General features: G+C 40.6%; 2 protein-coding genes across 2 annotated transcripts; one reads left to right on the forward strand and one right to left on the reverse strand.

Moving 5' to 3' along the window:
• The first annotated feature begins 9,021 nt into the window (after window positions 1-9,021).
• exosc9 (exosome component 9) lies at window positions 9,022-52,058 on the forward strand. Its single transcript, XM_069925159.1, has 12 exons — window positions 9,022-9,146; window positions 16,660-16,754; window positions 21,886-22,005; window positions 29,574-29,676; window positions 35,300-35,437; window positions 39,340-39,422; window positions 41,182-41,314; window positions 42,277-42,369; window positions 44,849-44,988; window positions 45,744-45,898; window positions 47,468-47,540; window positions 48,686-52,058. Exons 1-12 carry the CDS (start codon window positions 9,081-9,083, stop codon window positions 48,777-48,779), a joined length of 1,293 nt encoding a protein of 430 aa, XP_069781260.1. The 5' UTR covers window positions 9,022-9,080; the 3' UTR covers window positions 48,780-52,058.
• Window positions 50,376-77,916, reverse strand: LOC138757577 (cyclin-A2-like). The gene is made up of 8 exons (XM_069925158.1): window positions 77,342-77,916; window positions 74,715-74,937; window positions 72,185-72,297; window positions 71,294-71,517; window positions 68,505-68,709; window positions 68,053-68,166; window positions 53,459-53,592; window positions 50,376-51,325 (listed from the first exon to the last, which is right to left on the reverse strand). The coding sequence occupies exons 1-8, from the start codon at window positions 77,531-77,533 to the stop codon at window positions 51,265-51,267; spliced, it is 1,266 nt and encodes a 421-aa protein (XP_069781259.1). The 5' UTR covers window positions 77,534-77,916; the 3' UTR covers window positions 50,376-51,264.
• Window positions 77,917-105,972: the final 28,056 nt, after the last annotated feature.

A 105,972-nucleotide genomic window follows, 5' to 3' on the forward strand; every position in this document is an offset into this window, starting at 1 on the left:
GGTTGAGGCTGCCTCATTAAACATATTTAAAATTCGGTTAGATAAATATTTACATGATAGAGGAATTAGGGGATATGGGGAGAAGGCAGGTAGGTGGAGTTAGGTCATAAATTAGATCAGCCATGATCGTATTGAATGGCGGAGCAGGCTCGATGGGCCATTTTTGGCCTACTCCTGTTCCTACTTCCTATGTTCCTAGAACAGGGACCCATTAAAGCCATCTTCACTATTAAATACAGATTACAAAATAATAGCCAAAGCACTGGCTAGTCAATATCTTCCCAAATTGATAGATCCGGATCAAGTGGGCTCCATTAGGAAGAGGCGCTCTGCTAACAACCTGAGCAGTCTATTCAACTTTATACATTTGGCACAAGCAAAACAACACCTGAGCATAATAGTTTCATTAGATGCAAAGAAGGCCTTTGATCAGTTAGAATGACCCTTTTTGTTTAAAGTATTGGAAAAATTTGGAACGGGGCAAACATTTATTAATTGAATAAGAACACTTTACGACAAACACTTTAGGGCAAAAGTTAGTACAAATGGACAAATATCACCAACATTCCTCCTCAGTATGTCCAGCAGGCAAGGTTGTCCTTTATCTCCAGGGCTGTTCGTCTTAGCAATTGAACCATTGGCAGAGGCCAATAGGAAAGATCCAGAGATAAAGGGATTCCGGATGGGCCAGCTAGAGCACAAAATAAACCTAATGGCAGATGATGTGTTGCTGTACCTGACAGATGCAGCCAGGTCTTGCCAGGACTACTTACCACTCTGGAGAATTATGGCATAATATTGGGCTATAAAACCATCATACAAAAAAGTAAGATCATGCCAGTGAATAAATTTGACTATCAAGAATACCAAAGAGACACCATTGAAGTTTTTATACTTCATGCCCCTCACGGTTAGGGTCACAGTGCGACACCAACTGATTTCCCGTGGTGTGGGATTAGCATGTGAAATACCTAGGAATCAAGATTGATAGCAATCTGAAAAATTTATATAAACTTAACTACCCCACTATGCTGGAGAAAATTGAAGGTGACTTAATAAGATGGAAGGGCCTGCCCTTCACCTTCATGGAAAGGGTTAACTGCATAAAGATGAAGGTGATACCAGGATTTCAATACCTCTTCCAGTTTTTGCCAATTCCATTACCACAATCCTTCTTTAAAATATTGAATGATAACATAAGGACATTCATCTGGAATGGGAAAGTTCCCAGGATAGTTTTTTAAAAACTGACATGTGACTTCAGCTTGGGGGCCTTAAGATTACCTGATTTTAATAAATACAGTCTAGCACAGTGGTTCTCAACTTTTTTCTTTCCACTCACATACCACTTTAAGTAATCCATATGCCGAAGGTGCTCTGTGATTAGTAAGGGATTGCTTAAGGTGGTATGTGGGTGGAAAGAAAAAGTTTGAAAACCACTGTTTTAATCGTACCTAATTGACTTACTATGTGCACGGTTTCATAATTCCAAACAAAATGGGCCAATTACAATTTTTCTCAAGCAAAATATTTCAGGAACAATTGGGTCTAGAGCAGTGATTCTCAACCTTCTCTTCCCACTCACATTCCACCTTGAGCAATCCCTTACCAATCACAGAGCACCCGATGACATGAGGGATTACTTAAAGTGGTATGTGAGTGGGGACTGGCCCCACCCTTTTTTTACCCTTTACACCCATGGTTCGTGTGCCGTGGCCAAGCAAGCTGGGACGTGGCAGCGAGGTCCTTGGGTCGTAGGTTTTATATCGGAGTGGCCTTCTCCTATGCAGGTTTCTTACCCGGGCTGGAGGGGCCTGCCTCCCCTCCTAGGTCGGTCCATACTGCCCGGACCGGGGCCGAGGCCGCCGCAGTTCACCCTGTGCCTGGACTGGGGCCACCGCCTCCCACTCCCTGCCCGGACCGGGGCCTCCGCCTGCCTCACTCGACCGAGGCCGGGGCCGCCGTCTCCCCCTTGCTCCTGCCCGTATCGGGGCCGCTGCCGTCTACCCTTCGCCCGGACCGGGGCCAGGGCCGCTGCGGACCATCGCCTTCCCAAGATCGTATTATATGGCGAGCTCTCCACTGGCCACCGTGACAGAGGTGCACCAAAGAAAAGGTACAAGGACTGCCTAAAGAAATCTCTTGGTGCCTGCCACATTGACCACCGCCAGTGGGCTGATAACGCCTCAAACCGTGCATCTTGGCGCCTCACAGTTTGGCGGGCAGCAGCCTCCTTTGAAGAAGACCGCAGAGCCCACCTCACTGACAAAAGGCAAAGGAGGAAAAACCCAACACCCAACCCCAACCAACCAATTTTCCCTTGCAACCGCTGCAATCGTGTCTGCCTGTCCCGCATCGGACTGGTCAGCCACAAACGAGCCTGCAGCTGACGTGGACTTTTTTACCCCCTCCATAAATCTTCGTCCGCGAAGCCAAGCCAAAGAAAAAAGAAGATGTGAGTGGGGAAAAAAGGTTGAGAACCACTGAACAGCTCAGTCGAGGTTCCTTGCATCCTTCTTTGAGGAGGGGGAAACCACCAACTTGGGTGCAAATGGGATTGCATGCTATGGGGAAGGGGACGGTGAAGGATTTCCTATACAAATGGAATGCCAAATTAATAGCAAAAAAAATGGATAACCCCATACTGAAGCATCTGATTAAAATCTGTCACGCGATCAATGAATGTTCTGGAGAGAAAGTGGCAATATTCCCAAAGGCACCACTGATGTATAATGAATTGATGCCCATGAACTTGGGCAATAAAATTGGAGATTTGGCGTCTGTGGGTGATCCAATACATTGAGTACTGCTACGAAGGGAGACAGCTTACGTCATTTGAGCAGCTAAAAGGTAAATATGATTTATATTATGGGACGTTTCACTGCTTCCTCCAGTTAAGATCGTTTCTTAGGGATAAGTCGGACCCTACAATTACCCCGCCGACACCTAGCAAGGTTGAAGGGATGCTTTGATTGGGAAACGCACCTAAATTTATTTCAAGAGTGTACTCTGAACCAAGATAAAAGCCCTAACCAAGAGCTACACAGATCAAGGGAGAGATGGGAGTCAGACCTGGGCATCACAATTGACGAGAGATGCTGGTCAGACAATGTGACAACAGTTATTAATTCCAGATACAGACTGGTTCAATTCAACAATACAACTTCCTGTACCAGCTCTACCTCATACCGTGAAAGATTCACAAGGCAAAATTGGAGGTGCCGGAGACGTGTTTCAGGTGTGGAGTGGAGTTGGGAATGTTTGTTCATGCAACCCAGTCCTGCGCAAAGGTAGCCCCATTTTGGCAGGATTTGGCCGACATACTAACCAGGATAAGAAAAGTAACCTTTCTGGCAGATCCAATGTTGTATCTACTGGGGAACCTCATGGACACAAGCTATAAATTAACCAAATGCCACATTCAATTTGTATTGTTTTGTCCGTAGCAAAGAAAATGCATAGCGAACATAAATGTAATTGCTCTCTGGTCTGTCAGTAGGGTGAACGGCCTACTGCCCAGATAGTAACGCACAGCCTCCACTATAGCCTGCACCTCCTTCTCGATGGCCGAGTGCCTGAATTCAGGGCCCTGGAGGGTCCAGAAAAGAATGCCACGGGCCTGTCTACTTGGTTCAGTGTGGCAGCCAGGGGAAAGTTGGAAGCATCGCTCTCCACTTGGAAAGGGATTCATCAATTGTGTGCATTGCCACCTTGGCAATCTCATCCTTAATGCCCTCAAAGGCCTTATGGGCCTCCGTCAATGGGGGAAATGTGGTGGTTTTCATCAGAGGGTGGGGCTTGTTAACATAATTGGGGACCCACTGGGCTTAGTATGAGAAGAACCCCAGGGCACCTTTTCAAAGCCTTGAGGCTTTGGGGCAGTGGAAGTTCTAGAAATGGGGGAAAGCACCAGGGGTCAGGGGGAATGACGCCATGCTCCAATACCGTAGTATAGCCAGACATAAGATGCGGAACATGAACTTTTTCTGGTCATATGTTAAGTTATGGCAGCAGATGGTGGCAATATCCAAGTACAGATATGTAGCTTTTAATTTATTGTCATTCACCATGTGGTTCATCTCCTGTTGAAACACTGACCCCCATTCGTGAGGCAGGAAATGGTAGAGGTAGCCATTGACCTCGAACGCCATGTATGGACAGTCCTCCAGGTGGATCGGGATCTGGTGATTCACTGACTTGAGATTGATGGTGGAGAAGACCCACTACTGGGCTATCACATTCACCATGTCAGCTATGCAAGGGAGGTAGGCATCCAATAAGGTGAACCGGTTGATGGTCTGGTTATAATCAAAGACCATCCAGTGACTCTCCTCACTCTTAAACTCCACCACTTGTGCCCTCCAGGGGCTGTTACTGGGCTTAATAATGCCCTCTGCTAGCAGTCACCCCACTTCATCTTTTATAAACTCCTTGTCCCTGGGGCTGTATCACCTACTTTTGCAGTCTGAGGTGAGGTTCTGGATCAAGGGGCAGAGGGACCCAGAGGATGGCCAGACCAGTCAGGTGCTCTGTTTGGAGAGGGCGGGTGGACCCTCCAGGAATTGGTTATTTCTGACCCTGAGGATAGGATAGGGCCAACCAAACTGCATCAGCATGCCCTTCAGCTGGCTCTGGAAATCCAACCCCAGAGGTGGGACATAATGAGCAGATTGAAGTTTTTATACTTCATGCCCCTCACGGTTAGGGTCATAGTGCGACATCCACTGATTTCCCGTGGTGTGGGATTTGGATGCTAGAGCTATCTTACACTTTGCAGGAGACACTGCAAGGAAATAGTGTTGGACCATTCCTGGGTTCCCCAAGCAACCACTTACCTCTATGTCCATCAAAGAGCACGCCAGTTGGTGTGGCCTGTTCTAGTCCAGCACGATGGAGGCCAGAGTTAGCTTGTTGTCGGAGTCGCTGCTGCTGTAGTGTCGAGAAGATTGTCACCAAGATGGCTGGCCTGGAGATCCCAAAGATGGCCTCCCATATGGATCGCATTTGGTGGAATCCATTAGAGATGTCAGACATGACGTCATCCCGTGTCATCTTCCTCCTGTTTCTGCCATTCGATCCTCACCTGCCAGAAGTGACGCTGGAAGTGGGTCGATTGAAGATAGTGACGTGGGTCGTGGTCCACATGCCGCTGCTGAAGGAAAGTTTAGAATGGCATACCTTGGCATAGTGCCTCTTCCTCCTGCAGTTTAAACAGGTCATGTTACAGGCCAGACAGTAATTCCTCAGGCCGCAGTAGTTGCACCTCATATGCTCGGCAGCGGCAGTCAAGAGTCCACGAGTCCCAATATGGCAGCGCCCCACCTAGTGACTGCGTGGCTCTCAATGTGAGCCTCAACATTCTTCTGGGCTGCCTCCAGTAATGGAGCCATCTGCATGTCTTCCTGTCAGGTTCAATTGCCCTTCCCCAGGAGTCACTCGCGATGTGATTGGAACAGAAGCTGACCACTAATCTATCACAAATGAGCTCCTCTTGGAACACCACCGCGGTCACATCCATGCACCCACAGGCTTGACTCAGCTCCCTCATGGCCCTCACAAAGTTGACAGACTCTCTGGGGGCCTGGTGTCGGATGATCAGCTGGTAACGAGCATACAGAGTCACGCAAGCACCATTTCATCCTTGTACTTTTTTCAGTCCCGTATTACTTGTTAAGCTTGTGGCCCATCGATGAAAAGAGCAGATTGTCTTTGTCTACATCTGCAGAGATCTCGTGGTGTCTCATGTAGGTCTTTAAGCAGGGCCACCACATATCAAATGACGGAGGCCTCTGGATCCCTGGGGTTGGTCTCCAGGTTCTCCACTTGGATCGCCTTGTCCATGGCAAGTACTCTAGAAATTAAATTGTGGCATGATCAATAATCACAAGCAGGTACGAAGTTAGTGATTAAAGGCTTTAATATCCAGAAACATTGAGCATATCTCTATATGCTGCTGGCCTGGATCCAAGACTGATATGAAGTGAGGAGACTAGGGCTATCAGCCTTTATTGGGAATCTAGAGGGAGGAGTTGCACGGTCAGATGTGGGCCAGTCTGTACAATCTAGTAAGGTCACACCTCCACTACCGTGTTCTACCATATTGTTTCTTAAATTTGGGATGTGAGCACTGCTGGCAAGGCCAGTATTTATTTTCCATCTCCAGTATTTCTGGTAAACATACTGCCAGTGTTCTGGGGGGATCTGGGACTTAAATTCAGCAATAATGCAAGAATAATGTATATTTCCTAAGAAAAGAAAGCAATCATTTAGAAGGAAACCAGCTGATGGTGTTTTCTCATGCATGTACTGTCCTTTTCCTTCTTGCTGGTAGAGATCAGAAGTTTGAGACATGCTGATGAGAAGGTAGAACAGCAGTGCATTTTGCAGGCAGAACTTATTACAGCCTCAGTGGGCTAGTAGTGGAGGAAAAGGAGGTTTAAGGTGGTCATTGGGGTGGCATTGTCTTGGATAGTGTTGGGCTTCTTGAGTACCATTGAACCTCAACTTTCCATATTAAGTGGATAGCATTCCATCACATTCTTTCCATCACTAAGAGTGTGAAGCTCCACATCATGTACACACCAATGTCCCCATTTTCTAAGAAATCTGAGGTGAAACTCTTATCAAAGTTTGATGGAGTACTGTAGAAAGAATACAAATTCGTTGCATCACAGCTTGATTTAGAACTTTTATTTCTCAATTTATTCTTTCAGGAGTTTCCCAGGCACATAAAACATAACAAAGAGAAAAAAAAAGGAAGAGAAACTAGAGTTACGAAATAAAACATTGAAAAAACCACAGAGGATGAGAAGCAAAAAGGACTGATTAGAAAGATCACCATGAACAGAGGAGAACTTCAAATTTGGCATTCCTGGAAAAAGACTGCCAGTAAATAGATGCTATAAAATCTAAACTAAAAACAGAAAATCCCAGTGATACTCAGCAGATCAGCCAGCATCTGTGATATGGAAAGAGAAATAATGTTAGATTTAGAGTCCTAGATCTTTTTTGCAGAACTGGGAAAGATAGAAAACAAGTCAGCTTTCAGTGGCAAAGTTTGGTTGGGGTTGTTAGAAGAAAACGACTATCGTTGATAGTGAGAAAATCTGTCAATTATGGAATAGCTTAGATAAGGAACTGAAAGTACAAAGTCATCTCTTTCTGACATGAGGTATTTAATATTTAAAACTGCAGCTTGCCCACAATAGGTCAGCATTGCTTTGTGCAGGATAGATCATGTCTGAGTAACTTTTTTTTTAATTTTTGAAGTGATGAAAATGGATAGGATGGGCAGTAGATGTTGTCTACAAACTTTAGTAAGATATTTGAAAAAGATCTTTCATTGAAGAATGAGCCAGAAGGTTAAAGCACATGAGATCCATGATGACTTGGTAGAATGGAATCAAACTAAACTTGGCCACACAAAGCAGGTAGATTTTTTTTTACAAAAATAGACTTTATTCACAATATTTACAAAGGAAAACCATACAGTCTGTTCCCACCTCTACTTCCATACCCATACATTTTCATCACTATTCATTTAATTGCATTTATACCATTATCACTACTGTGGCACCCTGTCACTTCTCCCTCTTCTGTTGTTTGAGGGACTGCCCCTCAGTCACAGCCCTTCAATGCCCAGTGGCCCCTTCCCCACAGTGCCCTCACGTTGGCTGCATCAAACAGTGTGTATTCGTATGTATTCTTGCAACCTGGAATGTGCCAGACATTTCACTGACATCTCCATGTGCTGAATGACCAACAGGTATCAGACAGATCAATGCACATCTTTCACCGAATTGATGGTCTTCCAGCTGTGCTGGATGTCTGATCTGTGTGCATCCATGGGAACAGCCAATAGATCAGACTCCTTTGTCACACTGCTGCTGGGGATGAACTGGGACCCTTGTATCTTTCTCCACACACTCTTAACGAATCTGCATTCCGCAAAGATTGTCTCAACTCCACCAGTCATCTCGAGGACAACGTACGTGGAGAATGATGTTCCGGTTGTACAGGAAGGATCTGTCTAGGAGGGATCCTCTCTCTGCCAGCCAGGCCAAGTCCTGGTACTTGATTATGAGCCTTGGTGATGAGACATTCCATCAGGTGGCCTACCCCACTGGGTTCATCAGTTTCTGCAGGACATTTTGTGCTGATGGCTTTGTGGTCTAGGGTGTTAGTCTGGAAAAAAAATTCCACTAAGGATGGGTGGTGTGGCAAAGTCCAGCTGACTGGGATGTTGCATGGCAACAGGTCCAGGGCCATTCTTCTCAAAACCTTGGAAAGGTACATAGCAGCACTTGGTGCCATTGTACTTTGGTTCCACGCACAGCTTAATGCAACCATGCATGAAGGTGGTCATCAGGTCGAAGGCCACATTGTGTATGCCCTTGACCACACTGTCAGGTGACTTTGTACATGGTGAATCTTTGGCCCCTATCCATCTTTGATCACCCTATGAACCAGAAAACCTCTCATGACCACCAGAGATGCAGGGGATGGGCCATGCCTGTACCACATACAGCAGTCCCAAGAGCACTGCATCTGATACCAGATTCTTCCCCATTATTGAGAGGGGGTACTACAATTTCTGGTGGACCTTTGCCATCTGCTCTGATCAATTCTTGTTGCGGGCCTCAGCCGCTCCAAACCAGATCCTTAACACCATCAGGTAATCAGATCTGGCTGTACAGGGATGGTGAACTGGTCAGACCCATTACAAAGAGGAATGCCTCACACTTATTCTGGTTTACCCTGTCCGAAAAAAAAGACAGCAATGTCGGCGTGGTCCAAGGAACAGGTCGCGAGGAAACGGTGCAGAAGGAGGTGGAGGAAGTATATAAGGAACACTTAGGCATAAGAGCATGCAGAGAATAGAGGGGGATGAACCATGGGCAGTTAGATAGTATTAGTTCAGTTTGTTAACTTGCTCGACACTAACATCTTGGCCTAAATGCCGGAGCTGCTCGTTCTACGTTGCAGCAGAGTCATTTGACATTCCTCCAGTCGCTGTCTGATGACGTCAGAGACGCGCCGCTTCAAAGTAGACGGCGGGTTGGGGCGGCCATCGCGTGAAAATGAGGGAAACGCCATTATCCAACTGTGAGAGACAGTTTATCTTGCAGGCTATCACCGAAGGACAGGTATGGACCGTGTGTCTCCGAGCAAAGTTTGGCGACGGGTCACTTCTTCTCGTGGGTCGCAGAGATCTTGGCGCCGGGGTTCGAGGGCGGTGAGAGAGTTTGAAAAGCAGCGGCTCCAGGAGTAGGAGGGAGAGTTGCGATCGTGTAAAGGGGGAAGGAGAAATATAAAGAACAGGGGAGGGGGATAAAGAAGGGTGGTGAAAGAATAGGGAGAGGGAAAGAAAGGAGGGATAAAGAACGGGGAGGTGGGTATAAAGAAAAGAACAGGAGAGGGGGTCTAGAGAACGGGAGGGCATAAAGAACGGGGAGGGGGATCGAGAAGGGTGGTGAACGAACAGGGAGAGGGGAAGAAAGAAAGGTGGGTATAAAGAACAGGGGGAGGTGGGTATAAAGAATGGGGGAGGGGGTCTAGAGAATGGGGGAGGGGGTCTAGAGAATGGGGGAGGGGGTCTAGAGAATGGGGGAGGGGGTCTAGAGAATGGGGGAGGGGTCTAGAGAATGGGGGAGGGGTCTAGAGAATGGGGGAGGGGTCTAGAGAATGGGGGAGGGGTCTAGAGAATGGGGGAGGGGTCTAGAGAATGGGGAGGGGTCTAGAGAATGGGGGAGGGGTCTAGAGAATGGGGGAGGGGTCTAGAGAATGGGGGAGGGGTCTAGAGAATGGGGGAGGGGTCTAGAGAATGGGGGAGGGGTCTAGAGAATGGGGGAGGGGTCTAGAGAATGGGGGAGGGGTCTAGAGAATGGGGGAGGGGTCTAGAGAATGGGGAGGGGTCTAGAGAATGGGGAGGGGTCTAGAGAATGGGGGAGGGGTCTAGAGAATGGGGAGGGGTCTAGAGAATGGGGAGGGGTCTAGAGAATGGGGGAGGGGTCTAGAGAATGGGGGAGGGGTCTAGAGAATGGGGGAGGGGTCTAGAGAATGGGGGAGGGGTCTAGAGAATGGGGGAGGGGTCTAGAGAATGGGGGAGGGGTCTAGAGAATGGGGGAGGGGTCTAGAGAATGGGGGAGGGGTCTAGAGAATGGGGGAGGGGTCTAGAGAATGGGGGAGGGGTCTAGAGAATGGGGGAGGGGTCTAGAGAATGGGGGAGGGGTCTAGAGAATGGGGGAGGGGTCTAGAGAATGGGGGAGGGGTCTAGAGAATGGGGGAGGGGTCTAGAGAATGGGGGAGGGGTCTAGAGAATGGGGGAGGGGTCTAGAGAATGGGGGAGGGGTCTAGAGAATGGGGGGGCATAAAAAACGGGGGAGGGGGAAATAAAGAACTGGGAGGGGGATAAAGAAGAGTGGTGAAAGAACAGGGAAAGGCGAAGAAAAAGGAGGGATAAAGAATAGGGAGGGGAATAAAAAGGTGGGGAAAGAAAAGAGAGGGGGAATAAAGAACCGAGGAAGGGGAAGAACGGGGCATAAAGAACAGGAGGGCATAAAGAACAGGGAGGAGGAAGAAAGAAAGGAGGGATAAAGAACGGGGAGGGTGGGGAAAGAATGGGGAGGAGGGATAAAGATGGGTGGTGAAAGAACAGGGAGGGGTGAATAAAGAAGGGTGAGAAGGATAAAGAAGGGTGGGGAAAGAACAGGGCGGAGGAAAAGAAAGAATAGAGGGGGATAAAGAAGGGTGGGGAAAGAACATGGAGGGGGAATAAAGAACAGTGAGGAGGTGATAAAGAACAGCGAGGTTAAATAGCAGGGTGGGGGTTATGAAGGGTGGTGAAAGAACAGGGCAGGGGATAAAGAAGGGTGGGGAAAGAACAGGGAGGGGGAATAAAGAATGGTGAGGAGGGGATAAAGGAGGGTGGGGAAAGAACAGGGGAGGGATAAAGATCTGGAAGAGGTAAAGAACTGAGGGAATAAACTGGGGGAGGCAATAAAGAGCTGCGAGGTGGGGACTGAGGCAATGTAAAGCTGCAAGGGGGCAAGGCAATGAAGGGCTGCAGGGGCGGTGCGAGGCAATGAAGGGTGGAGGGGCGGGGTGGGGGAAGAAAGCACCCGGGGGAAAGGAGCTGGGGTTCTCTGAACTTGGGGTGGGTTGGAAGTAGGAATGGGAAGAGCTAAAATTCTCTGAGCTGGGGTGGGGGGTAGACTAAAGATCTGGGTTTTTCTGATCTTAGGTGGGGGGGAGAAAATTGGGTTACTCCGAGCTGCAGTGGGTGGGATGGAATTAGGTTTCTCCATTTTCTGGGAGGGGGTGTGTGGGACTGTGTTTCTCCAAGCTGGGGAGGGAGAGATGAGTTGGGTTTCTCCCAGCTCGGGAGGGGGAGAACTGGGTTTCTTCAACCTGGGGTTTCTTCAAGCACTCTGAGGGGTGGGGGGGTGGGGGGAAGATGTGGTTCTCCGAGATGGAATGGTGGTGAAAACTTGGGTTTCCTGAGCTGAAGGGATGGGAGGGGTGAACTGGGGTTATGAGTTGGAGGAGTGGGAGGGGAGGATTTGGGTTCGCTGAGCTGAAGGGATGAGAGGGGTGAACTGAGGTTCACTGAGCTGGGAGGGGTGGGGTGGGGGGGAAGATTGGGGTACACCAAGCTGGAGGATTTCCAGCAGTTTCACCTGGTCATTTATGCTGGCAGCTGTATTACCGCCATTATTGGGTGCAGATTTCCTCCGGGCACACTGCCTCCTAGTGGACCTTAAGGGACAGTGCCTAGTGAATGCCTTTCAGGCCTTCTCACTCGGTGAAGCCAAGTTAACGGCCCCATACCTGGACTTTGCCAGAGTACTAGCAGAGTTCCCAACCATTATTACTCTGTAATTCTCTCGTCACCCTTAAGCATGGTGTGTATCACCACATTCCTACTCAAGGACCACCACTACTCACCCAGGCTTGCAGATTCCTTCCCGACAAACTTCACCTCACCAAGGAGGTGTTCAGGAAAATGGAGGAGATGGGGATCGACAGGTACGCAGACAGCCCGTGGGCCTCTCTGCTGCATGTGGTGCCCAAGTCGGTTAGAGGTTGGAGGCCATGTGGCAACGACAGAAGGCTACCAAGTCTCCCACATTCAGGACTTTACGTGGGGCATATCTTTTCCACGTTCAACCTGGTCCACGGGTATCACTAGGTTCCTGTCCACCCCAGCGATGTCCCTCATCACCTCATTCAGCCTATTTCAAGTTCCTATGGGTGCCTTTTGGACTCAAGATCGCAGCACAGATGTTCCAGTGTCTCAAGGATGTTGGGACGCGGTTTGGATTTCGTCTTTGTCTACTTAGATGATATCCTGATCGCCACCTGCTTGCACCAAGAGCATGTGACGCACCTGCGCCAACTCTGCTGACCATCAACCCCACAAAATGCCAGTATGGGCAGTCGGCCTTGATTTTCTTAGGCATCGCATGGAGCGGTTCCCTTACTGGCGAGAGTCGAGATCATACACCAGTTTGCCAGGGCCAGTACAGTCAAGGGCCTACAGGAGTTCGTCGGCATGATCAATGTTTACCATCGATTCCTACCGTTAGCAGCCTGAATCATGTGACCCCTGTTAGGCCTGGTGTGCGGTGAGGCCAAGACAGTTACCTGGGACATGGAGTCAGTGGCAGCTTTCGAGCAGGCTAGGGATGCCTTTGCAAACGCCATCCTCCTGGTACACCCATGAGTGGATGTGCCCACAGCCCTCATGGTTGACGCTTCCAACTCGGTGATGTGCTGGAACAACTAATTGAGGGTCAGTGGGAATCACTTGCGTTCTTCAGCTGGCCCCTGCAATCCCCCAGAGCTGAAATACAGTGCCTTCGACAGGGAGCTGCTAGCCCTCTACCTCATGTTCCAGCACTTTTTGCTATTTCTTGGAAGAGCGTGAGTTCATGGTCTTCATGGTCCACAAACCCCTTACCTTAGCATTTGCCAAAGTGTTGGATCCAGGGTCGGCATGGCAACAATGCCACCTATCATACATCTTGGAGTATACCACCACTGTCAAACACATCTCCAGGAAAAACAACGTCATGACAGATGCTCTGTTTTACACCTCTATTCACCTGGTGCATTCCGTCCTCAGGGTTGGACTACACTGTGCTTGCCAAGGCTCAGCAGCTGGAAGAAGAAATGCCAGCCTACTGCACCATAGTCTCAGGCCTGCAACTTGAGGGCATCCCCATCGGCCCAAAAGGCAGCAAGCTCCTCTGTGACATGTCCACTGGCCCATTCCAGCTGCTTGGAGGTGTTGCATTTTTGACGAACTGCATGGTTTGCCACACCCGTCTATTTGGAGAACCTGCCAACTGGTAGCGGATAGATTTGCCTGGCACAGCCTACACAAGTAGGTTGGGCACGTGAAGGCCTTCTTCAAGCCTTTCAGCCAATCCACAAGAGGATTGAGTATGTCCATGTGGTTGTTGTCAGTCTGCTGCCAGTCTCCTGGAGGCAAGGTACCTGTTCTCCCTGTTTGACAGGTTCACCAGAAGCCACACCATTTGCCGCCATGTCCATGGAGTCTTGCGCCAGAGCCCTCATCGCAAGCTGGGTTGCATGTTTCAGTCTGCCTGCCAACATCACCTCAGACGGGGGGTGGGGGGGGGTCACGGTTCACGTCCTGCCTATGGTCGGTTCTGACACAGCTACTTGGGACCCAACTGCACCACACCATGACCGACCATCTGGAATCCAATGGCCTGGTAGAACGTTTCCACCAGCACCTGAAGTTGACCCTGATGGCACGCCTCCGAGGCCTGGATTGGGTGGATGAGCTCCTGTGGGTGCTTCTTGGCATCCACATGGTTCCCAAAGACTTAGCCATGTCTTCGACAGAGTTGGTATATGGTGCCCCACTGACGGTTGCAAGCGAGGAGAAACCCGCAGCAGTGCTCAAGTCTTCATGAGAAGGTAGGATCACTAGCTCCTGTCCCAACCTCGTTCCTTTGTCCCCAAGGACCTCCGGGACTGCGATTAAACTTTTGTCCGCAGAGGAATGCATCGGATTTCATTTCAGCAGCAGTACAAAGGCCCGTGCGAGGTGGTGTGTCGGAACGGAAATATGTGTGTCTTTGATGTGAGCAGCTGTGAGATCTTCACCATGGACCACCTCAAACCGGCGCACCTTGACCTGGAACACTCTGTGTCTGTAGTACCTCCATGCTGACTAGGTCGGCCACCCAAACGGACTAGAGGTGTGGGCTGTGGACCCCACATCTCCTAATGCCGGTTCTGAGGTGCTGGAGGGTCATGTGGTGACTCGGCCATGTAACAGGTGAACCGGTTCAAGGAGTCGCGAGCAATTCTGCAGCAGATCTGACTGTGGGAGCTCTGGGTGCAGGGCAAGTTCACAGCCTGGCAGCTGACATCAGTTCTGCCCTCCAGGTTGCGGGGGCTGCTGGGAGAGGGTTCCTAAGCATGTGGCTTTTGAATCAGTAAAGCAGTTGGTTCAACTCCCCTTCGACTCTGCATGGTTTCTTCCTCGCTGTGTGCCTAGCGCACCTACAAGTTAGAATTTAATGCAGACACAAGTGAGGTTTTGCACTATGGGTGGACTAACCAAGATAGATCCTACATGATAAACAGTAGGGCACTAGGGAGTGCAGCATAGCAGAGGGATCTGGGAATTCAGAAACATAATTTCCTGAATGTGGCATCACAGGTAGATGGATCGATTTTTTTTTTCCCTCCTTTGGGCTTCTTAAATCAAAATATTGAGTATCAGAGTTGGGATGTTGTGAAGTTATACAAGATATTGCTGACACAAAATTTAGAGTATTGTGTGCAGTTTTTATCACCAAACTACAAAAAAGATATCAATAAGATTGAAAGCATGTAGAGAGGATGTACAAGGATGTTGACAGGACTTGAGGAACTGAGTTATGAGGAAAGATAAACAGGTTTTGACTTTATTCCCTGGAGTGTCGAAGAATGAGGGGAGATTTAATACAAAATACAGATAGACAAAATGCAAGTAGGCCTTTTCTACTGAGGCAAGACCAGAACTGGAGGACAGGGGTTAAGTGTGAAAGGTGAAATGTATAAAGGGTATATTAGGGAGAACTTCTTCACATAGAGAGTCGTGAGAGTGTGGAACAAGCTGCCAGTGGAAGTGGTGAATGTGGGCCTCAATTCTGCTGTTTTAAGAAAAATAAGGTTTGTACATGGATGGGAGCGGTATGGAGGACTAGGGTGTGGGAGCAGGTTATTGAGACTAGGCAGAATAGCAATTTGGCTTGGTCGAGATCAATGGTTTTCAAACTGCTCCCCAAACTTGCATTCCATCTTAAATCCGTATGCCATAAGTGCTCTGTGGTGGCTTAAGGTGGTGTGTGAGTAGAAAGGGAAGGTTGAGAACCACTGCAAAAGTCCTGATTGTTACTGAAATATTTTGATTGAGAAAAATTGTCATTGGCCCATTTCCTTTGGAGTATTGAACCCGTGTGCATAACGAATCAATTAGATCCGATAAAACAGTGGTTTTCAAACTTTCTTTTCACCCACATACCACCTTAAGTGATCCCTTACTAATCACAGAGCATTTATAGCATAGGAATTGCTTCGGGTGGAATGTGAGTTTAGGAGGCAGTTTGAAAGCCACTGGTCTAGATGTACCAAAGAGCTGTTGTGTTCTATGGTTCTAATTTTCATGCATGGTTTGGAGAGATTGAAGTTACCTTGTGTTGTTCAGGTTCGTGTGGGTCCCACAGGTTAAGAACCAGACCAAGGTGCAGGTACAAAGCACACTTTTATTTCAGGGATGGAATTGAAACAACGGGGTCAATATGTAAACTTCTACACATACACGATATGCAGGGGGTAAATATACACTTTCAGATGACGAGGGGGAAACGGACAAACTGGGGAAGTTACAAAAGCATACACACTCAACAATCAGATCAAGGTGATATTATGTGCCCCCACCTCTTGACCTGTACGGACATGGCTCTGCTACCTAGCCTCGAGACTCACCCCAACCCTGTACGGAAGGTGGTACTTACATGCCACGAGGAGTCCAAAGAGGCAGAACAAACGGCCACATGGCCCTTTATAGTTCTGGGGGCAAAGCTGGAGGGGGCCAATCGTAAGGATTAGTGTGGGCCCTGTTGGTTGCTGTGGCCAAGTGCAGGGGCAAACTGAGGTGATTCACCTGAGCCAATTTTAAGGGTCACTTTGATGGCTTGGGGTGAGTCCTTGACCTTGATTGGCAGGTAGTGTGTCTTCCAAACAGGAGCGCAGCAGCGCCACTTGGTGGTGGACTCTGCTTCTCCATTACACCTTGTATGGGTTAACAAAAGGTGCAGGCAGCATTTGTCAGACTGGAATTAGACATGTTGACTTCTGGCACGAGTAAGTAACATAGAATAGGTGAGATTAGTGGTATTCTCAAGTAGATTTTTACTGGAACTGAGAGGTCCCCATTTTTGTATTCCAATTAATAATCAAAGTAAATATATTATTTTGTTGATTTTTCTTTTCCCTTTGATGTTTTGGGAAATAAGTAGTGAGGTTTGTGTTCAAGGATATTTAAACAAGCCTTAACCTATCATGAATATTGATATCATGTTTTGCTGCAAGTTTGTTCATTTGCTTTGTTGATGACCTTTTTTAAATCAACAGCGTCTTGATGGAAGGCGGACATATGATTATAGGAATATCAAGATAACATTTGGAACTGAATTTGGCTGTTGTATTGTGGAACTTGGTAAAACAAGGTAATTCTTTTGTCAGCGATGTAATTCATGATTCTGAAGTTTGGGGGGGGGGGTAGGGTTTAAGCATTACCAGTTATTCTCTGATGGATTAATTTTGACTTGTTTGAATTTATTTCTGTCCTTGTCTTTCTTACTAGCTATGCTGCATTATGGAAACATTGAACTTTGTGAGCTTCCTCTTTTCTATTAAGTATTTCCAACCCCTTAAAGTTGAAGGTCCTCGCATATAAGGAAAAGAGCAAAATCGGCATCTGAAATCAATAGTTGGATCTGGAAGCCATTAATGAAATTAAAATGAGAAATAATATACTGTTCCTCATTTAATTAGCAAGATCCATTATTTTACCAGGTCATGAGGAAAGCTCATCCTGACAGTTTAGTTACACTTACATGTGTAAGTGTCGACTTTAACAAATTTTAAAAAATACACCTGTCATAATACAAAGCTTCCTTGATGCTTCACTTTAATATGACTGATACTGGTATTTTACCAGCCTGTTTTCAAGTCGAGTCAAGTTTATTGTCATCTGATTGTGCAAGTACAACCTGATGAAACAGTGTTCTCCGGTCCTTGGTCCAAAACATGCAGACACACAATTGACATACAAGCAATACATATGTAGGACAAGTATTCAAATATACAAGTAAATATTGTTTCATGAATATGAGTCTCAGATGGTTAGTGTGAGTAGTTCCTTTAGTCGTTCAGCATTCTCATCGCTCATGGAAAGAAGAAGCTATTCCTCAGCTTGATGGTGCTGGTTTTGATACTTTTCATCTCTTTCCTGATGGGAGCAGCTGAAAGATGCTGTGTGCAATGTTGCAGGGATCCTCAATGATTCAGACAATGATCCCAGTAGATCACGTTGATGAGGCGGGGAGGGAGACTCCAGTGATCATCTGCCACTCTTAATGTCCTATGGATTGACCTGCAATCCATTTCTCTGCAGCAGCCGTACCACATTGTGATGCAACTGGCAAGGACACTCTTGATAGAGCTCCTGTAGAAGGTTGACATAATGGTGGGTGGTAGCATTACCTACTTCAGTCTTCTGACAAGTGAACATAAGAAATAGGAACAGGTGTAGGCCATCTAGCCTGTTGAGGCTGCTACGTCAATGAGATCATGGCTGATCTGATGTTGGGCTCATCTCAATCTATCTGCCTTTTCCCCTCTATCTCTTAATTCCCTTACTATGTAGAAATCTATCCAACCTTGTCTTAAACATATTTACTGAAGTTGCCCTCACTGTTTCAAAGGGCAGTGAATTCCACAGATTCACCATCCTCTGAGAAAAGCAGTTCCTCTCCATCTCTGTCTTAAATTCACTGCCCTGAATCTTGAGGCTATGTTCCCTGGATCTGGACTCCCCTACCAATGGAAGCAACCTACCTATCTTTTATTCTATCCATGCCTTTCTTAATTTTGTTTCTAAAAGATCCCCTCTTATTCTTCTAAATTCCAGCAAATGCAGTCCCAGACAGCACAAACTCTCCTCATAGGCCAACCCCTTCATTCCTGGAATCAACTTGATGAACCTCCTCTTCACTGCCTCCAAAGTGAGTATATCCTTCCTCAAGTAAGGAGACCAGAACTACATGCAGTACTCCAGATGCAGTCTCACCAATACTTGGAACAGTTGCAGTATAACCTCTCTTCTATATTCAATCCCTTGAGCAATGAAGGCCGAGAATCAATTGCCTTGATAGCCTGCTGTACCTGCAAACCTTGCAAACCTATTTTTTGCGATTCATGCACAAACACTCCCAAGTCCTTCGGCAAGTCAGCATATTTGCAATCGCTTTCTATTTAAATAATATTCTGATCTTCCATTCTTCCTTTCAAGGTGGATAACCTCACTCACATCTTCCAGACTCTTGCTCACTCACTTAATCTAGCACTCTCTGTATCTTCTGCACAATTTGCTTTTCCACTCAATTCGGTGTCTTCAACAACACCTGATTTTTTTTTTCTCTCTCTCACTGTCTAGACATTCTCCAGCCAGATGGCTCGACTCGCGGGTTTCTGCTAACCTGCAGTCCTTTCTCTCCCCTTCCCCCTGTCTTCTTTCCCTCAGCTCTCCATTCTCTTCCCTTTCTATTCACTGAGTCATCCCTCCTCCTCCTGCTTGCTGCTGTGCCCTCTTTCCCATCTCCACCCTTTACCTCCTGCCTTAGGGACCATGCTCCTCCCCGTTGCCTTTGGGACCATGCTCCTCCCCGTTGCCTTTGGGACCATGCTCCTCCCCTTACTTTTTTGTTCAATACCTGCTGACATTTTTCCATATCTTAATGAAGGGCTCAAGCTCGAAATAATTGGTTATGTATTTTTATCTTTGCTATATAAAGGATGCTGTTTGACCTGCTGAGTTTCTCCAGCATTGTGTTTTTACTTAGATACACCACACTCTGCCCCCCCTCTTCCAGACTGTTTATGTATACTATGTACAGCTGCAGGCCCAGCACTGATCCCTGGGGCACCCTGCTCACCACCAATTTCCAACCAGAAAATCACCCCTGCACCCCCACTTTCTGCTTTCTATTGGTTGGCCAATCCTCTATCCATGCTAATACATCGCCCTTATTCCATGCATCTTTATCTTGTGGATAAGTCTTTTATGCGGCACCTTATCGAAAGCCTTCTGAAAATTTAGGTAAATAGCATCCACCTGTTCTCCCCTTTATCTACAGTGCAAATTTAACTCCAGTAAATTTGTTAGGCAGGACCTGCCTTTTGCTGAATCCATGCCGTGTCTGCCTGATGGATCCATTTCACTCCAGATGCCTCACTAATTTTTATTTAATAATAGCTTTGAGTTTCTCAACTACAGATGTTAAACTAACTGGCCTATTGTTCCCTGCCTTTTGCCTACATAATTCTTTGAATAGTGGTGTGACATTCACTGTCTTCCAATCCATCAGGACCTGGCCAGAGTCCAGAGAATTTTAGTAAATTATCACCAAAGCCCAGACTATAACTTCTGCCATTTCTTTCAGTACCATGGGATGCACTCCATCAGGATGAGGGATTTATCCATCTTTAGACACTCAAGTTTTCTGAGTATGACTTCTTTAGTGATAACTATTATATCCAGGTCCTCACCTCTCATCCCATCCATAACATATGTTCTTGACACTTTCTTCGTGTCTTCCACCATGAATACCAACACAAAAAAGTCATTCAAAGTCTCAGCAATTTCATTATAATCCAATATCAATTCTCCCTTCTTATCTTCCAAGGGTCCACCCTTCACTTAGCCACCCTTTTGCACTTTATCTAATTATAAAAAGTTACTGTCCACTTTTATATTTTGTGCTAATCTTTTCTCATTGTCTACCTTCCCTTTCTTTATTGCTTGCTTCATGATTCTTTTTTAAAAATTTTTTATTTTTCACACTATGAACCTTATTAATCAAAATACACACAAACATTTCCCTCTTGAATATACACAGTCATTTTCTCCCCTTTTCCCCCCCTCCCTACCATCCCTCCTTCCCACCCCCCTCCAAACCCATTAAACGTTCAACATATACAATACAATAAACCCATTAAACAATGTCATCACACAATGAAAATAAACAAGAAAATTGTGTCATCTACTTTTACACACTGGATCAGGTCATTCTTCTCATTCTATCATTTTAGGGGGTGGAGGTCCACGGTAGGCCCTCTCTGTTGTGTTCCATGTATGGTTCCCAAATTTATTCAAGTAGTGTGACTTTTTTAAATTACATGTTATTTTTTCCAATGGAATACATTTATTCATTTCCATGTACCATTGCTGTACTCCCAGGCTCTCTTCTGATTTCCAAGTTGACATTATACATTTTTTTACTACAGCTAAGGCTATCATAATAAATCTTTTTTGCACTTCGTCCAGTTTGTGGCCTAATTCTTTACTTCTTGTATTACTTAGAAGAAAGATCTCTGGATTTTTTGGTATGTTGCTTTTTGTGATTTTATTTAATACTTGATTTAGATCTTCCTAAAACTTTTCCACTTTCTCACATGCCCAAATTACATGTACTGTTGTTCCTGTTTCCTTCTTACAGTGAAAACATCTATCTGATTCTGTTGGGTCCTATTTATTTAACTTTTGGGGTGTGATATGTAGCCTGTGTAACCAATTATATTGTATCATGCGTAACCTCGTGTTTATTGTATTTCTCATAGTTCCGGAGCATAGCTTTTCCCATATTTCATTTTTTATCTTTGTTTAGATCTTGTTCCCACTTTTGTTTGGGTTTACAGCTTATTTCATTGTTCTCTTTCTCTTGCAGCTTGATGTACATGTTTATTATAAATCTTTTAATTATCATTGTGTCTGTAATCACATATTCAAAGCTGCTTCCTTCTGGTAACCTCAGTCTGCTTCCCAATTTGTCCTTTAAGTAGGTTTTCAGTTGGTGGATCCTTCTTAAAGTTTTCCCAATCTTCTGGATTTTACTGCTCTTGGCAACTTTGAATGCACAAGCTTTTAGTTTAATGTCTTTGTTGATCTCCTTAGTTATCCAAGGCTGGCTGCCCACACCCTTACTGTCCTTGCTTTTAACTACACCATGAAAAATCACTTTGAAAGTTCCTTAGCCTACGGTCTGTAGTGAGGAAGGTTTTTTAGAAAAACTTTGGAAAGATTTTTTTACAAACATTGGTGATTCTTCAGGTTAAATTGGAACCTTGCCCTTTAATTGCTCTTTTCAGATTATTTCAAGACTATGACGTTTTACTGACTTCAACTCAAAACTAAATTTTATCTTTTAGTTCGTTGATAGCCAGACATGCAATTTTAATTAAATGGAAAGATAATACTCCACCCACACAAATACTAATTTCATAAAGACATGGGCCCCTTTTATGGACCATTATCATAATGTAAAGTTTTAGGGTTGTCAGACCCTTTGATGCTGCGCTGTCTCTTTCCAGGTTGTTGTCACTTGATACCCACGTGTTAGATTTTTTTCCCCAACCTTTTATAGTGGCAGGGGTTTTGAATTTATGGGCTTTTTTTCTTTTAATTTGTATTTTATTATATAATTGTACTGTTTAATTTTTGTATTATTGTAAACTTCAATAAAAATAACTTAAAAAGGAAAAGGAAGTTGCTTAAATGGTTTTCAACTGTGATTTCAGGGTCCTTGCACAAGTATCTTGTGAACTTGTTACTCCAAAACCTAGTCGGCCTGCAGAAGGCATCATCTTCTTCAATTTGGAACTCTCACCAATGGCATCCCCTGCGTTTGAACCCAGCAGGTTAGTTTTGACAGGATGGAAGATCACAATTGTAAATAACTTTCTGTAACCAACTAGTATTTTGATTATGTGTAAGGTTGAATCAGTAAATATCCAAAACAATTTAATAAAACCTTATTTAAGTAATGCAGAAAATAATAGTATTTAGGCTTGCCATGATTTTTGAAAAGAACACAGCGGGAATTACTACATAATTTTCCAAAGCTTTGTGGTTTAAGAATTGTGGCTTTTGGATTGGAAATTTTTAAGCAGGAGTTTTTTTTTAATTAACAGATCTGTCCGTTTTTCTAGTTTTCTAAAATATTTAATTTTTGATTTTTTTTCTAAAATATACATAGTAACATTTTAAATATACAATATATTAAACTTTTCAGTTTTTCTATAGTTATGGACATTAGGATCCCTGAGTACTAGAAGCTGATAAAGTGTAGATCTCTGTGGATTTATGAAAGTAATATTTGAACAGTAGTTTTGGACCTTAAGTATGTAGCTGTTCGGGTTCGTATGGGTCGCACAGGTTAAGAACCAGACCAAAGTTGAGGTACAAAGCACACATTTATTTCGGGGATGCAAAAGGGACAACAGAGTCAATATGTTAGGCAAACCTCTATATATACACACACAATATGCAGGAGGTAAATATACACCGGATAACGAGAGAGAAACAAACAGAGACTGGAGGAAATTACATGAACATACACCTGGTTGCTGGCTCTGTAATAGTATTGCACAAACGTGTCCCCCATGAATGAGCAACAGTTTCTGGAACATTGGTCATCTGTATTTCAATTAAATCTAAATAATTTTTTACTGATACCTGTAAGATATCAATGTTTATATACAGTATGTCTTTTTAAAGAGGAATTAACTTCATTGGGAGCGAAAGAAATTGCAGAGATTTGTAATAAGCACAGGGTTGTGTTAGTGGGGGATTTTAATTTTTCTAATATAGATTGGGAAACACATTCTGTGAAGGGGCTGCATGGATTAGAATTGTAAAATGTGTGGAGGATAGTTTTTTTGCAGCAATACGTTGAGGTACCCACTTGAGAAGGGGCAATGTTGGATCTACACTGGGGAATGGGATTGGGCAGGTGACTGAGGTGTGTGTTCGGAAGCACTTCGGATCCAGTCGTCATGGTACCATTAGTTTTAATATAATTATGGAAAGGGATAGGTCTGGTCCAAAGATTATGGTTTTTGAATGAGGGAAAGCCAGATTTGAAGAAATGAAAAGGGATTTGCATCGAGTGGTTTGGGCTGATTTGTTTTATGGGAAGGAGGTAGAGGAAAATTGGAGGGCATTTAAAGGGGAGATTTTGAGGGTGCAGAATCTCTATGTTCATGTTAGAATAAAAGGCAGAACCAAAGGTTCGAGAGAACTGTGGTTTTTAAGGGAGATTAGAAAGTTGGTTCGAATTAAAAGGGAGGCCTACATTAAATATAAGAAACAAGGTATAAACGAGATGCTTGGAAAATACAAGGATTGTAAAAATAAGCTTAAGAAAGTGAAAAGAAGGTGGCTATAGCAAACAGGGTGAAAGTAAATCCAAAGAGTTTTTACAAATATATAAATAGCAAAAGGAGAGTGAAGGATAAAATTGGTCCCTCAGAGAATCAGAGTGGACAACTGTGTGCGGAGCTGAATGGGATGGGTGAGATATTAAATGAGTTCTTCGGTATTCACTAACTAGGGAAAAGAATATTGAATCATGTGGGATAAAAGAAGCAAAAGGGGTGATTATGGAAAATGTAGGTGTTAGGAAAGAGGGGGTGCTGGAACTTTTGAGGCATATAAAGGGTTCCAACAGGATTTTCCCCAGGACCTTGAGGGAAGTCAGGGCGGAAATAGTAGAGGCTCTGACGGTGATTTTTTTCAACAGTGGTGCTGCAGGATTGGCGTGTCGCACATGTGGTTCCTCTTTTTAAAAAGGGCTCCAGGTGTAGGTCCAGCAATTATAGGCTAGTAAGTTTGACGTCGGTGGTCGGTCGGTAAATTAATGGAATGTATTCTTCGAGATAATATGTATAAGTATCTAGAGAAGCAGGACTGATCAGGGACTACATGGGTTTGTGCGGGGAAGGTCATGTTTGACAAATCTTGTTGAATTTTTTGAGGAGGTGACTAGGAAGGTTGATGAGGTTAGAGCAGTAGATGTTGTCTATATGGATTTCAGTAAGGCCTTCAATAAGGTTCCACATGGAAGGTTGATAACAAAGGTTCAGGAGCTAGGTATTAATGTTGAGATAGATGGGTTCAACGGTGGCTAGAAGGTAGGTGCCAGAGAGTCATGGTAGATAACTTCCAGGATGGAGGCCGGTGACAAGCGTTGTGCCTTAGGGATCAGTGTTGGGTCCCTTGTTGTTTAATTTACATTAATGATTTGGATGATGGAGTGGTAAATTGGGTTAGTAAATATGCAGACAATGCAAAAATAGGGGGAATTGTGGATAGTGAAGATGGTTTTCCGAGACTGCAGAGAGATTTGGACTGCTTAGAAGGGTGGGCTGAAAGATGGCAGATGGAGTTTAATACTGATAAGTGTGAAGTGCTTCATTTTGGGAGGAATAATCAAAACTGGACATATGCAGTGAAGGGGAGGGCATTGAGGAATGCAGAGGAACAGAGAGATCTTGGAATAATGGTTCATTGTTCTCTGAAAGGAATCTCATGTGGATAGAGTGGTGAAGAAGGCTTTTGGTATGCTGGCCTTTATAAATCAAAGCAGAGAATATAGGAGTTAGGAAGTGATCTTGAGACTTTAAGGCAGGGGTGTCAAACTCAAATTCACGGAGGGCCAAAATTAAAAACTTGGACTAAGTCGAGGGCCGAACTAAATATTTATTGAAAATTTTCAACAACATCTGCATGTTTTCTCTTCTTTCAACATATGTAATGTTAAACTTTTTCTTATTAAAATAAATGTTTAATAATAGTTTTGGATAAACTCTTTAATTGTCATTGGCCCATTTCCTTTAGCGTCTGAAACCGTGCACATGACGAGTCAATGAGGGATGATTAAAGCAGTGGTCTTCAAACTTTTTCTTTCCACCCACAGACCACCTTAAGCAATCCCTTACTAATCACAGAGCACCAATGGCACAGGGACGCGAGTGGAAAGAAAAAGGTTGAGAACTGTTGTATTGTGGTAACTCCACATCTGATTAGGTTAATTGTTAGGCAAGTGGTCAGAGAAGGACCCCACCCCCCCACCCCAAGAAAGGCTTAAATCACAGGAACAAAATAAGCTTCCGTCTCACTGCTCCCAATCTTACACACAGTCCTGATGTGGAATGTGGGGTCGCAGCTCCACGTTCACCCGAGTTCAGGTGCTGTCTGTGTGGAGTTTGTACGCTCTCCCCTTGTCTTGGACCAACAGGTCGGTCGCCTGACAAAGGCACCCGAACCCCCAGTTGAAACGCCGGCGTCCGGGGTGGTGGAGGAATTGGCTGAGAAGAGCACGTTGCTCCTACCCCCCTCCCATGGTTGGAGAGGGATTAAACTGCGATCTCACGGCGCCGGGCTCGTCTCCAACAAAAGGAGCGGGAGGCAGGGCCCGCCGCGCACGGAGCGAGGGGGAAGGCATCGCCAACGAGACGTTCGGTCCGGCGTCGCCGCTGAAGCGCAGACCCAGCGAGGATGATCTCCAACTCCAGCCGCGTCTGTGTGTGTCTGGGAGCTGGGCGGGCTGAGTGCGGTGCTCCGATCCCCGGGATTCGGGACTCTGAGATCCCTCCATACCTCCGGCGTCTTCATTTTCACCTTCAGTGTGCATGCGCTATACTGGCGCGGCGGCCAGCGGGCCAACTCTAATATATATTTAATATGATCTTGCGGGCCAAATATAATTATATCGCGGGCCAAATTTGGCCTGCGGGCCAGAGTTTGACATGTGTGCTTTAAGGCATTCATGAGGCCAATTTTGGAACACTGTGTGCAGTTCTGGTCCCCAAATTATAGGAAGGATATCAATAAAGTAGAGAGGATGCAGAGAAGATTTACTAAAATGTTGCCTGGATTGCAGTATCTAAAATACAAAGAAAGATTGATTAGACTGGATCCTTGTTCATTGGAGCGTAGAAGTTTGAGGGGGGATTTATTAGAGGTATTTAAAATTGAGGGGAGTAGATGTGAATAGACTTTTCCCCTTGAGGGTAGGTGAGATTGGAATGAAGGGTCATGAGTTAACGGTTAGGAGGCAAAAGTTTAGAAGTAGCGTGAGAGGGAGCTTCTTCACTCAGAGTGATGGCTGAGTGGAATGACCTTCCGGAAGAGGTGGTTGCAGCAAGGTCAATTTTGTCATTTAAGAAGTTGGATAGGTGCATAGATTGGAGGGTTATGGACAGGGTGCAGGTAAGTGGGACTAGAGGAGATAATAAATCGGTACGGACTAGAGGGCTGAGATGGCCTTTTTCCATACTTTAATTGTTATATGGTTATTTATATATAAAATGGGTTTAATATTAAAATCACTCTAGTAAAATTTTCCAATTTTTAAAAAAATTTACTTTTTTGGTGTATAGATTCTGTGCATATAAATATGCTTAATGTAAAGTTATTGAAAAGTTGTTTTGTAAGGAATTACAGTATTTTAAATTTTCTAAGGCTAAAATTGGTTCTCAATGTTTATCCACAAAATTGAATCAGTTGCCTGATTTATACAACTCAAAAAAGAAAAAAAAATTAGTAGAAATAAAAATCAGATTGTATGTAAATGTCTATAAAATAATCATAGCCTTGTTGCACCACCATTGAAGACAAATTTCACTCTTCTAACTTTTATTTTCTGAAGTTGTAACGGTTTAGATTTTGCAGTAGTCAGCGCACTGAATGAGAACTTTAGGCGACATGGTTAACACAATGCTATTACAGCGCCAATGTCCCAGTATTTGAATCAAGCGCTGTCTGTAAGGAATTTGTATGTACTTCCTATTTCTGCGTGGGTTTCCTCTGGGTACTCTGGTTTACTCCCACTCTTCAAAGTGTATGGAGTTCTAGATAAATTGGGATATTTGGGCAGCGTGGCTTCATGGGCCAGAAAGGCCTGTCACTGTACTACGTGTCTAAATTAAAAATTTTTAGAGAAACACTTGCCAACATGACTATTAAATTGACAACAGTTGGGAAATTCCATGCATGAAGAGTTTAACATAGAAATCCCTAAGTTGTTAGTGTCTCAACACCACCTTTTTCCACTGGATGGGATGCATCAAAATGAAACCAAATAATTTCAGTATATAATGCATTGATATTTTGTGCTTTTTTTGGCATTAATTCTATGTACTGTCAGAATTACAGTTTGAAACATAATCTATGACTCAACAACATTCAGAAGTTAAGAAAACCAAAATAATTGATATTGCTTTAAATGTTTGCACATTTCAGAATCCAGTTAATAGATGAATATTCTGATCTTTAGTTAGATTTCAGTATGATATTTTGAAACTGAAAATTGTGCTTCTTTTTCCCACCTAGTTTGCTGTCCATTCAGCTGTTTAAGCATTTTCATGGCATCAAAGCTGCTCCTTTTGAAATTATATTTGAAAGTAATGTGTTAGAACAATGTGATTGTTATTTTAGAAATTTGTGGACATTATGGGAAGCTGCCTTGAGGGTTAATGCTGTAGCTTTGGCAGGCTACTTTTTTTTAAAATTCGCAATAATTTTGTGCATCTCTTTGTGTAAAATGACTACAGGTGCTCCTCGACTTACCATATAACCATATTACGATTACACAACGGAAACAGGCCAATTTGGCCCTTCTCGTCCGCACTGATCCAAATATCCTCCTCTAATCCCACTTACCAGTACTCTGCCCATATCCCTCCCATCCATATACTTCTCCAACTCTTTATTAAATGACAAAATTGACTCTGCCTCCACCACCTTTCCTGGAAGCCCATTCCACACAGTAACCACTCTCTGAGTAAAGAAGTTCCCCCTCATATTACTCCTAAACCTTTGCCCATCAACTCTCAACCCATGACCTCTTGTATCCATCTCTCCTACTCTCAATGGGAAAAGTCTTTCTACATTAACTCTGTCTATCCCTCTAATTATCTTAAACACCTCTATCAAATCCCCTCTCAGCCTTCTACGTTCCAAGGAATAAAGACCTAATTTGCTCAATCTTTCCTTGTATTCCAGATGCTGAAACCCAGGCAACACTTTTTGTAAATCTTCTCTGTACTCTATCTTGTTAATATCCTTCCTATAAATCGGTGACCAGAACTGCACACAGTACTCTAAATTTGGCCTCCCCAATGCCTTGTACAGTTTCATCATTACTTCCCAACTCCTATATTCTATGCACTGATTTATATAGGCAAGAATACTAAAGGCCTTCTTCACCACCCTATCCACATGCGCTCCTACCTCAGGGAACAATGCACTGTTATTCCTTGATCTTTCTGCTCTACTGCATTCTTCAGTGGTCTCCCATTTACCACACATGTCTTGCTTTGATTATTCTTTCCAAAATGAAGCACCTCACACTTATCAGCATTAAACTCCATCTGCCATCTTTCTGCCCATTCCTCTAAGCGGTTTAAATCCCTCTGCAATCTTTGAAAATCCTCTTCATCATCCACAATTCCCCCTATTTTAGTATCATCTGCATATTTACTAATCCAATTTACTGCCCCATCCTCCAGATCATTAATATATATGACAAACAGCTACGGTCCCAATACCGAACCCTGAGGTACACCGCTTGTCACCAGCCTCCATCCTGACAAACAATTATCTACCACTACTCTCTGGCTCCTTCCTTCCAGCCACTGTTAAATCAATTTGACTATCTCCAAATTAATACCCAAGGATTTAGCCTTCCTAACTAACTTCCCATGCGGAACCTTATCGAAGGCCTTACTGAAGTCCATATAGACAACATCCACTGCTCTACCCTCATCAACATTCCTAGTCACTTCTTCAAAAAAATTCAATAAGATTGGCCAAACACTACCTTCCATGCTCAAATCCGTGTTGTGTCCCTGATAAGACCCTGTCCCTCCATATACTTATATATCCTATCTCTAAGAATGCTTTCCATCAATTTACCTACCACAGACGTCAAACTTACAGGCTGATAATTGCTCGACTTGTTCCTCAAACCCTTTTTAAACAAAGGAACCACATGCGCAACACACCAATCCTCCGGCACTATACCTGTCTCTAATGACATTTGAAAAATCACTGTCAGAGCCTCCGCTATTTCCTCACTAACTTCTCCCGAGGTTCTGGGGACAATGGGGTTACATTCCGATAAACCCATCATAAGTGGAAAAATACCAAACGTCATAGCTTAGTCTACCTTAAATTTGCTCAGACCACGTACCATAGCCTACAGCTGGGCAAATGTATCTAAAACAAATCCTATTTTATAATTAAATGTTGAATATCTTTTATTCCACACTGGGAAGAAAAACAATTTTTAATCATAAAATATAGTGTCAGCCAAAGCATCGTAATTTCAAAAAATCCTAAGTCGGACCATCATAAGTAGAGGAGTACCTGTGGTCTGTCATTTTTTTTGTGACAATATTGTAAAACTTTTTTAAATTTCCAGACAATCAGAATTGTTGGTTAAACTGAACCGGCTGCTGGAGAGATGTCTGAGGAACTCCAAGTGTATAGACATGGAATCCCTGTGTGTTGTAGCAAGAGCAAAGGTGAGATGATTTTGTAAGGAGTTTTGTGATTAAAAGTTTTAAATTTAAACACCGCATGGTAACAGACCATTTTGGGCCAGGAGTCCGTGCTGCCCAATTTCCACCCAGTTAACCTACGCCCCCAGTACGTTTTGAACGGTAGGAGGAAACCGGAAACATAGGCACTTGGGGGAACGTACAAACAAGTTACAGCGTGGGATTCAAATCCCGGACCTGATTGCTGGCACTGTAAAGGGGTTGCGCTAACCGGTATGCCAACTATGCTGTTCTTTGAAGATTTGTATCTTTTTCAATATTTTTATTAACATTGAAATTCCACATTGAAAAATACAGAGTACATAAGGATATATGTTAAAAGTTAAAAAGATACATTACACTTAAATCATATAATTTTATCCAAGGTACCCCACATTCTCACTCAAATAAATTACATTGTATTAATATTTTCTTATTTTATATTAAAAAAATCAAAACCCACTAAAAAAGACAGTTTGGCAAAAAAAAAAATTATTATCAGAGTAAGGAATTACCTTTATTAGTCAACATTTCTACCTTCATTATCAAATCGGAGATTATGAAAGTAAATTCAAGGGTTCCCCCAGTGTTTGAAAATTTGTATTCAAATCAGAAATTGAGCATCTAATCTTCTCTAAATTTAAACTTGACATGATGTCATGTAGCTATTGAGCACGAGTCCCTCCACAAAAACAACACTTCCTGCCTAGGCCATAAGAGAAATAAAAGCTATACATGCAAATAAGATGCCATTAAAGTTATGCCATTCTTTTCAACAATACCAAATAAGACCGTTAAGGAATTAGGTTTAAAAATAACTTTAAGAGCTGTAGAGAAAGTTTGAAATACTTTGTTCCAGTATTTCTCAAGCCTGACATGTCCAAAACCTATGAAAAGACTTCTATCTTAAATATCTCCTTACTAACCACTGTCACTGACCCAGACAACAGTTCACTAGGTAGGGAGAGGGGTTGTGCCTTGAGCTCAAGTATGGCTAAAAACATTAATAATTACTACCAGATTTTTTACATACAGGAATCTGTGAGTTGATATAGAGGGAAAAAAATTTACAGCTAAAATGAAGCCTCAAGTAACCTCAGTAAATGTATTATCTGCTCAGGTAGGGGATACAAATAATCAATTTTGAGTTTTCACATCTGTTTTTCTTTTCATTTAAATTTTCAACTCAAGTTTTTTGCTCCTGTAATTATATTTGCCTCTTTGTAAACTTTCCTTTTCCTTACTCCTCCCAGGCCAGCTCCTTTCATTTGTCAAGCCCCTTTTTGTGTTGGGGTGGTCATTTTTTAATTCTACAAAATGGTTATTAAGTATTCACCTCCATTTAAGGCTCCTTTCAGCTAATGTTATTGGTGATTGACACTCTTGGGTGGGGGAGCAGTGGTTTTAGAACAGATTTTTTTTGCTATCTCATTGCAAGTTGATTCAAATATTGAGCATGTTGGAAAACCTGCAAGACAGAAACCTAATTGGTGCAAAGGGAAGGAAAAGCCAGAAACTCTGTTATATTAAATTGAAAAGCATTGGGAAGTCACTAAATTGATCTCTCTTTGCTGCTCCCTTCCTAACTTTCCTTCAAGAATTCAAATAATCTGGGGGCGTGCCATGTGATGACGTGCGACTAGATTTGAATTCTCTACTCTCTTCAAAAAAAGTTTTAAACAAGCCTTAACTGACTGCAGGAAGCTATTGGCAGGCCTCCTAAGAAAGATAAACTGACTGTTACTTTTCAAGAACTTGAACAAGAAAAAGAAGCTGATAAAGAAGAGAGGCCACCTCGAAGAAAGATCCTGGGGCTCTCTGGAAGGCAAGTGCCCATGGTGACAGACCTGGAGCTGGGAAGACCTTGGACATCACTGTACAAGGTCTCTCCCAACAATGGCCGACCTCCACGGGTGAAGAAATGGCACTCACACGTGCACAGAGCACAAAAAAGGAGGCAATTTAAAAAAAAGCTCAAGAAGCCTCCAGCTCCAGTGATCAAGATGATGAGTAGGAAGAAGAAATGTATATTGAACACAGACTTTTGGCCAAAAAAACAGGAGAAAATAAATACAACTGAAATGAAGAAGTATATGGATTCTTTCCAGCAAACTTCCTTACAGTTAACAATGAAGTTAAAAAATGTAATGATGGTATAATTGAAAATGAGGGTTCTCTGAAGAAGATGGAGAGAATGCTTTCTCAAATGGAACAAAAATTTGAAGTGATGGATGCAAAAATTAAAGCTAATGAATTTGAAATTCAGCATGTTCAAGAGCAAAGGAAGAAGGTTCAAGCTAAGGAGGCTGCAACTAAAGAACAATTAACTAAAAAAATTGATATGTTAGAGAATTTTCGTAGAAGAAATAATATAAAAATTGTTGGACTTAAGGAAGGCGACGAAGGGCAAGACGAAGAGATTTTTTACAATGTTGGATTCTGCAAACTTAGGGGGTAACTGAATTTCAAGGAGATAGTGAGATTGAAAGAGCTCACCCAGCATTATGACCTAAGCCACAGCCAGATCAAAAGCCATGTTCGATTCTGGTAAAGTTGCTTCGTTATGAAGTGAGGGAGAAGATCTTGGAGCTGGCTGCGAAGCAAGCGAAGGAGAGACAATTGATAATAAGATTTTCTTTTACGCTGATAGAAGTTTTGATTTGTTGAAAAAAGAAAATAATTTAATGCTGTTAAAAATGTGCTATGGGGGAAAAAAAGTTACATTTTTGTTTTAAGGTACCCAGCCTAGCAATCTTAAAAGTTTTTTGTTCCTGAGGGTAAAAATAGATTTTTTTATAGAACCCAATGAAGCAAAAGTGCTTGCAATTCGTTGCCTGAGAAAATGAGACGAGAACTGGGAGATATTTGAAGGGATAGAGGAAGTGGAAAGATTGCAGTTGGGGATGTATAATGTATAGCCAGAATTTTATAAAGAGTTTAAGAAGCTATTAATACCTGTATTGATGGAAGTATTATGTCAAATGAAAGAGGTTAATCTTTTAAAACAGCATTAATAACAGTAATTCCAAAAAAAGGGAAAGATTGTTTACAGCCTTCTTCATAATAGACCTATATCATTATTGAATACAGACTATAAAAATGTATCAAAATTGTTAGTTAATAGGCTAGTTGAATTTTTGCCAAAATTAATAAATTTAGATCAAACTGGTTTTATTAAAAATAGAAAAGCAGCAGATAGTATAGTTACATTTTTAAGTTTGGTAAATATAGCACAAAATAGGAAGATTCCTGTGGTAGCATTAGATGAAGAGAAAGCATTTGATCGATTGGAATGGGATTTTTTTATTTGAGACACTCAATGCTTTTGGGATTCCAAATACTTTTATAAACTGGATAAAGGTATTGTATGATCAACCAAAAGCAAAAGTGATTACAAATAAACAAATCTCACAACCTTTTTGGCTTGAAATGTCTTCTAGACAAGGTTGTCCGTTATCATCTGTTTTGTTTGCATTAGCGATTGAACCATTGGCAGAAGTAATTAGAACTGATAATGAAATTAAAGGATTTGAAGTAGGGTGTAAAGAATATAAAATTACTTTATTTGATGATGATTTTATAGTATATTTAATGAGACCAGAAATATCTTTAAATAAGTTGAATGAGAGATTAAAAGAGTATGGGTTAGTATCGGGTTATAAAGTGAATGTTGATAAAAGTGAAGTAATGCCTATGGTGGATATGGATTACTCACAATGTAAAAGATTGAGAAGATTTAAATGGCAAAATGAAGTAATTAAATACTTAGGAATTAAAATTAGTAGAAATATAAGTAATTTGTTTAAATTATTTGCCATTGTTATAAAAATTGAAAGAGAATTTGAAAAGATGGAAAGATTTACCAATAATGTTAATAGGACAAGTTAATTGTATTAAAATGAACATTTTTCCAAGAATACAATATTTGTTTCAATCATTGCCCATTCAAGTACCAGAATTTTTCTTTTGAAACTTGAATAAACTAATATGTGAATTTCTTTGGAAAGGTAAGATGTCTAGAATTGGTTTAGAAGCAATAATGTGGAAATTTCATCAGGGTGGACTAAGACTATCAAATTTTAAGTATTATTTTAAAGCAGCGCAATTTAGGTTTTTGTCCTCTTGTTATCAACGAGATGAAAAACCAGCTTGAATTCAAATAGAGATGAATAAAATTGGTGAAACTATTCTGGAGTTAATTTTGTATAAATGGAATAGTGAGTAATTTAAAGGAGCTAAAGATTTTTCCCTATTGAAACTTATTTTAAACATATGGAATAGAATTCATATTGAGAGAGGAATTAAAAATGATCAATTACCAAAAATGTTGTTAAAACAAAATCAACTTCTTCCTTTCACTTTGAATAATTCTTTATTTGATAATTGGTATAGTAAAGGTATACAGAGAATAAAAGATTGTTTCTTAGGATCTTTTTTCTTAACTTTTGATCCATTAAAAGATAAATACACTATACTTAATAATATAATTTTTGCATATTATCAATTAAAAATGTATTTGAAAAAGAGACTGGGAGAAGATTTGAGACACCCTAAACAAAGTCAATTTGAAGATATAATAACATTTGTTGTTAAGAATTTTATTGCTAATATGTATATAAAATTACAAGAAACTGTAAAGAAACAAGATATATATAAATCAAAAATCCGATGGGAGAAAGAATTAAGTATACAAATTCAGGAGGAGATTTAGTCAAAATTATGTTATGGAAGTGTTACGAATAAGGTAAATGTTAGATATCAAATGGTTCAATATAATTTTTTTCATCAATTATATTATACTCCACATAAGTTAAATGGACTTGATCCTAATTATTCAAATAAATGTTTGCGATGCACGAAAGAAATAGGGACTTTTTTGCATTCAGTGTGGTCTTGTGGAAAAAGTGGAAAGATTTTGGAATGAACTGAGTTTATTATGAGGGAAAATTATGATTGATAAAGATACCAAAGGATCCAAGAATATTTTTACTTGGAGATATCTATGAAAAAAGGATATAAAATTGAAATTGGACAAATACCAAGAAATTTTTTAAAGTATTACAATAGCAACGGCAAAGAAATGTATAGCGATATCATGGAAAGATGATAGAGATGGTATATAATGAGATGCAAAATTGTATATCTGTGGAAAAAATTACATATAATTAAAGGAATCGAGTTGAAAATGTTTATAGTATTTGGAAACCATACATGGATTTTATAGATAATTTTCTCTCCACCTCTTCCATCTTATCCACTCCTCTTAATTAGTAATTTTTAATAATAATGATTGTTTATGCTAATATTATTGTATATTAAATGGTAGGTGTTTCCTTTCTTTCCTTTTCTTACTTTTGGGTGGGAGGGGGAATGGGGAGAAATGTTTTTTTTGTATCCATTAATTCATTTTTTTCCTGTAATTATGCAAACAATTAATACTTTTTAAAATTCAGATAATCTGCTTTTGTCATTAGTAAGATCATAACATTGTTGAAATTTACTTTTAAAATTGTCCAAATTTGTACTTGATTGTTTCTCCAAATTCTTTTTTTTGTATTCTCTGTAAGATAGCTAGTTTCATTTTAATTATTTGCTGCTGTTGTTTCAGGTGTGGAAGATTCGTGTCGACTTACATTTGTTGAATCATGATGGCAACATTATTGATGCTGCAAGCATAGCAGCCATTGTGGCCCTGTGTCATTTTAAAAGACCAGATGTGTCAATTCAAGGAGAAGAAGTCATTGTAGTGAGTCTTTAAAAAACTCTCTATATTATATTCCCTAATGAACTATCATTGCACCCTGACTCTGGTCATTGCTGGCACTTGGTGACATCATCGAAAATCACATTTAGTTTCCAGGCTAGTGCTAAAATCACAGACCTCTAACATCACCACTTGACCTCTCTTCAACCTCTGTCCACACCATTAATTTAATCAAATTTCAGTGTTTCCATTTTGCCATACACATGCCCATTGCTTTAATCTACTTTTACAATTCTAGAATGATTCAGTGTATCATGGTGGGTGATATCTACCTTTAAAGCACAAGGGGCAGAAACGTACCAGACTACCTATATTATGGTTTCACTGAGGGTGTGATATTTGCACATGAACCAGACCAGTGATCTTAATGTTAGGTAAGGAAAAAAAAGTTTGCCAATGTCCCTTCATAAATGCTGTAATGAAGTACCTTATAAAGATGCAACAACACTTTACAAGTTAAGTAGTTTTGAAGTAATATCTGTCTAGTAAATGCAAGTAGCTGATCTGCTGTCAGCAAAATCTTTTTAAAGGTAATGTGACAATTATGATAGTGGTGTTGGTTGAGGAATAAATAAAAACAGTACCCCATTGCTCTTCTTTTAAAACCCAGGTGATAGAGTGGGAATAGCCTTGATTTAATAATGGCACCTCCATTAATTAGGCAGCTTTCAGAATAGGTCTGTTGAGATTTTGTGCTTGGATTTGTGCAATAGTATATGAAGTACAATTACAGTTGTGCTGTGCTTAAGTGAAAATTGACACAACTTCCCCCTGAATCTTTTTATTTAGCTTTAACTCTTATTTTCTGCAGACACCTGTTGCTGCTTATGTGAACAAATTGGTTTATAATATCCATGAGATGTTGGATAAATAAAGTGTGAGGGCTGTATTGAAAAGGGCAAAATATCATGCATCATTAAGCAACAGAGCTCCAGTAAGTTTTCAGTCTGCCCTATCTTGAAATATTTATCCAAGTTCTACTTTTATTTTTCAGAAGGGTGGAAGGGCTCCAACTGTACAAAAATGAAGATGTCTTATTTTTAATCGTGACACACGATCAATAATATTGTGTGCAGATTGCCCTGGTTAAAGAAGAATATGCTTGCAATAGAGTACCAGTAAGGTTGACTCGATTAATTCCTGGGTCAATCTGTCCTGTGAAAAGAGATTAAGCATTTAGTCTTCCTTTGGAAAGAGTGCTTCCATTGAGATGTACACAATTAATAGAGACTTGACAAAGGAGATACAGGGATAGTTTTTTTGTTACAGGATAAGTGTCTAAATAAGAGGTAAGCCAGAGAGAAGAATTATCTTCTACCAGAATGTAGTGATGTTTAGGAATTTTCTACCAATGATGGCTATGGAAGTTCAGTTGCTGAGAATATTCAAGACCGATTACTTTTTCCTCAAAGTCTAAAAATAAGCATACATAGAAAATTGACAATTACATAGTTATTTATTTGTATACATGTAAACACACAGAATTTTTTTTAATGTATATAAAATGACATCAATAGCAAATTATTTTTTTAAACTTTATTCGTTCAAAAAACAAATAGTACATAACATGTACAACAACTAACCATAAACATGAACGTTATTTTTTATATATAGAAAAAAAAAGAAAGACTTCCCCCCCCCCCCCACCATTCAGCCAACTCTCCTAAGGAGAGCCATAAAGAAAGAAAAAAAAGAAAAAATATTAAAGAAAAATTAAATATACATATTAAGATCTAATCAATGTAAATTGAAATGTAAATATTCTGAGTATAACAACCACTTATTAATAAAAAAAGTATAATTATCACGCGAAACAGACGTAATTTTTTCCATTATTAAACAATATCTCATCTCATTATGCCATCTATTAATATCATTCATATTTGTATCTTTCCACGTACTAGCAATACATTTTTTTTTGCTACAGATAAAGCTAAATATTCAAAAGCAAGCTGAAACTTATCTAATCCCAAGCCTTTCAGAGGTTGCAAACTACCCAATAAAAATACTGTCGGATCTAAAAGTATTTTAATCTTATACAGGTATTCTAAAAAAAAATTGAATTTTCTTCCAAAAAGATTGTATATGTAACAACATGAAAAAAAGTTCCAACTGTATTACCACATCTAAAACACAAATCTGATTCATGAAAACTGTACTTTTTCAATTTTTCAGGTGTTAAGTATAATTGATGTAAAAAATTATAATTAATCATTGCGTAACGTGCATTTATCAATCTAGTTACACTATCATAACAGATATCTAACCAATCATCCACGGAAAAAATAAAACCAGTATCCGCTTCCCATTTACTTTTAGATCTATCCCAACCCTTTTTATCCATACCATCCTGTAATATTTGATACATAGATGAAATATAACCCTTCTCTGGTACCTTCATAAGAAAAGTCTCAAATTTAGTAATTTCAGGTAAAATCATATCTCTACCAAACATACATTTTACCAAAGATCAAATTTGATAATAGAGAAACAAAGAGTTCTTATCAATACCAAAACTGTCCCTCATCTGATTAAAAGATAAAAATTTACCCTCTTTAAAACAATCTCCCAAATTTTTCACACCTTTAAATCTCCAATGCAATAAACTTCAATTAGGTATTGAAAAAGAAATAAGTTGATTATTATACAATGGAGTCAAAACCGATAATTCACCCCTAGAGCCTATCATTTTATTTTTCTTTATCCATAACTTCATTAGATGTTTTAGTATAGGCACATTATACTGCTGTAACAAATGTATATTCCATCTAAACAAAGATTTATGTATTTCAAATTCAGAAATATTTGCCATCTCAATTTTGGCCCAACTAGGAGGCCGTACCAAATCCATCAATGAACTAATAAATTTAAGTTGGGCTGCTTCATAATAATTTTGAAAATGTGGTAAACGTAATCCCCCTAACTCATATTTCCAAGTTAATTTATTCAAAGCTACTCTCGAAAATTTACCTCTCCATTAAAAACTCCCTAACCATTTTATTCAAATCTCGAAAAAAAATATTATCAAGTAAATACAGAATAGATTGAAACAAATATTGTATACGCGGAAAAATATTAATCTTAATTGTATTTATCTTACCCAATAAATTAATAGGTAAATCTTTCCATTTAATCAAATCAGTTTTAATTTTTTTTATTAACAGAACATAATTTAATTTATATAAAGATTGATAATTAACATTCAAAATTATACCCAAATATTTAATTCGATCAGTCCATTTCAAATTAATAATATAAACTGAATAATCTCCTTCACTTACCGGTAAAATTTCACTTTTTTCCCAATTAACATACCTCAAATTATTGATAGAAATGATGTATGCAACAATGCCAAACCCATTTATTGAAATATTTGATAAAATAATAAACAATTACTCTTTGCTTCATCCTCACCTGACTCCTTTCCTTCTCTTTTCCCTGCCTGTCACCCACATCTTCCTTCCTCCAGCTCCCCAGAGAGCATCTTTTTCAACCCTCTGTTCCCTTCCCTCAATCATCTCTTAGCTCAGTTATTATTATCTTCCCCCTCGCACCCATGATTCGATGACCACTCAAATTCTAGCATTCCCAATGGGAGAAAAAAGGCCACGGTTTGCTTTCCATGGATGCTGCGTGATTTGTTTATCTTTCTCCAGCACTTTTGTGCATTGTTTGTTTTGAAATGCTCAATTAAATTGTTTTATTGTCACATTTGTAGAGATGATAAAAATATTTTGCACGTTCTCTACAGAAATCAACCTATACATGGTACAACAGCTATTTAGAAGCTATTGCAATTAGTTTTGCACCATCAGTTGAAATTATTTGAATAACAGTTGCAATCAAAGAATGCATCTCTAACAATGTTTGTTTCTCTCACATAGTATACTCCAGAGGAGCGTGATTTAATTCCATTGAGCATCCACCACATGCCCATTGCAGTCAGCTTTGCATTCTTTCAGCAGGGGTAAGTACAAAAATCAAATGTTTTCATTCTTGGATGACTTTGCTTCAAAATGAAAATATATTTTGTTACCTTTCCTGGATGGAAGAAAATCTTTGTTTCAGAGTCTATAAATTCAGGCGTAGAAGTAAGACGTTACAACAGCTGCCAAGGGTTAAATTATTCCAACTTGATTTTACCATCGTATCAACTCCAAATGGAATTTCTATCTACTCCGCAGGCTTTAGGACAAGAACTATTTCTGATTTTATTTGAGTATTTCAAATTTTCATACATATACTAATATCCAAATACAGAAAATGACAATCATATATTTAAATCAATTATACATGCTACAAATTGTACCCCAATAAACCCCACCAACCCCCTCCCCCATAATAATCCACAAAATAAAGAAAAGAAAAAGAATTGAAACATAGATACAGAAAAGTTAGAAAAAGACAAAAAAAATCTAGTTACCAAAATATCATCATCATTTACACAATTTTGCCTTCAATATCATTTATTTATCTCAAGTAGTTAGGAAGATTTCATGGTTAATATCAATTCATACCTTCTTTATGTAAATATGGGTGCCAAATTTTTTAAAAAACATATTTATTCCTTATTGTATGCTATTTTCTTGAGGTATACAACTGTATATTTCCACGTGCCATCTTTCCAGTCCTAAATGGGAATCTGATTTCCATGTCACTGCTATACATTTTCTTGCAACTGCTAATACAAATTTCATAAATTCCTTTTGGAGAAAATTCAATATCAATTTTGGTCTTACCACCAAAAAATTACCCAGTAGCATTGGATCTTGTGGAAGTTTAACTCTTATAATTTGTTCTAAAAAATTTTTCCTAATTTTATCCAAAATGGTCTCAATTTTGAACATGACCATCCCTATCCTCAGATATTGATCTCGGTTCCCATTTATATATAAATTCATCTGATGTCTTCTTTCCTATCTTATCCATCTCTATGTAATCCATGCATTATTTCTGTTTATTTTAACCTGTTGAAAGGATCCATGAGATTCTGTGAACTGAAAGCAATCTTAAGTAGCATATTTCACTTTTAATTATCATTAAACAAAAATATATGAGATTTGGGACCGAATTCAAGGGAAACTTGCACTGAGGCATAGACTGTATAAACATTTAAGTTGTTGAAGGAAGAATAAACAAAACATGGGATCACAGTGATCATGTCAAATTAAGTATGTTTCCTTAATTAAGTGCAGTACCCAAAAACAATGAAGAAACAGCAGGTTACATGCATCTATAGAAAGTAATGGCGATCAAGGTTAAGAAACTGGTATCAAGAAAGACTGAGGGAAGGGGATTAATGGAATTAGAGGTTGATATTGATACTGTCTGGTTGGAGGCTGCTGAGATGGAATACAAGATGCCATTTCTCCAATTTGCAGGTGGCCTTGATGTGATAATACCCGAGGCCATGGACAGAGATGTTATTGTGGCAGTGGTGTGTAGAATTTGCAACTGGGAGGTCTTTGCTTTTGCAGCTGACAAAGCAAAGGTACTCAGCGAAACTATCTCCTAGTCGGTGTCCAGTCTCGCCTTCTTATTCGGGTATCTACTTGTGTTTCCACATTCCCAAGGAAGGGCTTAAGCCTGAAATGTTGATTGCCTTTTACTTCCTATGAATGCTATGTGCTTTGTTGACTTTCTCCTTCACTTTTGTATACTGCACTAGACCCAAGCATTTGCAGATTTTCTTGTTTATGTTCTTAATTAATATTTTTATGTGATAGAACTTACCTTTTAGTAGATCCAATTGAACATGAGGAACGAGTCATGGATGGTCTCCTGGTGATTGCAATGAACAAACACCGTGAGCTGTGTACCATTCAATCCAGTGGTGGAATTATGCTTTTAAAAGATCAGGTCAGTAATCAACAAAAATTTGTGCACTTCTGTTTTCAAACTAGTCTGCAAAAACAAGTGGAAAAAATCTAAAACATTTCCACACTCTGTAAGTCTATTAGTATATAAATTAACATTGCCTAAACCATCTTTTTTGACTCTCATAACATTACTCGTCATTGCTCTTGCTCAAGTTCAGTTGTTGCTGAAAATTGTCGCCAATACCTTTCTTTAGATTGGCTATTGCAATCCTTTCCTGACCTGCCTCTCATTTTTTTCACTCTCCATTATTAAGTCCATCTAAAATTTATTTTCCCATGCACAACTCCTATCACTGTGCTAATTGAAGTACATTGGTATCTATTTATAGATACTTAAAACTCTTGTTTTTCAAATTCCTTTTTTCACCAATCTAAGATCTGAGCTGTGTCAATTCTGATCTCTTGTGAACCAATAATTTTAAGTATCATTGCCTTCAGCTTTTCATCCTTAAATGTTGGAATTCTATCTCTAAACCTCTATATATTCCCTCAAATTTAGTTTGCTGACAATACTGTAAAGTACCTTGAGGCATTTTACTATTTTAATGGTGCTGTTGTTTTGATATGCTGGGGTGCCTTTCTACCTTAATTTAAATAATCAACTGCATCTAAGAATAAGGTGATCGTGCAGATGATCCAGTGAGGTATCAAAAAGATAAAGATGAGTGCCAATAAATTGTTCCTCATTGAGCTAAATGAAAACACCCATGGTTCTGTACTTGATGATCCAAAGACTTTGCCTAATGAAAGGACACGTGGTGTCTTGCATTGAATAACTTGGCTTGCATAGATTGTTGCTATTCACTCTTGATAATGTCTCGTAAGGAATGACAGATAGACTGAGGTAATAAGTGGGCTGCCAAGTTCTTGTGGACTATGCTCCATCATAAGTAATATCTCCAGGAGACAAGGTAGAACAATAATCCAATCTCTTCATTTTAGGTTCTTCGATGTACTAAAATAGCTGGAGTGAAGGTGGCAGAGATCACAGAATTAATACAGAAAGCTATTGAAAATGATAAAAATGTCAGGCAAGTTTGTTTTCAGCAAGGTAATATTTTTGTTAAAAGTGCCTTTTTAAAAAAAAATTATGTTGGAGTACCTCGATGAGAATAGGCATGGTTGTCAGATCTGTATTGGATTTTCACATGGAAAATGATGCACATCATTCACCCCAGCTATGCAGATGGGACCTCCAAACCTGACTACCGCCAAGGACAAGTCTGCAGGTGCCTGGGAATACTACAATCTATGGGTTTCCATTTAAGTTGAGCTTCCGACCAAAGTGGTAGATGCGGGTTCGATTTTAATATTTAAGGAAAGTTGGGTAGATATATGGACGAGAGAGGTGTGGAGGGTTATGGGCTGGGTAAGAGTCAATGAGCCAAGGTGGGAATAGGTGAACTAAAAGGGCTAAACTGGCCTGTTTCTTGCTGTAATTGTTATGTAACATCATGTCCTGGAAATGCACTACCAGCTCTTTAATCTAAATCCTGGAACTACCTACCTTGAAGCACTGTAGGACTGCAGCAGATCACGCCAGCTTCTTGGGATATTAGAAATATATGCACAATAAACGATTACCTTTGCCAACGATGTCCTGTTGCTGCAAATCAATTTAACAAATACTTTCTAGGTTGTCCTTTTATGTTACAAAATGGTGAAGACATACTTGATTATAGTTCCTGAATATTATCCAATAAATAACTGGCCAATCCAATGGTTTGAATATTGGTGAGGTTTGAATACTATTTTCAATGCGATCATTTGTTTCCATTCTTGGATGGGAGAAGTGAGTTCACCAGCTACACTTCCCATTGAATACAAGTATGGGGCAGCATTGAGGGATGACTCTGCATCAAAATATTTAAAAGATAAATGCAGTTAAAGTTTACAAATTGAAATAGTGACATCGGAAAGAAAGGTTCATGATTTTTAAAGCTATTTTAAATTTGCATGGCAGCTAACTGGCCTGCAATTTTCTGCTTTCTCTCTACATCCCTCCCTCTCTCCACCAAAGCTTTGAATAAATTAATTACATTAGCTATATTTTTCATGCTAATTCTTTCTGAATCTGGGGAATTTTGGAAAATGAAACTAATGGAGTGCATAACCATTTCTTTTAAGAACAAAGGTTGAAGTCCATCTGCTCTGACTGTTCTCTTTCACTTGATATTTGTAATTTCCCCACCTACATTTGATTAGCAATATTCTAGAGTTTTGTATATTCTGCAGTGAAGCCATATGTAAAATACTCGTTGAATTCATCTGTCATTACCTTGATTTCCATTATTCTTCAGGCTTTTATTTTATAAAACTAATATTAGACCATAAGAAGTGATATAGGAGACCATTCACCCCATTGAGATTGTCTGCCATTCCATCATGAGCTGCTCTATTCTCCCACTCAGTCCCACTCCCCTGCCTTTCCCCATAACCTTTGATGACGACTATTCAGATATCTCTCAGTCTGTCTAAAATACACTTAATGAATTGGCTGCCACAGATGCCTGTGGTAGCAAAGTTTAGATGTTAACCAGTCCCAGGCTAAAGAAATTCCTCCTCACCTGTTTTAAATGACCGCCTTTCAATCCTGAAGTTTTGCGCTCTTGATCCTGACTCCTAGCATGGAAAACAACTTAGCTACATCTCTGTCCAGGCCTTTCAACATTTGAAATGCTTCTCTAAGGTCTCCCATCATCCTTCTGAGCTCCAAGGAGTACAGTGCGAGAACCATCAAATATTATTCATATAATGATCCCTACATTCCAGGAATCATTCTTGTGAATCTTTTCTGAACCCCTCTACAATACCAGCACATCCTTTCTTAAACAGAGCCCAAAATTGTATCCCATACACTGCCTCACCAGTGTCTTATAAAATTTCAACATTATATCTATCCTATTTCTCTAGATATGAATGCCAACATTGCGTTTGGCTTTTTCACCACCTCAACCTGTAGGTTAATCTATAGGGTATCCCATCCCAGTAAAAGTCTGCCCTTTTATTCTTTTTCCCAAAATGCATGACCATCTACTTTCCAACATTGTATTTCATTTGCCCATTCTCCTCTCCAAGTCTGCACATTTGTTTCCTCATCGTGACTTGCCCTTTCACTTATTTTTGTAACATCTGTAAACTTAGCCACAACACTCACCACTGCAGAACACCACTGGTAACTAGTAGGCAACCAAAAATAGGATCTCTTTATTCCCACTGTTTGCTGCCGACCAGCTAATTCTCTCCCCATGCTAGTCTTTCCGATAATACCATGGCCTTTCATCTTGTTAAGCAGCTTTGTGTGGGACCTTGTCAACGACATTTTGAAAATCCAAATATACAACATCCATTGTTTGTCGTGCCTGCTTGTGGTTTATTCAAAAAATTTCAGTTTTACTTGCTAGAAGTGCTATATTCACTTTAAACAATTAAAGAAAATTAAATCAGTACGTTTTAAGCCTAACTGCTAAGATTGTGTGCCTGTGTTTACTAAATTAACTATCTTTATAGAAAGGAAGGTGGGAAGTTTGGTTTTGCAGAATCTGTACCAAACAAGATTACTACTTTTAAACTTGAAGAAGTTACAGTACATGTAGATGGTATTGAAGAACAAGCTGAAGAAATTGTGTCGAAAGCTGAAGCATCTCCACCGCTGTATCTTTTACTTGGATCACTAAAGACAAAAATAATTTGGTTTATTTAATAAAGCTTTAATTTCCTGAATCAAAACTAATTTAAATCACTACCCATTTTGCTGTTGTCTGAAACTTTGTTATTTTGCAATATATTTAAACAATTTTTGTTTCCAGGTTATAATTAACGGTATTGGAGCACTGGAGCAGCAAAATGGAAATTGCAGTTCATTTCTTTCTGTGAGGGAATTTTGATGAAAGACTTGGTTGTATGTGGAAATTTTGCAATCTGTGCCTGAAGTTAAACAGCCAGTTCAGTTTTTTTGAAGTGTTGAACTCTTGTGGGAAGTTTGTGCATAGCAAGATTTGACATACAATGAGGTGTATTTTTGATGAAATTGTAATTGAAGGTTAATTATTGGCCATTTTTCTATTTTCTCTAAATAAACAGCGATCTCCGGAATTTGCTCGAGGTAGAAGTAATGATCCATCCAAAAGGCAATCTTTGGTGTTTCAACAGTACTGCTTTGAATTGAAATACACTACAGAAAATGGCCCATAGTGTTCATGCTGAGCATTTTGTACATTTATGTTAACCCTATTTGTACGTTAGGTCTGTAACCTTCTGTACCTTGTCTTCAAGTACCTGTCTGTCTCTGAAATGTGATCTGATGAAGTTACTCCTTTAGACAATGACAGTACTGGCATTTTAGCCTCCTGGACATCCTGCACATTTTTGCAGTTTATTGCTTTTTAGTATTTTTCTTAACAAACTAGTATTCCAAAACCAATTTTGCGTGCTCCAGGAACAGGACAGATTGGGGAAGGAATTCAAAATGAATGGATGATCAATGATCTGGATGAAAAGGAGGAGGAGGAAGATGAGGAGGATCTCATTCCTGAATTAGGTGCCCAGAATTTGGAGAATGAAGGTGAACCTAAAAATAATAAAACCCCTGGTATCTGGAATTTGAGCAATTGTCATAAGAAAAATAATAGGTTAAAAATACACAAGTTTAAAATTGTGAATGTTCTTTGAAGTAACACATAAATCTTAGAAGAATATACAAACAAATATTAAGCCAATGGAGTGCCTTGGTTGTGCTTTGCTTGCAGCAGCTATTTGAATAATCAATGATGTCACCTAGGATGAGGTTGATGCTACTTGGTATCGGTTAACTCTCCTAGTGTCTCCTTATCCCTGCTTATTTAAGTCACTCTGGTCAGAGGCTTTAATCTGAAAACTTAGTTGTGTGGCGGTTAAATTATCTGTTTTTTCCCATCTTTCAGGCAGCTCTGTGGAGGGGAACCTGCAGCAAGTTAAATGTTTTGAAATGTTTAGAATGTGACTAAAAATAAAGTAAAATACTTCACGGTTTATATTCATGCAAGGGAAGTTCAATGCAATTATTTTTGTCTTTTAAACTTTATTCTTTGAAGGTGTATTAGTTAGGCCAGTGGTTCTCAAACCTTCCCTTCCCCCCCCCCCCCCCCCCCAACTCTTACAACCTTTGATAATCCCTTATCTATGCCATAGGTCAGGGATGTCAAACTCAAATTCACAGAGGGCCAAAATTAAAAACTTGGACTAAGTCATGGGCCAAACTAAATATTTATTGAAAATTTTCAACAACATCTGCATGTTTGCTCTTCTTTCAACATATGTAATGTTAAACTTTTTCTTATTAAAATAAATGTTTAATAATTTTGGTTAAACTCTTTCCAGAAGAAGCATTAACAAATGAGAAATAAAATATTCAATACATAATATTTCTCTATAGCCTTTAACCTTTTAAATGTTTTTTTTCACAAGCCAACAAGTCAAAAAAATAACAACTTGCTTCAATGAAAATCCAATCTTTCAACTATGAACAGTCCAAAGTTAACCAAAGAAAATATTAATCCAAGCTTAGCTTGCTACTGTGATTTACTCTGATGCACCTGGGTCTAAACCAGATACTTGGCATCTCTTCTTAGACCCTGACCCCAGAGTTTGACTCCCACCTGTCTTGAAAGGTCCTGTTTTCTGTCTTTCGTTTGGCCATTTTTCATAAGGGGTTTAATACATGTGAGTTGGACGACAGGTCGCAGATGCTAATGAAAGTAAAGAGAGGAGGTGGGGGCGATTAGCGGGCTGATACCAATGCATTTGCACGGCATTCTGGGATTTGTAGTATTAGCTGTGCATGCGCTATACTGGCACTGCGGCCAACGGGCCAGCTCTAATACATATTTGATATGATCTTGCGGGCCAAATATAATTATAACCTGTGCCAAATTTGGCCCACGGGCCTGAGTTTGACATGTGTGCCATAGGTGGTATGAGTTGGAGGGAAAAAGGGGAATTACAGGCTTTGTAAGTGTCAAGCAACTGGAAAATATACTTATCTGGCATCCACAAATCCCCATAGGTGCCAGATACCAGGGGTTTGACCATATGTTGAATCCAGTAATGTTGAGTTGAAAATTTGAGACTTGCTAAATGCTTTTTGTTTGTTTAGCTGAGGTTACACAACTGTCAGACAGTGAAGAGGAAGAACTTGTAATACTGGAACCAGGATATAAAAAAGGAAAGTGAGTATAATAAAATTCTAAGAATTGATTTGCTTTATAATTTCACACACGGTCTTCTCTCTGGTTATGTATGTATAGTCAGATAATAAACTTGAACAAATGGCACTAACTCTATGGTCTTTAATGTTTACTTCCTAAATATTTTAATTAACAAAAGGATAGTAAATAGACATTGTGGAAAAAGTCATATTTCATTCCCACTGCAAAACTTTTATCTACTGTTTGAAGATAATTTACTAGAATCTACAAAACATCTTTAATGATTGAAAGACATTTTGAAATCTATTTTTCTATCTTAAGATCAACTTGTTTCGTTTGCACTAAATAGCTTATTTAACAAATATCAAATATTTTTGACTGTTGATTTGGAAAGTCTCGTGGGAATTGAATAACCAAATGACAATTAACTACACTGCTTGTTAAGGACTGAATACTTAACCAATTATTTAGTAAAGTATACAAATAACTGAGGCAGATGGAAGGAATGCAATACAGCTGCAAATTGCCTATGCAATAGGGATAACCTACTGGCATTCTGCAGAAAAATTGATGCATCAATAATGGGAAGTTAAATGTTTGGGAGGAAAGTAAAGAAAATTAATGTGTGACCTCTAATTACAGGTGTGAGTTTAACCATTTCTATTGCAGATTCAATACCAATGGCACAATTATAATGCTCCATATTTGCACACTACCTGGGCTCAAGTTACATTGCATTAGAGCCCTATCCCAGGAGCAATTGCCCTATGGGTGTTATTTAACATTCAAAATTAAAACCTTAACTTTATCCTCTTCTCAGCAAATGTTAACTATTGATTAGATTGTTGGAAGAAAAATCAAGCTTCCAATTGAACAGATTTAATCTGTACGTAAGTCTGTCATGATGATAGCCCTTTAACTGCAAGATGTAAAATCACTCATTGCTTCTTTAGTTCAACATAATTGCACAGAAATCCCATCTTGCCTCACTTTTATTGCAAACCAAGTTCACCTGATGTCTATCTTGGTTTATCTTGAGCTTGGTGTGTGTGTATATATGAACAGTTAAACTAACAAATGTAATACTAGTCCTGTTGGAGCCAAAAAGGCTTTGATTCTGTAAAAAGTCAACTTCTGAAATTGAACTGTTTTACTTTATCCCTTAGAAAAAAGTCTGAAGAAAAACAACAGAAAGCAACCAAAATAGTATGCCAAAATAAAAACAAGAAAATACAGAAAAGAAAAAGATCCCAACTATGATAACTTTTTTAAATAAATTGATATATTCATGCATTAAGTGGTTAATGTTGCATGTATTAATGTGCCAAGTTTGTAAAACTATTTTGAACAGATGTTTTTTGTAAGTAATAGTTCATTGATACAGCAGCTCCATATTTTCTGATTTTTAATAGTTCAGGAGTTCGATCACTTCTCTATATGTTCCTTTCAAGATGTGAAATTTTCAACTTCAGCTTACATTTAATTGCTGCTTAAATATTTTAAGCTGGTCTTAAGTGCTGCATACTATCTTTCTTGCAAGTTAAACTTGAGTCTGGTCATTATGTATTTTATAGTCAGCTTTCCTACTGCACCTCTGAAAGCACAGGAAGGCAAATTACTTAAAAAGCCTAGTTTGTGCTTTGCTGGAATAGGAACATTCTCTGAAGCTTAGGAGATAAAATTGTCATTGCACTGAAAAAAATCCAGTTATACAGTGCCCTGCAGAACTAGTTTGCTGTTATACAGTTAAACTCTAATCTAGACAGAATCTATTGCATCAAAAGCACTCTTAGTCAACAATAGTTTCATTTTCAAATCCTAGTTTCACAGCTGGTCTAGAGCATCATCTCCATAGAAAAGTTTGAGGTGCTTAATTGAATTTTTTGACTGTTTTGAGATATCCATAGGGAGGGGGGTGTAAGGGACAATGTGGTATATATGCGGCAGAAGAGTAAATGGAGACGTGTAGGAACAAAAGTAACCAATACTGGAATCTGATATGTTTGATTCCAGCCTGTGTTCCTGGTTCACTTGCTTCAGCTGCCACCTTTCTCACACCCCAGTCCCATTCATCACACTGCTAAGATAGCATACATCTTTTACTGTTACCAAGGTTTATATATATTTTTTTTCCCTAAACATCTAACCTAATATTGCTTCATGGTGTTCATGATGAGTACATCTTCCATTGGTTTAAGTATTAGGGCAATTATTTAATGGACTGAATGAATTGTCAAAGACAATTTGATTCTGTTAAACAGGTATCTGAATTACATTCAAAATTTGAAAGGAAGCCAAATGGAATTGGACTGGCATTCAAACAATTAAAATTTAATTCAAATGGAAAAAATGTAAGATATATTCAGACAAAAAAGCCAGAGGGGAAAGGGTTTTAAATTAACCTCCAGTCATACTGGTGAATTTCACTACAGCAAGGAATATAGAGGTTAAGGATTGAGAAAAATCAGATTCAAAACATTGCTTTAATCAGTCAAAAACTTTAAATTGAAAGCTATATTTAAGTATTCAAATTTATCCAAAATATACAAATTGAAAAAAGCTGCTATTATAATGATTAACAGTTTGAAGTTGGATGTCATAATAAATTTCAATTTCATTTGTAAAAAAAAATTAGTGTGCACTAATAGATGTGCATTTTGTCAAATGCAAAGTTTGCATCTTTATTCTGCTTTACTGTACCCAAATTATTTTTGATTTGTAATTTTTCAACCAACAATGTCCTGCATTTAATTCCAGTGTACTAATCACACTGATTATTTCCACACTTTTTTCTACAGAAATGTTTTGCAGTGTTAAAGCATTACAGTTTAAGAATATTAGTCTCCGACACCGATATCCAAACCAGACATTAGAGCTAATGTTTATTTGTAAATTTACTACACATTCCATAATTCACATGTAGAAGCTATTTAAAGAGACATGGTAGCTGGGCTCACTTCCCCCTCCAAACTGTATTTTAGGCACATCGAGTGCAGCTATTCCAAAAGAGCAAATGGCCTGGAAAAATCAATGTTTAAGCTTGAAGAGAATAACAGCAGGGGAAAAAAAATCAAGCACATATGAAGGCATATTAAAAATTTAAACTTCTGCTAACAGCATTCTGTTCAAGCCAAATAGATATTTCCTTATGAACCACGAAATATTCATATACAGTAGCAGGGAAGTGGAATCAGAAGTAGCTGTTCCTCAGCTAGAGCACGTTGATCATTTGTTTAGTGAAAATTAAATTTTGGCATAATATTACAGATGCATATTGCAATTACTATAACTCAAGGGACACCAGTATTTATCCAACTAAAATTAGTGTACTGGGCAGACTGGACTTGTTTAACTTGCTTGACATTTTTAATTCACATCTTTGAAGGTGAGGATTATTAAAACTCCTGGATCAGCGTTGTTTCAAGATACCTAATACTCAATTTTTAAAAAATTGTATAAACGTAGTTCCTGTGAATTAAAAAATTATTTAGCTCTAAATATAAAAGTTGTATACAATGGGATTGCACATAAATTTGTAAAAATATACAAGTATAAAACAATGCTTGTTATACCCCACACTTGTCCTCAAATTACTACTGGTGTGGATTGTAGTTATCCAGTGCTAAAAGTTGTAGTGGCAAGTTGAAAGCCCACACTTGTCCTCAAAATTTACTGAGCTGTACAGGAAGAAGTCTCCAGGTTCAACAAATGCATTCAATATAAACAGAAGGCAAGGATAATGGCATCACTGATAAAACAGCAGATCGAGGGAGAGTGGAGGGTCAGTGACTGACACACAGTGATACCTGCAAGAGAAAACTCATATTAAAAAAACTATAATGAAACAGACAATTTGCTGAACAAATAAAGCCCAAAGCACATTGACAAGAGCTATCTAGCTCTATATAGTACTCCCTTTTAAACAAAAAAATGCAACATACTGCATTCTACAAGTTTACAATCCCATTCCAAAGAAAATTAACTATACAATTAATAAAATCCAAGTCTGACAGTTCTCAATCCTCCCTTATGCATTGGTAAACTCTTCTAAATCTTTTCCATAGTGGCGACAAGAAACAAGGATGTTACATGAGTAAACAACATCTTTAACTTTAGCAAGAAGCAGCCAGATCAAAGAATGCCAACCCAAGTTACTCCCTGAAAATTTACTTACTGTCAATCAGAATGAAATAGCTGATTCATTGCAGGGAAGAGTGCTTACAAATATCTAAACTTCAATTTACTGGTGTTGGACTCTTGCTTTACCCTCCCCTCAATTTGGTCTATGTGTCGTCTGAGTCCAGCGTGCTCGTTGAATGAAGTGATAGGAGAAGGTATTCGGTTTCACAATCAGTTTATTACATAGTACAAGAATAAAGCTTATCAGAGCTCTGGTTCAATCGTTAGTTCATAGGTCACCTGCTCAGTGAGCTATTCCCCAAGACTGACTCCTACTGTCCAGTCTCTTCTGTTTATATAGATCAACATTGTTACATTGACCACGAGTTGGCTTTATTTGATAAACTTGCATAAAATTTATCTCAAGCAATTTCCTGCTCTGCACTTATTATAACCATATAACCACTTACAGCACAGAACAGACCAGTTCGGCCCTACTAGTCCATGCTGTAGCAAATCCCCACCCTCCTAGTCCCACTGACCAGCACCCGGTCCATACCCCTCTAGTCCCCTCCTATCCATGTAACGATCCAGTCTTTCCTTAAATGTAACCAATGATCCCGCCTCAACCACGTCTGCCGGAAGCTCATTCCACATCCCCACCACCCTCTGCGTAAAGAAATTTCCCCTCATAATTTTCTTATAATTTTCCCCTTATAATTTTCCCCTTATAATTTTCCCCTTATAATTTTCCCCTTATAATTTTCCCCTTATAATTTTCCCCCTTCAATCTTAAACCATGTCCTCTAGTTTGAATCTCCCCCTTTCTTAATTGAAAAAGCCTATCCACATTTACTGTCTGTCCCTTTTAAAATCTTAAACCCCTCTCAATCTTCTACGCTCCAGAGAAAAAAGCCCCAGTCTCCACAACCTTTCCCTGTAACTCAGACCCTGAAATCCTATTGATGGTGTAGACCTCCTATCTTAATCCCCAAGGCCAGAACATCCCGTTATTTTGATCAGAAGTCAATTCATACCCCAGATATTTCTAATTATTTCTTTGTTTTCGTCTGGCCATATTCTTCTGTTCTAATCAACACCTCCCGTGTACCCTTATGACTTATTATTCCTACTAAATTGGTTTATCCATTTTGTTTGTCTCTGACATTCCCAATCATGGTACTCTTATCACTTATCCTTGCAATCCACTTATCTTCCTGTCACTGTCCCTATGGTTCCACCAACCTCATCCTGTCTAACTTCTCCTATCCACTATCCTTTTTCTCCCATGTGTGCTTTACAATTAGCAGTGTAACCTAGGGGATGAAAGTATTTTCTCTCTTTGTATTTGGAGGCAGCAAATTCTACATACTATAATCAGCCAACTTTTCTACATAGTGTGGCTGTTCTTAATTGCATTAACATTTCCCTTAAACAGTATAATTGAAGTAAATAGTAAATTGTTACATAGTAATGGATTAATGAATAGTACATAGGCATATTTTCCATGATTACTTAACCCCTTGGTTCCAACACTGGCCAAAAAGAATTCAAGCTGATGTGGCCTTTTAAGCTATGGGGGCAGGGGTGGGAATCAATGTTGTGTAATTCAGAGTTTGGAAAAATTGAATCCAACCCTTCTTGTTTTTAATCTAGACTATTCATCAGCATGTCACAATTTGGCATTTTAATGGCTCCACAAAATTATCAGGTTGCAATTACCAATCTCTTAATCTTAGAGATGCAACAAGAATGGGGCAACCCCAGTTGATAGTCCCACCAGCTCATCTCTTGCATTGCCAATTCATACCACAACTTACTTTGAGCTCTTGTATTTCTCTCTTACTGCTTGCTGTGCATGCTCTGGTGCTTTGAGGTAGTTTTGGTACAGGTCTGTCACACATGGCTTTAAGTTTTCCAAGACATATCCAGTTAACTGAGCTAATGATCTGGGCTGTAAAGAAAATACATCTGGAGTCATTTCAAAATATCTTGTATATAAAAAGAACACCATCATCCAAAAAGCCAGCAATTTAGCTGCAAGATTTTGGTATTAGTTAAAAATCAGAAGTACCATTAAGGGGAAAGAAACCATCTGCTTTTCCCTCGTCATGAAACAAAAGAGCCCAAAAGCTTAACAATTGAACACAGCACAAATATTTAATTGAAAACATGCAAGTCAAGGGCAATAAGAATCAGAAATGTGGTTAATTAATAGATTGCTCAGATTCTCCATTGCTTGTTACACAGCATTATTGGCCAGTTTTCTTTGCAAGACTGCTTGATTCAGTATCCCAATGAACAAAAGATTTGGAATATAAATATAACTGTTGGATGAAGAGGCATTACCGCAACTTGCAACTTTCATTCAATGCCATGCATCAACAATGGGTAATTTACATGACTGGTAGCTCCTTTGGGAGTCTCTGATGACGTATTCAAATTGGTCAGCCCACTGGATTTGCAAAATTTACAAAATCTGAATTATGCAAAGTAGCAAATGTTAGTAAATCAGTTACTGGACTTTACAAGGAATCAAGGGTAGGGGAAAACAAATCCTGTCAAGCCCATTCATAATCGGAGGAGTCACGTGATGGAGTAGTGGCCGGACGGAGAACTCCAGCCCTCTCCAGAAAAGTCGGGAAAAACAAGAGAAAATACAAAGGCACAGAAATAAAAGTTAAAGAAAAGTGAGTATAAAGGTGGAAAGAAAATGGAGACAAAAAAAGAAAAATCAAAATCAACGGAAAGAAGAGAGGAAGAGAAGACAACGGAGGAAAAAGGTGAAAGCCTTACCTGTCCGAAGAGGCTCGCTGTGGAGAGAGGAGCCCGCATCCTCAGGTCGGTGGAAAAAGAACTACAACAATGGCTCGCAGAGCCGAGTAAAAGTGCGGTATTGAAAATATTTATTCCAGGACAATAAAACACACTATTCTCGGATCCAGAAGAAGCACGAAAATTTGCAGAACAATTACAAAAATAGACTGAGGGATGAAGACGGGTAATGAGAGTAAAAATGATCACGATTGATATGTATGTGGGTAAAGACAAAAATAGACTGAGGGATGAAGACGGGTAATGAGGGTAAAAATGACCACGATTGATATGTATGCGGGTAAAGAATGTGCATACGTGAATGTATCTGTAATTAGAGGAAAATATAGATAGTATAGACAAGAATTAATAAGGGAAGGTAATGGAATAGAGAGAATAAGGAGGGAATTAAAAGAGTGACCTTTGTGACATATGAAAAGTGAAATCTTTTCTGGGGGGGCTGGGTGGGGGAAAATAGCGGTCACTGCAAAATCAGTTGACGCTTGCGAGTGGATTCGCAAATCCAAATGGAGAGGGGAGATGTGGTTGTCCGACAAGGGATAAAGGACAACTCAGGAGGGGAAGGGGAGATTGGGGATAAAGAAGATAGAAATAGGAGAATAAGGAAAATGTTGGATGTTGTAGGAATGTTGTCTTGTAAAGAGTTGAAAATAAGAAAACAGAAATGGAAAAGGAGGAAAGGTAATGATGGAAAAACGGAAAGAGAAGATAAACAAAATATAAAATGGCTACGCTGAACTATATGACTTTAAATATTAATGGAATACATAACCAAATTAAAAGGAAGAAACTACTAAATTTACTGAAAAAGGAAAAAATAGATATAGCATTTGTCCAAGAAACACACTTAACTGAATTGGAGCACAAGAAATTAAAGAGAGATTGGGTAGGACATGTAACAGCAGCATCGTATAATTCAAAAGCAAGAGGATTGGCTATATTAATTAGCAAAAATGTGCCATTTAAAATAGAAGAGGAAATAATAGATCCAGCAGGGAGATATGTTATGATAAAATGTCAGATATATTCGGAGCATTGGAATCTACTTAATATATATTCACCTAACGCAGAAGATCAAAAGTTTATGCAAGATATCTTTTTGAAGGTAGCTAATACGCAAGGGAACATACTAATAGGAGGGGATTTCAATCTGAATTTGGATCCAAATATGGATAAAACGGGGAAAAAAATTAACAGGAAGAACAAAGTAACCAAATTTATAATTAAATCAATGCAAGAAATGAAACTTGTGGACATATGGAGGAAACAAAACCCAAAAGAAAAGGAATACTCATACTACTCGACTAGACATAAAACATACTCAAGAATAGACCTATTTTTGTTATCAGCTAGTATGCAGGATAGAGTAAGAAAAACAGAATATAAAGCGAGAATGCTATCGGACCATTCACCCTTAATACTGACAGTAAAGCTAGAGGACATCCCTCCAAGAATGTATAGATGGAGATTAAACCCCATGCTACTTAAAAGACAGGATTTTAGAGAATTTATTGAAAAACAATTAAAAATGTATTTTGAAGTAAATACGGAATCAGTGGAAGATAAGTTTATACTATGGGACGCAATGAAAGCATTCATTAGAGGGCAAATAATAAGTTATGTAACCAAGATGAAGAAGGACTACAATCAGGAAACAGAGCAGTTGGAAAGGGAAATAGTAAACATAGAACAAAAATTAGCAATGAAGGAAGATACAACTAAAAGAAGAGAATTGGCGGATAAAAAAAATAAAATATGAAACATTACAAACATATAAGGTGGAGAAGAATATAATGAAGACAAAACAGAAATATTATGAACTAGGTGAAAAAACACAAAATCTTAGCATGGCAGCTTAAGACAGAGCAAACTAAGAAAATGGTTTTGGCAACAAGGAAAAAAGACAAACAAATTACATATAATCCGAAAGAAATTAAGGAAAACTTCAGAGAATTCTATGAACATTTACACCGAACTGAAAACGAAGGGAAAGAAGGGAAAATAGATGAATTTTTGACTAAAATTGAACTACCAAAACTACAAAGAGAGGAACAAAATAAATTAACAGAACCATTTGGAACAGTAGAAATACAAGAGATAATAAAAAAATTACCAAATAATAAGACACCAGGAGAGGATGGACTCCCAAAAGAATTCTACAAAACATTTAAAGATTTATTAATACTGCCCCTCCTGGATGTAATCAACCAGATTGATGAGACACAAAACTTACCAGGTTCATGTAAAACAGCAATAATTACAGTGATACTAAAACAAGGGAAAGATCCACTCTCACCAGCGTCATATAGACCAATATCTTTGCTAAACACAGATTATAAGATAATAGCTAAACTATTAGCAAACAGATTAGCAGAACAGGTACCGAAAATGGTAAATTTAGACCAAACTGGATTTATCAAAAAAAGACGCACAACAGACAATATTTGTAAATTTATTAACTTAATTCATGCAGTAGAAGGAAATAAAGCACCTGCAGTAGCAGTTGCTTTAGACGCAGAGAAGGCCTTCAACAGAGTAGAATGGAATTATTTGTTCAAAGTATTGCAAAAATTCAGTTTACCGGAGAAGTATATTAATTGGATTAAAGCATTATATAAGGGACCGTTAGCAAAAGTGACAGTAAATGGACATGTATCAAAGCAATTTAACTTAAGCAGGTCAACGCGGCAGGGATGCCCACTATCACCGTTATTGTTTGCGCTAGCTATAGAACCACTAGCAGAATTGATAAGAATAGATAATAATATAAAAAGAATAAAAATAAAAGACAGGGAATATAAAATCAGTCTATTTGCAGATGATGTGATAGTGTACTTAACAGAACCAGAACTATCAATAAAAGAATTATATAAGAAATTGAAGGAATATGGAGAAGTGTTGGGATACAAGATAAACGTAAATAAAGTGAAGCAATGCCTATGAATAACGCTGATTTCTCAAAATTTAAGAAGGAATCCCCATTCAGATGGCAAATGCAGGCAATAAGATACCTAGGTGTACAAATAAACAAAAATCTAGGCCAATTATATAAACTCAATTACAATCCACTAATGAAAAAATTTACAGGACGATTTAGAGCATTGGAAAGAGCTACCACTAACACTGATAGGAAGGATAAACTGTATTAAAATGAAAATTTTTCCAAGGATACTATACTTATTTCAGGCATTGCCAATACAGCTGACAGAAAAATTCTTCAAAGAGTTAAAGAAAATAATAAGGAAATTTTTATGGAGAGGGGGGAAACCGAGGATAGCACTAGATAAATTAACAGAATGGTATAAACAAGGAGGCTTACAATTGCCAAACTTCAAAAATTATTATAGAGCCGCACAATTAAGATACCTATCAGATTTTTATCAAACAAGGGAAAAACCAGACTGGACGAGATTAGAATTAGATAAAATAGGGGAAAAGATACCTGAACACATATTATAAATGGGACAAAAAATTGGTACAACATAGAACTTCTCCAGTATTACACCATCTCCTCAATATTTGGAAAAAGATTCATGTAGAAAGAAATAAAACAAATTATCAATTACCAAAACTAATATTGACGCAAAATAAGCTACTCCCTTTTACAATAGACAACCTTTCCTTTAGAAAATGGGAAAAAAAGGGATTAAAAGAATAGAAAATTGTTTTTCAGGAAGTAGATTCTTATCCTTTGAACAAATGAGAGATAAGTACAATATAACTGGAGATACAGCGCTGGCATATTACCAACTGAGATCCTACTTGAAAGATAAATTAGGAAGCAATTTGAGTTTACCAGAGGGAAGTAACCTTGAATATGTGATTACAGATACAATGTTAATCAAAAGATTTATAACAAATATGTATATTAAACTGCAAGAAAAGGAGAATAAGGAAACAAATGGTAAAACTAAACAAAAATGGGAACAAGATTTAAATATAAAGATAAAAAAGGAAACATGGGAGAAATTATGTTCTGGAACGATGAGAAATACAATAAATACGAGGCTACGTATGATACAATATAATTGGTTACACAGACTATACATTACATCGCAAAAGTTAAATAAATGGGACCCAACAGTATCTGATAGATGTTTTTGATGTAAAAAAGAAAGGGGAACAACAATTCATGCAATCTGGTCATGTGAGAGAGTAGAAAAATTTTGGGATGATCTCAATCAGATATTAAATAAAATAACAGAAAACAATATACCAAAGAATCCAGAGATCTTTCTCCTAAGTAACATAAAAAATAAAGAATTTGGAATTGACTTGGAGGATGCACAAAAAAGATTTGTTAAGATAGCCCTAGCCGTAGCAAAAAAATGTATTATGTCAACCTGGAAATTGGAAGATAATTTGAAAATACAACAATGGTATATAGAAATGAATAAATGTATTCCATTAGAAAAAATAACATATAGTTTAAGAAATAATATTGAAATATTCGAACAAGTATGGGAGCCTTACATTAAATACAATAGCGAAAACCTACCGGGAACAAACATTACCTAAGTTGATGGAAGGAGAAGAGAAGAAAAGAATGGACTCAGTAGAATTTCTGGTGTATTTTTGTTGAATGACAACATTGTCTGACTGGCTTAATGCAACCTAGATTGTATACCTAAAATGGATGAGAGGGGGGGGTGAGGGGGTGGCTTGGGAGGAGGGAGGGGGGGGAGAAAAAGTCACTGTATATGTGTGAAAAAGAAAAAGTGTATATCATGGCTAACGTGATTTATGGTGTGAAAAAAAAAAAATAAAAAAAAAAAAGCCCATTCATAATCTTGCATGTTTGAATAACTATGACCCCAAAATTTCAAAGACTCCCATCAACATTATGATATACAAGGAGACCAAAATTGCAGAGTACAACGATTAACAGCAAATTGGAGTTAAATCTAGTTAACCCTCTGGCTAAAGAAATTCTTCTGCATCTGTTCTAAGCAGACTCTTCAATCCTGAAGGTCTTGTCCTAGAGTCTTCCACCATGGGAAACCACCTTTCTACAGCTACTTTGTCCATGCTTTCCAACATTCAAAATATTTCAACAAGTTCTCCCAAATTCCACTAAGTACAGGCTAAGAGGAGTCACACTCATAGCCCTTTCATTCAGGGAATCATCCTTGTGAACCTACTCAAAAATCAGCACATTCTTTCTTAAATGAGGAAACCAAAACTGCTCACTATACTCCACGAGTTTCTCACTAGTGCTTTATAAAACCTCAACATGACATCCCTGGTCTTGTATTCTATTCCTCTTGAAATGAATGCCAACATTGCATTTGCCCTCTTCAGGCTATCCTGCACAAGGACTCCTAGGTCCCTTTACATCTGGGCATTTTCAATTTTCTCCCCATTTGGAAAATAGTCTGTTTATTTTTTTGTACCAAAAGTTCAGGACCATACACTTTCAAAATGTATTGCATTTCTGCCCATTCTCCTAATCTACCAAAGTTCTTCTGCATCCTCCCTGTTTTCTCAACATTACCAGCTCTTCCACCTACCTTTGTATCATCTTCTTTGGTTCATTTAATCAATATTTAGATTAAAATCTCCCATGACAATAATTGCAGTTTCCTTCAACCATTCCAGTTATTTTTTTCTCCCCTTTATGCTCAAACCTATTGGGGAGCACACACTGGAGTCCTATAGTCAATACCCACCAATGTCTTTCCCCTACTATTCACATTTTGAACCCAAACACATTCTACATTACTATCCATTGCCTCTGTTCCTTGATTAACACTACCTGAACATTGTGTGTTTTTGGAACTGATATTGTGGAACATTGAGCACCCACTCTTGATCATCCTGCAACCACATTTCTGAAATGTTTATTAGATTATGTTCAATGTTCCAAGCTAATTGCAAACATTGTGTGCATAGTAAAGACCAAAGGGACAAAATATTCATAAGAAAGCAGCTTGTTGGACTAGCTAGCACCACCTTAAACTATAGTGTGCACAACCATTAAATGCACCACAGCTACTCACTCACCAAAGCCACACCAACAGTTCTCAAACATACGAACTTTACCAAGTTAGCACCTAGGAACACCATCATCTGCATGGATCTGTCCAAGTAACACACCACCACCAGCTGGATCATTACTTATGACCAGAGTCAAGCATCTAGAATACTTTACCAATAGCATTATGTAGGACTACTTTCAAAGGTTCACCTGACTGATTCACATATTCAGGGGCAATAAATCTCTTGCTAGCAACACCCAACCATTAAAAAAAAAACAATTAAAAAGATGAAACCAAATAATTTATATTCACACCAAAGACTCTACATCCTTGGTCTGAAAGATGTGACAAAGGAGAGACTAGGTTGTAAATGCTAACCCAATCAATGCAGTGATATATCCAAATTTTGTTGGGAACACACTCAACTTTTGATAGTCTGTGACTTTTGATAGACTTTTGATAGTCTGTGACAGCCCTGGTGTAATCATTCAGATCTTCAACTGAGTCCTTGAACACTGCCCAATCCACTGACTCAAGGAAGCCCTTCAACTGTTCTTCAGCCTCCTGTGACCACCTTCAAGCTCTCCTGATCTCCAGTGCCTCTCTTTTTAGGCTCTGTAGGAAGGCAGAAGGATGATCTGGCTTTCCAAAATGAAGTCTCAGTAAAGAACGGTACGATAACCCTTCATTATCCTGGTGTAGCAGTGATCAGGTATACTGGGATCTCTGGTGCAGCAAGTTGCATGCTGGCAGTAGTTGGACAGAGTTTTCTTGAGACATATCTAAAGTCACCCACCAAGATGTGTAGTACATTGGTGTGGGTCGTCTTGTTTCCTGACCACATCATGCACCTTTCTAAGTGCCTGTCTTTAATTGGCATCAGGAGGGATACAAACTCCAATGAGAATTAATGATGAGAACCCTCAGGGTAGATTGAAGGGCCTGCATTTAATCAAGATTTGCTCCAAGGCAGTAGATTGAAACAATACTGGGTGGTGCACGAATACTGGTGTTAACAAAATAAGCACACACTGCCCTCTCTCCCTTTTCCAGAATTAGAGTTCTGTTCCAGTCTGTAAATGAAGAAACCCTCTGATCAATTAGTGGAGTCCAATGCATTCTGTTAGCCAGGTCTTGGTGCAGCAAACTGAGATCTGTCTTATCAGTCTGATAAAGCATTTGTGCCCTCAGGTTGTCAATTTTATTCTCTACTGACTGGACATTTGCCAGTAACATGGATGGTAGGGAAGATCTCAGTACCTTTTGGACCCTGGCCCTCACTCCACATTTCCAGCCTCGACCTTAGTGGTAGCCTGGCCCTTTAAGACCTCTGCCTTCCAGCTGGCCTGTTCATGACTCAGCCATTGAGAGATTTGTAAATCATTAAGTCTGTTCAGCAGCTCAGAAAGTGAGTATTTAGCAGAAAAGACAGTCAGGAGGTTCTGCAGCCTAGAGAAAGTCATGCTTTTTTTTTTATATATATAAAAAAATCAAAAATTATCCAAACAGCTGTTCCCACCAAATCATTCAGGGTTTTCTCCAATCACAAGCCCTGGATCAAGTGGTTCTCCACCTTTTTCTTTCCACTCACATACCACTTTAAGTATTCGCTATGCCATCAGTGCTCTGTGATTAGTAAGGGATTCCTTAGGGTGGTATGAGAGTGGGGGAATAAATTTGAAAACCACTGTTTTAATCGCACCTCATTGACTTGTTATGTTTCATCTTCTTTGGCTTGGCTTCGCGGACGAAGATTTATGGAGGGGGTAAAAAAGTCCACGTCAGCTGCAGGCTCGTTTGTGGCTGACCAGTCCGATGCGGGACAGGCAGACACGATTGCAGCGGTTGCAAGGGAAAATTGGTTGGTTGGGGTTGGGTGTTGGGTTTTTCCTCCTTTGCCTTTTGTCAGTGAGGTGGGCTCTGCGGTCTTCTTCAAAGGAGGCTGCTGCCCGCCAAACTGTGAGGCGCCAAGATGCACGGTTTGAGGCGTTATCAGCCCACTGGCGGTGGTCAATGTGGCAGGCACCAAGAGATTTCTTTAGGCAGTCCTTGTACCTTTTCTTTGGTGCACCTCTGTCACGGTGGCCAGTGGAGAGCTCGCCATATAATACGATCTTGGGAAGGCGATGGTCCTCCATTCTGGAGACGTGACCCATCCAGCGCAGCTGGATCTTCAGCAGCGTGGACTCGATGCTGTCGACCTCTGCCATCTCGAGTACCTCGACGTTAGGGGTGTGAGCGCTCCAATGGATGTTGAGGATGGAGCGGAGACAACGCTGGTGGAAGCGTTCTAGGAGCCGTAGGTGGTGCCGGTAGAGGACCCATGATTCGGAGCCGAACAGGAGTGTGGGTATGACAACGGCTCTGTATACGCTTATCTTTGTGAGGTTTTTCAGTTGGTTGTTTTTCCAGACTCTTTTGTGTAGTCTTCCAAAGGCGCTATTTGCCTTGGCGAGTCTGTTGTCTATCTCATTGTCGATCCTTGCATCTGATGAAATGGTGCAGCCGAGATAGGTAAACTGGTTGACCGTTTTGAGTTTTGTGTGCCCGATGGAGATGTGGGGGGGCTGGTAGTCATGGTGGGGAGCTATGAAAGACCCCAACAATGAAGACGCTGTTTACATCCGGTACCGCACGGATGGCAGTCTCTTCAATCTGAGGCGCCTGCAAGCTCACACCAAGACACAAGAGAAACTTGTCCGTGAACTACTCTTTGCAGATGATGCCGCTTTAGTTGCCCATTCAGAGCCAGCTCTTCAGCGCTTGACGTCCTGCTTTGCGGAAACTGCCAAAATGTTTGGCCTGGAAGTCAGCCTGAAGAAAACTGAGGTCCTCCATCAGCCAGCTCCCCACCATTATGTTTCATAACTCCAAAGGAAATGGGCCAATGACAATTTTTGTCAAGCAAAATATTTGTAACAATTGGGTCTAGAGCAGTGATTCCACCTGAAGCAATCCCTTACTAATCACAGAGCACCGATGGCATAGGGATTACTTAAAGTGGCATGAGAGTAGAAAGAAAAGGATTGAGAACCACTGCCCTGGATGAACAAGAAAATCTGGAATATGCTGATAGCCAGATGATAGGCATTTCCACCCAGACCACTACAGATGGAGCAGGTGTGACCTTCAAAAAGCCATCGCCCAGGCAAAGTGGAGTCTCTGGATAAAAATGGAAACAACAAAGGATGCCCAACAACTGTGGCAGGGTCTAAATGACAACCTGCTACAAACCAAACTCTGGTGCAGTAGGAGACAGCAAAGTATCTCTCCCAGATGAACTCAATGCTTTCTACACCTGATTCGACCACAAGAACAAGGAAGAATCACCAATGTGCATTCCCATGTCTCTTGACGCTACTCTCCACTCTGTAACCCAGGAGGAAATGCAAGCTGAATACCCAGCCAAGTATTACAAATCTGTGCTGACCAACTTGCCAATGTATTCATGGATATCTTGAACATCTCACTCCACCAGGGTGTGGTATCTACCCGTTTCAAACAAGCATCTATTGTTCCAGTGCCCAAGAGTGTGGAAATCTGCCCAAATGACCATCAACCAGTGGCACTCACATCAGTAATGAAATGCTTTGAAAGGCTGGTGTTGAAGCACATCAGCTCCTGTTGAGCAGCTGCATGGAACCATTCTAATTTGCCTATCATAGTAACAGGTCTACAGCATACATCATCTCACTGCCTCTAAATAAAGCCTTGAACACTTGGACTGCAAAGATGCATTCATCAGAATGCTCTTTAACTACAGTTTGCATTTGTATCCCCATAAAATGGTTCTGCAAATTCCAGGACTTAGGACACAACACCCCACTGTGGAATTGGATCTCCAGGCCACAGTGAGAATTGGTAAGAGAAACTCCTCCACAGTCTATCAGTACCAGAGAATCAAAGGGCTGCGTTCTTAGCCCCTGCTCCACTCACTTATGCCTATGACTATGTGGCTCGTTATAACAGCAACACCATCTACAAGTTCACTGACAACACCACGGTAGGGAGTTGTGTAAAAAGGGGTAATGAGTCAGCATGTAGGAGAGATTGAAAACTTGGCTGAATGGTCACTAACAACCTTTCACCATCACCAAAACCAAGTGGCTAATTGTTGACTTCAGGAAGGGAAAACCAGAGGTGTACGACCCAGTGATCACTGGGGGAAAATCAGAGGTGGAGAGGGTGAGCAAATTTAAATTCTTGGGGGTCACCATCTCAGAGGTTCTTTCCTAAATCTAACACAAATAGCATCATGAAGAAAGCACAACAGCACCTCTACTTCCTTGGGAGTTTGAGATGGTTTGGCACATCAGAAACCCTGGCAAATTTCTACATGTGGTGGAAAGTGTGCGAACCAGTTACATTACAGTCTGGTATGGGGACACCACTGCCCCAGAGCAAAAAGGTGGAGGACAAAGCCTAGGACATTACAGGCAAAACTCTATCCACTATCGAGAACACCTGCAGGAAACGCAGCCATCAAAAAAGAGGTAGAGGGGCCACGAGACTCAAACAACCAGGTCCAGGAACAGCTGCTACCCCTCCACCATCAGACTCAATAAATTCAATCAGGGACTTATTTAAGGACCATTACTTTTGCATTGCATTTTGATTTTTGTTAGAATGTATACGTTGAGTCTGGTTTTTTTTTTGCACTGCCAATAAATGGTAATTCTGCCTCACCCTTAGAAAAAAAAATCTCAGGGATCTACGTCATGTATGTACTCTCAACAATAAATCTGAATCTGAAATTCTGTTGCCCAATAGGAGTGACAGACCAAATAAAAAATTGACAGTTTCTTTCGCATGAGCCCTGTCCATTTCTCTCCACCCTTTCTCCATCTAATGATGGCTTCTCCATTTGTAATAATGGCTCAGGAAAGGCTAGAATACAGAATTTGTTTGTGTTATAAAGGAAAAGGGTGAAGGCAATATAATGAATATCCTTCACATGGACTTTAATTGGATTGTGATATTGTACAATTATAGGCTGATTATTAAAATTACCATATAAAAATTACCATATAAAAATTACCATATAAAAATTACCATATAAAAATTACCATATAAAAATTACCATATAAAAATTACCATATAAAAATTACCATATAAAAATTACCATATAAAAATTACCATATAAAAAATTACCATATAAAAATTACCATATAAAAATTACCATATAAAAATTACCATATAAAAAATGGCTCAATGAGAGAAAGCAACAAGTTGTAGTAAATGGTTGTTTTTCCCTGACTAAATGATAATAGACCCAGATCAGCATCTAGAACATTGCTTTATTTTTAAATTTTAATTGAAGACATGGTTATTGGAGCAACAATCTCAAAATATGACAATTAAATGCTATTCTGAAAGGTAATATAGGATGCAGAAAAGATGTTGCCACTTAATTGCAACTGAACAAATAGGCTAGCAGGTGAATTTCCATGGTAAATGGAACTCAGCAGGAAGAAATAGAAGCATTTGGTAGAAGGAATATGGCAGTTCAAAAGTAGTACAAAAAAAAAACAGGATTTATATGGCAGGGTGCTGAAAGCTTGTTAGCAAAATGTATTGGATCCTAAGCTTCATAAGCAGCAAATAGTGACTACAAAAGTTAGACAAAAAGGTTTGTCCCATCAGATGATGGGACAAGGAGATGCATTTGTGATTTTGGGTAGATTCAGAAGGAGGTTGTGGGGATGTGAAGATGTGGCTTCATTGAGAGGACATGGTCCTACAATTTTACCTATAGAGTAGAGATTTTTAGTGGCATCCCTGTGTACCTTTATGGGCAATCAAAAGTAAACAAGCTTCATACATACATACATGGCAAACGAACCTTGAAGTGGAGATTATCAAATGATTTCAAAAGAAAATTAGATCATCTTTCAATAAACACACAGGATACTAGGAATAGAAAAGGGGGAAAGGACTGATAGGATCGCAATTCAGAGCCTATTTGAAACTGTGAACTGAATGACCATCTTTGGTGCTATTGATTATTAAAAGGGAAGATGGTCTGACAAAGCAAGGAAGCAACAAAATGATAATGGGGGTGTCAAGGTTGATTGTGCACATTTCCAAACGTGGACTTCTGAACTGATAAAGAAAATGTCAAGTATAGTATCGGGGAAATTTGATTAAAAGTGATCTCTTCCTTTAATTAGTTAAAAGTTGAAAACTGTTTCTCAGAGGTTGGAATGGATAGTTGGATCACTACATGCCTGCTTTTTTATGCTTGGTCTCAATGATTTAGACAGTTTATAAGAGTTGTGTTAAGTTTACAGACAATATTAAAAGGTTGAAAGGTACAATATTGAATAAGGTTGAATGGAGAAGTGATAACTTGATTCAGTGTCAATTAAATATGAAGTTAGTTGCTAAAGTATCAGCCACTCCTGCCAAATCACTTGGAAATAAAGCAAGAGAGGGTTTCCATCTCTAAAGATGTTAAAACAGCGCATGGCTACCCAGCAAGGGCCAACAGGCCATGGTTTTATGGCAATAGGTGCAGAGAATGAAGATAGTAATCAATGAACCTTTACCAAAAATAAAGTTGGAAAGACTTGAACTGCACATGGAATAATGTAGGTTCAGAATTACATTTGTTCAAGTACATTCAAACAGGCATTAAAGAATAGTTCTACTCATTGGAAATTATTTGATACAAGTCTAAATGTTATCATTTCAAAGAAACAAATGCAAAAATCAAACAAGTTAGAAATGAAAAACATTTTGACTGTGATCTCACAAATAAAATGTTAACAGTATAGAATTATTTAGAGTTGTCAAAATAAAGTAATAAAAGAAAAGAGGAGAATCAATAGAAGATAACCCTCAGATCAAGATCATCTCTTTACACATAGTGATATTAACACAAGCCTACAAAGAAGTTTTGGCAAATGCAAACTGACCAGTTGGGCTGGTAATCCATACAAAAAGGGATTGCTGACACTGCAATGATCTGGGGTCATTCTCCATCTCAAGCCAAATGATACTACATTGAAGGCATGTTGCTGTCCTGTTAGCTCTTTTTCCTGCCTGTAGCTTCCTCATTAGGTTGTGTATAGCAGATCACTGAGTAAATTATTTTTTCCATCAAAAGAGAACACTAGGTTATGATTGTTGAGATAACTAATTATTTAAAGGAACAGATTTCAAATGAAGCAAAAGGTATTTTGACAGAAATATTTCATGGACAAGAACGTGATTACTTTTGCAGAAAGATTAATATTTAATCAGAAGCAGAACTACAAGTTTATCACGAGCAATAAACAATGCAGAAGGAATGCAATTGTCCTAATGTTGTCAATCCAGAGGTGGTAGCCAGTACACAGCATACAATTTAAAAAAGGTAGAAGATAAATCAAGATGGGAAGGAAAATGTACGAAGAAGAATAAAGTAAAAATCAGAGGGAATCAGTTTTTAAAAATTAAATTGCTCCACAGAGTAGAGCAGACAGACATAATTTAAGAAGTTTAATATATTTTATTGAAAAATCAGGCCAACTTCATAAAGAAAAACAATATTCTGCAGATCACAAATGGCAAACTTGGGCAAATACATTCAGAATTTGAAATAACCATTTAGGACTCACCCAGCCAGCCTGTGATATTGTATAGTTGGCCAAACAAAAAGCCGACGCAGCAAGGATAGAAGGTGGATATTTCAGAAATGGTTCGGAATCAATCAAGCTCAGTTCTCCTAGATACTGCCAAGAGAGATTTTAGTGAAAAACTGTACAAGAGTAGCAATTGGATATTTTGCTCATTCTACAAAAATCACATTTTTGCCCCACGCCTCTGCCCAATTCCCACATTCTTCAGTGCCTAAAAAGACATTTAGTTCAGTGTTGAATAAAATTAGGAAATACTAAACATTTACGGTTAAATAAAAAATCTCTTCAACTTGGTACTAAATAGTTGATCGCTTAAGATATGTGCCAATATCTACTTGCGTATCACGTTCAGCAATTTTTTAACAAGCAGATGTGTCTTTCCAATGTGCAGTATGTAGTTTAAAAAGTCAAAATGCACAATAAATACTCACCATAGAGAGACTCTCAACTTTATTGTTGGCTTTCTCACGGCCAACATATTGAATAAGAAATTGGTTTATTGTTGGTGCTGCCAAGTCAAATGATAAAACTTTTAGAATGAGATGCTCCATCCGTAGAACTTGCTTCTTTGTGTAGGTATCATCAGTTATGTAAACAAATTCAGCAACTTCAGGTGGATATATTTCTTCAAATTTTCTGCACAAAAAAATGTAAGTATGGTTTTCAAAGTTCCTCAATTGCATTAAAAACATTGATCATGATAAAGTTTGCCCAAATCAGATTAGTGACTAGTCACCAATCCCTTTTTCCTCAAAAAAAAACTGAATAGCTTGAAACAGCTCAAAACAGACACTGACATATTATGAGAACAGGAAGCAATTCAGACCAATAACCTTGTGCTAAATTTCTGGAAGTGGTTCTCAATTGTTTTTCGGTCTAAGGCCCTCTTGGCTTACAGCCTAATCTGCCATGGCCCACGAGAGGCAACGACTGAGCAGCATTTTCAGGTCAAAAGTAGCTCTGCATCACACATCATTATCAAATTTAAAATATTTTATTTAACATTTTTAGATCCACATGTAAGCACACCATGTCCAACTGGTTGAGAACCATCAACTTGGGTTTCAAACTTATCATCCAAACATCCAATTTCTGTGAAAGGTCTCATGGACTTGTTCAAGTGGTGCCATTAAAACTTTATATTTATTTCCTCCTCGACTTTAACAGCCTAAACTTATTCAACTACTTGTCAGAAGCGTGTCTTTCTATATTTAAAATAAATTGAGAACCACTTAGATCTTTTTCTATTTTATGCAATTCAAGATTTTCGAAGAATTTTTCTATCTTCTCCAATGATGTTCAAAACAAGATCTTCAGTACTGAAAACATTTGGTAAACATCCTCCAGTCTTTACACCCCTCACCCCTCTTAACACAAAACTCAAGGTCCAAGAGATCTCTGTATTCAATGCCCCTATAATTGCAAATCCAAGTTGTCCTACCAACTTCAAGTACTTGAAGTTAAGCCCCCAGGTTCATCTGTCCTTGTATTGCCTTAATACACAAAATCACTGTATTATATATTGCAGCTGCCATTTCTTTGCCCATTTCAAAATAAAGTGATTACATTTTCCTCCCATGTCAATGATCCATTTTAAAGTTGTATATTATGCAAATTTAAAAAGTCCCCCATCTCCAGGTTCTATATGCACATGGGTAATGACTTTCTGCAATGTGCGCACAGTTGGAGTAGGTGGGGTTCATGAAGTCTGGTGCATAACATCCTCCAATCAAAAACATCTGTTCAGCAGCCCATGCTACCATTCTTCCTTTAATTCATACATTTCTTAAATATGCTCCAAGGATTTTATCAAATAGATTTTGAAAATCTGACAATTTTTAAAAATTGTCTAACGATCTCATTAACATTCAGTCACAATTCCTCCTGATGGTTGTCCTCAGAAGTATGTGGCTTCTTTGATAACTACTATTATTCCCTTCCTAGATTACATAGGTTGGGCTGTACTTGTGTTTTTGTTGAATTAGGGAAATAATATGGATTCCACCCCCCCCCCCCTCGCTTTCCTATCAATCATTTTTTTGTCATGCTCTCACCTTCAGTCTTCAAGGAAATATGGACCTACTTATATTTCTCATTTATGTTACATGGTCCAAATAAATCATCCACATGATTCTTATAAACCACTTTCAATTACCCTGATATCCCTCCATCATACAAACCCTTTGTGGACTAGAAAATATCAATTCATGTATACATTTTGAAATGTGTCACTATTTTACATTTTATCTCATCTCATTCTTAGAATAAAGGCCAAACTATTAATGCTTATTTTAAGTTAAATTTCCAACTTCATATCCAATGAAAGCTCATCTTACTCACCAAACATATCCAGTCTTTGAACTATTCAGTGTACAACTGAATTTATTTTAATCAATACCATTTCCATGGTACTTTCTTCCCTTCCCCTTCACAACTTTTCTCGACCTCCTAATATTTTGATAGCCAAAAACATTTGGTTCTCATTAATGACCCAGCCAAGCTGCTAACTTAACAACATAGTAATTTCTTCCCATTCAGCTACCTCTCTATATTTAGCTAGATAATGCAGTATTGAATTGCACTGTTTGAGGTTTTCTCACCACACAATTCATCCACAGCTCTAAACAATATTCCTTTTGTTATCCATCTTTCCCACCTTGAAAATGAGCATTAACCATCACTCCAACAATCATACCCTCCAGGCTTCCTTCCTGCATGCAACTCTTCCAGTTTTAAGTGCAAACAACCTGACTCATTCAGGTCATTCTATCCTGCCTTAGAATTGGTCCCAAGTCCTAAAGAACAATATTTTTTTTGGAGACAAGATTGCTGATACTGGAATCTAGAGCAAAAAAAACCACAAACTGCTGAAGGAACTTGGTGAGTTGAGCAGCATCAGTATGAGAAAAATTTTCAATGTTTCAGGTTGGAACCCTCACAAGACAATGCAAAGTAGAGAGAGCCAGTACAAGGGTATTGGTTAGACATTAATAAGCAAATGGTGAACTAGGAGGGGTGAGGGATGATGTACAGATGTGAAGGGTGAAATTGGGACACCAAGATAGTCAAATGGCAAATTCCAAGCGAAGAGGCAAGAGAAAGGAACACAAGTCATACAGATTGATCATCTTACTGAGTTTTTCCAGGTCCTGCTGACTGCTCATTGGTTCAGAAAAGAAATTTGTAATCCCCAAATTCAATTTAACAAGTTAATACTTACGAAGCCAGCAGCATGGCAGCTGTTCCTACAAGCTGGAGTTTTCCTTTAAGGACCGACATGGATGACAAAAATCTATCAATGTAGTTCACAGCTAAGTGCAGTGTTTCATTCTGCAACTTATATTCTTCTCCAACCTCTACCAACCAATCAACAAGAATAGCTCTCATACTGTTGGTTATATCAGGTTGTTTCTTCATGTAGCCAACTTTCGGTCTGCATTTCAACTAAGTGTCAGGAAGAAAGAAGAATGGGTAACATTTTGAAGAAATCTACTTTCTTCTATAAAGCCCAGTGGTCCAGGTGTGTTATTCCAACACAATACAACTTTATAAATGCTGCAAATTCTCTGAATAACTTAAAACTGGATGACATGGCACTTGCTAATTAGCCAAATGTCAAGAAAATTCCTCTTTCATAACTATATAGACATAAGTAATAAAGGGCGGCCTTCACTCACATCCCATTAATAAATCTCACCTGCCCAGTATGTAGTTTGCCTGCTATTTCACCCATCAAAATAAACATCACTATGCTAAACTAATATAACTTGCTGTAGGATGTCCAAAATTTCAAAATATTCTTGGCCATTCAAAGTAAACTACTGCACAAAATACAAGGTTCCAAACCACTTAAATTCAATTTTTATCAAGGCAGATATTTAATAACACACAACTTTTTTCTCAAGAAAACCAGTTCACAGCATAAAACCTTCAACATTTGAACTATCAAAACAATAGAGATTCATTGAAGTTGTCATTCATTCAAGAATTAGGATTTAATTAGTCATTTATGATAAAATAATGTACAATCAGAATTAATGTGGAATATAGATCACTGAAATGCCCAAAATACAAAGATGCATAGAATGAGCCATCACTACAAAGTTCTTACCTCCATTTCTCTTATATATTTATGTATATCATCTGCATATTCAGACAATTCATTAGCATTTACTGGTTTCTCTTCACCACATGATATTGACATATCCAGCACCATTGGAGAATCTATTTGCAAAGCAAATTTGATTAAATTGCCAGTAAAGACAGCACGACATACATTTCTGTTCAGTGAATTAACAGCCAGTAACCATGAATCAAATCATCCTGGATTCTGCCAACTTGGACACAGCTCATGATTCCTGCACTTTCTGAATGTGGAAGCCAGAAATAAGCTCCCTCTTTGCATCCAAGGATTACAAAAATGCTTCTCCAGGTAACTACTTAGAAAAAGGTAAGCCTAATTTCAGTAGTTAATAAAGTACTGGAGTCCATTTTTAAAAATCAGCAGATTTTCAAAAGTGAAAAGTGTCCGAAAAACAGCTTTTTGAGGAAGCAAATGTTAAAATCGATAGGGAAACAGTATTTGGATTTTCACAAGGCCTTTGATAAAGCAAGAGGGTTTTGCGTTAACTTAAAGCAGATGGGATTGGCAGCACTGACAGATTAAAAATTGAGTGAAGCATGAAAGTCTGCAGATGCTGAAAACACACACCAAAATGCTGGAGGGGTAAAGATATATTGCTGATGTTTCAGGGCTGAGCCCTTCGATTAACTGACAGGAAATAGATCAAGCCAGCAAAAAGAATGGTGGGGTAATGTAGCGACCGATGTATATTAACAGCTGTGCCTCCAGCAATGATTTGGATGGGGCAACTGAATGGAAAATTTCAACTTGCTGCAGAGAAAGATAGCAAAAGGTCTTCACAGCAACTTAGACAAGTTGAGAGAATAAGCAAATGTGACAAATTCAATACAATGTAGAAAAATGTGAAGTTATCCACTTCAGTAGGAGACAATGGAATTATTTAAATAGGGAGATTCCTGGAATTGTGAATATTGTCATGAGGGATGTTCAGGTTGACTTGGCAGTACTCAAATCAGAGAAAAAAAACTCAGGACTCCAGGTTGAAGTAAATAAGATATTTCCCCTCATAAGGAGTTCTGGAACCAGAGGTCAGTCTCAAAATATGGGGAAAAAAATATTTTCAAAGGGTGGTGGAACTATAGTCAAGTCACCTTATTTCTCATTCATACCATGCATTGCACGGTGGACGAGATAGCGTTTCTCTAGACCACGGAGTACATTTACATAAATGTAAAATAGAAGTTAATATTTTAAGGTATATTCAATAAAAGTACACTAACCAAATATGTTCTGGGAATTCAGGAGCCTGATGGCTTGGGGGGGGGGAAAACTATTGCCCAATCTAGACGCAAGGGCCCAAGATGGCAGAAGGAAGAAATGTTTACATGTGGGGTGTGTGAAGTCCTTCACAATGTTTATTGCTTTCTGCATGCATCATGTGTTGTAGATGTCTGTCATGGTAGGAAGAGAGCCCCCAATGATCTTTTCTGCTGTCTTCACTATCCTCTGCAGGGTCTTACAGTCTGAGATGGTACAGGTTCTAAACCAGATGGTGATGCAATTGCTCAGAATGTTCTCAATACATCCTCTGTAGAATGTAGTGAGGATGAAGGGTGGAAGATGAACTTTCCTCTCTATCACAAACATCTGGAGAATAAGGCACGAAATATAAATTGATATCCAAACATTTAAAGCATTGAAGAGTAGAGCAGGGTCAGCCAATTGCATTGAATGATAGAGAAAGATTGAAGAGCCAAATGGTTTACACATGTTTTCTATGAAAAATTCTAACTAGGAACAAGCCAAATAATGCATTTTATTAAATGTTTTACGTAGACCTCATATGTCATGATGATCAACATAGAAGCTTGTGCAGTGGTGTGGAAAACTAAAATCAGCCAAATAACCACCCAAGATTACCACAAATGGAACAAAAAGGAAATAGGATGAAAAGGATTAGAGCTAAAACTTATGCTATCTCTGCCCAAGACAACCTTGAAAAATCAAAAAGTAGCAAACTTGCAAAGACAGGTTGGCACTGGGTAGCAAAAGAAACTAATAAAAAAGTAAATTGCTGATTGGAAATAAAGCTTAAACTTTGCTCTTTTAAAATGGGGGAGAATTACTGATTCAGCACCCAAAAAACCCAAAGCTAGTCCTTCAGGCTCCAAATATGATGACCGATATGTTGCTCATGCTCCACAAATTAATAAAGTGTAAACACACTGCACCAAGGTGATACAGAAGAACAAGATGCATGGCAATACAGGTAGCCCTCAACTGACAACTGTAATTGGGACCTAAGGATTGGTCACAACTTCAATTGGTCGCAAGTCAGATTCCCAAGGTATTAAAGCAATTCTTCAAAAAAGATTTTCAACAAATGAACCTTCAATAAAAAACCTCAGCATATGTATAGTATTTAAAAAATATTTTGGTCATATGTGCAGCTGGACATAACTCATGTAGGTCATAAATTGAGAACTACCTGTATCAGATTAAAAATTCTAGTTGCCAAATTCAACAAGTAAATTTAAATAGATTCTGTAAAACTCACCAAAGCTAACATCTGTACTACACTTCGTGGTAGGCAATGGCTGGCAACTTCCCAATGAAAATAGCATCATATTTGTAGCCGTTCCTGCATTGCTGTTTGTCTTGCGAAGTGGCACACCATCAGGTTCATCCACATGGATAGTGAAAGCTGTTTTTTTTGTCGCTTTTCCTGTGGGTATTGGGCCACCATTTTCTTTGCTGAGGAAAAATCCTGATGTCGAGACCTGTAAGTGTAATTTAGATGCACAGAAATCAAAATAGATTAATGTTCCAAAAATTACTTTTTAAAAAATTAGGATCAGAGAAGCAGATAATTATTTACATCCAATAAAAATTAATCAAGAACAAATAAGGAGTTCCACTAGCCATTAAAATACATTCATTGTATTTGATGTACTGGTTTTATTTTTTAAACATGTTCATAACTTTATAATTTACTCAAAAAATGAGTACTAGGGATAGTTTATGATTTATAATTTATAAGAGCAGTACTACTAACATCTTTACCCAACACAGTAAAGTCATTTATAAGGATGCAATTACAACATGCCACAAGAGTTAAAGATTGAGCAGGATCTACACAGGTTTATGAAAAGTTTAATCTATTGTATTGCTTTTAGAATAGATTAGAGAAGGGTTGTGGATATGGCATCTTTAGATTTTCAGGGTTTTTTTTAAATTAAGCTCACTGGATTTTTTTTTCTTTGATGTGAAAGCTATTTGGGCCATCAAGTATACTAGTTCAGAGCAATCCCAGTCACATTTCAATCCATTCCACATTTCCCTGCAACATGCTCTCACATGTCCATCACCTCTTGCCAAACATCCATAGTAGATGCAATTTATAGTTGTTAATTCACCCACAAATCTGCATGCTTTTAGGATTTAGAACAAAACCAACACAGGAACAGAGATCCTCCACGGTCAGGATTGAATCTGGGTAACCAACTGCTGGGCCACTGTGCTAATTGAGGGCAATATACTGAAATACCATGAGTATTGGTTCGGCCATGAAAGTATAAACTAGTCTTTCTTGGGATATGATAACTAACAAGCCAAGTGAGTAGCAAGTAAATGAAGTCATCCACTTTGGTGCATAAAGAAAAAGTACTTTTTTTTTAAATTATGAGATTTGGAAATGGAAGGTTTAACCATACAAATTAGGTATCCTCTTGAGTGATCTCATTTAATTTTACAAAATTCTTGCAAAGTTCAACAGGGTAAATATTGAGAGCTTATCATTTCCTCTGGCTCAAGAGCCTGGAAATGAAAATTCAGCCTCAGATCAATGGAGAAGATATTTTGAATGGATGAGAAATGCCTGAATCTTTAGGGCATGGAAGTGCAAGCATCACATTCATTCACAATCGATCAGGCTTCTGGAATATTAAGGGCATCAACTATGGAGGAGAGTCGAGACAAGGAATAAGGACTGCCAGGGTTTTGAATGGCAGAGGAGGTTCAAAAAGACCAGATATCTTGTTTTCGACTCTAACTTTCACGTTTATTCCAAGGGAAGACTGATCAATCAGGCTTGATTGAAGTGCGCGTCTCCCCAAACATTTCCAAATGTCTGTATTAATCGAGTGCTAAATACTGCCCTCGTCGGAAAGGTATCACTTTCCCCAAGTGCACAATGACTCACCACCTCGTAATTTATCAGGTTTCTGAAACCCTGCATCAAAGTCACAATCTTCCAATTTGAGGGAAACGATAAATTTTATTGTAACCAGGCGCGACATGGGCAAATTTCAAGTAACAAATAGCAATCTGTAAATCTAATCAACTCCTGCTTTGGTGGTGAAGTTTAATGCTTTCTAACGCCTATTCCAGCCGTAGACAAAGGTCTCACACCAACCTACAGAAAACGTGGCTTATTAACAGCCAAAATTTATCCTCCACTGCCAACAGGTAGAATAAATTCAATTTCACCAATCGCAACTTTTAGTCAAAGGAGTCTATCCTTTGCTACGCAGCAAAATACCGAGTTTCTCTTGAATTATTTTACGTTATCGTTTCCATGCCCATTTTCTGTAGCAATGGCAAACCAAGGCATTCGGATCCACCAATTCCCTGCAGTTGATGCCACGGGTCCACGTCAACTCCCGCTCCGAGCCCCTAGTCACCTCAAAGCAGAAATATTACAAGTTTGGATTCCCCTCTCCTAGATCTGGGAACGAGATTAAGTAAAGGCCTAAATGTTAAATTTAAACAGGCCAATCTACACACCCCTTTAGCCTACACTCCCGGTACGTTTTGAAGGGTGGGAGGACCGGCGGGCGGGGAACCCACACAGACAGCGCGGGACTCGAACCCCTGTCTTGGTCGCCGGTGCTATCAAGGCGTTGCGTTAACTGCCCCAGAGGTCCAGATTTTCTTCTGCTTTAACAGCCTGCTTCCATCTCGAGGCGTGAAAACAATTTCAGTGGAAAGGGGCTTCTCACGTTAGCAAAGGCCGTGCACGCATGCAACCACGTCGATTTGCTGAAGGAGAAGCTCCGTTTCCCTTTCCTCGGATGCTGTCGAACACTGATTTGATTTGACGTGGACATTGGCCAGGGCGCTGAGGCCCCGCAGAGGCCGGCAGGGACCACCTGGAGAAGGAAGGCGGCGGCGCCGCTTACTTACAGGCTGGAGGCAAGGCTGCAAAGCCAAGTTGTTCTGCAACACCCCGAGCACCTTTCGGCCACCCGCAGCGGTGGCTTTGTGGACATTTCGCTCCCGGCCTTGTTGATCCGGCTCCCCCCAAACGGCGCTTTTATGACCAGGCGGCACGTTTTCCTGATTCTTCCCAGCATCGTCGCCAGGGCTCCCAAACATCTTGAGCGTCCGTATTTTAAAAGCACTTTTTAAAAATCACGTCGGGGTGGCTGGGGGGGGGGGGGGGGGGGGGGGGAAGCGTGGGATTCAGCTACGCCGGAAGGCTGAGCGATACTGGCGGCCGCCGCCGCTGAGCCCGCCTGGGCCTGGCGGCGATCGTTCAGCGCAGATCCTCGGTCGAGCCCTTCTCTGGCCGAGTCCCGCTCGGGAGTTGGCCTCCTACACGTTTCCTGCCGCCACGCTGCGTGGACAACCCCCACCCCCCCTGCCCACCCCACCCCACCCCCGGGCCGTCCAGGGCAGTAGCTCTGCGCTCCGCTCACTGCTGAGCCCTCTCGCGACCGTACGTCACCGGCGGCAACCGTAACCCATCCAGTTCAAGTCTCCCGCGACAATTGAAATTCGCCAATGGCGACTCTGCCAGCGGACGTTGATCACGTTCTCGATTTGAATGTTGTGGTGTTATTGGTCCGATGGCGGCTGTCAGTCAAATGGAGGGCGGGGCTGCAGTCACCCTGGAGGGAAATGAGTCGACGGGGGCCTGACAGGTGGCAGTGAGATCGTTTGCAAGGATGTGGTTTCCCTTTGGCGCGTAACTTCATTCCTTGTTAAGGGCTGATAGTTCACAAAAAAATAAACCGGCAGATGCTAACAATCTGAAATAAAAGAACACATAAAAGGCTGGAAAAACTCAGTGGGTCAGGCAGGGTGTGTTTAATATTTCAGACTGAAATCCTTCCTCAGAACTGGGCGTTATAAGAGTACGAGCATTTTCTGGAAATCTGAATGGGAGCGAGTAGAGAGATTTTGGGATACAAGTCCATAGTTCCCTGAAAGTCGCCACACAGGTGGACAGGGTGGTGAAGAAGGCATGGGACATTGTTGTCTTCATTGGATAAAGCATATAAATTCAACTGGGCCGTTACGTTATAACTTTACAAATTATAAATTAATCCGAAGTAAAACACAGAATACTGTGGACACCGTGGTTGAAGTAAAAATACTGGAGAAACTCAGCAGATCAAACAGTATCCTTTATGTAGCAAAAGCAGAGATACATAACTGGGATTTTGGGCTTGAGCCCTTCATCAAAGTATGAGACCCGTCAGAATAAAAGAGTGGAGTGGAGTGGGGTTGGGGGGGTGACAGGGCAGGAGATGGTAGGTGGAGAAGGGGTGGGGGGAGGAACAGCAGCACAAAGGAGGAGGGGGCAAAGGCAGGGTTGTGTAGGTGAAAGAACTGGAAAGGCAGGAAATGGGGGAGGGGAAAGACAAGGCAAGCAGATTTCATTGGAAAGGATGTTCATGCCATCTGGCTGGAGTGTGTTCAGGTGGAAAAAAAGGTGTTGCTTCTCCAATCTGTGGGTGGGCTGAATGGGATAGTACATAAGACCATGGACAGACATGTGAATGTGGGAGTGTGACCCAGAGTGAAGTGGTTGGCCACTGGGAGGTCACTGTGGTTGCCAACAGAGTGAAGTGAAGCCAACAGAGTGCTAACTGAAGGGATCTCCCAGTCTCTCCGATGAAGAGAATGCCTCAAAGGAATGTAGTAAATAAGTTCTCTAGTTGTACAGGTGAAGTGTTGCTTTACGTGAAAGGCCTGTTTGGGGCCCTGGACCGTGGTAAGGGAGGAGATGTGGGCGCAAGTGTTGGCAACTCCTGTGGGCACAGGGTAAGGTTCCAGGGGTGTGATGGTTGGGGAGGGATGAGTGCACGAGGGTATCGCAGAGGGAGTGGTCCCTGCGGAAGGCCAAAAGAGGAAGAGCGGGAAAGATGTGTCTGGTGGTGAGATCCTGTAGTAAGTGCCAGAAATTCTGGTGGATGATGTGTTGGATGCGGAGGCTGGTGGGGTGGTAGGTGAGGATGAAGGGAATTCTATGTTGCTTGCGTCTGGGAGCAGAGGGGGCCAGGGCAGATGAGTGGGAAATGGAGGAGATGCGGGTGAGGGCTGAATCAATAGTGGAGCAGGGGAAGTCATGTTTGTGGAAGAAGGCAGACATTTCAGAAGCTCTGGGTTGGAAGACCTCATCTTGGGAACAGATGCGGCGGAGATGGAGAAATAAAGAGAAGGGGATGGAATCCTTGCAGGGGGAAGGTTGTGGGGAAGTGTAGTCTAGGTAGTTGTGGGAGTTGGAGGGTCTGTGATATATGTCAGTGGAAAGCTGGTCTCCAGAGATGGAGACAGAAAGATCCAGGAAGGGGAGAGTGCAATCAGAGATGGACCAGGTGAGTTTGAGGTTGGTGTGGAAGTTGGATGTGAAGTGGATGAAGTTAACAAGCTCATTGCAGGTGCATGAGGCAGCCCCAATGTAGTCATCTATATTCCGGAGGAAGAGTTGTGCAGTCTTGCCTTTGTAGACTTTCAGCATGGATTGCTCCACAAAGCCTACAAGCAGGCAGGCATATCTGGGACCCATGCAGGTACCCATGGCTACTCCTTTAATTTGGAGGAAGTGGGATGAGTTAAAGGAGAAGTTGTTGAGGGTGAGGACAAGTTCTGCCAGGCAGAGGAGGGTGGTGGTAGAGGGTGACTGGTCGGGTCTTTGGTACCTGGAATTTTGTGCAGTTAAGGTTGCCATGCTATAAAAAGAATGAAAAGGATGCTGGAGAGAGTGCAGAGGGGATTCAAAAGGATGTTGTCTGGATTGGTGGGTTTCCTGAGCCCCTTCCTCCATCACTTTCCTTCCACCCTTCTGACCCCATGCTTGGCTTCAGCTCCTGTTTTTCTGTCCCACCCTCCCTCTCTCCAGTGCTTATATAAAGAAGTTAAAACAGCAAAGGCCTCAATTTTGTACCCCTGCACATGCACCTGAATGAGTTCTAGGCCTGCCATGACGTTGAGCTCTTCTTTCTCCACCTCCACGCCTATTTCTTTTGTTAAGAAGTCCCCACAGCCCACGATGACCCCTTCTTACATCTCCACCACTCTCCTTCCACTTGGACATCCCCTTCAGGTCTTTTACCTTGTCTTGATCTTTTTATTTCTAATTGCCAATGTCACATCAACTGCCTCAACTTCTTCACTCCCTTCACCCATTCTAACCTCACCCCCACCGAACTTTTCTAATCAACACCAACCTGTAATCGAGCTGACAAAGGGGGTGGATTATAATCTGGTGAACTGACCTCCACTTGCTCTCATCCTACAGAAATTATCTCCACATACCTTAACTCCATCCTCTGTCCCATTGTCCAGTCCCTTTCCACTATGTCCAGGATACCTCTCATACCCTTCACCAGTGACAATATCCAATTCCCTATTCCCCACCATCTCATCTTCACCATGGACGTCGAATCTCTGTATATCTCCATCCCCCATCAGAAAAGTCTCAACGCCCTCTGCTTCTTGCTGGAACAACATTCTGATCAGTTTCCCTTCATCAACACTTTCATCTGCCTGGCAGAGCTTGTTTTTACCCTTAATAACTTCCATTTTGATACCTCTCATTTTCTTCAAGTCAAAGGTGTAGCCATGGGCACATCTATGCCTGCTCTATTGTTGGCTACGTGGAACATTCTCTGTCCTCAACCTACCCCAGCCCCAACCCCCAGTCTTTGTTCTATTGATGACTGCATTGGTGCTGTTTCCTGCACCAATGCAGAACTCATCAATTTTATCAACTTTACTCCTAACCTCCATCCCACACTTGGACTATTTCTGACAATTATTTCCATTTTCTAGATGTCTCTGAATCTATCTTAGAAGACAAACTATATTCCAACATTCACTACAAATCTACCAATCTGCACAGCTACCTCAACTATGCCTCCTTCTACCTGGTCTCCCACTTTCTCCACCTTCACTGCATCTGCTCTCAAGATGAAGGTTTCCATTCTAAGATATCTCAAATGCCCTCTTCTTTGAAGCACCTGAGCCATCTCTTGCATTTTCTTCATCTCTTGGAGTTCCACTCTTATTCCCCCTCCCCCCCCCCCTCAACTAAACAGAAAATGCATCAGGCACAAGGTTCATCTTGTCCTAACCTTTCTCCCCATCAGTCTCCGCATTCAGCACATTTCCTCTAGCTGCAACCTGACCCCATCAATAGACGCATCTATCCCTCCTCACACTTTTTTGCCTTCTACAAGGATTGACCTCTCTGATTCCCTTTACTGCCCACCAACCTCTCTGTGACCCTTGGTACTTTCCTTTACAAGCGCAGGAGGTGTAACACATGCTCTTATACGTCCTCTTACACCACCATCCCAGGACTTACAGCCCTTCCATGTAAGATTCATTGCACCTCCTCTAACCTCATGTATTGTATTTCTTTACATCATTGAGAGCGAATGTGATACCTGGGGGCCATATCTTAGAGCATCTACGCTCTGTCTACAATGGCCAATCTAAGCTCCTGGTTACATACCGTTTTAATTCCTCTTCCCATTCCCACACCAACCTGCCTGTCTTGGGTCTTCTTCACTACCAGAATGAGGCCCATGTATACTGGAGGAACAATACCCTAACCCTAACCCTGCTTGAGCAGTTCCAGCCTGATGGCATGAACATACAATTTTCTAAATTCAAGAAATGAGTCCCATCTTTCTTCCTCTGTACCCCTCCGGCTCTTTCCTTCTCTTCAACCTTTTATGTCCTCAAACACCTTTATCCAACCCCCACCCATTCTTATCTCCCCTTTGGTTCCACCCCCATCCTTCATCTCCTCACTGGATTCTTCCCTCTCTTCTCTCCCCCACCCTCCCCCCACACCTCTTCAGTTCCATTTAATCTTTCTTCATACCACCATTCTCTCTTCTCAACTTAACAGATACCAGCACTGGCAGCCTTTGTCTACTAATCATCCACTCCACCCTATATGACTCATCTTCCACCTCCTGACCTGCTTTGTTTTTCTCACCTCTTCCCCTTCCCTACCCCCTTTGTCTGGCATATACTACTCTTCTGCCTCTGTCCGTCATTTCAGCACGAAAACATACCTTGATAAAGGGCTCAAGCCCAAAACTTTGGTTATCTATCTTTATCTTTGCTATATAAAGTACACTGTGGGCCCTGCTGGTTTTCTCCAGCATTGTGTTTTTATTTTATATTTTGGCTGTCTGTTTGGCCAATTCCATGTATGATCCCTGTGTAGTGAACTGCTATATACTCATTAATCTGGCTCTGCCCTGTCCTGTGACTGTACCCTTGACTTCTCCCTCATGACCTCATATAAAGGGTCCATCACCATAACCCCTCCCCTCCCCAGAAAACCTGGATTACAGCTTCATTTATTGCCAATAATTGCCTATAATTCTGTAACTCTCGTCTTTTGAGTTATTAATATTGCATCCCCTTGCCTCACTCATCCCACCATGTCCTCTTTACCTGGTTTCTGTACTAACTTGCTTCAGGTCCTGATTGTACTGACAATAACCACACCAGCAGTGTGAGTATAAGACAGCTTTAATAAAGTAATATGTACACGAAGAGGTCTTGTCTCTCTGCAAGACGAACCTGGAAGGCTAGCTGTAGGTCTGGACAGCTATAAAGCTGGTGACCTAGTGGTGTAATTACATCTCACCACACTGATGAAGAGCTTCAGATGATTCTTTTCTTCCCCACTGGTGCAGCTTCAGTTTCCAGCATATGTGTCTCTTGTTATAAAAAGTGATTGAATAGGATAGGGTTGTTTCCCCCGGAACAGGAGGCTGAGAGATGACCTGATAAAAACAAAATCATGAGAGGAACAGTTTGGGTAGATATTAAAAATATTTTCCTATAGTGTTGTTGTCTAAAACAAGAGAGCAGAGGCTTAAAATAGGAAGGAGGAGGTTTAGATGGGATCAGAGGAGAAAGTTTTTCACCTAGAAAGTGGGTGATATCTGGAATCACAGATTATCGAACAATGTCTACCACAGAAAGCAGTTGAGGCCATCATTAAAATATTCAACCAGGAATTACTGATAGATTTGGTGGCAAAGGAAATGAGGAAAAGACACAGAGTATCAAATTTGAATGATACGTCAAGATCATGTTAAATGGGGAGAGGGTTGAAGGACCAAATTACCCTATCCTGCTTGGTATTGTCTATATTTTAATGTTCAAGAAGGAATCTCTCAGAGGGTAGCAAGTATTTAGAATTTCCTACTGCAGAGACTTGTGCCAAATGATTGGTTCAAAATAGAGATCAAGAGATTTCTGTTCATTAGTGGAATCAACAAATTTGGAGATACAGCAGGAAAATCATGTTGAGGTAAAAGATCAACTGTAATGATGTTGGAAGAAGGTGGAGGCTCAAGGGGCTGAATGGCTGACATCTGTTTTTATTTTTTTATGTCCTTATGATCCACCAATGTAATTAACTGGGATCTGCCTCCTCAGTTCAAGAGTAGTTTGAGATGAACATTAAATGGCAGCATTGCGACTGAAATCCTCATCCAGTGAATGAGGAAGAAATAAAGGTCAGGAAGAGTGGATTTAATTGTTTGCCATCTTTTTAAAAGAACGTTAGTGGTGATGTAGGGAGACCTGCTTGATTATATGAGACAGGAGCAGATGGTGAGTGAGGTTGGTATTGTGGGGGAAATAAGGACTCGAGGTTAGATGATTGGGATTCATGTGAAGAGAGAAGGAAGTGAGTACCCATGGGACCCGTATTTCCAATGCTGATGGATTGTAGGTGGATGCGAGTCACTGAGGCAGTTTATGCCAGGATGACTGAAATCCTAGCTGGTGGCCAACATTAGCTGTTAAAAATCCAGTCTACCTCCAGCAGAATAGAAAGAGTGTGGGTATAGTGGACTCTATAAATAAATAGAATGCCAAAGGATGTGTTTCAAAATAAGGCCGTAGGTGCTAGTAGTGTAACCAAGGCAAATAACTGCAATGCACTTTGTGAAACAAAGTGCAAAAGTGGTGGAGCAATTGATATTTAGAGTGATGAGTGTGCAACCAATCAAGCAGGTGCTTTGTCCTCACTGATGTCAGTATTTTTGAATGTTGTTAGAACCATACTTACCCAGGTAAATGGAGAACATTCCTGACTTGATCCTGTTGAATGTTAAGTGGCTTTATGGTATTTGATGATGTCACTTGCTTGATGATATCCTGTCTCTAGTTTACTCTAGAAAGCACAGCTTTTATGTGGCTAGTCTGGTTTGAGTTTGTAACCAACAGTGACCTCCTGGGTGTTAATAGGTTATGCCATTCCTAGTTAAAATGGTTAAGATGCCTCTCATGGGCACTTTTGTAGCCCTAATATTATTTGCTGTTTATTGACCCATTCCTGAAAGAGGCCTTGAACTAAGAGAAAAAACTGCTCTGATCAAAAAAGTTACAACCCCACACAATGAAATATATTTAGAACAGAACAGTACAGCATAGGAACAGGCCATCTCAACTGCCTGAACATCATCCATTCCCCTCTATTCTCTGCATATTCATATGTCTATCTTTTTCTTTCTTTGGCTTGGCTTCACGGACCAAGATTTATGGAGGGGTATGTCCACGTCTGCTGCAGGCTCGTTGGTGACTGACAAGTCCGATGCGGGACAGGCAGGCACGGTTGCAGCGGTTGCAAGGGAAAATTGGTTGGTTGGGGTTGGGTGTTGGGTTTTTCCTCCTTTGTCTTTTGTCAGTGAGGTGGGCTCTGCGGTCTTCTTCAAAGGAGGTTGCTGCCCGCCGAACTGTGAAGCGCCAAGATGCACGGTTGGAGGCGATATCAGCCCACTGGCGGTGGTCAATGTGGCAGGCACCAAGAGATTTCTTTAAGCAGTCCTTGTACCTCTTCTTTGGTGCACCTCTGTCTCGGTGGCCAGTGGGGAGCTCGCCATAGAACACGATCTTGGGAAGGCGATGGTCCTCCATTCTGGAGACGTGACCCACCCAGCGCAGTTGGGTCTTCAGCAGCATGGATTCGATGCTTGCAGACTCTGCCAGCTCGAGTACTTCGATGTTGGTGATGAAGTCATTCCAATGAATGTTGAGGATGGAGCGGAGACAGCGCTGATGGAAGCGATCTAGGAACCGTAGGTGATGCCGGTAGAGGACCCATGATTTGGAGCCAAACAGTAACGTGGGTATGACAATGGTCTGTATACGCTAACGGCACCACCTACGGCTCCTAGAACGCTTCCACCAGCGTTGTCTCCGCTCCATCCTCAACATCCATTGGAGCGCTTACACCCCTAACGTCGAAGTACTCGAGATGGCAGAGGTCGACAGCATCGAGTCCACGCTGCTGAAGATCCAGCTGCGCTGGATGGGTCTCGTCTCCAGAATGGAGGACCATCGCCTTCCCAAGATCGTGTTATATGGCGAGCTCTCCACTGGCCACCGTGACAGAGGTGCACCAAAGAAAAGGTACAAGGACTGCCTAAAGAAATCTCTTGGTGCCTGCCACATTGACCACCGCCAGTGGGCTGAAAACGCCTCAAACCGTGCATCTTGGCGCCTCACAGTTTGGCGGGCAGCAACCTCCTTTGAAGAAGACCGCAGAGCCCACCTCACTGACAAAAGGCAAAGGAGGAAAAACCCAACACCCAACCCCAACCAACCAATTTTCCCTTGCAACCGCTGCAGTCGTGTCTGCCTGTCCCGCATCGGACTTGTCAGCCACAAACGAGCCTGCAGCTGACGTGGACTTTTTACCCCCTCCATAAATCTTCGTCCGCGAAGCCAAGCCAAAGAAGAAGGTATACGCTAATCTTTGTGTGTTTCTTCAGGTGGTTGTTTTTCTGTTTTTCCAGACTCTTTTGTGTATGTCTATCTAGAAACCTCTTAAATGCAGCCATCATATCTGCTTCCACCATTATTCCCAGAGCCCATTCCAGGCACCCACCACTTTCTGTGTTTAAAAAACTTGCTCCAGACATCTCCTTTAAACATTTCCTTTTTCATCTTGAACACATATCTCTAGAAATAGATTCTGACTACCCTCGATCCTGTCTCCCCTACATTCTGACTATCATAATGTTATAAACTTCCATCAGGGTGACAACAGAGTCCAAACAGTGAAGAGCTGAGTCATTCATGACCATGTTAATAACCCCAACATAATTCTCAATAATGTTTGCTGCAATATTCTACCTTACTTCTGCAAATATTCCACAGGACTGGAACTAATCTTCAGAACTGATAGCAAACTGTTCAATAGTGACTACGTTTCACAGCCAAATCTTGTTAGTCAAGCAAAAGGGTCAGAAGTTGATCTACAAGCTGTTGTCGACTCATTCACTGAGGCATACAAGAGGATGAGCCTCACACACAATGTGCACAGGGCAAAGGTCCTCTGCAACATGCTTCACTGCAACCCAATGTCCTCCAGCAAAACCCTGTAAAACATGAACCACCTCCCATATCTCAGGAGCAACTTCTTGGCAAAGGCAGTTCTTGATGATGAAATGAAAGTATACCAACGCCTCTGCTTTCTTCGAAAACTAAGGAAGTTTGACATCCTCCATTGTCTTTCAACAACTTCCACAGGGGCACCATTGAAAGCAGTGAAACACAGGCGAGCGTCTTCCATGCCAGATCATCAGAGGTGTCCTCCTTCTTCAAACAACATGGCTTTCCTTCTACTGCCATCAACTCAGCTCTAACCTGCATATCCTCCTTTACCACACATCTGCCCTGGTCCCCTCCTCTCACCTTCTACATGATTCCCAATGTTATGGGCCCAGAGGACCCCAAAATCCAGCAGCAATAGAAATTCACTAAGACAAATAGTTATTTAAACAAAAGTAGTTTTTAATTTTCTTTAAATATAAAAACAGGATCAAACTTTAACTTATTACTATTAACAACCCCTTCTAATTCTAAGCACACGTGTGTGTAATGTGTGTATAAGTTCAGAAAAGTTCTTTGATTCACAGTCCAATCTCACTTCTCACTCCTCCAAGTCAGTCAGTTCTTATACTGTGCACAGAATTTAATGTTTATGAAGTTACACCAAGCTCTGGTGTTTAAAAGTAATTGGTTACCACTCAGGAAGGTTCTCGTTGGTTTCAGAGAGAGATTTATTGCTCATTGGACATAAACAAACTGATTCCCTCTGATCAACCACTTCAGAGTCTTGCCGAAGAAACTTGCCCCATTAGGGTTTTCCAGATGATCACCTCTTCTTCTGCAGGTCACCACAGAGTTCCTTTTTGTTTCCATTATTTCAAGTGAAACATTATACAACCAGCCATTTTCTCTTGCATGGACCATAAGAGTTTTAAACAAGCTGCCAGCTTGCCATGCTGCAGAAACCAGTTTTCTCTCTCTCTCTCTCTCTCTCTCTCTCTCTCCCTCTTTGAGAAAGCTTGTTTGGTCTTCTCTCTCTGCTTGCAAAATCACATGACCTTCCAAGACCAGCAAACTGCCTTCAGGCAGGTTGCGGCACCGGACCCAAACTTCTGAGTCCTTCATTTGTTGCTTTCAAAATAATAATCCATTGCTCCACAGCATGTCCAATTATAACCTACTCTTCAAAGCTTTTGCAAAGGGTCTCGGTGTCTCTGTTTGGCTTGAGCAGAGCTCTGGCATTTTAAATGAGATCTGTTTTGTGAAGTGTTTGTGACCTACTCTACCCCCCACAATCTATCTCCTTCAAAAACATATCTATATACAATATAAAATATGATATAATCAGTCACATCATCACCAGATACATATTGCCTTCATCTCCCCTTTCTGTCATCCACAGGGACTACTCCCTCCATGACTCTCTTGTCCATTCCTTCTTCCTCTTGGGACCTACCCCTTTGACCACAGGTGCCTACATCTCCTTCCTCACCGAGATGGTGGAGGTGGTAACTGACGGGAGGATGATTGATGGTGGGGGTGGCGACTGACTGTCGATAGTTCTCGTGAGTGCGTGACGCGCCACTTACTGTGTCATCGCAGGGGCAGGATCCCCCTTAAATCACTGGGGTGGTGATTTAATGGGTCCATCCCCCTGCAATTTGAAAGGCGCTTCCAGCACCTTTGCCCCAGTAATTGCATCCGGGTCCCAGAAGGGCTACCCAGGTGCTGCAATTTGAAAGGGCCTCAGTGAAAGGTGTGATGTGTATCAAAATGTTAAGTGAGTGGTGTGAGGGGTATCAGTAATGCATTGAGGGGTTTTGAGTTTCTAATGTGTAGCATTAAGAGGTGCTGGGTACAGTGATGGTGAGGAGTTATTTAATATATTGGTTGATGGATATTTTTATCTCAGTATTTAAAGACAATATGTTCAGAGAACATATATTTTAACATTAGTAAGAGGAAAAAACCTCTATGGAATTCCTACCAAAGGAGAAAATGAGAAAGATATTTAAAAATCAACCAAAATATAACAATGAATAATCAAGAGTTGAGTAGCTTGGATCAGTCCTTTATCCAAATCTGTAACTGAGCAGAATTTCAGATTCTTTCATTGTCATATAATAAAACATAAAATGTAATATTACACAAAATTTCCTTTTGTCCACTGTAAGGCAGATGAAGATTCATCATTAGGCATAAATTTCCCACTGCTGCTTTCAGTCAGAGAAAGAGAAGCAAAAGAGAGCCGCCCTCCCCCAGAGTCGTTGCGTGTCCATGGATTCGCATCCATCATTCCCGCAGCTTTCGCATCCACACAGACTTTAGTCCAAACCATCAGCAACCCAAGTTCCAGATCCAAACCTCTGACATGATCAGGAAGCCCTCAGCCCCCTCTTGTATCCCGGTTCCGATACCTGATACCCCTTCAACCTGTCTTGAGCCAGTCTCCAGCAGTCCTCAGCTTACATGGGTTCCTCACCTCAAGTCTCCCCTTTATCTGGTGCCATGCACCAGTTCTCTGTTTCCCTGGATTCTACAACCCCTTGTGGCCGCTGCTGAACTTAGGCACCACCATCTTGGGCATAGACCTCGCGGTCACAGGATCTTAAAGTGAACCAACATTGCCTCATTTAACAAGCTGTACAGAGCCAACGGCAGTCAGACTGGGCAGTTGGACCCTTCGGGGGGGGGGAGTGCTGTGTCTCTGCTCGCCACTCTCTGCGGGTCTGCACCAGCGGCACCACTTCCATTACAGCAGCACCATCATTTTTTTGTGAAAATTGTTAAAATTATAATAGTTTTCTTAAAGAATAGATGAGCTCAGTGTCTGTTTCTAGTTGTGGAGAAGAACAGATCTAGAGGTCGTCAGTATTAAAGACAGAGAATTCTGGGGTAACAACTTTATCTACAAAATGGTGGTAAACTCATTATCACAGTGTATTATTGAGGTGATTAAAATATGGAAATATGTGAAGCTGAATTTAGTTGGTCACAAGTGGAATTTCAGTAATTGACAATAAATTATTTGTGGAATTAATGCTGCATCTTTCATTTTTTTTCACGTTGAAATTCCCTGCTTTGCAATCCACAATGTTTGCACCTAAATTCCCATTGTACCATTTTGATAGCCTGTGCATTTCTGGATACTTCAAAATTCACTCATTGCCTCACTGATGGAGGGCCTTTTCTAAAACACAGTTAATTATTTGCCTGACTTTGCCATGGATCTCCCATGTTGTTATAGTCTGAGAGTACCTCTTCAGCCCATTGGATCTCTCATCTCTTCCCAGCCTTCTGCTCAGCTCCTGCAAAAAAACATTGGAATTTGGAGACAGGGCTGATGACATTCAGGTTGGAAAGGCTCTGCACTGTGCAAAGCCTCATTGACCCAATGGGAGCTGGCCTCCCATTGGATGAATACACCTCAAACATGCTTTTAGAAACAATGTGCTCCAAAGGGTGCACAAGTGGCAAGGTCAGGCAGCTCACTTGTCATTTACCCCTTTTATATAAAGATCCCACAAAATTGGCATGTCAATGACCTTTGTTTAAAGCCAGGTCAGGTCAAATCAGAGCGTTCACACTGAACCAAGAAAAGCCAGGTCAGTGTGACCTTTTACATAGGGAGCCGGCATCCCGATGTAAAAGGAGATGGGACTTGTAGCATAACAGTGAAGGTGGTTATGTGAAACATATTGGCTCTGATACTACCCTCCTTGATAGGTAAGTACCAGGATGAAAATGACCCCCCCCCCCATACCCTGTGTTCATCACGTTCACAGAGGTAAGTGGTAAAAAGGCAGTTGATTACTGTTTTTCAAGAGCACCATTAAAGGGCATTTTGGAAGATTTTCCTCCTTATTTCAGATGAAATAAGAAGCCATTTATTGCTATTTTTGGAATGAGTGGGCCAATGGATTTAATATTGCCGTTCTCACAATCCTATGTAGTGGCTTTTGCTTCCCTCATTGCCAGAAGGGCCACCTACTCATACTCAATGGCTGTCGGATGTGATGGCGTGTCTGTCTCTGGAAAAAAATTAGGTGTTCTACTACTGCAATGGATCTTAACTTTCTTTCTCTTTGGGGTCCTTCTCTCAATTACTTTCAAATTTGTAGTTCATTCATCTTTGCTTTTTTTTTAATGACCCGATAGTTATTATTATTAGTAGTGCACTCCTTAACATGGCCAGCAGCTCTCAAAGGGTGGAGTTTGATTATTGCTTTAGAATATATGTGTAGCTCGATCAATAACCACAAGTGGACTCGAAGCAAGTGATTAAAGGCTTTAATAACCTAAAACCCAGGCATGTCATCAGATGCTGCTGGCCCCATTCCAAAGCTGGTATCAAGGGAGGAGACTAGGGCAGTTCAGCTGTTACTGGGAATCTTACAGGGAGGAGTTACAAAGCCGGATGTGGGCCAGCCTGTACAGTACATGCAATGCCACGTTCCACCACATTCAACCCTTCTTTTTAGATCAAGTCCTGGGGGGCAAAGCGTGACAGAGTCCATTGTTACCATTCGTACAGCCTTTTACAGTTCACAGATCTATCCGAACCGGGAGCTTTATTCACCGCTGTGATTGCCCCAGCTCCGGTCACATAGGTGTCTGCTCCTTTGGGGTGGTGACCTGTATAGTGGGCTGAATGTCCAGGGTTTGAACTGTATTAGTCCAAAGTGGTTCAGGGAGGGCATTGGGGTTCAGTTCATGGTTGCAGGATTGTTGAGGGCCGAGGCCTGAAGGATAGCAGTGGTGGGTTTGAGTACTCATTTGTCAGCAAGATACAATGGAGTGGCTGGTTGGTGGCTAGGGCTCCCGGCTGCACCTCCACTGATGGAGCCCCTGGGTGAGCCAGGTCCTCAATGAACACCGTGTCTTCTGCCCATCCTGGTACTGCACGTGGGCATATTTGGGGTTTGCATGTAGGAGGTGCACCTCGAAAAGTGGGTCTGCTTTGTGGTTCCTAATATGCCTGCGGAGTAGCTGCAGCCCTGGGGTCATCAGCCAGTCTGGCAGCATAATTCCTGACGCTGACCTCCTGGGGAAGGAGAACAGTTTTTCATGTGGGGTGGTGTTCGTAGCTGTACACAGTAGGGACCTGGTGGCATGTAGTGCTTCTGGAAGGACCTCTTGCCACTGGGAGACGGACATCCCTTTGACTTGAGTGCCAAGAGGATTGCCCTCCAGATCGTGCCATTTTCCCTTTCCGCCTGCAGGTTCCCATGGGGGTTGTAGCTGCTTTTGGAAATATTGGTGCAACTCCTCACTCATGAATGAAGATCCCCCGATCACTATGAATAAAACTGTGGTATTCGAACAAGGTGATGAGGTTGCAGAAGTTGTGTTGGGTTCACGTACACACAATAAAGATCACTTTGAGCTTAGCGTTCAGAACCTTTACTGAAATCAACCCTGCAGTACACTTGCATGCAGAGCCCCTCCTTCAGCTCCATTGCCCCATCTGACCCAGAAAACACAATACTGAAGCCTGCCCCCGTGACATTATCAACAGGTCAAATGCAAAACTAATAACATTACACCACAGCAAGGGCTTTAATAACTGTGGGTGTGGCCATGTCTGGACAGGATGAAGCAGCCCCTCACAATGTGGTAGAGCCTGGTGATCCCAGGGTGGCAGAGCTATCATAGAGGGCCTGGAGGCGGTCTGCTTGAGTGTTGGTGCAGGTGCCCAGGGACAGGGCATTGAGCTTCCCAGGCTGGTACAAAATCTCATAATTATAGGTGAACAGTTCGATTTTCCACCTCATGATCTTGTCACTTTTGATCTTCCTCTGCTATTCATTATTAAACATGAATGCGACGGCTTTCTGGTCTGACAGCTGTTTCATCTGTTCTGTGTCCCTTCCTCATTTTCAACACATAAATTCCAACCACTATGTTTTGCCCATCTGTTTCCCCGCCTCTCTTTACCTGCCTATGTTTACCCGCCTCTGTTTACCCGCCTCTGGCTTCTACTATAGCCTGGACCTCCTTTTTGATAGCTGAATGCCTGAGTTTGGGGCCCTGGAAGTCCAGGAAAAGAATGCCATGGGTTTGCCTGCTTGGTTCAATGTGGCAGCCAAGGCAGTCGGAGGCATCGTTTTCCAGCTAGAAAGGGATGGATTCATCAATGACATGCATCACCACTTTGGCAATCTCATCTTTGATGCTCTCAAAAGGTTTCTGGGCCTCCGCCGATGGGGGAAATGTGGTGGACTTCACTGGGGGTGGGCCTTCTCCACATAATTGGGGACCCCCTGGGCATAGTACAAGAAGAACCTTGAACACCTTCAAGGCCTTGAAGTTTGGGGCAATGGAAATTCCAGGAGGGGGCACATACAGTCAGGATCAGGGGCAATAACGCCATGCTCCACCACATAGCCTAGTATTGCCAGACGTGAAGTGCAGAACACACACTTCTGGTTATAGATCAAATTCAGGGCTTTTGCAGTGATGAGGATCTTCTGCAGGTTTGGGTCATGTTCCTTCTGGTTATGGCCACAGATGGTGACATTGTCCAAATACAGAAATGTTGCTTTCGATTTATGGTCATCCACCATGCGATCCATCTCCCTCTGGAACACAGACACTCCATTCATGAGGCTGAGTGGGACCCGCAGGAAATGGTAGAGGCAGCCGTTAGCCTCGAACACCGTGTACAGGCAGTCCTCAGGATGGATCAGGATTTGGTGATAAGTCGACTTGAGGTCAATGGTAGAGAAGACCTGATATTGGGCAATCTTGTTCACCATGTCAGCTATGTGGTGAAGGGAGTAGGTGCTCAATAAGGTGAACCGGTTGATGGTCTGGTTGTAAACAATAACTATCTGGTGCTTCTCCCCATTACTTGTGCCCTCCAGGAGCTGTTACTGGGCTGTACAATGGCCTCTGCTAACAGTCACCCTACTTTTGCTTTTATAAACTCTGTGTCCCCAGGCCTGTATCACCTACTTTTTGTGGTGACTGGTTTGCAGTCTGGAGTGAGATTCTGGAATGAGGGGGGCAGAGGGACCTGGGGGGTGGCCAGGCCACAGATTGGGCAGCCCAAGTGCCGTTCCAACATCTGATTGGCCATGTTTAGAGTGAGGGTGGGCTATCCAGGAATTGGTTGTTTTGGACCATGAAAAGAGGATGGGGCCCTTCAAAATGCATGAGCACACTCTTAAGCTGGCACTAGAAATCCAGTCCCAGTATGACTGGTGCAGAGATGGGGCATGATAAGCAGCTCAAAGTTTTTATACTTGTGCAGTTAGGGTTACCATGAAGCACCCACAGATTTCCGTGGATTGGGATTTTGATGCTAGTGCCACTTTACACCTCGCAGGAGGTACTGTGAGGGAATAGCGTTGTACAGTGCCTGGGGGTATGAAACCTTCAGTGCTCCCTGTGTCAAAAAGACAGTCCATAGTGTGACCGTTTACGATGTCCATCATAGATTGTGCCATTTGGTATGGCCTGTTCTGGTCCAGAACAATTGAGGCCAGAGTCAATTCATTCTCTGAGTTGCTGCCGCCAAAATGGCCATCCCGGAGATTCAGAATATGGCCGCCCCTATGGATCGCACGTGATGTCATCCTGTGTCGTCTTCCACCTGTTCCCACTGTTCTGTTCGCTGCCACCGGAAATTATGCCAGAAGTTGGTCATTCCAAGATAGCAATGCTGGTCACGGCCCACATGCAGGGTGGAAGAAGATTTGGTCCAGCAAACCTCCGGCAGTTCAAGCAAGTCGTGCTATGGGCTGGGCAGTACTTCTGGGGGTGCTTAGACTGGCACAGTTGCACTTTGGGTGCTCAGCAGTGGCAGCAGCTGTTAGGGCCCCTGCATCCCAAGATGGCGGCGCCCGTGCCCCCACCTGCTAGCCGTGTTGTTAGCGGAGTAAGACTCGACATTTATCTGGGCCATTTCAAGCGATCGAACTAACTTCCGATTATCCTTCTCCAGGAGTCGCTCTCGGATATGGTTCGAACAGAAGCCAGCCACTAACCCATTGCGGATGAATTCCTCTTGGTGGACTGCTTCAGTTACATCTCTGCACCACTGGCTCATCCCAGCTCCCGCATGGCCCTCATGAAGTCATCGACAAACTCACTGGGGGCCTGACCTCGGGTGACTAGAAGGTAACATGTGTACATTGAGTTCATAGAGGCAGCGTACTGCTGCCGCAGTATGTCTAGCATGTCATCGTACTTGTCGCAGTCTTGAATTATTTGATAAGCTTGGTGGCCGATAGATGAGAAGAGTAGATCATACTTATCTACGTTGTCTGTGATCTCGTTGCACCTCATGTAGGCCTATAGACAGTGCAGTCACATGTCAAACTTGATGGAGGCCTTTGGATTCCTGGGATCGGTCTCCAGCTTCTCCATATGAATCACCTTGTCCTTGGCAGTTATTTAGGTTAATAAATTGTAGCTCGATCAATAACCAAAAGCAGACTCAAAGCGAGTGATTAAAGGCTTTAATAACCGGAAACGCAGGCACGTCTTCACATGTTGCTGGCCCGGTTCCAAGGCTGGTATGAAGGGAGGAGATTAGTACGGCTCAGCCTTTATTGGAGAATCTTACGGGGAGGAGTTAGAGTCAGAGGAGGGCCAACCTGTCCAGTTCAATATGTTTCATTTTTCTTTTACTTTTTTCCCATTTAATAACATGGATTCATTTGTACCTTGTTTATCGTAACTTGACACTTGTAACTTGATATTAACTTACTTTTAATATTATTACTATATGTGCCTATGTGTTTTGCATATATTAAGACCAATTAAAAAAGATTGAAAGAGAAAGAAAGAAGCCATTTAAATAAGACCCATCTGTAGCTATGGCAACTTCCCTTGCTGTGACAAAGCTCCCAATACATTACTGATTATATAAAAAAACATATAGGTTCCCACGTGGGATGCTTATTCTTCAGTATTGAGCCAATTATCAGCGATAGCAAGGAAGCGATAGATGTTCATGAATTAACTCATTCAATGTTCCGAAGGTGTTTGCATTATTTAATTACTATGGAGATGGAAACTCATTGACAGAAAGGATGAGTTGCAAATACCTTGCAACTGGAATTGCTAATTAACTGTGGCTGGGAACAATGGAAGGTGTGGCTAGAGTCAGAGCAGATCTGTTTATGGATGATCTGATGATCTTTTGGAGTTCTCCTGTACAAGGTTGGTGAAATATCAGTTTGCAGGGTGATTTGAGTGAAGAGTGGATGCAGAAGATCAAAAAGTGCTGCCATAGGAAAAGTGCGATTGGCAAGATTGAGCACAACCCAGCCCATTGAACCAAGCATCCAGGCTGCTGCTGTCTCAAGTGAGATGGCATACTTCGCCAATGCCCGCTCTCCATCACCACACCCATAAACATGTCATTATTGCAGCATATTTTAGAGTGATTTTAATTGATGACTATAAGAATATAACGAGTAGACCTTTTAATTCTACTCTGCCATTCCATCAGATCTGCTTTTTGCACTCAATTTAATTTTCTTGCCTCATCGTTGAATGATTTAATATCCAAAGCTGTTTGAGATAAGGAATTCTCAATCATTGGAGAGTCAAATCTTCTTCGTGTCAATTTTTAAATGGTCAACCCACTGTCCTGAAATGTATCATCTGGTTTTAAACTTCTCCCAGAGGAGAAAGGTCCTCACATCATCTACCCCGTCAAGCACACTCATAATGTATTATTTGGCTATACTTCAAATTCAATGTTCAAAGTTCAAATTTATTGTCAGAGATACAAACATGACATCACATACAATCATGAGATTAATTTTCCTGCAGACAAGACAGAATTCCTACTTACTGTGTATATGATGATCCTTGAAACTTAAAAATCTCACCTCAAAATCAGGTTGTCTTATATGACGAGTCTAAAATCCAAACCTTGAGAGCAAAGTCTCAACACCTCTGCCATTTTTGTGCCAGCTCCAATGCAATCTTGAGTCCTGTTAATTATCAACAAAGTCTCAATGCTCCCCCACGGGGTCTATCCACCCAGTTCTATTGCTGTTAGCTCAGTACAGGCTTTAACTGCCCTGTTACAGGAGCTGACGTTGGTATATTTTAAAATATGCCAATAAAATTAAAACTTCTATAGGGTAATTTGGTGGTAAAATATCGTGATTTGCTTTTAGCAGCATTCACTAGTCAGTGATAAGTGCCAGATTTTTTTTGCAGGGGTTGGTGGGGGGGGGGGGGGGGCAAAATCATCTTATACAAAAAGTATCACTTGAAAACGGCATTTTAAGTGGAAATTCCTATAAAGTCGTCCTATACACTAGCATATACAGTATTTGTAACTGTAAACAAGAAGGAAGGTTGGAGTAGCGGTTAGCGCCATACCTTTACAGTGCTAGCAATTGGGATTGGACCTGGGTTTGAATCCCATGCTGTCTATAAGGAGTTGTACGTTCTCCCCATGTCTGTGTGGGTTTTCTCTGGAGGCTCTAGTTTTCTCCCACCCTTCAAAAGCATACTGTGATTTAGGTTAATGGGATGTAATTTGGGCTGCACGGACTCATAGGACTGAATTGGCCTGTTACAGTGCTGTATGTCTAGTTTAATTTAAAAAAAAGAAATGTGAACAAGATCAGAAAATTATTTAAATGGCAAATGATTGCAGCATACTGCTGTGCAGAAGGACTTGGGAGTGTTTGTGCATGAATCACAAAAGGTTGGTTTGCAGATGCAACAGGCTATCAAGAAGGCAAATGGAATTTTGGCCTTCAATGCTAGAGGGATGAAAATTTCAAAGCAGGGAGGTTAGGCTCCAACTGTACAAGGAACTGATGAGAATGCATCTAGAGTACTATGTACAATTCTGGTTTCCTTTCTTGAGGAAGGATGTACTGGCTTTAGTGGTGGTGCCGAAAAAGTCCACCGTTGATTCCAGAAATGAAGAAATTAGCCTATGAAGAGAGATTTAGTTGCCTGGGACTGTATTCACTGGAATTTACAAGAATGAGAGAAGATCTTATGGAAACATAAAATTATGTAAGGTATAGATAAGATAAGGGTAAGTAAGTTGTTTCCACTGGAAGCGAGACAATAACTAGGGGACATAGGCTCAAGATTCAAGGTAATATATTTAGGACAGAGATGAGGAGGAACTACTTTTCCCAGAGGTTGGTGAATCTATGGAATTTGTTGCCCATTGAAGCAGTGGAGGCTACCTAAGTGAATATATTTAAGTCAAGGTTTGATAGATTTTTACATAATAAAAGAATTAAGGGATTATAGGTAAAAAGCAGCCAGATGGAAGTGATCAGTCATAATCTCATTTGTAATTTACTAATTGAACAGGCTGGATGGCTTCTATATATGCTCTTAAACAGACTGTGAAATATAAAAAAATAATATTCAGTAATAAATAATGTGCAAAGTAAGAGCTCCGAAATGTCTTTTATTGAATTTGTTGTTAAGGAGTCCGATGTTGGAGGGGTAGCAATTGTTCCTGAATCTGATGGTGTGAGTCTTTCACCTGTCCCTCTTTCCTGATGGCAGCAGTGAAAACAGTGCATGACCTGGGTGAGGTAGATCATTGATGATGTTGCTGCTCCCTGACAGCAGCAATCCATGTACATTTTCTTGATGGTGGGGAGATTTTGCTTGTGAAATACTAGGCTATGTCCACTACTTTTAGCAGGGATTTTTCCCTCAGAGATTCTGGTGCCTCCAAACCAGGATGTAATGCAGTCGGTCAGCAATTTTTCCACTATACATCTGTAAAGGTTTGCCAAGGTCTCTGGTATCATTGTGAACCTCTGCAAACTCCTAAGGAAATAGAGGCACTGACATGCTTTCTTCACGATGACATTAGTGTGTTGGGTCCAGGAAAGATCCTCTGAGCTAGTGACTCCCAAGAATTTAAATTTGCTCATCCTCTCCACCTCTGATCCCCTAGTGATCACTGGATCATACAGCTCTGTTTTTCCCTTCCTAAAATCTCAATCAGCTCATTGGTTTTGGTGACATTAAGTGAGAGGCTGTTGTTTGTGCATCATTCATCTGTTTTCAACCTCCCTCCTGTTTTTATACAGCCCACTACTGTAGTAAGGCCAGCAATTTTGTAAATTATGTTGTTGTCGTACAGAGCTATGCAGTTGTAGGTGTGAAACAAGTACAGCAGGGGTGGGTCTAAGAATGCAGCCCTATGATGCTCCAGAACTGATGGAAATTGTGGAGTAGATTCTCTTGCCAATCCGCATTCATTGGGGTCTGGAGGTGAGAAAATTCAGGATCCGATTACACAGTGGGGGCCTTCGAATTGCAGCACCCTGGGATTGGGTGCGATTACTGGCTCGTGGGTGCAGGATGCATCTTTCAAATAGCAACCTAAACTACTTAATAAATCACCAACCTGGTGATTTAAGGATGATCCTGCCCCCGTGATGACATGGTGAGTCACACGTCACCTACTCACAGAAAGTATCACCCGTCAGGTTCCCCCCCAACCACTGGCCATCAGTCACACCTCCATCAGTCACTCCCCCATCAGTTGCCATCCTCTGTCACTCGCCACCTCCATTAGTTGGTACCCCATCAGTCACCACCCCCCCATCAATCACTACCCTCCTGTCAGTCATCACCCCTCTGTCAATCACCCCCCCGTCAATTGCCACCCCATCAATCGCCACCTACTTCCCCATCTTTCACCACGTCACCACCCCCCCCCCCCCCCCCCACTGGAGCAAATCTCTTCATTTTAGTAAAGAAACTAAGAGTGGATCGGCAAAACATCATGGGTCAAAGGGCCTGTACTGTGCTGTGGTGTTCTACGTTCTAGAAAATGTGTATTTTATGTTGAAGAGGTGGGGGTGGACAAAATAAAAGGGAATATTTATGATCCAGGTGGAGACTAAAACCTTTTTTCATGGGGCAATATTGGATTGAAGTTGCTCAATGAGGAAAAAAAAGGTGGACTTACCTTTTATGGAGAAGGCCTATAAGGCTCATCCAGCATTGCTTTTATGGAGAGCAGTGTTGGGAGCCATCCTCCAGAACTGAGGGAGGCAGAGTGAGTTGTGCAGTGGCACTGCCAGTCACTGTGAGGTCATACATACGTGCTGAGCAATGGCTGCTTTCATTACCCATAATCCTCCATGCAGCTGGAACTGCTCTTTGTTTTAATAATCCCGCAACAAAAGGTTCACCCTGCTGGGCTCTACCATGACCTTTTTTGCCTCCTTCTGGCTTGGCTTGGTGAAGGAGAGAGGGGTGGAGGGGGAATGGAAAGAGGACATTTCCGGGTGGTAGGAAGGAGTCCTAACCCCAGCACCAATCACTGTGGGAGCCCTGCTGGTGGATCCTGGGTCACGGCTGACAGCGTCATCTCTACGTCATCAGCCCGTCCCTAAGCAGCTGCATTCAGCAGCATTGCCTTTATGGAGCGAGGTGGAGTGACTCACTTCACCTGTGAGTCTACCCTTAGGATGGATTGGAGTTTAAGTGCTGAATCCGTACATGGAGGTTTTATGAGGGTGTTAAGCAATGTAAGGGCAGAGAATATCTGCCTTTATACTTGCTTATATTTTTCCCTATAAAAAGGGCTTAAGGTTGTTTAGACAACAGAATTTCTTTAACGGCCTCTCTAAAATCTGTCAGACGAAAGAGAAAAAGGTTTAGCTGAAATATTTTGCTGTTTTTCTTTCTGGAGAAGTTGTTGACCTGCCAATTATTTAAAAAAAACTTTTCAAATTTACAGCATTTTGGTTTAATAGAATGTGGTAGTTATTACTCAGTTTGGGATGAACATCAGACTATGGTTCATCTATTTGAATGCTCCATATAAATGACAATTTATAAATCCCCTGTTTTGCTAGTTTCATCCAGGTCTCTTGTCACAGTCAGCAATGAGGAAGTGTAAAGGAGTGAGATAGATCAGATCGTTGAATGGTGTCACAACAACCATGTACTCAACATTAACAAATCTAAAGAATTGATTATGGACTTCAGGAAGAGGAATCTAGGAGAACACAGACCAGCCTCATCAAGGGTTCAGCAGTGGAGAGGGTAAAGAACTTCAAATTCCTGAATGTCAACATCTCTGAAAATCTATCCTGGAGCCATCATGTTGATGCAATTATGAAGTAGGCTTACTAGTGGCTATATTTCATTTGGAGTTTGAGGAGATATGGAATGTCACCAAAGACTCTTGCAAATTTATATAGATGCATTCTAATTAGTTGCGTCATTGTCTGGTATGGAGGTGTAGAAGAATGATCTATATCTCACTTATATTTTAATGCTCTTGAATTATATCTCAATGCTAAAGCTTTTGCTTTTAACATAAGATGGCTGACAAACATTTAGTGTGACATAAGATGGCTGCAAACAGTTAGACAGCTGCAAATATGACCTTGAAAACATGCTTTGAGAATAGGCACCAATTGTGCAGACTCTGCAAAGTCAGATACATTGAAAAGCAAAGATAAAGTTAGCATAACATCATTCTATTTTGTCTTATGAAAAGTAAACATCAAAAATCCATGTAGCAGGGCTGGAAAGCCATTTTTAATATATAGAATGATGTAAGATTAACAGTGAGGGTCATTCTGCCCTTTACTCATTGGAAATTGTATAAATATAGAAGCAACCATCTGTATCTTTGAAGTGAGAGCTGAGACTTCAGGTAGATGTCTGCTTGAGACATCTCCTGACAAGTCATCTTCACTTCCCATATTTATAATAAAACCTGCATGCTTTGAAGAGATATTTTTGCTGTGTATTCTTTTGTTCTTTTGCAGTCTGATTTCATTTCATAGGCGCGGGTTGACTTCCACAGAGGTATCAATGTCTTTTCTTTGGCTTGGCTTCGCGGACGAAGATTTATGGAGGGGGTAAAAGTCCACGTCAGCTGCAGGCTCGTTTGTGGCTGACAAGTCCGATGCGGGACAGGCAGACACGGTTGCAGCGGCTGCAGGGGAAAATTGGTTGGTTGGGGTTGGGTGTTGGGTTTTTCCTCCTTTGCCTTTTCTCAGTGACGTGGGCTCTGCGGTCTTCTTCAAAGGAGGTTGCTGCCCGCCAAACTGTGAGGCGCCAAGATGCACGGTTTGAGGCGATATCAGCCCACTGGCGGTGGTCAATGTGGCAGGCACCAAGAGATTTCTTTAGGCAGTCCTTGTACCTTTTCTTTGGTGCACCTCTGTCACAGTGGCCAGTGGAGAGCTCGCCATATAACAGGATCTTGGGAAGGCGATGGTCCTCCATTCTGGAGACGTGACCCATCCAGCGCAGCTGGATCTTCAGCAGCGTGGACTCGATGCTGTCGACCTCTGCCATCTCGAGTACTTCGACGTTAGGGATGAAAGCGCTCCAATGGATGTTGAGGATGGAGCGGAGACAACGCTGGTGGAAGCGTTGTAGGTGATGCCGGTAGAGGACCCATGATTCGGAGCCGAACAGGAGTGTGGGTATGACAACGGCTCTGTATACGCTTATCTTTGTGAGGTTTTTCAGTTGGTTGGTTTTCCAGACTCTTTTGTGTAATCTTCCAAAGGCGCTATTTGCCTTGGCGAGTCTGTTGTCTATCTCATTGTCGATCCTTGCATCTGATGAAATGGTGCAGCCGAGATAGGTAAACTGGTTGACCGTTTTGAGTTTTGTGTGCCCGATGGAGATGTGGGGGGGCTGGTAATCATGGTGGGGAGCTGGCTGATGGAGGACCTCAGTTTTCTTCAGGCTGACTTCCATGCCAAACATTTTGGCAGTTTCCGCAAAGCAGGACGTCAAGCGCTGAAGAGCTGGCTCTGAATGGGCAACTAAAGCGGCATCGTCTGCAAAGAGTAGTTCACGGACAAGTTTCTCTTGTGTCTTGGTGTGAGCTTGCAGGCGCCTCAGATTGAAGAGACTGCCATCCGTGCGGTACCGGATGTAAACAGCGTCTTCATTGTTGGGGTCTTTCATGGCTTGGTTCAGCATCATGCTGAAGAAGATTGAAAAGAGGGTTGGTGCAAGAACACAGCCTTGCTTCAAAGGCTATAGAGGGTTGTAAACTTGGCCAGCACCATCATGGGCATTAGTCTTCACTAAATTATGGACATCTTTCAGAAGCAATGGCTCAAGAAAGCTGCTTCTATTATCAAGGACCCTCACCACCCAGGCCATGGCCTCTTCTGACTGCTACAATCAGGAAGGTGAACGCCCAATGTTACAAAAACAGTTTACTGTTCATCATCAGATTTCTGAATGGAAAATGAACCAAAGATACAACCTCATTTTTTCTCTTCTTTTGCAGTAATTATTAATTTTTTTAAATAGTGAATTTTCAGAATTGTAATTTATAGCAATTTTTGCACCTGTAATGCATAGACTGCTGTTGCAAAACAACATGTTCATGTCACAAAATGAGCCTGATTCTGATTCTGATTGTCGCAGGATATTGATTTGAAGCTACTTTCTGGCATTGGGAAAAACTTATGTGAAACTGCACATGCAGATTTGCTCACACTTCCTGACCTAGCTACAAGCCACATTTCTAAAAAAAAAAGAGAAAGTATGTCAGGTCTATTTTTTTGAAATAGTAAACCAAAGATCGTTCAGTGTTACAATTACAACCAAATTGCATTTGATGAGACCCCACCATTCATACCTGTCACGAACTAACAAATCTTTTAATTTTAATTTTGTTAGGGACTAAAGAGACTTTGTTAGCACTAACAAAGGAACAGTAGTGGAAATTTCAGCAATAGTAAATTCAAAATAATAGTTTTTATTGAACTATAATAACATGACATTTCTTACAGATCGATGACTTAAACTCTAAATTTAACCCCAATTTGCACAAATGTAAATATGTATGTATGTGTGTGTGTTAAAGTCCCAAACTCAGAAAAGTCAATTTTTTAAACTTCAGCATCATTTTGGTCTTGCTTAAGGATTTTAAATTTTTCAGTTCAGAAATAATTATAAAACGCTTTTAAACATAAGATAGCTTTCAACTCACATATTGATGAACCAACTTTCAGAGATAGTGACCATTTTTTGGGCACAAATGAGAAGTGGACTTACTTATTTAAAAGCCGTTTATGTTCTATCTCCCGAGAATAGGATAATACAAGTCCTGTCTTTCCAGGTCAAGTTTTCTTCTTTTTTAAATTTTTAAAAATTTTTCATACTGTGAACCATATCAACCAAAATATATACAAACATTTCTCATTAAGTATATACAGTGGCATTTCTCCCTTTTTTTCCCCCCTACCTTCCCTGCCCCCTTCCCACCCCCCTCCAAAACCAATAAATATTCAACATATACAATACAATAAAACCATTAAACAATGTCATCACACAACGAAAAATAGACAAGAAAAATTGTAATCTCCTTTTACACACTGGATCAAGTCGTTTTGTCTTCTTATCATTTTAGGGGGTGGAGGTCCGAGGCAAGCCCTCTCTGTTATGTTCCATGTATGGTTTCCAAATTTGTTCAAATAATGTGACTTTATTTTTTAAATTATGTTATATTTCCAATGGAATACATTTATTCATTTCCATGTACCATTGCTGTATTCTCATGCTCTCTTCCATTTTCCAAATTGACATGATACATTTTTTGCTACTGCTAAGGCTATCATAATAAATCTTTATTGCGCTTTATCCAATTTGAGGCCTAATTCCTTACTACTTATATTACTTAGAAGAAAGATCTCTGCCCCATTCTACTCTGTCAAAGGCTTTTTCTGCACATAAAGCAACAGCCACTGTTGGCTTCTTATTTCCTTGAACTACATGAATTAGATTAATAAATTTACAGACATTATCCGCTGTTCATCTTAATAAATCCAGTTTGATCTTGTTTTACTATTTTTGGTACACAATTGGCCAATCTGTTTGCTAATAATTTTGCTATTATATTATAGTCTGAGTTAAGTAGAGATATTGGTCTATATGATGGTGGTGTTAGTGGATCCTTCCCCATCTTTGGTATTACTGTAATTATTGCTATCTTACATGAATCTGGCAAGTTTTGTGTTTCTTCTATCTGGTTCATTACTTCCAGGAGAGGAGGAATTAATAACTCTTTAAATGTTTTATAGAATTCTATTGGGAATCCATCCTCTCCTGGTGTTTTATTGTTTGGAAGCTTTTTTAATATATCCTGTACTTCCTCTATTTTAAATGGTTTTATCAATTTGTTTTGTTCCTCTTCTTGCAATTTTGGCAGTTCAATTTTAGCTAAAGACTCTTCTATTTTATCATCTTTCTCAGTTTGGTATAATTATTCATAGAATTCCTTAAAGTTTTCATTAATCTCTATTGGGTTATATGTAATTTGTTTGTCCTTTTTCCTTGATGCCAATATTCTTTTACCTTGTTTTATATTAAGTTGCCAGGTTAATATTTTATGTGTTTCTTCTCCTAGTTTGTAATACTTTTGCTTTATTTTCATTATGTTCTTCTCCACCTTATACGTTTGCAATGTTCCAAATTTTATTTTTATGTCTGCCAATTCTCTCCTTTTTGTTATATCATCCCTTTTTACGAGTTCCTTTTCTCTACTCACTATCTCCCTTTCCAACTGCTCTATTTCCTGATTATAGTCCTTTTGCATCTTAATTACATAACTTATTATCTGCCCTCTAATGAAGGTTTTCATTGCACCCCATAATATAAATTTGTCTTTCACTAATAACGTATTTATTTCAAAATGTGTTTTAATTTGGTATTCAATAAACTCTCTAAATTCCTGCCTTTTAAGTAGCATGGAGTTTAACCTCCATCTATATGTTCTTGGTGGGATGTCCTCCAGTTCTATTGCTAATAACAGGGGTGAATGATCAGATAGTAATCTAGCTTTATATTCAGTTTTCCCAACTCTCCCTTGAATATGGGCCGACAACAAAAACATATCAATCCTTGAGTATGTTTTATGCCTACTTGAATAATATGAGTATTCCTTCTCTCTTGGGTGCTGCCTCCTCCATATATCTATGTTTCATTTCCTGCATTGATTTAACCATAAATTTGGCCACTTTATTCTTTTTGCTAGTCTTTTGTCCAGTTTTATCCAATATTGGATCCAAATTAAGGTTAAGATCCCCTCCTATCAATATATTTCCTTGTGTATCTACAATCTTCAAAAGAATATCTTGCATAAACTTTTGATCCTCCTCATTAGGTGTATATATATTGAGCAAATTCCAAAATTCTGAATATATCTGACACTTTATCATTACATATCTCTCTGCTGGATCTATTATTTCCTC

Source organism: Narcine bancroftii, chromosome 3 (assembly GCF_036971445.1).
Source record: "Narcine bancroftii isolate sNarBan1 chromosome 3, sNarBan1.hap1, whole genome shotgun sequence".
In the NCBI taxonomy this organism is placed as follows: Eukaryota; Metazoa; Chordata; class Chondrichthyes; order Torpediniformes; family Narcinidae; genus Narcine; species Narcine bancroftii.

What these genes read in the sequence shown, in the direction of transcription:
- exosc9 (XM_069925159.1), top strand. Translation starts at nt 9,081, where the DNA reads ATGAGGGAAACGCCATTATCCAACTGTGAGAGACAGTTTATCTTGCAG. An exon ending in AGGCTATCACCGAAGGACAG is followed by an intron (nt 9,147 to 16,659) that starts GTATGGACCGTG and finishes TTAAATCAACAG; the next exon opens with CGTCTTGATGGAAGGCGGAC. An exon ending in CCTGCGTTTGAACCCAGCAG is followed by an intron (nt 22,006 to 29,573) that starts GTTAGTTTTGAC and finishes TTAAATTTCCAG; the next exon opens with ACAATCAGAATTGTTGGTTA.
- LOC138757577 (XM_069925158.1), bottom strand. Translation starts at nt 77,533, where the DNA reads ATGTTTGGGAGCCCTGGCGACGATGCTGGGAAGAATCAGGAAAACGTG. An exon ending in TGCAGCCTTGCCTCCAGCCT is followed by an intron (nt 74,938 to 77,341) that starts GTAAGTAAGCGG and finishes TTACACTTACAG; the next exon opens with GTCTCGACATCAGGATTTTT. An exon ending in GCTGCCATGCTGCTGGCTTC is followed by an intron (nt 68,710 to 71,293) that starts GTAAGTATTAAC and finishes TTTTTTGTGCAG; the next exon opens with AAAATTTGAAGAAATATATC.